Raw genomic sequence first — 144,179 nt, 5'->3', positions numbered from 1 at the left:
CGAATCATCTCACCAGGTTTCAGTAATACCAACTAGATCTAATTTATGCTCATAAATAAGCAGTTCCAATGCCTGCTGTTTGTTACCCAGGCTCCAAGCATTGGTGTCTAGGCAATTCAAGAATTTCTTCTCTTCGTGTCCTCTGGTTCCTTGATTAATTTTCTTCTGAACATCTTGGATTTTGTGCTAATTGAGCACTCATATCTTCCATCTTTTTACCTGCCCCTTTTGCTATTAATTTACCCCCCTCCTGCCTACTCTAGCCAGCCTGTCTCTGAGGAGATTGGACACCCTGCTACTGCGGTGGAAGCCATCAAACTATACAGCTCACTCCTCCCATAGAAGGTGGACCAATGTTCCACAAAACCAAAGCCCTACACTCTACACTACTTACTAGCCAGAGATTTACTTCCCAAAAGCCTTCTGTTTTTCTTTGCTTAAGGGACAGGAAGGATCTCAGAAAAGATGGCTTGGATGGTCTTCTTTTTCAGCACACTTCCGAGTTCCTCGGCTCCTCACCACCCAGGGAGTGATTAGCCACTGTCAAGGTTCCTTCCCCACTCTGAACTCTAGGGATTATTTCTACCAGCTTAGGTTTTGCCTGCTGTTTGTTACCCAGGCTCCAAGCATTGGTGTCTAGGCAATTCAAGAATTTCTTCTCTTCGTGTCCTCTGGTTCCTTGATTAATTTTCTTCTGAACATCTTGGATTTTGTGCTAATTGAGCACTCATATCTTCCATCTTTTTACCTGCCCCTTTTGCTATTAATTTACCCCCCTCCTGCCTACTCTAGCCAGCCTGTCTCTGAGGAGATTGGACACCCTTCTACTGAGGTGGAAGCCATCAAACTATACAGCTCACTCCTCCCATAGAAGGTGGACCAATGTTCCACAAAACCAAAGCCCTACACTCTACACTACTTACTAGCCAGAGATTTACTTCCCAAATGCCTTCTGTTTTTCTTTGCTTAAGGGACAGGAAGGATCTCAGAAAAGATGGCTTGGATGGTCTTCTTTTTCAGCACACTTCCGAGTTCCTCGGCTCCTCACCACCCAGGGAGTGATTAGCCACTGTCAAGGTTCCTTCCCCACTCTGAACTCTAGGGATTATTTCTACCAGCTTAGGTTAAAACTTCCCCAAGGCACAAAGTCTTTGCCCTTGGATTAGGTAAAACGCTGCCACCACCAAGTGCTTTAACAAAGAACCAGGGAAAAGGACCACTTGGAGTTCCTATTTCCCCAAAATATCCCCCCAAGCCCTTACACCCCCTTTTCTGGGGATGCTTGAGAATAAACAAGATGAGCACAAACCCCTTGGATTTTTAAGACCCAAAAAACTCAATCAGATTCTTAAAAATCAGAACTTTATTAGAAGAACAAAAAAAGATAAGAGAACAACTCTGTAAGATCAGAATGGAAGACAATCTTACAGGCAGTCAGATTCAAAACATAGAGAATCCCTCTAGGCAAAACCTTAAGTTACAAAAAGACACAAAAACAGGATACACATTTCCTCCAGCACAGCGAATTTATAAGCCAAAAAACAAAGAAAACCTCATGCATTTTCTAGCTAGATTACTTACTAACTTTATAGGAGTTGGAGAGCTTGCATCCTTGATCTGTTCCCAGCAAAGGTATCACACAGACAGACAAAAAACCTTTCCCACCCCTCCAGATTTGAAAGTATCTTGTCCCCTCATTGGTCATTTTGGGTCAGGGGCCAGCAAGGTTACCATTGCTTCTTAACCCTTTACAGGTGAAAGGATTTTGCCTCTGGCCAGGAGGGATTTTATAGCACTGTATACAGAAAGGTGGTTACCCTTCCCTTTATATTTATGACAGCCACTCAGAGTCTTCAAACAGCTGGGTTCATCAAAGCTCCGAGGATGAGACCCTCTCAGCCTTTAGCAAGGCACTGATCAGAGCTCCAAGGGCTTACTCAATGGCCCACAGCCCAGCTATGGAGCCTATACACAGAGAACAAACAAACAATCAAATAAACAATCCACAGATGGACCAAATGCACTGCTTACTAAGTCCTGCTATTTCCAGACATAGAGTCTGTAGCTGCAGCTACTCCCTCTGAAACACCCCTGATATGAAAACCTCAACCCATCCTTTTAACATTTGGTCAGCATTAGAGTTGTTTTGTTTCTGTAAAATGCTTCACTGCCAAGCTAGTTCAAAGAGGAATGGTGCATGCTCATTAGTGCTGTAAAGAAATCCGGCAATATCATAACTGCATCATATCATGTTCCGAAGGTTTGTTTCTTGCCATTAATTATTTAAAGAAATGAATTTCTCAAATGGAGCATTTTTGAGATGGTCAGTCATTAATCTTTGTCTACAAAGTTAAATGCTTGTAAAAGCAGCCCTTACTTGAAAAGACAGAACATCAATATTATAGGTGACATGAGGCTAATTCCATTCCCGGTCAAGGGTAGAACACAGGGTCAGTGCTCTTAATTAATACCCACCAGTGAAGGACCATTTTGGGACCAATTCTGATGTTACTCTGGTTCATAGCTGTCTAATTCCATTGAAGTCATTTATTTTGGATTTACACTGATGTAATAGAGGTGGGAATCTGCCCCAGTATCTTGAAAACCCAACTAGATCTCCCTTTGTGGTTGCAGCATGGAGCACTACGTTTTCTTAGCCCAGACCTAGACTGGAAAGGAAGAGATGCTGTAATATTCTACTAGGCTTAAAGAAGCAGAGCACTTATATGAAAGCCCTGGGTCTCAGACATATGGGTAGCATTGGCCCTATTCTCCTTCCATTGAAGTCTGGTGTGAGATGTCTGGCAGGTCTGGCTAACTGATCACATTGCAAAACAGAGACTCTCTCACCCAGTATCTTCTCCTAGCAACTGCATTAATGATAGATGCTTCATAAACTCCTGTGAAATTTAAGTGTGCATGGCTGACTTGGGTGTGCAGGTAAGTGCATTTGCAAGCCTGGCCTTCTATAAACCAAACAAACAATAGGGCTTACTGTGAAATCCACACTGGAGGGGCAAGAGGAAGCACCACATCCGTAAAAGGAGGAAAATGTATGTTGCAAACTTCAAAGACCATTTTACTATTGGGGAAAAAATCAGTAGGAAAAAAACATTAATTACAGATGCCTGGATATTTTTTTTTTTTAAAGAAAGCATTTCAGCTAGTCTTTGTGGAACTGTGCTGGCTTTATATCTTTGAATACCTTTTGAAATCAAAAAGTGTTTGATGTGACTGATACAAAAGTCAGCGTGTTGCCTTTGACAAAGCCCTGGCAAGGTTTATAGTGTGGGATGATTCACTATTACTGTGAGAAAGCTTTAGTGATGTTAGATGTTAAAATTTGCCAGGAGTGTCTTCATTTGGTGAATTTTTTGCATGGATGTCTAAATTTAATCCTTAAAAAGGTGACACGCCTCTGATCTATTACAGAGGAGAAACATTTTGTTTTATCCTTTTCAGCACATTTTAATAGCCAGCAAATACTGCACAGGGAAGAGTTGTATGTGAAACTCCATGAACAAATGCTATATAATCCTGGACATTTGTTATCTACCTTCACCCACTTGATTAGTTTGTTCAGATGCAATTCAGGTCCATAAGGGAAAGAGACCATATTAGTAGAACTGAGCTTCTTAGAGAGCCATAACTTACTCTTTTGAATGAAGTACCACTGTGCCGTTTGTAAATGATAACTTCTATGAAGAAAGGAGTTATAGAAGTCTAAGTGATACAAATGCTAGCATCCTGCTCCCTCTTGCAGAGCCAGCTTGGGCAAGATTTAGCCCCTTACCCATATAACACCACTGTAATCTAATCACTCCTAAAGTGAAGGGAGGAGACCAAATTAACACTTGGGGCATAGTCACTGAGTGGAGAGGAAATGTTGGCTAAAAACATCAGCATAAACTTTACTCTCACAATGTTTTTCCTAAAACATTTTGGTGCAGATTTTTATAACCTGCCCTCCATTCTTCTGCACTTGCAATATGTTGGTACTAATGATAATGATCCCTACCTAGATTCTGTTACCACCTAAAACATGCTAGGTTCTTTCTAAAGTCTGAAGAGCAAATAATTGCAGGAACTATTATTTGTGGGTGCCACTCATGTTATGCAGATATATTACAGGACTGCACCCACTCATCAGATAGTTGGATATCCAAGTGATATGAACTATGACTATAAATAATTGTGCCTGGAAAATTGTAGCCTCCTTGCAGATTGAGAGTTGCCCAGGTCACCTCTAGTTAGGACCTTAAAGTGGTCCAGCTGGATATTCAGTTTCTGTCCATCATTGACAATCTTATGGCACCCCCCAAAGCTTTTAGCGACTGCATGATCACTGACTGTGTAACAGCATTCCTCAGTGAACTCACTTTGTAAGGTGAAAATGACTAATGAAACCTTGGAAAAGGACCATTCTGGTATCCTATGTGTTAGTGACAAATGTAAAATTGGTGCTTGGAATGTCCAAATAGCTAACACTGTCATCCTTGTCAAGCAGTTGAAAAGCCTGTATATTGATATCTGTATCTTACAATTTGAGGTACGGTATTCATTTTTTTCTGTTTAATCAGAGAGCTTTCTTTTCTCCTTTTGTTCCCCTGGTACTTAATTTATTAACACCAAATGTTGTTTTAAGAATTGTAATTTTTTTTTTAAAGAAAGGCTTTTTTTTTTTGCATGATCCAAATTCTGCTTTATTGTACTAGTATAAATCCACAAAAGTCAGTGGCATCGTTCTGGGCTTACAACTGATGCAGCTAGCCCCATTAAGTATATGCTTAATTTTAAGCATGTGGGTAATCCCACTAAAGTTAAACACATACTTAAGCGCTTGTCTGGACCGGGGTTGCTGAGAACAATACTAATTATTATGTATTATTATTTTTTATGGTTTATTATTAATAATGTTTGGACCTGTTTCTTCTGTTTCCTTGAAGGTGGCAATCCTTGGGATAAAATTAAACAATATGGCTGATTCCCAGTCACTCGAAGGTCAATATATACTACTCTGGAGTGCAAAGGAGCCTTAAAGTGGTTGTATATGTAGGTATTAAAGGGCCTTAGTGTACATGAGAATTAGAGCCCACATCTGGATTTCAGGTGCTAGAAAATGTGCAAAATATTGTATGCAAAATGTGAAAATACAGAAGCTGATAAACTTCTCTCATTAATCTTGCTTCTTGCATGTAACGTCAACCCAGTTTAGTTGATACTGGCAATATTAAATCATTAATAAAGCCCACCATTAATCTAGGGAATATGGATTCATATTTGAACAGCAAATGAGCTTTGAGTTATTGAATTTTTTTATACTGAAAATTACCACAGATTCTTAAGTAAGACATTTGATCATCAGAACAAGAGGTGTACAGTTTAAATGAATCAAAGATATGCAAATACACCTTGAAATGAAAAGAAACTTGTAGATTCTCCTTTATTGCATGTTGAAAACATGGAGGCACTTACACATTCAAAAATTCAACAGAGCTTTACATAAGACGAGAATACACTAAAGTATCCGTACAGGAAACAAAATACAGCTAGTGCCCCTATCAGAAACCTGTGTGATTTAGTGTGACTTAACTATTTCCTGTGTTCCGCAATTTCCTGTGTCTCTCTAGGATTTACGAAACAAAAAATCCAAACTTTTTTTCTTGTGTGGTACACATGTTGACATCAGGGCCAGCTCTAGATCTTTTGCCACCCAAGCGAAAAAAAAAAGGGTGGCTGTAATGCCACCCCTGGAACTGTGATGCCCCAAACACGTGCTTGCTTTGCTGGTGCTTAGAGCCGGTCCTGGTTGACATAAACATCTGTCATATTGACATTCTTATTTCATGTTTCTATGATTGTTGTGGAAGGCAAGGAAGCTGAAAAGCATAAGATCTACTTTCCTGAAGACAATTTGACTTCCTGGGGCTGTTGCTACTAAATTTCAAATGCAGCAATTATTTAACTCGCATGTTTAGATTGACCAATTCACCAAAGCCCCATTTCAGCACAGCATTTAAGCACAAAATTCAAACTGATTTCAATGAGCCCTAAGCATGTGCTTAAGTGCTTTACTGAACTGGGTCCAAATGAGGTAAGTGCGGTGGGCGGTGGCACTTTTTCCGTAAGTATTTAAAGGAGACACATTGGGGAAACTTAAGCAATTTTGCATCATGATGCCACTTCACAGTGGTGGGGCATTAGCTGACTGGTGATTAGCTATTGGAGACTGGCTTCAAGTGATCTTTAAGTTTTCCTTTTACCAAGGACCTGAGACTGGCTTCTATGGGAAACCATAGCAAACATTCATCCATTATACTCATAATGTTATGTAATAAAGTCAGGGTGAGAAGTGAAGTTTAAGAGGGAGGTGGGAAAGCAGCCAACAAAATACAATTGAAAAATTAGGCCCAGATTCTATACTTTGGGGTACATTTACATTGTGCAGTACCTCACACCACAGGGAACCCCATTTATTTCAGTGGGATTTCCAGAGGAATTAAGGTAGTTCTCAAAGTGAGTAAGGATGGCATAATCCATCTCTTGGTAAGTAAATTTCTAATCCTGGTGCACCAAATATATTACAATTTGGCCCTTAGAAAGCAAACCCTGATTCAGGTATTTTGATAGATAATAGTTCTGTAATTGGAGGTGAAAAGTAGTCACTGCTTAAGCCTGTTCTCTCCTTTGTTTGTTTGTTCATGTTGACTAAAATGTGAGAGCAGCCAGAATTACTGGATGTGTGAAAATGAGACAGGGAAGAGAAAGCCCACTCAAAGGAGATTAAGGAAGCCAGAAATGTGTGAACTGGATACTTCCCAGAAAACTCATTCCTTCCTGCCTTAATCAACTTTCCTTGTTAATCTGGCTGAGAGGGGCTATGGCTTTAAGTATGATATGGCTGTAAAATTTGGGGCTTCCTGTAAATAAACAACTCTAGCTGAAATATGGCTTTCAAATGCAGCTGTATCCCTCTCTCTATAGGTCCACAGAAGCAGAAGTGATGGGGATTTCATCCCCAGTTTTGAGGGATTGGCCTGAGGAGAGAACTAGTCTAACAGTTTTATGTATGAAGGAGTGACTACGAAACTCTGGACCGCGACATTCCTCATGAATGGGGAAGTCTGTTTGCTTGCCTGTGAGGTCCCTAGCTTAATTTGGTAAATTCCAATTTGGTGTCCTGTAACTCTGACTGATGTTGCTTCATCTGTGCAACTTATCTGTATAAAACTGCTGGCATTTGTTTTCTGATAATAGCATGGTACTGAATTAATTTAAGTGTGGCAGTGTGTCCCTCTTAATGGAGCTCTGAATCAAACAAACAATCAGACAGCCTTGAAGTTTGAAGTACAATGCTGGGATTCCTTGATGGAAAACATGGAAAGAATTAATGTTAACCCTAAGCTAGTCTATCCCAAGGAGTCATCGAATGTCATCTTCTGTCATTTTGATTTGTTCTGCGGAAGTGTGCAACATAAGTTGAAATGCACCTATAAAAGGAGGTTTCGAGTGGAAAAGTTGGTCCAGTACATTATAAGGATTACAAAGCCACTTTACTAATTTCTTTCTTTTTAAGAAAAGATGTGATATTTACTAAAAGCTTGGGTTTGGATATTGCACCCCAAAATCATGCTGTGATTCAGAAGTCTAGTGACAGGGACCTTGGGCTCATAACTTTAGACTTTTCAAAAAACACATTTTCCAAAACCTGCTAAGACATTTTCATACATTTTGTTTTAGAAACTTAAATGAAAACCGTTTTGTTTAGATTCAAACCTGCTCATAGCGCTTGCAACCCAAACACCACAGCTGTGTGCTAAAGCATCAGAACGAAGAGTGACAGCCAGACTGGCCTGATTTGACTCTTCAAGCTGAGTAAAACACAAAAAGGGAACTGCATCAGTGGTGGAAAAAAAGATGGTTCCACCCAAAAGAAATCTTTAAATCTAGTTTAAAGATATTATCACTGACATGGATAAGAGCATTTTCACAGGATTTTAGTCTTCATCTTGTCTTTTTATCGCCGAAAAAAAGTGGAGTTTATTTTATCTTCCCAAACTACATTAAGGGGATAGAAACATTCCAGTTGAACTCCTTTCTCAGAACATTTTGAGTAAAATAATACAGGTTTCATTATGACATGAGACTCATTACGCAAATTATATCTGAAGGGAGAATGCTAGTTTAAGAATTCATTCATTTCATACGCAGTCAGTGGGCACGAGTGGGATCGAATGTCATTGTGTTTAGAGATGGCTTCATCCAGATCCAGCTGTATGTCGTTGACCTTTACCTCCATGCAGCCATTGTAAAAGGCCGTCAGTAGTGTAGCACCAACGGGAACATCTACACAGAAACCACATTAAATGAATTACGCCAAGACTTCCAACATCCTATATGCTTTTCATATGAGTAAAAGCATGGAAACTTCCCATTTCTCATCAGTCAATGATCCATGGCAGGAAATGACAACTTAATAGGAAACATTTCACTTCCCTCCATAAACTCTTCTTCCCCTTGTTTGAGTGTTTAAGATGATGTTCGCAAACTGAGGAAGGTTTGGAATATTTGCAATATGCATTAGAACAGTGGTCCCCAAACATTTCACGTCAGGCCCCCCTTACTCCTGTCCACATCACCCCACCCACCCCGGGATCTGGGGATGCAGCTCCTGGGAGCGGGGGCGGGGGGTAGGAGCGGGAGGGAGGAAGAGTGTGGACAGGGGTAAAGGGGTCGTGGCTGGGGCTGGAGTCATGGCCGGGCCGAGGGTGGGGCAGGGACGGGGCTGGAACCGCAGCCAGGGCTGGGGCCAGGAGTAGAACCATGGCGGTGGGGGCTGGCAGCTGGGGGCGAGGCTGGAGGGCTCTCCCTTCCCACCCCTCGTGGGGGCTGTCTCGGGCCCTGCCTTGCATCCCCACTCTGAACGCACCCAAAAGTTTGGGGACCACTGCATTAGAACCTTCCTCTAATCTAAAAACCTAACAAAATGGAAGATTTTCAAAATAATATATACTTTCTTGATTGGAGAGTGTTAATACCATATTTCCTGGCATCCCCAGTTTTCTTGTCCTGACCTAGTAACAGATGTTTATGTATTTAAAATTCACTGTTAGAGTAATCTTTCTATCTGGCCAAAAAGCTACTCTGGGTTCCAATCCATAGTTCAAAAACAGGGGACCCCATGAGAACTCTCCAGACTAGTTTTGTCATTTCTTCTTTCCAGTGAGTTCTCTGTAAAAGTCCCACTCTTTCCATTTCTAATCTATTCAGACCTATTAAACTAGGCCAATGTCAGCCAATGATGCATTGTCAGCAAACAATACATTTACTTCATTACAAATGCTCAAGCAGGCATTACTGTGAGGCATAGGGTACAACAAAGTTCTTGTGAGGTAGGTTGGAATTGATCCAAGGTCAAAGAGATTTAGGACTGTAACTCACGCACTTGATTTTAATGGGAGTTAGGCATCTAAATACCTTTGAGGATCTGGTCCTGAGCATGTTCAGCAACTAGAATCAACTGGGTTAGTAGCTGATCTCAAGAATGTCATCTAACACCCCTGCACAATGTGGCTATCTCTAAAGAACCTATAGTTGATGATCATCCAGCCTTGCCATGAAGTTTTCCAGTGATTGTGATTCTCCCATTTCCTTTGGAAGCGTGACACTGTAGTGGGGCAGATTGCCCCCTCCCCCCAGTCAAGAAGAGATTAGTTCCTGTGATTCCAATCAGCCCCAACCTGCTGCACTTGTGTGGCTTGTCAGGCCTGGGGGAGGGCCCTTAAAAAGGAAGAACTCAGCACAGCTGGAGTGATATTTTGAAACAAGCAGAGCTAGTGCCTCTAGACGTGGGTGCTGTGTTACCAACTAATGAACAGTTGGTGAATGAGGCCTGCCTGAGCTCTCTGAGGAAGGAGATGGGCTGGTCTGTTTTTTCTGTTATAACCCCCAGGGACTAAGCCTTGGCTTTAGCAATGCAGGTAAGTGGGAGCTGAAACTGCCTTTGGGGCCAGAAAGACTGTTTCCCACTCCCTTGCATGAGGATGAAGGCCCAAAGTTGGGGGTGGAAGTATTTTCCTTTTGTTTGGACTGCTTTATATGCCCTCCAGAAGAGAGTGGACCTGCTACAAAGTATAGTCAAAGGTATGAACCCCATGCTCCAGAACCAAACCCCAGGATTGCTGTTTTCCAGAGAACAATGTATTAGGTAAATAAGGCACCCATGCAAGGGGGTGACCTTGAGACATAGCCTTTGACAGATATATTGCCCGCTTGAGTTTACTCTGCTGTAAGCCAAGGTGCTTAGAGACTCTACTTGCAAAATCCCAGTAGGACTAGTCTTCTCTATTCAGATTGCTCAGCTGCATAACAGACTGGTACTACGGAACCCCACATGCCTCACTGAAAAATAATTTACTGAATTATTTAAAAAAAATTAATCTCTGTGTTACTGAAATTTTGGAGAAATGTAGCAGAGAGAGACATTCCAATTAGAAAAGGAGGACTTGTGGCACCTTAGAGACTAACACATTTATTTGAGCATAAGCTTTCGTGCGCTGCATTCCGATGAAGTGAGCTGTAGCTCACGAAAGCTTATGCTCAAATAAATGTGTTAGTCTCTAAGGTGCCACAAGTCCTCCTGTTCTTTTTGCAGCTACAGACTAACACGGCTGCTACTCTGAAACCATTCCAATTAGAAAAGCCATAAGATATGCATTTGCCTTAAATAGATTTGGAACTTCACAACATTGTTCTCTACTGCTCATTTTGTTTGTGGCAGCACAGGGATACTTTAAGTGCCCTATTTTACTCATCAGTAATCCCTTCACCTTTTCAGGGATCACCTCCAGGGGTTCCTATGATCAAGTTAACATTGTATGGTAACTGTTGGAAAATGTTATCTGAAAACATTTTTTGTCTATGTTTTTGGAAGAGGCAATTACTGTAGTAACTAAGAACATTGGGGGAAAGAAGGTGTCTTAGAGACAGATTTCTTTGTGGAAACTATTGACAACAGCTGACTTTAATGATAATCACAGTACACATTCTCCAAGTGTGAATGTTGGCTCATTAGCCAATAGAGATACTTGATTTAAACCAGCAGCTCATTTCCTACAGCTTTGTTTACACTACAGTTAGCACTGTGCTCAGGCGGGGAGCAAAGGGGCAATTGCCCAGGGGCCCGACAGATTTAAAAGGGCCTGGGGACCCCCGGCCACCGCCAGCAGGGGTAAGGCAGACTTCCTGCTGGCCCTTGTTCCACACCGTTCCCGGAAGCGACCAGCACGTCCCTGCGGCCCTTGGGAGGACAGGGGGTCTCCATGCACTGCCCCTGCCCCGAGCACTGACTCCGCAACTCCCATTGGCCAGGAACTGCAGCCAACAGGCGCTGCGGGGCCTGTGCCTGTGGGCAGTGGCATGTGGAGACCCCCTCAGGGGCCCTCTGCCTAGAAGCCGCTGCCAGAGGGATGTGCTGGTTGCTTTCAGGAGCCACCAGAGGTAAGTGCCGACCCCCTGTCCCCCTCCTGCATCCCTGCCCCAACCTAGAGCTCGCACCCTGCACCCTCTCCTGCACCCAAACTCCCTCCCAGAGTCTGCACCCTGCACCTCAACCCGCTGCCCCAGCCTGGTGAAGTGAGTGAGGGTGGGGGACAGCAAGCGATGGAGGGAGGAGGAATGAAGTGAGCAGGGGGTGGGGCCTCGGAGAGGGTGTGGGACAGGGCGTGGTCTCAGGGAAGGGGTGGGGCAGGGGCCGGGAAAGGGTCTTTGGGTTTGTGCAATTATATGGTTGGCAACCCTACCAGGTGGGCATGTATAAGCCCTGGTTGTGCCAGAAGAGCGCGGTCAGCAGCTCCCTGGGCACCAGCCAGCAGAGGCGCAGCACCGCCCAAACGTCAGGCGGACCATGTCCGTGCAGACGCGGCTTGTGCAGGGGCCCATTGACTGTTCTGCCCTGGGGCCCGGAATTGCTGTCAGTGGGCCTCACTGTGCTTGTAATAGCTGTGATTAAATACTGTGTAAAGAACTTCTTGGAATTTACAGTACTGGAATTTACAGTTAGTGTTCCTTTCTTCAGTTATCTTTTTTTTAAAAAAGGCTTTTAGCTAAAACCTTCCTTGTTCAGAACGTAGTGTGGTTCAAGTAGTCTATTTACTGATCTCTACGAATAAGCATTGGCTTGATCTCTTTGTTTAGATACAGTGGACACAATTAAAACAGTGATGGCTTACCACTCACAGTAACTAGAATATCCTAGAATCATAGAATATCAGGGTTGGAAGGGACCTCAGGAGGTCATCTAGTCCAACCCCCTGCTCAAAAGCAGGACCCATACCCAATTAAATCATCCCAGCCAGGGCTTTGTCAAGCCTGACCTTAAAAACCTCTAAGGAAGGAGATTCCACCACCTCCCTAGGCAACGCATTCCAGTGTTTCACCACCCTCCTAGTGAAAAAATTTTTCCTAATATCCAACCTGAACCTCCCCCACTGCAACTTGAGACCATTACTCCTTGTCCTGTCCTCTTCCACCACTGAGAATAGTCTAGAACCATCCTCTCTGGAACTACCTCTCAGGTAGTTGAAAGCAGCTATCAAATCCCCCCTCATTCTTCTTTTCTGCAGACTAAACAATCCCAGTTCCCTCAGCCTCTCCTCATAAGTCATGTGTTCCAGTCCCCTAATCATTTTTGTTGCCCTCCGCTGGATGCTTTCCAATTTCTCCACATCCTTCTTGTAGTGTGGGGCCCAAAACTGGACACAGTACTCCAGATGAGGCCTCACCAATGTCGAATAGAGGGGGACGATCACGTCCCTCGCTCTGCTCGCTATGCCCCTACTTATACATCCCAAAATGCCATTGGCCTTCTTGGCAACAAGGGCACACTGCTGGCTCATATCCAGCTTCTCGTCCACTGTCACCCCTAGGTCCTTTTCCGCAGAACTGCTGCCTAGCCATTCGGTCCCTAGTCTGTAGCTGTGCATTGGGTTCTTCCGTCCTAAGTGCAGGACCCTGCACTTATCCTTATTGAACCTCATCAGATTTCTTTTGGCCCAATCCTCCAATTTGTCTAGGTCCCTCTGTATCCTATCCCTGCCCTCCAGCGTATCTATCACTCTTCCCAGTTTAGTATCATCCGCAAATTTGCTGAGAGTGCAATCCACACCATCCTCCAGATCATTTATGAAGATATTGAACAAACAAACAAACAAAAAGATATTGAACTAATGTTAGTGCAGTATTTGGTGCATTCTCTACTCTAAGTATAGAGGATGGTGAAGATCAAATTTGAACAGCACCCATCTAGTTTGCTGCTGCTAACTTTATTTTGGTTTTCAATCCAGTGCATACATAGTCAAAAGTTAAGACACGACAAATATCCTTCCCAGGTCGACTTGTAACCCTCTTTTGTGCCTACATTCTATGATACATTCACACCCTCATTACCAGGATGTGCAATAAGACTTGTGGGGAACAGATCTCTTCCTCGCCTCCCACACACTAGGAGGTCGCAGAGGTGGCTGACAATGCAGCCCCAAGGTTGCAGAAGCATCTGCAGTTGTAATGTGCTTCCTCAACAGCAGTGGTTCTCAATCAAGGGTACCCAGAGCTCTTCCAGGGGGTACATCAACTCATTTAGATATTTGCCTAGTTTTACAACAGGCTACACAAAAAGCACTAGCGAAGCCCATACAAACTAAAATTTCATACAGACCATGACTTGTTTATACTGCTCTATAATCTATACACTGGAATGTACCTACCATATTTATATTGCAATTGATTTATTTTATAAGTATATGGTAAAAATGAGAACGTGAGCCATTTTTCAGGAATAGTCGCTGTGACACTTTTGTATTTTTATGTCTGATTTTGTAAGCAAGTAGTTTTTAAGTAACTTGAGGGTATGCAAGACAAATCAGACTCATGAAAGGAGTACAGTCATTCTGAAAGGTTGAGAGCCACTGTTCTACAGTGGTGGGAGGATGGAGAGGATGCAGCAGTTGATCTCTGGTCCCAGATGCCCATGTGCTGGCCTTACCTATCCACTGTGCACTGCCTTGAAGGAACCCTGTACAGCTAGTTTCACTGCCATGCAAGGGGTATGCACCTACCCCACCCCACTCCACCCCCACCAACTCCTGCACTAGGGTTGCCAACCCTCCAGGATTGTCCTGGAATCTCCAGGAATTAAAAATTAATCGTTAGTTAAAGATGGTCATGTGATGAAACTTCCAGGAAAACATCAAACCAAAATTGGCAACCTCCCTCCACACCTCTCATGCAGCAGACTCACCCTGCTCCCACTGAAATTACAGGGAAGGGGGCTGGACATAACATACACCACAGAAAATAGATGCCAATTCAAAATTGCCCATCAAACTTCTAGAGATCTCTTGGGAAGCTAATACTTTGTCTTTCCCTATAGTCCCTTTGGAAGTCAAAAACTTTTACCAAGGATAATTTAGCCTCAGAACCACCCTATGATTTAGGTGTCTCTCCACCCCAGGTTTCAAATTAGCATATGATTTTCCAAAGCCTCATGGCACTGATGCACATCCATAGCATGCCTGCTCAGATATGGCTGCACAAGATAGGAGTTGTAGGGCTGAAAATTCACTTACAAATTGTTTTAACAAAACATTGAATCTTTTTAACTCACTTAACTTTCAAGTTCCCTGCTATCATGTAGGCTGTCCACCACCACCTGAAAGTATTGTCGTAATCCCATTTTCCCTGTTTCCTCCTCCCACCTTTCTCTCCTTCCATTATTTTTAAATGGATGGTTTTTACAATATCTAAAGCTGCTGCAGTTTGTTGAAACTATCAGTAGGTGGCACTTCAGGAGTTCTCATCACTCAAGACAAAAAACAAACAAACCCAAAATACAAAACGAAAAACCTCACAGCACACCACCATTTTCCCCTAGGAATAGGTGCCATAGGGTCACTTCCAAAAATAGACCTTTGGAGAGAAGCTCTGCTGCAGGGCTGTTAAGATAGCTCCTTAATTTTACTATTGAAGTATCCGGCTGCATCAAAAGCTCTACAAATTGACTCCAATACAAGGATAAAAATACAGTAACTCCTCACCTAACGTTGCAATTACGTTCCTGAAAAATGCAAAACGATGTTAAGTGAATCCCGTTTCCCCCATAAGAATTAATGTAAATAAGGGGGGTGGTTGGTTCCAGGGAATTTTTTTTTCACCAGACAAAAGACTATATATTACACATCTACCCCAATATAACGTGGTCCTCGGGATCCAAAAAATCTTACCATCTTATAGGTGAGACCATGTTATATTGGGGTAGGGAGAGGAACCGCTCCGCACCCCAGCTCACCTCCGCCTCCTCCCCTGAGCGCGCAGCCACCACTCCGCTTCTTCCTCCTTCCCTTCCAGGCTTGCTGTACCAATCAGCTGTTTGGCATGGGAAGCCTGGAAGGAAGCGGGGGGGTGGGGTGGGGGGGGAGAAGTGGAGCAGTGGTGGCGCACTCAGGGGAGGAGGCGGAGTGGAGGTGAGCTGAGGTAGGGAGCGGTTCCTCTGCGCCCTCCCCACCGGTTACTTGCTGCGGCCCTCCCTGCGCCCCCTGCCCCAGTTCACCTCTGCTCCGCCGCCGCCTCCCCTGAGCATGCCGCCACCGCTCTGCTTCTTCTCCCCCTCCCCAAGGCTTGCCGCGAATCAGCTGTTTGGTGCGGCAAGCCTGGGAGGGAGGGGGAGAGAAGCAGAGCAGCGGCGTGCTCGTGGGAGGAGGCCCACAGCAAGTGTGTGTGTGTGTGTGGGGGGGGGACACAGAGGAACCGCTTGTGGTAATAGGAATTCAGATATAAAGAGGTAAAGCAGCCCTGGTCCCCAGAGCGCTGCTTTACTGCATTATATCCGAATTTGCGGTCTATCAGACCGCATTATATCGGGGTAGAGGGCTGTGTGTGTGTGTACACACCCACACACACAGAGTATAAGTTTTAAAACAACAACTTAATACTGATACACAGCAATGATGACTGTGAAGCTTGGTTGAGGTGGTGAAGTCAGAGGGTGGGATATTTCCCAGGGAATGCCTTACTCTAAAATGATGAACTAGCAATTGGCTGAGCCCTCAAGGGTTAACTCACTGTTGTTAATATAGCCTCACACTCTACAAGGCAGCACGAATGGAGGGAGGGGAGAAAGCATGGCAGACAGACACACCATGAGTGAGAGAGAGATGCGCATTGCTCCTTTACGTATGCTGACCCCACTCTTAAGTACACTGCCTTGTTAAGTAGATCAGCACACTGAGACCGCAGCTGTTGCCAGGAAGCTCCCTCCTGAGCCCTGTTGTGTGTGTGTGTGTCCCCTGCTCTCTGGAAGACGGGGTAAGCGGGGTGCAGAAGCAGGGGGACACCCTGACATTAGTGCACCCCCCCCACCCCGCAAAGCAAGCAGGAGGCTGGGGGAGCAGCTCAAAGGCAGAGGGCAGGAGCAGCACATGGTGGGGGGAGGGACAGGTGAACTGCCGACAACTGATAGCCTGCTGGGCAGCTGCCCAGCAGGCTAACTTAGGGGAGCTGAGAGGGGGGGTTGCTGGTCCATCCTGGTTCCAAGCCCTGCCCCCCACAGCTAGCTCCAACTGGCTGGTCTTCCTGCAAGCAGTGGACAAAGCAGGCGGCTGCCAAATGACTTATAAGGGAGCATTGCACAACTTTAAACGAGCATGTTCCCTAATTGATCAGCAACATAACATTAACCAGGACAACTTTAAGTAAGGAGTTACTGTAGGTAAGTGTTTTGTTTAAAAAACAAAAACAAACACCACACCACAACAACCCAGGATATTGAGTAAGACTAATTCATTCACATCAATGAAAAGAAATAAAATTCACCTGGAATGCCACCTAAGTAGGTAACAATAGGTCTCTTCATTACTTGATCCAGGATGGACAGTTGTTGCTCTTGCTCAGAATTGGTGCTGTATGTTTGTGAATCAGCAGTCAGTTCAAGCAGCTGTTTGTTTACTCGGAGTCCCAGCAGCATTCTTTTGGAGGTACACAACCTCTCTGACTCCAGCCGGGCAACAATAACGTTCTCAATAGTCACAATGATTTCCTAGGCAGCAGAATAAAAAACATTTCACGTACAACTCCAGCACTTATTTTATTTAGTTATGATGCATTTTACATTTGTAAGGAGAAACTGGAGGAAACATTATGGCCAACGTTTTTCAAAATAGGTGTCTGAAATTGGGAAATCCACTGAAGTCAACAGAAGCTGCTGGGTTGTTCAGCGCTTTTGAGAAACCAAGCCACCTGTTTAGTTGCCTAAATTTTATTTTTAGGAGTCTCTCTTTCGGTATTCTTGTTAGAAAATCTTGATCTAGATTTCTGGGGTTAAATCCTGGTCCTGTGGAAGTCGATAGGAGTTTTGACATTGACTATAATGAAGCCAACATTTCACTCAAAGTATCTACTTCAAGCAGGTTAAAAAAGACATATGTAGTCACCGTCATATACATATATGCACATACTGCCTTCTGTCATGCTACTTGCCACAACTGGGAATAGAGGGAAATTCAAGGATAGCAAGACCTATTTATATATTGGCTTTTTTATGCAGTTCATCACTGTTTTATCAGAGCACCTTGCAAACAATTAATTCAGCCTCACAACGCCCTTGTGAAGTACAGTAAGTAACTAGGATCAGTCCCATTTTACAGATGGAGAATGAAGACAGAGTTGAAGTCAAAAGAGCTATACTGATTTACACCAGATGAGGATCTGACCCAAAGTTACTGTGATAACAGTAAGATCACCTGTGAGTTAGGGGAGTTGGAGTCTATTATGGACAAAGCAAGAGGCACTGTTTTGCCAGAGACCAAGGCAAACATCACACCCGTGCCTCTGGATGGGCGAATAGTCAATGTTATGTTTATTAGCCATTCTTTGTCATTGGTAAGATTATCTGTTTAAACAAAAAAAGAAATTAATGAACCCGAAAAACACCTGCTTCAAGCATCCAAATACTGTTTGGTTATTTACAAGCATTTCCCCCCTACAATTTAATCTATATTCCCACTACGAAAAATAAGGCTAAATCTGCAGTGAAAAGGTGAGCTTTACATTTTTAGTTTTCCCCAAAATTTCTAATATTAAACATATAGAAAGAGACATTTTAAGCTTAAGAACATAAGAATGGCCATACAAAGCTTGGGGTTTTTCCTTGCCTTTTCAGCTTCCTGGTCTTTTTTTTAAATTTATTTTTTGTTACCTCTCTCACTGTCACATTCATAAGAGGGCTGTTTATAAGGTTAAGCCAGAAAAAAGCCTAACAGGTTGCTCATAAAATTTTGCTGCTGAGCAGAAGACTGATAGCTTAAACATGCATTTAACATCACACACAGGAATAGTCCCATTGCTCCAATGGGAATTCTCACATGCATAAAAGTTATACAGGTGCTAAAGTGTTTGCAAGCTCAGCAGCTAAAAGGCATGCCCATATTTATTAACTGCTTTTTTTTCATAATTTCACACTAATAATGCACCATGTTACTTAATATCACAATCAGCACCCGCAATGTATCTTGCTCTAATATAATTCCATATGACTCTTTCATTTGGGGCTCAAACCACTCTTAGTGACGTCAATAGCAAAACTTCCATTGATAAAATGGGAGCAGAATCAGACCCTTTAGAGATGGAAAGGACCAATTTGATCAAGTCCACCCTTGTAGAGGTCTTTGCAGAAATTAAACTGATAATGTGTGAGGCCAGAACCGACGCTTGTTACTCAAGCAAAACTCCCTCTGAAATTAGTGGGAACTTTGCCCGAGGGAAGCCCATACTCTTTTGCCATTCATTAGTTCAATCATCGGTCCAGCATAAAGACATGTTGGAGAAGGCCAAAAAATACTTACTATAGTTTATATGAAATTCTGCCATGCCAGTGCCAGGGTAGTAGGACCCTTTCCCCACAGTTACTAAACAATGTTTGCTTTGTTTTTCTTGAATAACTTCTTTTATGCCTGAACTTCCCTGATTCATCAGGTTCCAGGCACGAATGCACCCATCTAGTCGAGGGTTAATCTGCAAGAGAGTTACATTCAGGTTTTTGTGTTGCATACAGATTTGCTCTAGAAACATTGTTAATCAACAGAGAATGAGTTACTTTACATGACAATTTATTTCTGGTGGACAGTAAAGCATAATTATATCAATGCCATAGATTACAGCACTGATCTTCAGAGCTGTCTTGGAATCAAATTGCTGTTTGCAGTGTTGTAAACTGCATGTGGTCCCAGGATATTAGAGAGAACAAGGTGGGCGAGGTAATATCTTTTATTAGATTGACTTCTGTTGGCGTGAGAAACAAAGTTTTGAGCTTACAAAGAACTCTTCTTCAGGTCTGAGAAAAGTACTCAGGCCTGGTCTACGCTCCAGAGAGGTCAATGTAAGCTGCCTTGTTGTAATAAACCATCAATCCAGAGTCTTCATTAAAACCATGATTTATAGTGTCTAGCAAAGTTAGGAATTTACGTTCCCAGGCTTGTCATTTGGAAAGTGTTTTGCAGCTTTCCTTTGAGGACGAGGACTGAAAGTCAGCTTTGGAGTGATTGTTTTGTGATAAGTGTTTGCCCTTGGGTAATATGGTATTTTTGACTTTTAGCATTGGGGGCATCATTGGGGATGAGGTACACCACATTGTGATAGGCATGGATAGGACCAGGGCCTTCCCTAGTGGGGTTTGGGGTCTGGGGAGGAAGTGATAGATTCGTCTCTTCCGGGACCAATTGCACCAGCCTGTGGGGCCTCCCAAAGTGCGGGGCCCGGAGCGGTCGCCTCGATTTGCCCTACCCAAGGGACAGCTCGGGGTAGGACCCATGGATCTTGAAAGATATGTTGTGGTGGGGAGGGGAGTGATCATTGTAGCAGTGGAGATATGTCTGCAGGTTTTGCATCTATTGTTGTGGCAGGGTCTGGTGCTGCTTTAAGTTGAGGAGTTCTTGTCTGTTGGGGACTTGCTTCTGATATGAAGTTAGTGGGTTGTTCGAAGTTCAGGAAAGATTTCTTTCAAGATGTGGTCCCCATTGAGTATGGATTGTAATTGTTTAATGATGCCCTGTATGGCCTCCAATGTAGAGCGGTAGGTGACAACTAGGGGTGAGTGATTAGAGGGGCTTTTTTCCTGCAATGAAGCAGGTTCTCTCAGGGATGTTTGGGTGGCACGTTCCATTGTGTGATCTACTTCTCCAAATGCCCCAACAACTATGTGGATGAAACTAGACAATCACTATGCTCTCAAATGACCTTGCACAGAAAAAAAAATGATAAAAAGATAAAAACACTGTATTATCCAACAGCAAACACTTTTTTCACAAAACAATCACTCCATTTCTGACCTCTCAGTCCTCGTCCTCCTGCACAACACCTTGAAAAGAGGAGCCTGGGAGCTTAAATTCATCACTTTACTAGACTCTAAAAATCATGGTCTTAATTAAGACACTAGATTTATGGCTTATTACAAAAATCTGTAATCCACTAACTCCCCTCCACACTTTATTATCCCATCACTGGAAGTGTGTTAAGGGACCACTTCACCTTGAATAGTCTTTTAGAATATATGTTAACGACTTATGCTAAACAATCTGTACCACTTTGTATTTAGCAGTGACACTGAGTACCTACCTTTTCCAGACCTGTAGAAGAGCTGTGTATCACTCAAAAGCTTCTCCCTCTCACCAACAGAAGTTGGTCCAATAAAAGACATTACCTCACTGGTATTTTGTCACCCTCACGCACTTTGTGTCTCTTTGAACTCAAAGGCATGTACAGTAGCGCAGCTTTCAGTCAGCACTGCTGAGCCAGTAAGCTTTTCCCATTTGGTACCACTGGCAAGCAAAGAACAGACACCTTCAAAATTTAAGTTCAAACATACTGAAGCCAAACTTTTCTCTTCTGCTTGGCCATGTCTGCTGCGCTATAACTAGGGGGCCATAGCTATTAGTATTGTTTGTTGGCCGAGAGTTTGACTCATCAGCCCAAACAACATTTCTAGAATTATTTCACATTGGGTAAGAGAATATTTATTGAGAAGCAGTTAAACATTTTTACATTTTTGCCTCCCTGTCACACTGCAAACAAAAATGGATTCATTAAAAAATGAAATATTGCAAGCATTTTTTTGTTAGTGGACTGGTGACTTGTTTTCAAATGTAAATTATTTTCTAGTACACATGCAACGTGTTGGATAGACATTCTTTTACACATATGAAGAACAGATACTGTATGGGCAATGGCAATGGAGGCTTCCCTCTTCTAGGGTGGAAAACAAGTTCAGTCTTCCATTCACTTGTTGCCTCTCTGCTGACACTGCCAGTTACTTTGAGGATTACTGGGTCTGTGTGAGAGGTGGCTGCAGGGACCTACAGCTGCTGAAAAGGGTGAGTAAGGTGACTCAGGCCCCCTGTGCAGGGTGGGTAGGGCAGGGCAGGGTAGAAATGAACACTCTCTGCATTTCTTTTACCTTTCCTCAACACTTCCCACCCCTATCCCTCGCCCACACACACAAGACCAAGGCACAATGTGGCACTAAGAAAGGGAACATTTGTACAATAGGCTCCCAAGGTAACTATTGGTGGCCCTATTGCTTGGGAGTCTTAAAATGAGATTAGGAAATGTACTCTCAGGCACAATCTTGCATATGACCCTGGAAAATGGATTAGATTACCTGAGACATCTTTAATTGCTGTGATTCTATAATTGAAACCTGAAAATGGGCAGACCACAAAGCTTCATGTGTACTCATTTTCAAACAAAAATGTCAATGGCATTTTCATTTTCTACCTACATACCTCCCTGTATTTTGTCTCCCCGGTAACCACCACATAAGGAGAAGTGAACAAGAAAGCAGCCTTAATCAGGAGGTATTTTTAAGTTACCGGTTTAATGAGGGTGTCGTCGACTTTGCGAGGTAATCCTGCAATGTACACTTTAGTTTCCAGGAAGCCATTTGTTGGCTTGAACAGATTTCTAGGGCTGTTAATATTCATCACTGCTTCTTTTGCTATTTTTACACTTATACTGTGTTCTAATTCTTCCACTGAGACCTAGGATTAAAAATAATATACAAAATATATAGCACTACATATGTTGAATGTACTGATTACACAGGGAGGAGTAGCGAGTCTTGTGTTAAGGTTGCCTAACATGTCCCGGTATTTAAAAAACAAAAACCCACCACCCAGAACCTGCTTCTCTCTCTCTCTCTCTCTCTCTCTCTCTCTCTCTTTTTTAAATATTCTAATGGTTTGCAGCAGGATTATGAAACTGGGTAGAGGAATAATATTTGAAAGGCAAAGGTGTCTCTTGCTTTCCATAGGAAAGCCTATACTTGGTTGAATGACTGATATTTTTGGAAAAAACACAATTTTTCAGTTTGTGTCACACTTAGTAGTATAGGTGCCAACTTCCCCTTTGCCTGGTGGGTGCTCGACCCCACCCCCTCCACCCCGCCCCGGCCTCACCCCTTCTCCACCTCTTCCTGCCCCTGCACTGCTCTTGTCCCGCTCCCATTCCACCCTTTCTCCCAAGTCCCTGCCCCTGCCCCGCCTCCTCCCTGAGCACGCGGCATCCCCGTTCCTTGCCCTCCCTCCCGGAAAGTCCAAAGTTCCACCAAACAGCTGTTTGGCGGTGGCCAGGCAGGAAGTGCTGGGAGGTAGGCAGCGGAGCGGGGACATGGCGTGCTCAGGGGAGGATGAAGCAAGGAGGGGGTAGGGGGAGCTTTGCTGCTGGTGGTTGCTAAGCACCTGCTAATTTTTCCGCATGGGTGCTCCAGACCCAGAGCACCCACGGAGTTGGTGCCTATGCTTAGTAGACCTCGTTAGGCATTTGCTTCTAAAATTGTTCAGCATTCCATCCACACTGAGCATGCTCCTCTGGATCTCATTCAGCCTGCCACAAAGAACTGAATCTCCTGAGGGAACACAGACACCCCCCCTCCCCCCAAAAAATCATCTACTGTTGATGTTACCCACCAAAATACCTTTTGGTCTAAGGGAAGGTGCACTGGACTGGACACCAGGAAACAATATGGCAGAACTAAATCTCATCCATTTAGGGTACATCTACACAGCAGCTGACAGGGTGCTTCCCAGCGCCGGTAGACATATGTCCAGCTCTGTTCAAGCTAGCATACTAAAAACAGTAGTGTGGCTGTAGCAGCACAAGTTGCTAGCTGCCCAAGTACAATCCTGCCCAACTTGGTGCTTTAAAAGGGCCAATTTCACAAAGGTGAAAACAATCATGAGCCAAATAAGCTGAGAGGAAAAATGTGAATGGATAATTAGGGCTTCTTTAACAAGACTTTACTAGATGCCCAAAAAGCCATACTCAAGGGAGAAGGCCAAATTGGTTAAAAAAAACAACAATTGGCTTAGAAGAACATGAAGGCAACTATAAAAGACTTTAAAAATAGTATGTAATAAATGGAAGAAAGGGGAAGTTGATAGTACAGAATGTAAATCAAAAGTTAGGAATTGTAGAAAATTGATAGGGGAAGCAAAGTGACATGAGGAGAAATCTATGGCTAGCAGAGTTAAGGACAATAATAATATTTTCTTTAGTTAGGAGGCAGGAAGCCTTGATTTGATTGATCAAGCTGCATTGGCCCACATAAAATAACAAGTATGTTTGGAATAACAACCCCATGGACCACTTTAATCAGAATAAACATGTTTACACAGATGATCATGCACTAGGTATTACTTCATAGGGCCCAAGCACCGTGCAGACAGTGGCTGTTTGTATCACAAGGAAATTCGGAAGTTTGCTAATGCTACCACTGTATCTTTCTTAACCACCTTTACATCTGGGATCTTTATGGAATCATTTTGAAACCTTTTTTAAATTATTATTATAAAGTCGCGATTACAATTTTCCCCAACTTCACCTGAGTGCACCAATAATTCACAGGGTATTAGAAAATAACTTACTATATGCCACAGACCATCATTAATGGCTTTGCCACCACTGGTGACTTTTGTTCCAAGTTCATTCTTGAATTGAATCTCAATCTTCCCATCACGAAGTGCAAGCAAGAACCATGCTGTGCTGTCAGAGGATTCAGCATATAGTATAACACCCTCTGTATCATATGTCCGGAAATCAAATTCTGCTGAAAATCTGTCATGGGAGAGGAATCACAATCATGGGAAGAGGATACATGAGACAATGAAGAGTTCAGTGCAATACATTAATAATTTAGCTATAGAGGCAAATATTAATCTCCAAATGACAACTCTGTATCCAAGCAGGTCCAATGGCTGCCTGTGATTAATCATAGGCAGAATCCAGTTCCCTTTACGTTACAGGTGTGTTGTAAGAACAAGTAAATTGTTTGGGAGGTGTTCCAGTACTATGATGAGGAGTGCCATTAAAAAAAAAATCTATCAGAAGTATCTTCTTAAATGAGCTTCATCATCACTGACTTTGAAAGTTCCATTCTTTACCCTTATTTTGTTTAGGGAATAAGATCTGTATGTTGGTGGCATTTGGATGATCATGCATAAATTGTAGTTCCTTTTGTTCTGTGTTTGTATAGCATCTAGTACAATGGAGTCATGGTTCATAACTAGGGCTCCTAGACACTACAGTAATACAAATAATAAATGGTGGTGGTATTATTATTTATTATTATGGTAGAACCTATAGACCCTGTTGTGCTCTGGGGGCTGTACAAACATAAGAGAAGCTCTCTGCGCCAAAGAGCTTTCAGGCGAAATATACAAGACTGAAGAAGGGCTTGAGGGGAAAATGGAGGTACAGAGGTGAAGTGACTTGTGAAAGGCACACAGCAGGTGGGTGGCAGAACTAGGAACAGAACGCAGGTGCCCTGATTCCAAGTTCAGATCTCCAGTCACTAAACCACATTGACTTTCAAACATGGTTCTGTCAAAACTCCTTATTTTGAATTTATAAGTAACTATTTAAGATGTTAGCTGCTAAGGACACTTTCAAACTTTTCAAAAATCTTCCAAGAGAGCATTAATTCCAGGTCACCTTTGATTCATGACACAAGGGCATGTCTTAATATTGATGCTCTAAATCTGAGACACTAAAAATCACAAATGCAACAACTTCTGCTGTTGGCGCTTCTGAAATTGTTCAGACAGTGATTCAAAGGTAACTCTGCATTTTCAAGTGCCACAAGGAGCAAACTTAAATGCCACATAGAGCTTACTAACATTAGCAATAGCTGTAGGACGCTGACATCTGAAAGGGAAATCCTACAAATTGATATTGGCATAAAACAAGACACTGTGCTCCATCAGTGGCCTGGAATATTTTAGGAGAAAGCACAGGAGACCATTAGCTTCCTCCGTACTTGATGAACAGCATGCTACAGCTGGTAATGCCTGCATAAGAGCAGCAGAACCATCATCTGAGGCTCCCCATTTTGATTTACAACTACACACTGCGAGATGCATATTCATTTCTATAACATCATCTGATTTTAAGGACTGACACACTTTAGGGGGGAACCTATATGAAACTTGCCTACTGTGAAATACCACAGACACCGTTTGGATCAAAATGTGCCTGCAAACGTCCCACCAGTGGGGATTCTTCAGAGCAAGTTTTGAGTCAGTTGGCAAGACTGGCCCCGGGGGAACTGCAATACCTCTACATCTCTGCCATCATCTTCACGTCTTTTCTCTTCCCTTCAGAGGGGGCAGCAAGATTCTGTCACTGTGAGACACCATCTTTCTGCCTCTCCTAAGAAATCTCATGCACTCTAAAAACTGCTGAGGCCTCCATCCAGTTCGTATTCTCTCCTCTCCCCCTTGATCCATTTTCCACCTTTTCCCACTCAGTCTCGGGACTGTTTTGATTCTCTTCCTCCCAGGGTTTGTTTCCCTTTTGGTCCGTATATCTCTGTCTTCAACCACAGCAACACAGCTGTTACTGCAGGAGGAATCTGGCTCTTCACCCACTGATGAGCTCAGGCTCAGATGCTGGTGCACTGTATCTGCCACAGACCACACCAATGGGCTGCCTGCTCCACTAAGTAGCTGCATCGGGCAGCTGCCACTGTCCCCGTCTGATGGAAAGGGTTGCTTAAGATCCAGCTGAGCCGATGAGTTACAGGAAGGAACTATACTAAAGATGTGGCTCATGGATATAATACAATCACTAAGTGGTGCTGTAAAGTGGTTCTAAGCACCTCACTCCTGTCTGTCCACTTTCAAATAACTCCAGCCTCCACTGAGTGCTATTACATGTAGGAAGCTCAGTTCCTTTGTCCTCCCCGCAATGACACAAGGTGTCTTATCCAGTGAGATGATGCTGTGAACTCTTCATGCAATCCATAGTCCTTCTGCCACCCTCTGGGAATTAATGGAAACAAATCCCCAGCACTTTCATGCATAGTGTTATCAATGGCAAATGCTCACCTGGTTATTTCTGGCAATCTAAACCTTAAATACAGCACAGGGATCGCCATAAATTGTTCTGCCAGGTAAAGCAATTCATAATTTTTTTCAAGATTCAGAGGGACACAAACTGGAACAGCCTGGAAATAATGAAAGGAAAAATCACCATGTCATAACTTTTGTGCAGTGATATTTCACAGATTAACCTCAGTTCTTAGTGGCTTTTAGCTTGTTACATTTTTCTTACGCACTTGATACCTAGTATACTTGAGTAATCTGAATACCTCAGTACAAATAAAACAATTTTATTTTTCTACATTATCCATACATCAAAAATGTTGTAACATAGTTTCGTAGATTACAACTTTCATTTGAGTTGGTAATTACATTGTAAGTGTTTAATATTCAAATCAAGGCATACAGCCAAATTACACCATTTCCTTTCAACCTGCATCCCTACCACCTTATGTTAGGATTCTCAGGTCTCTTAATTTAAGCAGTTTGGTTGGGTTGATTGTTGAATGGGTGAAATCTAAAACATCTAGGGTGATACACAAAGTGGTCTTGATTTGAATAAGCACCACACTTTCCTCTGAAGCAGAACTGAACTAATATACAGCATAGTGGCAGGGGAAGTACAATGTCTCTTGATATGGTATCGTCTCAGAACACATGAAAAGTTTGGTCCTGGACACTAGTCACAACTAGTCCCAGGTAAGATTGTGAGGTTAATTATATTCTGCCTATTTAAACTTTTCAGCCTTCACTGGGAAAGGTATTCTTCATTTTCTGGTATACATTGTTGCACAGTGTTGCTGTGTATGAAGTTTGCATACTTTCTGTATTGCAGTGGTAGACAGAATGATGACTGTATATAGGGATAATATATCAGTTTAAATTACAGTGATCACATGTCCCAATATTATAGGGACAGTCCCACTGTACAGGGCGTTGTCTGAAATATTACCTCCCACCCCGTCCCAATTTTTCACACTTGCTATCTGGTCACTCTTGTTCAAATAGGTCAGACATTGTATGGCCATATTGCCATTTTAGCTACGACTCAATGTGCACTGCTGTTTTTATGTCTCTTGTCATGCCACAATGATGTCAGATGTAAAAAGACAGTTGGAACTTATTTTTGACTGAATCCCCTATATTTAATCTCCCAGCAGATATGTCCTACGCAGATGCAGCAGAACCGAAGCAATTGGGTGTGAAACACTACTGTGTGTGTGATACACATTGCACTTGGATAGTCCAACTCAGTGGCTCTCAACCTTTCAGGACGACTGTATCCCTTCAGGAGTTTGTGTCTTGCGTACCCCAAGTTTTACCTCATTTAAGAGCTACTTGCTTACAAAATCAGACATCAAAATAAAGTGTCAACACTGTTACTGAAAAATGGCTTAGTTTCTCATTTTTACCATATAATTACAACATAAATCAATTGGCATACAAATACTGTACTTACTTTCCAGTGTATAGTACATAGAGCAGTATAAACAAGTCATTGTCTGTATGAAATTTTAGTTTGTACTGATTTTGGTAGTGCTTTTTATGTAGTCAGTTGTAAAACTAGGCAAATATTTAGATGAGTTGATGTACCTCCTGGAAGACCTATACGTGCCACCAGGGGTATGCGTAAACCTGATTGAGAACTATTGGTCTAACTCACAGCTAATACTACATTTCCCAAAATTCTTTGGGCTTGGTTCTCATTTAACACAATTTTCATGGTGTAGCAATTCCGTTGACTGTAGTGCAACAACTCATGAATTACAATATTATATGTAAGAATTGGACTTGAATTTTTTTATACACCGGGTGGAGCACTTGGTCTGCAAAGAGGATACATCCTTTTGGGTTTTTCCATGATACTGCTGATAATACAGATTTTTATTCCAACTAAAAGATCTGCAACTGGTTTCTACATACTGGGTCAGCCTCTTTAGCCTTAGTCCCAAGGGTTACTAAACCTGTCTCTCATACAACAGCGTTAGGAGTAATGTTTAAGGGGGACAGAGCAGACTGTCCTCCCACTTTATTATCAGTAGGGAATGGAATTACTCCCTGTGTTGTCTAAGTATTAAAGCTTAGCAACTAAAAATACCAACTTCTAGTAAATATGTTCGAGCACAATAGTGGGCTTTGATCTTTGAAATATTTAAGCGCCCCTACATCATACTGTGGCAAAGATTTGTTTTTGGTGGAAGCTGTTTGAACACACTTACAGGTCCCAACCTGCCTGCTCCTGCCAAAGTAGTATAAAGAAAAGCCTTCATAAGAAAATGCTTTCATTGAAATCCTCTGTAGTCCCACTGTTTCTTCCACTAAAGTGTAAATTTGTAGTTCCTTTTGGATGGGAAATGTGTTTTTTTAGCACTTGGTGAAACTATTCACTCGCTGCTTGGCCCTCTTTTAAAAAAAGGAAAAAAAAAAAGTCATGATAACTGAAACTGTGCAAAACAATCAGCTCAAACTGAGCTTTTCCAGGAGTCATTCTGAGAGACTAGGTGGGAAAAGGTTCTCATGGCAAGAAAAATCTGGGAAATATGTGAACATGCTTTCAAAATGAGCTGAGGCTCCCATGTCAACATCTAAGCCAGGGAGGGCATGGGGCTTATTTTGGGGGATGGGTAGAAAAGGGCTAGTTAAAGCAGATTTCTCTTCATGCTTTCTCTTGGAACTGAACCTGGACCGAATGATATCCCTGTCAACTGAACTGCTGGATTTGATTTGTGAAGCATGCCCTGACTCAAAGCCTGCAGCATTTTCCCAGCAATTTTAAAACTGGCTTTGGTACTTTTTCTAATCTACCTCATCCTGTCATAGAGAAACCCCCAACTCTGTAATTTCCCTAGCAAGCTCATATCATGCAGTTTTACCTCACAGTTCCATTTCCCTAGCAAGCTCATATCATGCAGTTTTACCTCACAGTTCTTCCTGTCCTTAGAAAGCTTGAACCCTTTCTTGCCATCACAATAGCAGGAATAGCTTCCTGGAGAATTTACACACTCTTGCGCACAAGTGTTTTCAGCACATTCATCCACATCTGCAATGAAACAGAAGCACATTGCATGAGACTTAGACTGAACAATCATTTAATGTTCTAAAGACAAGTACATTAAGTTAATGCAACAATGGGCAAGACAGTTCTGTACTGGAATGTGAATCCTGTCGGTGGTGGTGGTGATGTATTAAAGGGCTCTCTCCAGCCTGAAATTTACATTTGCCTTCTGGATGAACAACCCCAGCAAGTCTTATATGGAAACCGTGCAGCGAGCCAGGGCAAGGCTGAACTGATATGTGAGAAGCTATAAAGCTGAGCTGCATGGCTGAGGATTACAGAGGAATGCAGAAAAGGAGTTGACATAAATGAATTCCTGCCATCTGTCTATCAGTACTACCTGTTCTGGGCCACTCTCCTCTTGTTCCACCTAGGGTCTCTCAAGCTGCAAGAGTTACTACAGTCCTAACAGTATACATGGCAATTGTGTGGAGCAGAGACAGTCTGTTCACATAAGGCCAAAATCAGTTCTGTACAGTCCCATCTGAGGGAGAGGTATCTCCTCTGACTGATGTAGTAATCTTCCCAAGCTGCAAAGTCCAGACAGCTTAAGTGGAGTCTATGGAGATCAATTTAGGCTGATTAAAAGCAAAAACCACTTGGCTATTAAGGAGCTAAACCTACTACCTTTTTCATGTTGTTGGCTGTGTGCAATAAATAATGTATAAAAGAGAGGTTGTGTGAAAGGCTAATTTAATTGTTACATTTCTAATATGAAAAACATACAAGCTCATGAGGTGAGAGGCTCTGTAGGCATGAGCTAAGGGCGATGTATAAAGAAATTTTGCAATGCCGATACTGAAGTACACTGCCCTTTTGATGTAAATAAATGATAGTCTGCTAGTAAATATATTTTTAAAACATGATTTGGTTTTGTAGCATGCTAAGTTTTTTTTAAAAAATTTAAAATCGCATTTTTAGTTGCTTAAAGGAAAATTCAAGATCTCCTCTTCAAGCTCCACTTTATAAAGTGGTGACCGTAACGTATTGGGTAGAACCAGAAACTAGTTCCCAGGTTTCCTGGCTTCGATTCTAGTATTTGACAAAAAGAAAAGGAGTACTTGTGGCACCTTAGAGACTAACCAATTTATTTGAGCATAAGCTTTCGTGAGCTACAGCTCACTTCATCGGATGCATACTGTGGAAACTGCAGAAGACATTATATACACAGAGACCATGAAACAATACCTCCTCCCACCCCACTCTCCTGCTGGTAATAGCTTATCTAAAGTGATCACTCTCCCTACAATGTGCATGATAATCAAGGTGGGCCATTTCCAGCACAAATCCAGGTTTTTTTGTGCTGATCACTTTAGATAAGCTATTACCAGCAGGAGAGTGGGGTGGGAGGAGGTATTGTTTCATGGTCTCTGTGTATATAATGTCTTCTGCAGTTTCCACAGTATGCATCCGATGAAGTGAGCTGTAGCTCACGAAAGCTTATGCTCAAATAAATTGGTTAGTCTCTAAGGTGCCACAAGTATTCCTTTTCTTTTTGCGAATACAGACTGATATGGCTGTTACTCTGAAACCTAGTATTTGACACTGACTCACTGAGTGACCTAACACGCCATTTAACCTCTCTGTGCCAGAGGTTCCCCATAATTACATGGCAGATACTTCCTTAGTGTGTTGAAAGGACTAAACAACTAATGCTTGTGAAGGGTTTTGAGATGCTTGGAGGAAAGGCACTATACCTATTAAAATGCCCAATCTTACTGTCTTTGCTGTTTGTTTAGTTGAACAAGGGCCTGTTTAGGAAAAAACACTCTGTTCAGGAGAGATAAAGATGTGTGGAGCTGAAGATACGACAAATCTCTAAGTTAAACTGTAGTGGGCTTAGGTCATTCTTTAAAACAACTTCTATTGTGTTTTAAACCCAGGTTTGATTCACCTTCAGGATTCTGGCAATGCAAGCTGCAGCCCCAGAGCTGGTATGTCTGCTTGGAGGGGAAGGGGGTGCAACAAATGCTAGCTTCCAGCAAGACCTGCTTTGCCAGGGTGTCTGTAGTCGCTGGTGCAGCCACACAAGTGGTTGAAAGGGGATAGGCAAAGTCAGTACCTATCATAGGCAGTTTCTACTGTAGGGATGTTTATGAACCCTGACTGGATTTTACTGGATTTTCATGAAGTGAGCTGTAGCTCACGAAAGCTTATGCTCAAATAAATTTTGTTAGTCTCTAAGGTGCCACAACAAGTCCTCCTTTTCTTTTTGCAAAGACAGACTAACATGGCTGCTACTCTGAAAACTTTCTCTGGAGGGACGCTTTCTTCCACACTCTCATTTCATAAAGAAATGTTCTTCTCTGCCCAGAAAATTTCTGAAGGGACAATGTTCTGACAAATTGTAGATTAGATTGCATGGAGGAGGTGTAATTGGGGCAAGGGCAGAGGAATGGACCATTTTTAAATGGCAGTCTCAGGTCCCAATATTTTGAGAGTGAATCCCTCCAGTATTATATTTGCACACTTTATGAAGAGCAGTCAGACTGACTCAATATCAATGAGCACCCAACATTTGAATGATAGTGACATGAAATGTGGTGATTGATATACCCATAGAAGAGGCTAGAAAGCTGTTTTATACATTGTAGTAATTGTAACAGCCCTGGTTGAGATACCCCTACTGGACCCTCACCAGGCTGCTGTGTTACACCCGCTTGCTAGGCCTGTGTGCCTTGAAGCTCCTCATGATCACAGGGTGGGCTCCAGCTACTATCTCTGGCTGCAGACTCTCTCACGCAGACTGTCTCATACCCCTGCATGGAGGATGGACCCCAAAACCCAGTTGCAGTAGGCCCTTCGCATGAGTGCTGACCCCCAAGACACTTCAGTAGGTTAAGCAAAACCCTTCCCTAGAGCTCAGTCTTGTGAGTAGTCAGCCACTGGTGTATAATTCACCTGTTACAGAAATATGTGATGATTGAAGCAAACAACACAGACTTTGCAGAGGGATTTCTAACCCACTCATTCTTTACTTTAGACAGCACAAGAGATATACAGATCTAGGCAAAACAATGAACACCTGTACACCACTCCTCAGTTTTCTCATCGCCTTTGAGCATTCTTTGGGATTTCAGCTGGTAACTTTCCAGGGTTCCGAGTCCCCTGTATTGACTCTCACTCCACCAGCTTAGGGCTTTTTCTCCCAATTACTGGATCTTTCCCTGACCCCTGCAGTCAGTATCCTTCACCTCCAGTTAATCTGGCAATCAAAAAGCTTCCCTTTTGAGTCCCTCCTCAGACTTTGGGTATGTCTACACAGCAAAAAAACCAACAACCTGCAGCAGAGAGTCTCAGAGCCTGGGTTAACTGACTCAGGCTTGCAGGGCTAAAGAGAGCAGTGTAGATGTTTTGGCTCGGGCTGACCCTATAGTCTACACTGCTATTTTTAGTCCTGCAGTGCAAGCCTGAGTCAGTTTGACCTGGGCTTTGAGACCTGTGTACCCTCTGTGTCTGTAAACCCCCACTCTGACACATCCTGTGTTTTTGTTTCCTTCCACTGCTCCAAACTCTGCAAGCACATAAGATAACTGGATTCTCTAAACTTTAGCCAGCCCATTGTTCTCAGGTGCTCCCATTTGAATGGGAACTGTTTTAAGTTAACAACTCTCTATTGTCCTTGATCTGGGAGAGATGGTAGTAGATGATGGAGGCATTTAATGATCAACTAGAATTTGTAAGTTACATGTAGACAGATTCCCCAAATTGTCACAGCAGCTATTTTTAAAAAAAAGAAAGGAAAAAAAAAAAACAACCTTTACCTTCACAGTTCTTTGAAGTTGAATTATATGTGTAGCCTTCTGCACATTCACATTTATATTTGCCAGGGATGTTCTTGCACTGTGCTGTTCCACAGATGTCTGGACGTATCACACATTCATTCCTGTCTAAATTCAGAAGTGTTACTGAGAATAAAGTTTTTCTCATGACATTTCACCCTGCCTCAAGATTGTAAGGGCAAAAAAAAAAGGCGGAGGGGGCTCACAATTCCGGCAGATCTTGCTAGGTTTCACATAGTCTCCTTTGTAAGGGAGACTTCCAGAGGATTCTGCAGGGAATTTTACCTTGCCCCCAGGTGAAGTCTCCTGCATACCTTGATACTCTGTAGGCTGTACTGTGGATCCAAGGAAAAGGGACAAGTGTGTCAGAGGAAAAAAGTAACACAAATGTGTTTACTGTAATGCTTTGCTCATCATTCCTGATTGAAAGCTAGATTGTGCAGCTGTTACTCATATTGGTGAGCCCTCATTAATGGCAGGTAACCTCTCTGGCTTCAGAGGGACTACTTGTGTGAATAAGGGCTCACCACCACGAGGCAGGGGTCCACAGTCTAGCTCTAAAGCAGGGGTGGGCAAACTTCTTGGCCCAAGGGCCACATTGGGGTTGAGAAACTGTATGGAGGGCAGGGTAGGGAAGGCTGTGCCTCCCCAAACAGCCTGGCCCCCTCCCACTTCCCACCCCCTGACTGCCCTCCTCACAACCCATGAACCATCCAACCCTCCTTGTCCCCTGATCGCCCCCTCCTGGGACCCCACCCCCATCCAACCTCCCCGTCCCCTTACCATGCCGCTCAGAGGAGCAGGAGCTCGCAGCCGCGCTGCCCGGCTGGAGCCAGCCACACCGCCGCGCTCCCCGGCAGAAGCGGCAGGCCAAAGTGTTGGCAGGGCGGTGAGGTGAGGCTGCGGGGTAGGGGCCGGGGACTAGCCTCCCCGGCCGGGAGCTCAGAGACTGGGCAGGATGGTCCCGTGGGCCAGATGTGGCCCACGGGCTGTAGTTTGCCCACCTCTGCTCTAAAAGATTAAAAGTATACGAACAGGCTCCATTCAACCAACTTGTGAGCTTGCATTTGTCAGACTGCAGTATTGCAATGGGCTTATATAGGAGTCATGGTGTCATTGATTATTTGTGTCCACAAAAGTACATGCACTAACCAGGAGTCCAGTGAAAACCAGCCTAAAAGTCTGTCCCTTTACATCCTCTCACGATGGTATCCATACCAGATAGTGCAGCTCAACAGAAAAATTTTGACTAGTAAAGAAATGCAATACTAGGATGAGGTAAGCTATTTTCTTGCCAAAATGCCATCAAATTTTTCTACTAACTATATTAACGCATGCCCTTTACCTGGAATTTTATTCCAAAATAAAGACTTAAATCTATAGTCAATAAAAAGGCCTTTGTGCTACACCCAGCAAGTAAGTATAGTGATGCAATGCCACACAAGCCTTTCCCCATATAAAGAGTAGGATGACTAGATAGCCAGTGTGAAAAATCGGGACGGGGGTGGGAGGTAATAGGTGCCTATAGAAGAGAAAGTCCCCATATTTGGGGCTGTCCCTGTAAAATCTGGACATCTGATCATCCTCATAAAGAGCATCTTCAGAATTCATTAATATTTTCCTTTCAAGTGAAGGAAACCAAAACTCAGAGAGTGAAATCCATCCAAAGCCACAGATTTTCACAGACTGGGTTTCCAGCTAAGAATGTTAACTGCCCCTTGCATTCTAGAAATTTGACTTGGGCTATGAAAATGGTTTAAGTCTGGGATTTGTGACCCAAACCCAGGTTTCATTAATTAACTAGCCTGGATTCATGTAAAAAGGTTAACACAACCCTAGATTTGGGCATATCAATTGGAATCAAACATGCATCAGATGGGAGACTTTGGCTCGAAATAGGAGGAGAAAATTTAAAGGGACAGTAGCTATAGTTCACCCTAACTTCTCTAATTGGTAGTATCCAAACATAATTTCCTTACATACAATGGTATTTTAAGTGTATTTTCTTACCCTTGCAGTCCTGTTTGTTTGGAAGCATGTAGTATCCATCATCACAAAAACAGCCGTAGCTTCCAGGAAAATTAGCACACCTGTGGCTACAACCGCCATTTTTATTTGCTGGGTCTTCACATTCATTTACATCTAGAAGATATAACAGAATATATCCATGTTCACACCCTATACACTATTGTAGTAATTTCTGTACAAGTCATGTCTTGTGAAGTATCATTTAAAAACTCATAATTTCCTGGTCACTAATATCATGGCAGTTGCGTTATATGTGAAGTTATAAACTGAAATCATGACTAAAAATGTATTTTCCAGATAAATTTGGAGAGTGGTCAGATCAGTCCCTTGGAGACAAAAGGCAAGCCGATGCCTCAGCCAGGTGCACACAAGACTGATGGACAATTACCAGCAAAGTGGCCAACTTTGGCAGGGAAGAGGGTAGGGGCAAAAATCTACACCTTAGCAAAGAAACAGCATGGAGTTTCCTTCGACACAGGTGAGAGAACTTTGCTTTGAATCTAATATAGTTTGTTAAGTTAGTCACCAGTAGCATTTTATCTTTATTTTTCTTGTAAACATGTCTGACTTATCTTTCATTACTTGTACTCACTTAAGATCTCGCTCTCTCTTTGTAGTTAATTAACTTGTTTTACTGTTTTATTTAATCCAGTGTGTTCATATTGAATTATCTGGGTAACTTCATTTGGGGTAAAAAGTTGTACATGTAATTCCCTTAAAGGAATAATGGACTCAATGTATCCGTACTGTCTGTTACACAGGGCTTTGGAACGGAGCCCAGAGCTGGAGCATGGAGCAGCTCCGGAGCAGTGGAGCTGCAGGTTTTTGCCTGGAGCTGGAGCGGAGCCGGAGCACAGCTCAAAAGCCCAGTCTGTCCAGGAGAGGGCTGAGCAGTACAGGACATATATTTCTGAGGGGAAATCTGAGACTGGGAGTGTGTTGGGATCACCCTGTGGTAAGCTTTAAGACTGATAAGAGCCAATGTGTAGCTGGCTGGCTGAAGCACATACAGACATAGCTGGAGGCAGTTTGTGAGCAGTCCAAGTTAGAGGCTACAGCAGCAAGGCATTGTGAATGACATGCCTGTCCCCGGATTACAGACCTGGAGTGACACAGCAACTCATTGGTCTGTATTGTGCCCTGGTATGTCACAGAAGGGAAATGGGGGGGGGGGAGCCCAAAAAATCTTAATCTAAGAGAGACTATTTGCTGCCTCATTTATCTATTTAAAGATATGGTACTGTTAATAATGCTCTAATTTCAGCCATAGTAACAGTTACTACCACCATAGTCACAAAATGGATTGTACCTTCTTCACATCTCTCTCCTTGCCAGCCTGGTTTACAGACACAAGTGTATCTGGCTTGCCCATCGATGCATTCCATATATCCACCTTCATTGCATGGCACAGGGCTACATTGGTTTGAAATTTCTGTGTGCGCATGGGGGGAAAAAAGTTCATTTTTACACTCCGCCTTTCCATAATCCTATTTCCTTCCTCCTTTCCTCCGATAGTCACCATTCACAAGAAGGAAAAAGCTTGCCACACAAGAAAAAGCATCCACATAGCACATGTCTTTTTATTTATTCTGCCCAGAGGTAAGTTACCTCAAAAGTTACAGTGCACTTTGTCCCCTTTGGCAGCTAGTCCAAAGACAACATTACCAGTTATGGATCAGTAACATTTTCCCCCCACCAAGAGAAGACCATTATGAAATGAATGGCTCACGGGAATTGGTATACAGTGCTTGTTATTACTGGAGTACTTGTGGCACCTTAGAGACGAAAGCTTATGCTCAGATAAATTGGTTAGTCTCTACGGTGCCACAAGTCCTCCTTTTCTTTTTGCGAATACAGACTAACACAGCTGTTACTCTGAAACCTGTCATTACTGAGTGCAGACTGGCCCAGGTTGGTAATAGCAGCAAGCCACTACCAAATGATGGCTCTTCAGTGGCACAGGTAAATTAACCCAGAGGTCTCAGTTCAGTTCTTAGTGAGTAGCTGTCTGCATCAATCATCACCCCAGTTGTCTCAGCAGAGGCCAAGGCCTGAAAGGTACAGAGACTAATTCCTTTGTCATGCTAGAGGTGGCACATTTGTGTGCAAGCTTACAACCCTGCTGCCTGCACTGTACATGCTCCATTGACAAACTGGAAACTTCACTTCCCAGTGCTATCCAACTGGCAGCTTTCACTAACTTTAAATTCACTTACAAAAATCAAAAACTGGAGCACGGAGAGGAACCGAGAACTCTCTGTGCATGCCTGCGGGGCAATGTAAAGCGAAGTGCAACATGCCTACCACAGGGAGAACACAGCCTATTGTTTTACCCTGTACTCCCCTAAGTTGGTAGGTATGTTTATATAAGTTCACACATCTGGGGACAAAGGTCTAAGGACTAAGTATAGTACAATAAAAAAGTAGGGCAAAACTCCCTGACTAAAGCAGGTGGATCTATGTTGACTTTAATGGAGTACATCTATTTTCACCGGGTGAATTTGGCCCTAAGTCTGTAAACTCACTTTTGATTAAATACCATAATTTAAAAGATTCATTCTTCTGGCCATCCCACACTTCAGGTCTATGGTTTCCTTTTCCTCACCCCTTCCTCACCCCCCAACTCTAACCAGTTACTTATATTTATGGAGCTGATACACTCCTATGATCTTATTTCACTGTAAAATACTAATTGTGGTAGGGATGGGAGTATTTTGTATTATCTGTTGTTGTATGGTATGAAGATTGTGTAAGGTTGTTTAAGACATCGCTGCAAATTGAGCAGGTGGATTTAGCCAACCATGCCAGATTGCACTGATGTTTATCTTTGCTAAGAAGGCTTGGACTTCAATAATAGCGAGTGGCTTACAGACCAGGTTGGAAGTGGATTGGCAGAACGCAATTATGCTACACACTTGCCCACATTATGCATAGCTGAAGCCCAGTTAGTTCATATGAAAGTCAGGGGGACTCAAATTAAAAATGAAAGGATAAAATGAGGACACATGGCAAAGTTAGATGTAGGGGAAAATTTTCAAAAGCTCCTGTGTTCCATTTTCCAAAGTTCCAGGTATTTAGGCACCTAAAGATGCGGATAGGAGCCAGTGGGATTTATCAAAGTGCTTAACCTATGTAGATGCTTTAGAAAATCCTATTAGGCACCTAAATATCTTTAAAAATCTGGTCACTAAGTACCTAGACCTCATTGAAAATCAATGGGTCTTACATTCCTGCATGCCTAAGTCACTTCTGAAAATAGGACAGAGGCTTCTAAGGGCCAGATTTATAAGGAAATGTAGGCATCTATAGATGCAGAGATTAGATATGTACTGAAATTTTCATAAGTGCCTAAGTGTCTAACTCATGGGAGTTGGGCACTTGTGAAATCCCAGTATGCGCTTATCTGTAACTTAGGTTCCTAAATACTTTTTAAAAATCTGGCCCCTGGGCTTTTGAAAATTGTACAGGTTATCTTTTTACTTTTTTTTTTTAAAACCACTTTGTTTTGGAGTTTGCTACTTTGCCATGTGGAACCATATGAGGATTAAAATTAATATCTAGTTGTCCTCATGGGAGAGTGTTCAGCAACATTAAATGTTCACACACCTCTGTAGCATCCTACCCTGCCCTGCCCCCCAAGCCTCCAATGAGAGAGAGAGGGGGGGGGGGGAAGGGGGGGAATGAATGAGAATACACTTTAATTTGTGACTGCAGGCATGTTAGCAGAGTAATCTAGAAAATGCTCATCTGTGGCAGCGAGTAGTGTAATTATTAAGGATTCTTTTTTGCCCTCATTTCCTCTCAAGGACAAACATAGGGATGGGTGTTTAAGGATAAATATATATTCAGACTGGAAACTCTTTCAAAATACCTAGGCAGGGTGCTGTGCACTTGTGCACAAGCAGAGCAGGCTGGACACAAGTAGAGGAATGCGCTAAATTTGGTAATGGGCTGATGCAAAATATTCCCTTGTGATTTTGGAGGAATTGTGTCCTTTCCACAGCTCTTCTGGGGTTGCACAGCGATGTGCTGTTTCTTACTGTACTTCTGAGGGAAATTTGTGCCACTGCACATGCACAGAATTCATGTGTCCTGCAGAATTTTTTTTTCTGCAGAAAATACTTTCTGCCCTAGAAGTGTTGCAGTTCTGCCTTTCTCCCACCAGAGGCCACTGTGGCATCAGAACAGCCAACAGCATGAACGCAGCAGGTGGGCAAAAGGCAGAACTGAGGCACTTCTGGGGCAGAATGTATTTTCTGTGGAGGGAAAAAGGTTGTGTGCGCGTGCAGTGGCACATAATTCCCCCAGGAGTAGAAGTTCATCACAGTACCTGGCCCATGGAGCCAGATTAGGACAGACAGAGTGGGGCACACGGGCTTGCTGGGGGGGGGCGGGTGTCACAGACTGCGGTTGAGAATGGCTAGTGGTTGGGGGACAGACTCAGGAGCTAGTGGGGTGACAGCATTGAGCCAGGGGCTGAATGGGAGTGGGGCTGCAGGGACACATGGAGATGGGGCAGGGGGCTTCAGGGACCCATCAGGATGGGGGTGTGGGATGTGGGGACAGGGATGGATGTGCCTGACAAATGGGAGAGGTTTGGGATCAGCCAGGGTCTGCATGGGGGAAGCTCCCCAATCCTGCCCCTCTCCCCCCCAAAAACCTGTTCCATACTTCTCCCATCCACACCCAACAACCCTCCAGATTCACTCCAGGCTCCTTCCCTCTCCCTCAGCACCTCTGTCACCCCTGACACCCTCAAGCCTTTGCACTGCATCTGATGGGTGCAGGAAACACAGTTCTGTATTGTAATTTAAATGAATTACTCCAAGTTCTAAATTAATATGCCTAGTAAGGAATCTATTTGTCAGGTTTTTTTACCAGAATCTTTTTTTTTTTTTTTGGTCTGTATTGTTAGACATACTTGCTGACAGATATTTTGAAATAAATTCCCAAAATAATTGAAACTGTCCTGATTATATTGTGTTATTTTGACAAATGAAATTTGCAGAATTTTAAAACATTGTGTGCAGAATTTTTAATTTTTTGGTGCATAATTCCCCCAGAGTATTACTCAAGAGTGAGAGTAAACTCTACTATTTTGAATGTAATTTTACTTTCTAGATAACTGTATTATGAGTTAAAATACTAGTTTCTTTTTTCTTACTAGGTGAACTGCTCTGTAGAGGGGGCAGGATGTATGCTTAAACCCAAATCAGTATTAGATACACCATAGCTCTGTTTCAGTACTGTTTGTGAAATTTATATCACAAATTCTTACCTTTAACACAGGTTCTCAGATCACTTGAGGAATCTGGAACAACATCAGTAATCCTGAAAATCCCTACTCGATGGGAGCCGAGGCAGCCTGTAAATACAGACCAACACAATCTGCTTATGGGCCAAACACCCATTTAAACTGAAATCATCACAACAGAAATTAAGCACTGCACCTTCAAAGAGCCTATTCTCACAGTTTGAGCTAGAAAACCAGTCAACACATTAAGGACACCTGATCACAGCCTCACATTCTGAATGGCTCAGTCAGGTTCTAACTGTACAGAACAGCTTGTGAGCTACTGGACATCAGAATTAAAAAGAAAAACACCCAGGTATTGCTGCTGGAGTAACTCAACTGATAGTATGCAATTGGGAAGAAATCCCTCAGTATCATACAAACTCTATGATAAAGTACAGCACACAAGGAGGTGTGGGTTTTGTGGGTTGAGGGGGATTGGTACTTACTTAAATATTTGGGATAAAAATATTCCTGTAAAAAGAATGAGAGAAGTTTAGTAAGTTTCAAGATAATTGGAATTATTATAAACTGTTAACTAGACTTTTACTGAACAGTATTTGTGCTGTAATTGAAAAAGGAAGTCCATCAATTATCATTTTTATTCATCTGTGGAGTCAGCTAGGAATAGTCTATAAAACTTGCTTTTAGATTCAAGCACAGGCCTCCAGATTACCAGAGGGAGGGAGGGGCAATAAAAAAAATAGGTGAGGAATCCTCTCCCTTTATGGTTCTGCTCTCCAAGTGGGAGATTAGGATTCAGCAGGGAACAAGCACTTCTCTCCCTGAGTCAGAGAGCGAGAAAGGACCAGTCTGTCCCTTGCTGAGTCAGCACTCACTATGGAGGCCCCAAAATCAAGAGGTGCAAAATTGTTTCTTGTATTGCTTATGCCTAAAAGTCCTGTACAGACTGGCAGTCCGAGTCAAACATTTCCGGCAGATAAGATCTAAAAGAGAAGTAATTTAGACTTTTCAAAGGAATCTTGACCTGTCTTTTTGTAGACACAAGTGCCTGATTTGCAGGTGCAGTCAGATATTTGGACACCTAGAAGGAGATTTTCAAAGGCATAAAGACAGGTTTCAGAGTAACAGCCGTGTTAGTCTGTATTTGCAAAAAGAAAAGGAGTACTTGTGGCACCTTAGAGACTATAAATTGGTTAGTCTCTAAGGTGCCACAAGTACTCCTTTTCTAAAGGCATAAAGGGCAATTAATGGGAGCTGGACACAACTGTCCTTTCTGCCTTTGAAACTCTCCCCCTTATATGGCAAGATTTTCACCCAAAATTAATTCTGGAAACAAAATTGCACCTAAAAATGACAGGTACTAAAAATCTAGCTTTGAACATGTATTTATATTTAAAATGAAATGGGAAAATATTTTGGCTTTTTATTTAACTAAGTGGTAAATTTTTGTGTGTTAATTTTTTTTAAAGTAAAAACTATACCCTAACACTGAAAAGTAGCCCAATAGCCTGTGCTATTTGATCAAAGGTGGATCATGCAAACAATACAGACTTTATTTACAACCAAAAATAAGATTATTCATTTTCTAATTTTATATCTACTGATTAACATCCATTCTGTAATACAAATTTAATGTCTCAAACATTTAACAATGTAGATCCAGTGTGCTGTCCATGAACTCAGGCATTGAACTCTTGTATTTAGAAGAAAGTCCTTCAGCAAGGGTGCCCAATATCTTTATGATAAAAATAGCTGGACCAGCAATTTGTTAGGAGAGAAAGGACCATACTTAAATGTTTTGTTCTGCAAGTGGTCTCTTTGTAGAATTCTCATTTGAAGCCAATGGGTTTTCCATGCATGGAGTGCTGGGAAATTTGTGCCTTAAATAGAAAAAAAAGAATGTACGCACAGCCATACTTTGTGCATCGGTTCTGTCTTCCTTAATAGGTAATGCACACTGGCTGGCACTCTGCACATGGAAGAATTTCACTCTTGGTCTGAATACTTTTTAGCCCTGCTATATAGAAACCTATACATTTCCAGGTTTTTTCTTCCTCCTTGGCACAAAACTGTTCTCCAGTTGTCAAATGCTCATCAAATTCTTACCGTTTCAGGATTATTTTCAAATATTTCTCTGGCTTCTTCTTTATTGCACAGCTCTTCAATGCATTCTCTTTCTAAATTTCCCTTCTTACTTTCTTCCATAAAAGAATTGGCTCGACGTTTCCTAACCAGGAACTCGGAGGCATACTGCTGAGACAAAACTTTGTAGAACCAAACAAACATTTTTCACATTGTACAGCTCAGCAATGTGGCAGGGTAAAAATTAAGTTAGAGTGAGGTGCTAGAACAAAAATCAGAATTGAGTTGGTAGTCATGCTGTAGCCATGTGCACCATTGCCAGGCAATGTGGGAGAGAGGAAGGATATTTCAGGATTGCTTTGTCTGTGTGTTAGTTGCCAAATATATTTATATATATACATTATATATATATAAAATCCTGATTGACATTTACAAGGGTTCTTAGATCTCTTTGTACAAAGCCATGCCCAGAGCATCATTTAAATGTCACTGTGTTAATGGAAAACATTGTTTTAATCCTGGGTATTCTAAAAAAAGGGAGAGATTTGACAGGCAGGATGAAAAATGATACAGAATCTTACAATATGTTAGAATAAACTGTTTTAATTAATTACATAGAAGTAAGGTATTCTGTGAACCACTTATTTTATATGAGGCCATAAGTGCTTTTTTTAAGTCAAGACATGCCTGCTAATACTTCTAAAGTAAATACTTTATGAATACTTCACAACCTAAGGTGAATAACCCAGTACACAATGCAAAATCTCAGAAGATGATGCCAGTGGCACAGCTTGAAAAATGTTTGCGCTGATGTTGTGAAAGGAAATTCATGTCCCTCTACAAATGTTAGTGGAGATACTTACAGACAACCTACGTATTTTACAGTTGTAATGCTGCATGTGTATCACTATTTACTTTTTGCACATCTGTCTTGCTATTACTACTGACTTTTAATTTTAAATGTGTTGTGAAAAAATTAGTTGGAGAAGATTTTGTTGTAACAATAATCACTATTCTACTGGGACCTGATTCAAAGTGGAAAGACTCCCACTGATTTCAGTGAGTTTTGAATCTGGCCCTTAATATATTCTGCACATGGTACTGCAGATAGAGCATCTAAATTAGACTAGGGTTTTTCTGTTGCTATATTTGTTGTTGACTAGGAACAGTCAAAAAGAAAGATATGGATGAACAGACCTGGAAAAAGTCCAAGGTATAGGGGTTAGAGGGTGAGGCTGACATGTTAGCTGATGGGCACCACAGTTCTATACCTGCATTGCACTAATTAGCATTTTCATAATTTACTCTATCAGATTAGAATGAATGTATGAAACCTGCAGTGCATAATCAGACAGGCTGTCCATAATATTCATCACTGTCCTGTGAGCATCAGTTCAGGCAGACGTAACTCATGGTCTGACAGAGGACTGTATTCACTATCTGAAATCCTGACGCACTAGCGTGTATTATGCCAGCAATGGGGAGCATCCTATTTTTTATGCACTGCTAAATGGACTAACAGAGGAGTGAAACTGATATGGTGTATTAGCAAGAGTGTTGCGTACCTTCCCACTGGAATATTTATCCTTTGCTATGGATTGCTCCTGGGTGGCATGCCTCAAACGCAATACTAACTCATCTGCATGCCTCAAACACAATACTATAGCTAGTCTATTAAATATAAGGAATGCAACTGAGGGGCTCACAATAGCTGCATCAGTGGATATCATATCAAATTGTAGGCATCTCTCACAAGAACTTCCTCACTGTATTTCTTCTGTTTGTTTGTTTGTTTTTTCAAGGGCTTGTGGTTTACACTGAAGATTTAAGGTTGTGTAACTGGCTTCTACCTCACCTTAATTTTAACAAGATATTAAGGGCAGGATTTCCAAAGGTGCACAGTGGACCGGCTGTCCTACACCTCTGAAGTATGAGCCAGACTTTTCTGTCAGCGATCAGCTAGCAATTCTGGCTGGCATGGAACTGGCCACAGTATTTTATTTCTTCCACCTGTATAGTGATCCATTTGTAAATGTTACAAGACCAGTGAAGAAAAATCCTGAAGGGTGAAAGGATTGCACATACATAACTGTTAAGATGATGGAAAAGTTTTCCCCATGAAGGAAAGTTCATGTTGTGAAAAAACATCCCGCAGTGTGAAACCTTTATGCTTAATCTGTGCCACCTTGTATTTAACTCAGCCACTCTGGTATCTTTCTCCAGACCTTAAGAGGAGCTCTGTGAAGCTCAAAAGCTTGTCTGTTGTACCAGAAGTTGGTCCAATAAAATATATTACCTTGCCTATCTTGTCTCTCTCTAATCAAAGATGACCATTTGAGCCATCCATAAAGATAGAGTGGTGCAGCAGCTTTGCACGTAGAGGGACAAAAAGTATTGGCTGAAAGAGATCAAGACTCAGTAATAACAAAGTTGTGTATGTTAAGAATAATCACAGAGGGCTTTAAAAAGTTTCATGTGGGCAGATTCCCCTTAGCAACAACCTTCCAATTCCAGTAACCGCTACTGTGTAAATAAATTGTTAGGTAATGCTAATCCACTGCAACATTGTAATCCAGGCACTACAGCATAGCTGTTGTTGGTAGCCCTTCTATACACAACGGTTCGGTTAATTTCTTTTTTAATATATTTATGAAAATGTTCCCTATTACTTTTAACAATGACAGATTGTTCACTTCCACCAAAAGGCCTGATCCTACTCCCTTTGAAGCAGAAAGGAGTTTTGTCACTTCTCTTTTTGTGATTTCCTGTGCTTCCTCCTCCCCGTCCCCCAATATTTTTATTGGAGTGCAAGGAAAGTGTGTTAGTTTATCTGCTGAACAGGCCTTTCTTTAAACGCATTCTGCTGTTTCATTAAAAAAAATCCTTATCTCTATTGCATGTTTGATTACTGGAACTCAAATTATCTTGTGACTCTTTCAAATAAAAAGTGAATATAATAGGCCTGATCAAACTATAACTGAAGTCCATTGAGAATCTTGCTATTGATGTCAATAGGAACTAGATGGGCCATACTTATCTAACAATTATTTATCAGGTGCCTATTTAGAAATAGTACTGTTGAAAGAAATAAAAACACAGGACCAGATTCACCGGTTCACTCCATTTAAGCTTCTGGGGCTGCAAAGCAGCCACAAATCTGGCTTAAATGGGCTGGTTAAGAAGGGTTTACAGTTGTTTTGTGTCACCAAAGGAGCACAAAGCAACCGTAGTGTACCTGTGATTTGGCCCACAAGCACTAATATATATATATTAAACATAGTGCTGCTGCAGAAAATGGAGCTAAATCAGTGATGTGGCTGCCATGTAGCAATTAACTCCTTACTTCCAAGAAAGAGATTTTTATTAAATGCATTAGTAATATGTGAACCAGTAATGGAAGCCCTACATACAGAGGATTTCCCATCTCCAGGCACATGAAAAAATAAACATCTTTTCATTTGTAATTCTTTCATTAGGCTATGCAAATTAGATACATGTTTTTATATGTAACTGAACATGTGTAAATGTATGTTTAGATCATGCCATTTCGATCCTGACTCTTGAAAACTGGTCCCAAAATGTCTTGAAGAAAAACATTGTTTTCTTTTGAACAAGTTGTACAGGTATTTGTTGTTACTCCGTTTAGCACTGACCGTTTACTTTTTGTCATCCAGTATCCCAAATTAAATATAGCCACTGCCCTGAAGAATTTACAGTCTACTGCCCAGTCCTGCCATAGGACCAGTGCAGACATACCCTCACACGACTTTGGTGAGGCTCTACGCAGGTGCAGTCTGCTCATGTCGATCTGACTACAGGGATGGAAGGCTTTAAAGGCAGAGGCACAGACTGCCTCATAGTTAGGGCTCTACCAAATTCATGGTCCATTTTGGTCAATTTCACGGTCATAAGATTTAAGAAATCATAAATTTCATGATTTCAGCTATTTAAATCTGAAATTTCACGGTGTTGTAATTGCAGGGGTCCTGACCCCAAAAGGAGTTGGGGGGGTGGGGTGTGTCGCAAGGTTATGGTCGGGCGGTGTGCGGTGCTGCTACCCATACTTCTGTGCTGCAGCTAGCAGTGGTGCTGCCTTCAGAACTGAGCGGCCGGAGAGCGGCGGCTGCTGGCCGGGAGCCCAGCTCTGAAGGCAGAGCCGCCACGAGCAGTAGCGCAGAAGTAAGGATGGCATGGTATGGTATCATAGGTGCCGACTTCCTCCGGGCCCGGGGGGTACTCAACCCCCGGCTCCACCCCAGGTCCCGCTCCCACCGCCCAAGCCGCAGCCTGCCTCTTCCTGCCCCTGCTCCTCCCCAGGCCCGGCCCCTTCTCCCAAGTCCCCTCGCCGCCTCTTCCCACCCACACCCTGCTTCTTCCCCGCCTCTTCCCACAAAGGTTCCACCCCCTCTCCTCTGAGCATGCCCCATCCCTGCTCTTCTCCCTCCCAGAGCCTCCTGCATGCCACGAAACAGCTGATCGTGGCAGGCAGTGAGTGCTGGGAAGGAGGGGGAAGAGTGGATCGGCAGGGCCGGTACCAGGCGAGAGGCGCTGGGAGGGAAGAGGGGAGCTGGCTGCTGGTGGGTGCTACGCCACCACTAATTTTTTTCCTTGGGTGCTGTAGCCCTGGAGCACCCACGGAGTTCATGCCTATGTATGGTATTACCACCCTTACTTCTGTGCTGCTGCTGGCAGAGCACTGCCTTCAGAGCTGGGCACCCAGCCAACACCTGCCACTCTCCAGCCGCCCGGATCTGAAGGCAGCGCAGAAGTAAGGGTGACAATACCATGACCCTCCTAAAATAATCTTGCAACCTTCCTGCGACTACCTTTTGGGTGAGGGCCCCCAATCTGAGAAATGCTGGTCTCCCCTGTGAAATCTGTATAGTATAGGGTAAAAGCACACAAAAGACCAGATTTCAATGGGAGACACCAGATTTCATGACCCGTTATGCATTTTTTATGGCCATGAAATTGGTAGGGCCCTACTTATAATGCATGTGAATGAGGATGCTAAATTAAGGTTGCATGAGTAATGATAAGTCTGGCATTACTTAAATTTTGACTGCTTGACTTTACACCCTTAATGTTTTTAATGTAATGTTTTTTTCCCCGAAGGTCATACAAAATAATTAAAGGTCCACAGAAGGACATTTGGGAGATCCAATTTACTTTTTTCTTATAATACAAGAACAAGAGGAGCAGGACTGGCTGAAATTTGCGATTTTTGGTTAGCAGGAAATTTAAATATTTCAACATTTGGTTTTGTTCCAATTCAGAATTAAATGTTTTTTCTTTTTTACGTTTCCAGTGAACCAGAAATTCTGAATTTCATTTGTTTTGGCAATGCTGACCGAGGGCATTTCTGAAATGAAATATGCTCCCAGGGACCCCAGTAGCAGTTGATTAACAAGAATCATGTTGACTTTAGTTTCACCACTGCTGTAAAGCAGCGTTGGAACTGACAATAATCATATCAAGTTCGATCAGCAGCTGCCAGGACTCCCAGGGTCTGTGGCCCTGGGGCAGAGCACATAGCACAGTTGTCCCAGAGCCACCAGCCCTGGAAGACCTGGGGTCCCAAGCAGCCCACCAGGAAACCAGGCAGGTTTCTGATGGAACCCTGGCTGTGATTCAATGAATGTTTGGCAAACCCGAGATGTTTTCACAAAACATTTTGAGTTCAACTAATTGGCACTTTCTGAGGATGCTTTGTTTCACCAGAAAATTCCCAACCAGCTCCAAAGAGGACTGTTGATTAAATTAAAATTCAGCACATTTAAATTCAATAAAAGGATTTTTTGATGCAGGTTGTAACTAATCCTCCAGTGCTCAATGCTGCAGGATATTATTGAGAAAAATATTTTAGTTAAAATTGATTAGCCACTTATATGAATTTGAACAGCATAAGTAGTTATAGTACATATAACAACATTTATAAGGGCTGGCCATCCTCATGCTTCAAGGTGTAAACCGATCAGCAGCCATACACAAAAGCAAACTTTCCATGATGGTTACAGTATTACACAATTCTCTGCCATTGCAGGATGAATTCCCTGATATTACAGGGGCCTGGGGCACGGGAATACTTGGTCCCTGCTACTCTCTGCCTGTGGCACATCATAGTTCAGTCACTTTAAAATGTCAGTTGTTGGGTTTAGGCAGGTGCTGGGTGGTTGTGGTGGCATGTGAGATAAAGGAAGTCAGACTAGATGGTCTGGTGGTCCCTTCTGGCCTTAAACTTAATGAGTCCATGACAACAAGATGAATTATTGGGGATGCTTTTGAAAGCACCTGGCATTGGTAGAGCCAGAACTGGAATACTAGCCTACATGAACCACTCGGGGTTTGCACTGATATGGCAATTTGAATGTTATGTTATTGGAAAGATAAGTGGGAGGGTAATATAATGGGGGAGTAAGGGAAGAGAGAAAACTAAGGAAGAAGGCATGAACAAAGAAGAAAAAGGCATGTGAAAAAAGGGGTTTCTTTTAGGCTTTGCACAGAAATAAGGTAGAAAATGAGCTTTCGTCATTCTCTAGCATTTAAACAAAAGGTTGAATGGTAAATATTAGTTTTTTTCTGACTGTTTAATCATTAAACCGGTCACAAACATGCTTACATTTTAAAGATTCTAATTCTGCTAGTGCCACTAATTACTTCCCTGTGAATGGTCTTACTCTGGCACCAGCAAAAAAGTTCTGTTTGACCTGAGTGCAAACTGACCCCTCCCCCATTGCCTCTAGAATATTTTTCCTCTCTCTACATTAACAAAAGGCTATTTGGACGTGCCTTTTCAGCTAATCCACATTACCAGTAGCATCCTGCCTAATTTCAAAGCATCAGCTTTGAAGTTATGCTGCCCAGGCAACCTTCAGACCACAGTTATTTGACTGAAGAAAACAAATGAATAATAAGTCAAATGTAAAAATTGTACCAAAGCACTTTCTCAACATTAGAGTTGTATTAACAATTCACTGGAAATAAGTAATATTCAAAATAATGACCATGAGCAAAGAAGGCCCCCAACTTGAATTCATTTAGAGGCTACTTTAGTTACAGGACTGCATTTGTTTTTAGTGCTAAAAATGTCAGCAACATCAACCTGTTTCTGCCACAAAAGTGACCTCCACATTTAGCTAAAGCAATGTGCGGGGAGTCTGGTTTGCTCACCCATATTAATGCATTTTGAAGAAAAAGAAAAACAAAAACAGCAACGCTGAAGCTCAAAGTTCAGGAATTGCACAAAGATGATAAGGGGGTCTGTTTCGTCTGTAAAAAAACGAGGGGAGAACTTAGACCTACCACTGCAAAAACTGGAACTCTTGTCACATTTTCAGAACAAACCCCCTCTCCTTCTGATGCCTGGGGCAAAACGAACTTGACACAAATGGGGGCTAAAGGCCTAAATCACTCTGAATTCTGCTATCTCAGTGACACTGGATCTGTCCCCAGGAGAAAACAGGCAAGCAGCAAATTATTTCCACAAACCTACAAAGCAGTAATGTTTTTTCTACGACTGCAATCTAGGAGCCTGACAGATTAATAAGACCGCTGCCACCATCGCCTTGTTATGCACAGTAAGTTTCCAGGTGCGGTGCATAACAAGGGCTAAGGGAAGGAGCAAAAACCAATCTGAACTATCCGCAGAAACAAGCAAGTGTGAACTTTGCCGAAGTTTTGAAGCTGCTGAATTTACTTACATGTCCTGGCCTCTGAGAGAGCAATCACCACAACAAAACAAGTGTGGAAACCGATGCAGCGCCTGTCTAGCAGCTTCATCCTTACAGAAAGCAGCTGGAAGGGGCTACCAGGCACGTGTGTCTGGTGCGGGGGAGATATGGACAGACGAGGCGCCTTGGTTAGTACAGCGCCTCTGTTTGCTTTGTGCCTGCTGCAGCTTCTGAGTGAAATAGCAGCACCGCAGCAGCAGGGGATCTCGTGCCGGACTCCGGCCGTCCTGGAGAGCTAGGGGAGGGAGTGACAGTGGGGGGGCTGGACACTTCCAGGAAACGTTCCGGAGTGTTTCTCATGGAGCATAAACAGGATGCTCGGGGCTCCAGGGCAGCCAGAGCCAGGAGGCTGCTGAGCGCCAAGCGCTAGTTTACAGCTGCCCGGAAAACTTGCGGGGTAGGAGAGAAAGAAATTGCAAAAAGTAAAACAATAGCCTCCAAAAATTCACTCCTGGGCTTCTTTAAAAGTTCAGTTTCGTCAACATTTTCTGATCTTAGCTCTCCCACCCAGATCTTAACTCTCCCACCCAGATCCAGAGAGGGACGGACACCCCGCCCCCGCGCCCCGGGGCACCACACACCAGGTTCAGCTCAGGCAGACGCCAGGCACAGATCCCCAGCCACAGACACCTCTTAGGGACACTAGGCACAGCTAGGGTTGCCAACTGTGGTTGGACAAATGCCTGGAGATTTCATCACATGACAATGTTTAATTAAAGATTAATCTTTAATTCCTGGAGACTCCAGGACAATCCTGGAGGATTGGCAACCCTAGGCACAGCTCCCCAGCCCGACACCTCCCTGGGGACACCAGGCACAGCCGCCCAGCCACAGACGCCCCCTCATGGACACCAGACACAGCTGCCCTGCCAGACACCTCCCCGGGGACACCAGGCACAGCTCCCCAGCCACAGACACCCCCTCAGTGACATCAGGCACAGCTCCCCAGCCAGACACCCTCCCACCTCCCCCCAGGATACCAGGGACAGCTCCTCAGCCAGACAACTCCCAGGGGACACCAGTGTGACAGCCTGTACTCTTGTTTTCACCCCTTCATAAGATTATGATACATTTTATATAAAAAGAAAAGGAGTACTTGTGGCACCTTAGAGACTAACCAATTTATTTGAGCATAAGCTTTCGTGAGCTACAGCTCACCTTATCGAATGCATACCGTGGAAAATACAGAAGATGTTTTTATACACACAGGCCATGAAAAAATGGGTGTTTATCACTACAAAAGGTTTTCTCTGCCCCCACCCCACTCTCCTGCTGGTAATAGCTTATCTAAAGTGATCACTCTCCTTACAATGTGTATAATAATCAAGGTGGGACATTTCCAGCACGTCCCCTAACGCCCCTACTCTACTTGCGCTATATTGATGACATCTTTATCATCTGGACCATGGAAAAGAAGCCCTTGAGGAATTCCACCGTGATTTCAACAATTTCCATCCCACCATCAACCTCAGTCTGGTCCAGTGCACACAAGAGATCCACTTCCTGGACACTACAGTGCTAATAAACGATGGTCACATAAACACCACCCTATACCAGAAACCTACTGACCGCTATGCCTACCTACATGCCTCCAGCTTTCACCCTGACCACACCACACGATCCATTGTCTACAACCAAGCTCTGCGATACAACCGCATTTGCTCCAACCCCTCAGACAGAGACAAACACCTACAAGATCTCTATCAAGCATTCTTACAACTACAGTACCCACCTGCGGAAGTGAAGAAGATTGATAGAGCCAGAAGAGTTCCCAGAAGTCACCTACTACAGGACAGGCCCAACAAAGAAAATAACAGAACGCCACTAGCCGTCACCTTCAGCCCCCAACTAAAACCCCTCCAACGCATTATCAAGGATCTACAACCTATCCTGAAGGACGACCCAACACTCTCACAAATCTTGGGAGACAGGCCAGTCCTTGCCTACAGACAGCCTCCCAACCTGAAGCGAATACTCACCAGCAACCACATACCACGCAACAGAACCACTAACCCAGGAACCTATCCTTGCAACAAAGCCCGTTGCCAACTGTACCCACATATCTATTCAGGGGACACCATCATAGGGCCTAATCACATCAGCCACACTATCAGAGGCTCGTTCACCTGCACATCCACCAATGTGATATATGCCATCATGTGCCAGCAATGCCCCTCTGCCATGTACATTGGTCAAACTGGACAGTCTCTACGTAAAAGAACAAATGGACACAAATCAGATGTCAAGAATTATAACGTTCATAAACCAGTCGGAGAACACTTCAATCTCTCTGGTCACGCGATTACAGACATGAAAGTTGTGATATTACAACAGAAAAACTTCAGAAACAGACTCCAAAGAGAGATTGCTGAATTGGAATTAATTTGCAAATTGGATACAATTAACTTAGGCTTGAATAGAGACTGGGAATGGTTGAGTCATTATACAAAGTAACCTATTTCCCCTTGTTTATTCCTCCCCCCACTGTTCCTCTGACGTTCTTGTTAAACCCTGAATTTGTGCTGGAAATGGACCACCTTAATTATCATACACATTGTAAGGAGAGTGATCACTTTAGATAAAAGAAAAGGAGTACTTGTGGCACCTTAGAGACTAACCAATTTATTTGAGCATAAGCTTTCGTGAGCTACAGCTCACTTCATCAAATGCATACTGTGGAAAATACAGAGGATGTTTTTATACACACAGACCATGAAAAAATGGGTGTTTATCACTACAAAAGGTTTTCTCTTCCCCCACCCCACTCTCCTGCTGATAATAGCTTACCTAAAGTGATCACTCGCCTTACAATAAAAAGAAAAGGAGTACTTTTGGCACCTTAGAGACTAACCAATTTATTTGAGCATAAGCATTCTTGAGCTGTAAATTGGTTAGTCTCTAAGGTGCCACAAGTACTCCTTTTCTTTTGCGAATACAGACTAACACGGCTGTTACTCTCCTTACAATGTGTATGATAATCAAGGTGGGCCATTTCCAGCACAAATCCAGGGTTTAACAAGAACGTCTGAGGAACAGTGTGTGTGGGGGGGAGGAATAAACAATTGGAAATACGTTACTTTTTATAATAAATCAACCATGCCCAGTCTCTATTCAAGCCTAAGTTAATTGTATCCAATTTGCAAATTAATTCCAATTCAGCAGTCTCTCGCTGGAGTCTGTTTTAGAAGTTTTTTTGTTGAAGGATACTCACTTTGAGATTAGAAATCGAGTGACCAGAGAGATTGAAGTGTTCTCCGACTGGTTTATGAACGTTATAATTCTTGACATCTGATTTGTGTCCATTTGTTCTTTTACGTAGAGACTGTCCAGTTTGACCAATGTATATGGCAGAGGGGCATTGCTGGCACATGATGGCATATATCACATTGGTAGATGTGCAGGTGAACGAGCCTCTGATGGTGTGGCTGATGTGATTAGGCCCTGTGATGGTGTCCCCTGAATAGATATGTGGGCACAGTTGGCAACGGGCTTCGTTGTAAGGATAGGTTCCTGGGTAAGTGGTTCTGTTGTGTGGTATGTGGTTGCTGGTGAGTATTTGCTTCAGGTTGGGGGGCTGTCTGTAGGCAAGGACTGGCCTGTCTCCCAAGATTTGTGAGAGTGTTGGGTCGTCCTTCAGATTGGTTGTAGATCCTTGATAATGCGTTGGAGGGGTTTTAGTTGGGGGCTGAAAGTGACGGCTCGTGGCGTTCTGTTATTTTCTTTGTTGGGCCTGTCCTGTAGTAGGTGACTTCTGGGAACTCTTCTGGCTCTATCAATCTTCTTCACTTCCGCAGGTGGGTACTGTAGTTGTAAGAATGCTTGATAGAGATCTTGTAGGTGTTTGTCTCTGTCTGAGGGGTTGGAGCAAATGCGGTTGTATCGCAGAGCTTGGTTGTAGACAATGGATCGTGTGGTGTGGTCAGGGTGAAAGCTGGAGGCATGTAGGTAGGCATAGCGGTCAGTAGGTTTCTGGTATAGGGTGGTGTTTATGTGACCATCGTTTATTAGCACTGTAGTGTCCAGGAAGTGGATCTCTTGTGTGCACTGGACCAGACTGAGGTTGATGGTGGGATGGAAATTGTTGAAATCACGGTGGAATTCCTCAAGGGCTTCTTTTCCATGGTCCAGATGATAAAGATGTCATCAATATAGCGCAAGTAGAGTAGGGGCGTTAGGGGACGAGAGCTGGGGAAGCGTTGTTCTAAGTCAGCCATAAAAATGTTGGCATACTGTTGGGCCATGCGGGTACCCATAGCAGTGCCGCTGATTTGAAGGTATACATTGTCCCAAATGTGAAATAGTTATGGGTAAGGACAAAGTCACAAAGTTCAGCCACCAGGTTAGCCGTGACATTATCGGGGATAGCGTTCTTGATGGCTTGTAATCCATCTTTGTGTGGAATGTTGGTGTAGAGGGCTTTTACATCCATAGTGGCCAGGATGGTGTTATCAGGAAGATCACCGATGGATTGTAGTTTCCTCAGGAAGTCAGTGGTGTCTCGAAGGTAGCTGGGAGTGCTGGTAGCGTAGGGCCTGAGGAGGGAGTCTACATAGCCAGACAATCCTGCTGTCAGGGTGCCAATGCCTGAGATGATGGGGCGCCCAGGATTTCCAGGTTTATGGATCTTGGGTAGTCGATAGAATATCCCAGGTCGGGGTTCCAGGGGTGTGTCTGTGCGGATTTGATCTTGTGCTTTTTCTTTTTCGGGAGTTTCTTCAGCAAATGCTGTAGTTTCTTTTGGTAACTCTCAGTGGGATCAGAGGGTAATGGCTTGTAGAAAGTGGTGTTGGAGAGCTGCTCTTGTTCATATTCCGACTATTCATGATGACAACAGCACCTCCTTTGTCAGCCTTTTTGATTATGATGTCAGAGTTGTTTCTAAGGCTGTGGATGGCATTGTGTTCTGCACGGCTGAGGTTGTGGGGCAAGTGATGCTGCTTTTCCACAATTTCAGCCCGTGCACGACGGCGGAAGCACTCTATGTAGAAGTCCAGTCTGCTGTCTTGACCTTCAGGAGGAGTCCACCCCAAATCCTTCTTTTTGTAGTGTTGGTAGGGAGGTCTCTGTGGATTAGGATGTTGTTCAGAGGTGTGTTGGAAATATTCTTTGAGTCGGAGAAGTCGAAAATAGGATTCTAGGTCACCACAGAACTGTATCATGTTCGTGGGGGGTGGAGGGGCAGAAGGAGAGGTCCCGAGATAGGACAGCTGCTTCTGCTGGGCTAAGAGTATAGTTGGATAGATTAACAATATTGCTGGGTGGGTTGAGGGAACCATTGCTGTGGCCCCTTGCGGCATATAGTAGTTTAGAAAGTTTAGTATCTTTTTTCTTTTTAGAGAAGCAAAGTATGTGTTGTATTTTGGGGGGTGGGGTGGGGAGAAAACCTGGATTTGTGCTGGAAATGGCCCACCTTGATTATCATACACATTGTAAGGAGAGTGATCACTTTAGATAAGCTATTACCAACAGGAGAGTGGGGTGGGGGGAGAGAAAACTTTTTGTAGTGATAAACACCCATTTTTTCATGGTCTGTGTGTATAAAAACATCTTCTGTATTTTCCACGGTATGCATCCGATGAAGTGAGCTGTAGCTCACGAAAGCTTATGCTCAAATAAATTGGTTAGTCTCTAAGGTGCCACAAGTACTCCTTTTCTTTTTGCGAATACAGACTAACACGGCTGTTACTCTGAAACCTGTCATTTTATATAAGGTATGCCTTGTGGTGTATCATTTGAAAACACATAATTTGTTGATTATCAGTGTCCTGGTAAAATATGTGTGGCAACCTTTTATGCAAAGTTATAAGATTCCTGCGTATGATATAACTAAGACATGTTCCTGAACTTCAAAGTCTGGGGAGCGGTCACAGACAAGTTGCCCAGAGACAGAAGTCAAGCTGACACCTTAGTCGGGTGTCAACAAAATCAAATGCACCATCACTGGGTTAAGTAGCCATTTTTTGGCAGGACAGAGGGTGTGGGTGAAAAATCTACATCTGGTCAAAGAAACAACAGCTTGGGGTTTCTGTCCACACACACTTTCTGTCTCCTAAACCTCCCCTGGAGCTGCTTCTTGAAGAAAAGACAGCACTAAAAGAAGGGAAAGCAGACATCCCAAATTAAGCCCTTTCTCTTTGCCTATGGCATCCGCAACACCTGAAGAACAAAGGAAGCAGCATTGAACTGGGGCATTGAAATAAATTCAGCCGGTAAGACTGTTCGAACAATGGGTGAGAGCTTGAACTAATTTAGTTTAATTTAGGCATTGTGTGTTTTATTTTCTTGTAACCAACAAACAGTTACAGTTATGTTTCATTACTTGTAATCACTTAAAACCTATCCTGTAGTTAATAAACTCGTTTTATTGTTTTATCTAAAGCAGTGTGTTTGGATTGAAGCATTTGGGATAACATGGGTTGTGCACATCATTTTCTATGCATGAAATGACAGACTTTCTATGAGCTTGTGCTGTCCAGGGGGGAGCTGGGCAGTACAAGACACACATTGCTGGGGGAAAGTCTGGGACTGGGAATTTGCTGGCGTTGTCACGCGGTGTAATTCAAGGGTGGGTGGCTATAGCACTCCTCCAGCGTAGCTGGGAGCCACGTAATTTACACGCCGAGGACACCGGGGTCCTTCTCCAGGGATGGAGCGAGCCCCGCACCCCCACCCCAGCACTCTGTATATGTGCGCGTGCGTGCCCCCGCGCCGGGGGCTGGAAGCTGGAGTCTCTCCACCGCCCCAAGAGTTCTATCCCCGCCCCCGTGACACAATTGGTTGCCCTTTCTCCTCGAGCAACAAAAATCCCCCCCCCCCGCTCCCGATTGGCTCTCCCGCAGTTCCGCCCCCTCGTTTGGCTACCATGGTGGCCCCGCCCCTTCCCGGTCACCAGGGGTGACCATCCTAGTTACGTGCCCCTTCTGCCTCGCTTGTACCGGTCTCCGTGTGGCCCCGACCCCAGCCAATGGGCGAGCGCAGGGAAGGGGGGGGTGGGGGGAGATCCGGTCACGTGCCACCCCAGCGGCCGCGTTGGGCCCGGAGGAGCCGGTTCTGAGCGGAGCTACCGACCCGAACGCGGACTCCCCGCTTCCGGGGCCCTCATGGCGGGGGCAGGGCAGGGCGCGGCGCCGGGGCAGCAGCAGCCGGCGGGCGGGGCTACAGGCGCCTGCGCGGCTTCGTCGCTTCGCCCCGCCGCTGAGCGCCAGGTAACGGGGCGGCCGCGCGCGCCCGGCTTGAGCCTCTCAATGCGCCCCCCCCCCTTCCCCGCCCGGCGCCTGCCCCGGCTCCCCTCGCGCCTGCGCGCCGCCGTTGCTGTCCCGGCCGGGGCTGCCTGGGCTGGTTCGTGGTGACCGCGGGCCCTGCTGCCCCCCCCCCCCGCCAGCCCCTCGGGGGCGCTTTCCCACCGGACAGGCGCCGGAGCCGCGTCCCGGCTTCACGCGCGGGGGGACGGGGGGAGCTTGGCCCTAGACCCTGGGGGCTGCTGCCGGGAGCGTCATGCCGGGGCTGGGCGTTGCGGCGCCTCATTCCCCCCGGGGTGGTGGGGGCAGCCGGCCTGTCTTCCTGGCCAAGGGCGGGTGGCTCCAGTCCTGGAAGAGAAGTTTGTGGGCAAAACGTTGGGCAGACTGTTAAGTCTGCAGTGAGACAAGGTGGGTGAGGTAACATCTTGTATTGGAGCTTACTTCTCTTGGGGGGAGAGAGAGAGAGACAAGCTTTGGAGCTAGGCATTGCTTTTCTCACAGGTGTGTGTGTTTGGGGGGGATGAGCTCAGTGTGGCTCCAAAGCTTGTCTCTCTCTCACCAACAGAAGTAGGTCCAATAAAAGAAAATATATCTTCCCTACCTTGTCTCTCTAGTAGTCTGAAACTGACCTGGCCGGGACAACAGTGCAAACAATATATGAACTCTCTCGACAGAGTAGAGTGGATCTTTGGTATCACCCGGAAGACCATCTCTTCCCAGGGTGGAAGAGACCAGTACACTAGACCTGTCTGCAGGGTAGTGGCTGGACACTGCAACAAGGATGCATGGATATGTTTGTGCAGTAACTTTGCGTTACAGAAGAACAACTTTTAGTGGTTCAACTATCCTTCATAGTAGCTCTGTCTGTTACTGTCTCATAGCATAGTAACAGGTTTCAGAGTAACAGCCGTGTTAGTCTGTATTCGCAAAAAGAAAAGGAGTACTTGTGGCACCTTAGAGACTAACCAATTTATTTGAGCATAAGCTTTCTTGAGCTACAGCTCACTTCATCGGATGCATAGTGAGCTGTAGCTCACGAAAGCTTATGCTCAAATAAATTGGTTAGTCTCAAAGGTGCCACAAGTACTCCTTTTCTTATAGCATAGTAGTGTTCCTTCTTATTCTGTACATCTGTTAAGTTAGTTTTCGCTGGTAGGAAGAGTATTAAATTTTTTGCCAAAAAGCTTTTACTGTTGAAACCGCCTTGAATTTTTGTTCAAAATAAAATACAGCTAAAATAATCCCATCCCCTCTTCTAAAATTCAAATGTAAAGACAAGTCAGGCAGGTATGTGATAAATATACAGCCAAATGTGATTAAATTAAAACACTTCTTGGGGAGAGGTAGTCTTTTTTTTTTAATTAGTTTATAAGTGAGTCATCAGACTGTTGTCTTGGATGAAAATTCCGCACCCTCAGCTTACATCACCACAGCAAAGTCAAAAATTGTCTGGTAATCTAAGATATGATGGTGGTTTACCTAGAAACAGTTTTGCCCTACACTGTGAAGATACAAAAACATGTGTTTTAGTTTTGTTCCACTGTGTGACTTTGTTCATAGATATAGTATTTTTTCCTGATAATGGTTTGCCTACATTTATATCTCATAGGCTTTGTCCCTGAAAGTGAAAGAAAGAACCGCATATTTGGGTTCCAGACCTTTGTGATTGCTCCTAGCTTTGCTGAGCAGCAACAGCAGAGTGAAATTAACAAGATTCTGCTCTGTTTTGTCCTTGACATTCAAACCCTGTAGGCAGCAGAGAAGCCATCAAGAACTACTGCAGTGGTTCTCAAATGTTTGTATTGGTGACCCCTTTCACACAGTAAGCCTCAAGTGTGATACCCCCCTCATAAATTAATTTTTTAAAATAATTAACACTATTATCAATTCTGGAGGCTAAATGGGGTTTGGGGTAGAGGCTGATAGCTCGTGTTCCCCCCAGATAATAACCTTTCGACCCCCTGAGGAGTCACGATCCCCCGTTTGAGAGCCCCTGAACTACTGGTTTCATGGTACTCTCTGGGAAAGCCATAAGCAGTAGCAAAAATAGGTGATGTAGTTATTGATGGGGGAGGAGGAGAGAGACTCTGAGATGACTATTTTACTGAAGACTTCCTTCCACCAGCAACCAAGAGGCTAGGAAAGGAGTGTGGTTGTAGAGGCACTCGTTCCACCCCTGGAAAGCTTTGGAATGTTCGTGGTGAGAAATCTGTCTCCAAGCTGCCAGATAAGCTGCTGATAAATTTTGAAGCCTCATTAGTCAGAGGCTGGCATTAGAACCAATATCTCTGAGTAGATTCTGAGGACAGTTTCCTGGTAGCAATCCCAGCATACTTGTGCTTCCCAGAAGCTGGCAATGGAGATATGGGCTTCTTTGCTGCTGCTGAGTCTAGTGGAGAGAGGAATGGTGGTGTTAGGAAGGGTGGTTCCCATACCCTTCCATATCAACCACTAGATAATAGGAAAGCTACTATGGTTAATTATTAGTTGTGGTATGCTTTTTCTGTCCCAGCAGCATAAACTTGAAGGGACACTTAATTTAAAAATCACACTTGTCTCCTACTGTTGTTTATAACACCTAAGGTCATTCTACCTTGAAATGAGACCATTTTTAATTTTTTGTTTACTTTGCATTTGACTGCTCATTGTGTATAATCAAGTTTCATAGTGGTAGCCCTGTTAGTCTGTATCAGCAAAAACAATGAGGAGTCCTTGTGGCACCTTGGAGACTAACAAATTTATTTGGGCATAAGCTTTAGGTATAATCAGTGGCCTTCGTTTGGGTGTTTTACATAGCAACAGAGGAGAGAGAAATATTTCCCCATCACTCCAGAAAACAAACAGGGAAATGGGATTGTAAATCCTACAAAAATTGGCACTGGCAAAGCATATGGGGAAGAGGAAGCATCTGAGACTACTCTTAAGTCTCCAAATCTGGGTAGATAAGCAATCAGAAGCCTGACCAATTTGAAAGTTTACATTTAAAAATAGCTCCATCTCCTTTTCCCAAGGCCTATGTGCTGATGCTCCTCCCATGAGGATTTTAGATCTTGACTACACTTGGAATTATCACTGATTTCAGCCACCAGCATTGCTGTGTGATGGGTCATCCAAGAAAGCTGCAATTTGTTCCGTGGGGTTTGTCTCTGCTTGAAAACTGGGTAAATCCTACTGCTGCAAGTTGCAGATTTCCTCATCTACAGTAATTTAGCACTGCACAGATGACTGAAATAATGCCTAGGGTAAACAGAGCCTTAGGATAGGGACGGTTATAAGGGGGATGGCCCTTTCCAATAAGGGAAAGAAAGTTGGCTTTGGTTACGCTTGGGGACTGACTGTGTTCTTTGTTTTGTTTTCCTCATTGCTACTAGTGACGAGACTGCACCTGAGCTGGTGCTCTCTGCTCCTCCACCACCTTGTCTCTCTCACTGGAGTTCTCTGACCTGTCTACACACGATTTCAGTAGCTTCCTTGGCGTTGGATGGCTGGCAAAGAGGGATGTTTAGTCTGATGGCCAATTGCTGTAACTGGTTAAAAGGGTGGCAGGAGCCTGTCAGGTAAGATTAAGCAAATGAGAGTATTCTGTTTCTACAGTGGCTTTCATCCCAAAGAATCTCAAAGATCTCTATGTATTGTAATATATGTCCAGGGTTACTCTGTACTACCATTTTGTCTGTCTTTCTTTTCTTCTTAGCTACCCTTTGATAAAACCTGATTTTTTATTTTATTTTATTTTTTTTACATCAAAGACCAGAACCTAAGTTGCATAATTGTTTTTTCTTTGAGAGAAAATCAGACATCTTTTTTGAGTTATAAAAAAGAAAACACAAACCAATGATCAGTTACTCAGGTAATTTGTTTCTGACTGAAAGAATTCGTGAAGTTCAACATATTTACCTTTCTCTTTTGTGTGGACTTATGTTGGGAATTGGGACAGAGAAGAGCAGTGACTTAAAATGTCTAATGTATGGCTGTCAAACTCATTCTGGATTTTGTTTTTAATTATTGTCTGTTGGTAGGGATATACATTTAAGGGTAGATATACTACCCTTTATCTACATCAGATGTTATATCATTGAGAGTTTTGAACAAGATCAAGGGTAGAATATGGCCTTTATGAAATTTTAGTTTTAATTATCATTATTTAGCTGTCCTATTGTTGCAGTCTGGTAGAGTAGTCTCACATTTGGAACCACTGTTGTTTCTCCTCTCGGTTTCTTTTCCTTCCACATCTTCCTTCCTGTTTTTTTTCTCCCCTTTCTCTGGACGGAATTGCTGACACCTCCCAGAGCCATTGTTTTGGATTGTCAGTTTCTAGACTCAGGAGAACAATACATTTGTTTATGTTTGGTGTACCTTGGAAGAATTTCTTGACAGCCTTGAGAGCTAGAAACTTAGTTTTAAAAATGTGGATTCTGCAGAATCCAAGCTTGTCAAATGGGCCACATGAGTATGTTTAGTGGTGTCACAAACCTCACCCACTTATCTGACAAACACTTGCAGACTTTTCTACTTATTTCACTTGATTCTTTTGGTTGCTGCTTATTGCCACCACTGGAATTCATTGTGATCCTGCTCTCCACCTCTTGCACTACCTCCTCTTGTTCTTCTGGAAGCCCTGAAGAAATTGGTGTGCAGCTCACAAACTTAGCCTGTCACAAAATGCTACCATATTCTGAAGGAGATTGGAAATAACCATGTTTTATTTAGTGTCCCCCTTAATTAGTGGAATTTGGGGACTTGCCACCCAAAGTATCAGTTTTACCTATTTTTAAAATGAGATTAGAGAAGGTGTTGGTTTCAAAAGCTTCTCTTTTTTGTCTTCTGTTTCACAAATCCCTTCAAGCTCACTTGAATTATTGAGAAAGTAATGAAAGTATATTTCCTTATTGCTGTATTTTAAATAATCCTAACCTTGGAGAGAGAGGGGTGTATGTGACTTTAAAAGGGCTACAGCACAAGTGACGTATTTGTTGTATTGCTCATCAGTAGGAACTAATACCTTCATTGTGGCCTCGGGGATTTGCCTTGGTTAGACATTGATATAGCTATACCAATATGAACACATAGCGTACACAGGCAATGCTGCTGTTCGCTCCTGTAGAGCGTAAGTTACTCTGCTTGCAACTGGGATAACTTTCCTTGTCTGCAGTGGAGTATTTCAATGGTGCAGCTACACTGATGGTTGCAGTATGATCAAATCCTCAGTGTGGATAGGGCTTTAGTTTTAGTTTGCGTTGAAGGAAACGGGGGAAATGGAAGTTATGGTGGTAGTTAAAGAGAATATAACCATGCCAAAAATATGGAATTCAAATAGATGGAACCTGGGATTCAATTTCCAAAAGACAAATACAAATTAAAGGCAAAATCATTAAGTCTTATATGTATCTCTTCAAGTTATATTATCATCCAGTATTAAGCTTATCTCTTTATTACTGCACTCTCTGATCAGCTGGTTGTATGTTAAACACCAAATAAACAAGCATAAGTCTCTCTGGTATTGGATATTTTGAAGCCTATTGGTTTTACAGCTTGTGGTAACTTTGTTATTTATGCATTCAAATACTTGTAAAAGTCCAACACAATGTTCAACTAGGAAAAAAAGCCTTGAAATACCTTTTTTTTTTTTTCCGCCCTTCTGAAGGAAGGTGACACTGGTGATGGTGGGACTTGATAATGCTGGTAAAACTGCTACAGTGAAAGGAATCCAAGGAGGTAAGCAGTAAATCTTATATGAAGTTCTGAACTAAGCATTTTAAGACTAAATATGCTGGTCAACTCAAAACCTCTTTTTAAAATGACCAACTTAAAAAAAAATCCTAAATGATATGACCTCAATTCTTACATCTCTTTAAAAGGATTTAGAAAGGGTTTTTATGCTCCTCTGTTTAAATGGATATTCCAAACAGGGTAAAACTGACTGTACAAAGAAAAGAGTGAAACAAATGACACAAAATTGCTGTCAAAAGCAGAGAGAGACACACTGTGGGGAAAAGATCTTCTTTCAGTTTTAGTATTCTTAGGTGTTGTGGCAGCTATGACAATGTCCTGGACAAACTTTATTGAATTAAGTTTAAATATTTTAGGAGTTGATTTTATTAAAAACGAAAATGTCAATGTCCTATTGAGGGATTGTGTGTATTTACATGGGGGAGGGGAGACCACAGCCCCCCAGGAACTAAAAACGGGGGAGGTAGGGAGGTGCTTTGGCACACTCACTCAGGGCACACCTCCTCCAGATAGGCAAGCCTCTTTCCAGTGGTGGAAGCTGTGCTTGTTCAAACTGAATTCTCCAGGAACCAACAGTCAGAGGAATTTTGGATAAATAGCCTGAGTTAAAACTGACTCAGGGCCTTCTTTCTGATTCAGCAAACAGAAAGGGCCTCTAATCCAGATGTGGCTCCCAGGCCTTAAGGAAAGGTAGCAAGTGTATCTTTGGCCCCTTGAGGTCCCATAAGACATCAGCTGGTTGTGAGCTGAAGCTGTGATGAACTTGTGACCACAGGAAAAACCCCTGTGTTGGGTTAGGAGGACTAATAACCAAACAGAACCCTTTTTGGAGTGAGGGAGTGATCCTTGGTAAGCTCATTAGCATGCGTGTCGGTTCTTTTATTGTTTTTAATGTTTTTCTCTGTAATGCGTTCACCTTAAGAATAAATATGCTTGCTTATAAAGGGCTGTGTGGTAACTTAGAACTGTGGCAATTTTATTGTGTATTTATCTTTGGAAAAAATGGCAAAACAGGCCTCTCTAGGCTGAATATCACAGCACAGTCAGGGAACTGTACAGCCTTGAAGTTCCCCCATCAAGAGGGAGGGAAATGTGAATCCACTCGAGAGGTTATAGCTGAGGAGCCTGGCCTGTTGGTGCTCCTGCTGGGCCATAGAGTGGAATGTGGGTGCAGTTGCCCTGAACTATAAGTGTCACTTGTAATTACATGATGTACAACACTTTGAGACAGAAGTGAATTCCCCCTTCATTCTACCCACCTGAGTTTGTGGTGTCCCTTATAAAAATGACTTTTATTTGGGCCTCTTGCTTTGATAATATAGGCCCCAATCCTGCAGATGAATCCATTGTAAAAACCCCAGTCTTAGTCCAGTGAGTCAAGGGATCTGAAAGGAATTAGGCCCCCAGTTCCCATTTAAATTCAGTGGAAATTTAGCACATAATTACCTTGGGCTTTTTTAAAATTCTAAGCCTAAATTTTCAAAGAGGTGAGAACCTAGGTGCGTGCACCCTGTTCATCTGTGTGCACCTGCATCTGGGGTTTGTGTAGCTATGTATGCACAATTCATGTGTGCATCTGCTCTGGGTGAGGGTGCATGCTCATGTTTGATGGCCATGCATGTCTCTTAGAATATGGGTAGTTTTTCAGTAGTTCATTTTCTGGCACATGCAATATATATTTTTCCTGATAGGGTAAGATGCTGTTTCTGTTAGAGAAGGAGCTGACTATAAATTGCTAGCTTTTTTACAGAAAGAGAGAGAAAAATTATCCAGAGTTCTTTTAGGACTGAAATTCTGTCTCATAATTTTGTTTGAATTATTGCAAGGATATAAAGTGTTTCTTCTGGTTAATGAGACATTTCACTTATTAGCATAGGTTAGAGAAATCAATAGATCTGATTTCTTTGTACAGAAATTGCTTTCTGATGAAATATACTGCAATGTGCATACATCAGTAAACTTTATGTAAAGTCAATGTTTTAAGTATAACCTGTTTTATGATATTGACTGTCGGTATAATTAGGAAAGGAATCTGAAGAAGGAAATGGTGTGTATATAACTTAAAAGATGGTTCTAATGATACATTTTTATATCCTCATTTATAACCAGGAAAGCACCAGCAACTTCCTAGACATTTTCTACAGCAAGAGCTCATTTGGCTTTGGAGAGAATTTTCTCTTTCCCCTCTCCACTGACTAATGCACATGCATGCAGGCCATAATTGGAATCGGATAAAACTGGTGCTTTTAAAGACAAATGTTTGGTGTAACTTTGTGTTTGAGGAGATGGAAGGTTTTTCCAGCTGTGTACATTTAATTTAGCATCTAGGATGTGCTATGCAATATACTGACAGGTATGAAGGCAAACTCTGCCCCAAATGCTAGTTGCAGGTCAGTAAATCAATGGATTTATCAGGTGTAAATGAAGTTATGAAGACTTCCCCCCCAACTCTGTCCTTCTGGATCATTTTTTTTTTTTTAAAGACCATGAATCCATAGTTGATATTTAATCTGCAATTATTTCAGCACTGATACTAACACCTCCATCAGCAAAACAAACTAATTTGACCGAAAAGTCCTCTTCCAGGATAAACTTCTTCTAGAAAGATGGAACCAAAAGTGGACTAGATATTTCCAATATGGGGTTCCATATTAAGAGACTCTGACTCTGTTGAAAGTTTCTTAATACTTTGTTGTGAAAACAGCTTGACCTAGAAATGTCACATTTGTTTTTCTCAACTGACCTCATGGAGGAGAGTGCATTCGATTAGTTTTCAGGGTTGATAGTAGCTAATTGTTTAGTTATGCTTGGGGGTCATTAATACTATTGGATGGTGAACATAGTTTTAATTGAGTGCATTGTTGTAATGCACACGTATTCCAAATATATGCACCTTAATGTATTTCGACTCTCAGAACTCACAAGACCTGGACCAGCCAGCACAGTGGGCAAAGACTTGCTATGAGGCATCTGCAGCCAGGAAAGTTTCACAGAAAAGACTGTCCATCGTAGTCTGGGCCCTCTGTACTTCACGGTACAATGGGACTAAATTCTGCAGTGGCAGCCTCTAAAATTCTGCAACAACATTAACATGTTCTGCAACCATGAAAAATACCCTTAGCTCTCACTGTGCCTCCCCCACAAACACACACAATTATGGCTCATAGTTGAAAATACTCAGCATAAAATGTCTGTTATTTTTGAAGATGGCATTTTTTTCACTATACTATACATTTTTCCATATATCCTGGCAGTGCAGCCTGGGTCTTGGCTCCTATGATTTTGTCTATGTGGTCTGGCTCAGAATTGCCATTCCCTGGTGTGTCAGTGAGGGAGAGTGCTTGTACCCGTTCCAGTGGTTCATCTTTCCAGTTTCACAAGCCTCAGCTGCTGCAAAGTTCTTCAGGCTCCTGCTTCTGACTCTTCCTGCTTTCTTTCTGCGAGCAGGACTCCAGCTGTCACTCCGTAATCCTCTGTTGCCTGGTTCTATGTAACAGTGCACAGAAATCTAATTCGCTCCCTCCAAGGGAGGAGCTGGAAAGTGAGAAGAAGGCTGTGATAAATGAAGTGGGGGGTAGCTCCCTTTTATGGACATCCAGCCAGCCAGTTAACTATAAAATCCCTCTTGGTAGCTGTTCTCTACTTGCTTTTCCTGTAAAGGGTTAAAAAGTCTGACTGCATACATAGGTAAAAGGAAATGAGTGGGCACCTGGCCAAAACAGCCAATGGGAAGGCTAGAAATTTTAAAAATTGAAACAAGACTCCTTTTTTGTGTATCTGTGGTTGTTCTCCCAGACAGCAGGGACAGGACTGGACTATGCTGTAAAAGCTTGCTCCAGGTATGAAAAATCATTACATCGTACCTAGAAACTACTCATTTGAAACCCCAGATATGTAAGTAGATCAGGAAATGTCTAGGAAGACGCAATTAGGTTTATCTCTTTTTTTTCTTTATGGCTTGTGGACGACTCTGTGTTAATTCCTAAAAGCTTTTGTTTTGCTTGTAACCATTAAGCTGGACCTCAAGAAGACCATTCTTGATGCTTAATTATTATATTTGCTCTTCTTAAATCTAACAATAGTTAATATGTTCCAGATGTATGTTTTCTTTTTGTTTTTAATAAAATTTACCTTTTTTAAGAACCAGTTAGGATTTTTGGGTCCTAAGAGGTTTGTGCATATGTTGTTTAATTAGCTGGTGGCAAAAGCTGATTTCCTTTGTTTTCTTTCTCAGCTCTTCCCCAGGGGGTGGTGGTGAAAGGGTTTGAGGGTACCCAACAGGTAGGAATTCCCAAGAGTGCCTTCCTGGGTCTAAAGGTTTTTTTTTTGTTTCTCTTCACTTGGGTGGTGGCAGCGTCTAGCCATCCAAGGTCAGAGAGAAGCTGTAACCTTGGGAGTTTAATACAAGCTTGGAGTGGCCAGTATTAATTTTTAGAATCCTTGCGGACCCCCACCTTCTGCACTTGAAGTGCCAGATTGGGGAATCAGCCTTGACACAGCTGCAGGCTGGTCCTAGCAGGGCAGGCAACACATTCTGAGCATGTGACTACAGCAAAATGGCAAAATCTATGACATCCTGGAAAAATACCAAATTCCACTGCTGCAAAAACTTCCACAAAGCCTTGTTTGAGACTAATGGGGTAATTCACATCTCATACTGCTATTGTTTCACACTCTTCTGTAGAGTTGGGCAGACATTTGGTACATCTCTTTAGGCTTGGTTCTTTTTTTTTTTCCCCAACGCTGTCTCAGCAACCCTAAGGGCTAAGTTTTTGTAATGAAATCTGAGGTTCATGAACACAATTCTGTGGCAAGGATTAAATTTGGTGGAACACATCAGGGCCTGCTCATAACCCATTAATTTGTTGTGCTCTGTTTTTTATTTTAAAGTTAGTTTAACACCACATAAATAGTGCACAGATGATTAGACTTGTACTTACATCTTATAGAAATCCATAATAAATGTGAGTCAGTCACAGGTATTCTTACACTGTTTTTCACCTGCTCCTTGTATAGGTGGTTTTTTGTTTGTTTTTGTTTTCTTTTTTTAAAGACAAGATAATTCTCATACAGAAGCACATGTTCTTCTGGAATTAACGTTTCAAACTTGTTTTCCTGGGGAGAGGGGGAAATGTAACCTAAAACATGTAATTAGAAGTGTATTGGCCATTTTAATTGTATGGGCTTAGACTCTGAATTTTGACATACAAATCATAAAATAAATGAAATTGTTATAGCTAAACGAATCTTTCAGCAAATGTTTTCTTTATGATTTGGCAGAGTCTCCTGAAGATGTAGCTCCAACAGTGGGATTTTCTAAAATTGACCTTAAACAGGGAAGGTTTGAAGTCACTATCTTTGACTTAGGAGGTGGAAAACGAATACGAGGCATCTGGAAGAATTACTATGCTGAGGCATATGGGATAATATTTGTTGTGGATTCCAGTGACACAGAGAGAATGGAAGAGACGAAAGAGATCGTGACTGAAGTTCTAAGGCATCCTAGGATATCTGGGAAGCCTATATTAGTGTAAGTAACACGAATAAATGTTTTACTACTAATCTATAATTTATTAAATGTTGTATGTATTCAGATTAGTACGATAATTCTTCCCCCTCGGCCTTACCTCTTTTAGTATCGTTACATAAGAACAAAATAATGGCTGCATTTGGTCAGACCAGTGTTCCTTCTAGCTCAGGATCCTGTCTTCTCACGGGCTAGATGCTTCAGAGGGAATGAACAGAACAGGGCAGTTTATTGAGTGATCCATCCCCTGTCATCTAGTCTCAGCTTCTGATAGTCAGAGGTTTAGGGACACCCAGAACATGGAGTTGCATCCCTGACCATCTTGGCTCATACTCATTGATGGAGCTATCCTCCATGAACTCACCTAATTCTTTTTTTATCCCAGTTATACTTTTGGCCTTCACAAGATCCCTGGGCAAGGAGTTCCATGGATGACTATGCATTGTGTGAAGTAGTACTTCCTTATGTTTGTTTTTACCCTGCTTCCTATTAATTTCATTGGAAAACCCTGGTTCTTGAGTTATGCGAAGGAGTAAATAACACTTCCTTATTCACTTTCTCCATACAATTCATGATTTTATAGACTTCCATCATAACCCCTTTAACCGTTTCTAAGATGAACAGTCAGTCTTTTTAATTTCTTCTTATATGGAAGCTATTTTCCACCCCAGTCAATTTTGTTTTAATGGTTCCTAATATTCTGTTCGGGGTTTTTTGATAACCGCTGCGCATTGAGCAGATGTTTCCCGAGCACTATTCAAAATGACCCCAAGATCTTTCTTGAGTGGTATCAGTTAATTTAGACTCCATCACTTTGTAGGTATAGCTGGGAATGTTTTCCCATATGCATTTATCAATATTGAATTTCATCTGCCATTTTGTTGCCCACTCACTCAATTTTGTGAGATCTCTTTGTAACTCTTCACAGTCTGCTTTGGACTATCTTGGTTGATTTTTTTTCTGTTGTCTCCAGATTTTGCTACCTGACTGTTTACCCCTTTTTCCAATTCATTTATGAGTATGTTGAACAGCACTGGTCGTGTTACAGAGCCCTGAGGGACCTTGCCATTTGCATCTCTCCACTGTGAAAACTAACAGTGTTTCCTGCCTTTTAACTAGTTACTGATGCATGAGAGGACCTTCCTCCTTAGCCCATGACTGCCTACATGGTATTACAGTTGCTGTACTGTATTGTGGTGTTACTGACGTATTTTTACACATCAGTCTAAGCATCGTGGTGTTAGGGGGCTAATTCTTTTTTTGAGCTTATTCAGAACATTGATCTTTCATCTTGAACTGAGTGTCATGAATACTCTAATTACATTTGTGGCATTTGATCCTCTTATATTTAGTCCGTTGTAAGTGCAGTTTATTCACGTTTGTTTCAGTAAAAGTAGAGAAGTTTAACAAATAACATAATATTTTTGTACTTAATACTTCGGTAGTGTTTCCATCGATACAGTAGTTTCAAGGCAGTTTGGTGTGGTATATTGTGTGAAAACATCAGTACAGGCTTATGCAGTGATAACATTATTTTTATAAATGGCTCTTTATATTTTATATTACCAGTAGTGCTGGGCATAGTTTTTCAGGTGAATTTTTCTCCAAAATCTGCACATTTTGGATTCACTTCAGTGAATTGTTTTGGCTGAAACAAAAAATGGTTCGTTTTGACACTATCCTAGTGAAACACTTTGATTTTTTGTGGTTAGATTCATAAGGGGATTTAGGCATCATTCACAAAACCACTGGAAGAGGAGGTAGTGATGGTGGTGCTGCCTATTGAGTTAATTTAGAAGGAATAAAGGGGACTAAAGAGTCAAAGGTGTTAATATAACCCAGCCACTGCCCAACATTAGATAGGGTCAAACATGATTCAGGGTTTGGTACACAGAAACCTTAGCCTATTTAATACCATTACAGCACAGAATTAAAAATCCCTTTTTAACCTTTTATTAAAGATATAGAAAATGAAGAAGAAACAGGGAAAGCATTTGAAATGTAAAGTATTAAGTAAGAATTGCATTTTAAAAACATCCTTTGTTTCCTTTCTCCTAAACTGCAGACGTTTCTAAAAAGAGGAAAAACCCTTTTCTGACAGTCTTTGATGGTATTAAAGATGGTGATAAATCCTTTTCTCCAAAAAAAGGATAGTTAGTTGAGCTGGGTTGGAGCTGTTGTTGCTGTTCTTGTTAAAGTTGGATTCCATTTCCTAGAGAAGAAAACAAGACAAGCACACACAAAAGGAGAGAGAAAAGAACAGCAAAGATGAAAAAATGCAGCTTCTGTCTCTGATGTTGACTTTCACTTGCAACCTCACTGCTGGAGAAACACAGGCACAGTACATAGTGTTATCAGCCATTTTGACCATTGGGAAACTTGTACCACCAGTGGAGGTGGCAGTGTTATCTGGTTCCCTCTCTCTGACCTTTTTTGGTTGGGACCTCATTCACGGTTAGGATGAAGCAGGTCCAGGGTCCTAGGAGACAGTAGGGATGGCAGCTCACTCCTTCCCCTTCTCTTATATTTGTCAGTCAGCATCACATTAGCCAGCTTTTTCTCTGCTAATTTTCTGCTTACAAAAAGACACTTTGAGAACCCCAAAAGGGAGTGATGGGCAGAACAGCCTATCTCTTCACTATGTTGTCCATCAACTAGACCTAATTTGTGATATTCCAGTGTTAGTTCTTGTTTATCAAGCATGATCTTAACACAGTCCTTGAGTTATACCATAGGCTTTTTTGTTTTTAACTAATCTTTTTGTTTCTTCTGCACCTTTTTACAGGTGCTTATTGAGATTTCTTACGAACGTCACACTTTCATTTTCTACAGTTGAGCTCACTGTTAGGATAAACTTCTAGGCCCAGTAATCACAACATACCTCCTCCACCCATATGCACAATTGTCCAGTTGCTAGGCACTCAACTGGGATGGGGGAGCCCTGGGTTCAAATCCCTTCTCTGGATCGGATCTGTTGCATCCCAGTGAGTATCCCAACCACCAGGCTATGGGGTATTCTGGAGTGGGACACTCTCATTCTGTTGAAGCTTTTCTCTTAGTATAAAATATTTGAATAGCCATTGGGCCGGGGTGAGGAGAAGATAGTGTGACTCTATATTCAGGGGTTAGGGAGCATACCTGGGTTCCAGTCCCTGTTCCAGAGGTGAGTGCCCTAACCACCGGGCTGTTGGTTATAAGGGGTACCGCTGCCTCTTCATTTGTGAATCTAGCCTTTCATTTTATTTGCTTTTAAAAAAAAATGCCAAATGCAAAACAGTGCATTCAGTCCAAACTGAATCTCTTCAATTTTTTTTTTACAACTGCCATTGAATAAAAAAAAAAAGTTATTTGCCCAGCTCTAATTACCAGTAAATGTAAGCATTCATAAGTTGTGCGTATCTAACACAAGGTGGTGCTACTGGTACATGATCAGAAAAATCTAATTAGAGAGAGCTTACTTTAATAGCAGTTGGGATTTGTTTTTGCTTTGGTGCCTATGCTTAATTTTAAAAAAAAGTTGAGGGTTTCAGAAGGTCTAGCAACGATAAGAACATTACATTTTGTTTGAATATGATTGACTTCTAAAATTCTACTTCTTCTAGAGTTTTTTGTTAAAAACAAATATTTGAATAACACCAGAAATAACAAACTTTACTAATTCTATTTTTAGAATAATTGTGCAAAAATAGTACTGTACAACAGCTCTGTCAAAAGAAACTTGGAAGTCACAAATGGTAAACTAGGACAAAACCCATGTGTGGCAGGCACAAGATGGGATTTTATAATACCATATATATACAGTGTATCAGTTTAGCCTTACATAACAAATGTTATCTACAAGGTTACCATGCATATAATTTGGAGGGGAAGCTCTTTGCTTTAAAGCTTAAGTGCTGGGAAGGTGCTAGTGTATGAGACTCCAAAAGTGAAACTGACTAGTCTGTCTTGATCAAGTTAAGTGAAGTACAGAAAGCAAACAGCATAAATGTTGAAAAGTAAATTGGGTTTTTTACTTGTCATCTTTATTATCTATGATGGTGTTAGTGGTACCAGGAAGACAATAAATCTATTTCTAAAAATATTTTAACCAACAGTGTTTTTAAAAATGAAATTGTGACAGTTGATGACTGTGTAATCTCTCTAAATGAATAAAGATTGTTCAGCTTTCCGTTATAAAATCTCTAGGTGCTGATCCTGTAGTTGGGAAAGGTGGGGTTTTTGTGCCCATACAGAGCCCCTGTGACTTCAGTGGACTTGACAAAGGCATATGGTCCTACCTGCATGGATCTAATTGCAGGGTCAGCACCATAATCATCATGCAGTGGGCTAACTCAATCTTCAAGTTTGTTGAAGTTGTTGCTTTTTAGCTGATTGACAGTACAGGATTTGTGGCACGCTGCCACAATTCATGTTGTCCATAAATCCTAGTCCTAAAAAGGGATTCACCCATGCACAGCCCCATGACCCCACACGAGTCGGTGGACCTTTTTCCAGGATTCGTGCAATATGTTCTCTTTCTCTGTTCTTTTCTTGTACTAAGATTTAGTAAATGATGCACTGACTTTTAAAGATAAAGTTCTAGAAAGTAGAACTTTATGGCTCTAGTACAGTATGTTTAACTGTTAAGAAAATGTGTTTAATTTTTTTTCTACTCTATTGAAATTAAGAGAAAAAGCTACACACACACGAAAAACAAAGTATCAGGTGAATGATGACATAACTAAATGGAAGGAACCAGTCTCTGGAGTCACAGCTCAATTCCACTTCATTTTCAGCATATGTGTGCTGAAGAGTGATGAGAGTGGTTGAGATCTGATCACTGAATAGAAAAAATAGATATTAATGTTTCTTTTTAAGCATGAAATACCTATTGGAGATTGAGCTAAGTGCCATCATTTTAACATGGCTAGCACTGTTTTGATCTGTCTTTCCTAAATTATCATGTACTACGTAAGATTATTCACTCATACAAAAGCAAATGCTTGTGTTGTTCATACGTTGAAGTATTAGAACGTACATAGGACCGTCTCTGATTTTCTGTACAGCAAGTAAGTCTTATTGCATGTCCGTAATCTGTTTAATAAGGAATCTGCTTATCAATTATTGTATGCAAGGCCATAGAAAACCATCCCTCTTCCAAGGAAGCTGTATCCCTTTTTTAATCAGGCAATCACTCATTTTGGCTGTCCTGGTTGCAAGTCTAGCTGCACCTCTGCATTCTGTGTTCCCTCTCATGTCTTAGGCCTTGTGCCTTATCCTCTCCTGGAGTGGAATTCCACAATTCTCCCACTCTTAGATTGGGCCCTGGGATATAGCACCCTGTTTAATCAACCATGCTTATCTAGACTGTCTGCCTGAGCTCTGACACTTGTAGTTCTTCCTTTCAGGAATCTGACAGTAGTGAATATAGTGACCGTATCCCCTTCTTAAAACAAAGTACTGTAGGAATAGGAAGAAAGCATTTAGAGAGAGGATTTTAAATGTCTACATGCATGTCAGTCATACCTAAGGCTTGTCATCCCTGATGCTAACCTAATTAGGCCTCACTTCTGCGTGTCTCCACTTGGTTCCCCTGAGCAACTACCCCCCTCTCTTCAGAGAGACTTTCTGACATGCTGTACTCATTTGTTCTTCTGCCTAGGTTGGCTTGTGGCCCTTCTAGACAAAATTGGATTTGCAGACTGGCTAAGGAGGAGGTAGACTCTTTAAAACTAACAGTCCTTAATAACCTTCAAGTGTTTGCTGAAAGGTGGCTTATTTTGAGCCTTGCTTTTGTTTCCTGCATTATTTTGTTTATAGCCCCCAGTTAAACAAAACCAATATAGTCATACAGTAAATATCCCAGTAACCATGTTAACGTAGAGCATTCATAAATTATTAGAGAGCAGCTCCAGTTCCATCAGTGTCGAATAAAAATTGCATGGGGAAGGAATGATGGTGGTAAAGGCACAGAAATGGAACTCAGCTCAGGTTCTGGTCTCAGCTCTGCCACAAACCTCTTGTCACCTTCAACAAGTCAGTGTAGTGCCTGATCTTCTTTTTCTTTTTAATAGAACCGGTGCAATTATATGTATTCAAATACCGCAATTGTATACACACAGTATTTGTAGTTACATGGTGAGTTATGCGCCTAACTGGTCATGGGTGCATGAAGATGCCTGGCTTATATATGCATAATCATATGGTGGTTTGAAAATCAGGCTCTTAAATGTTTCTTCCTCCAGTTTGCTCATCTGTGACATGATGATAGCACCTCACTTAGAAGGGTGATGCCGAGAGTAAATTAATGTTTGTTAAGCGCAATTAGACTCTCTGATAGAAGGTGTTGATTACAATCAATGCAGGAATAGTTTTTTTTTCACAAAGAATTCCATCTTTGCGGCTGCCCCAGAGCAGCCCTGTTCCCAAACATATGTTGATATTGGTAAGTGCAACTGGATGATAGATTACGACTAAAATTAAAATGTGTCCTTCCAAAGAGGGGGTCAGTTTCATGTCCATAAAATTGCCATGCTGTAGCAGTCCATAGGTCCATCTAGTCCGGAATCCTATCTCCAACAGCAGTTAGTTCCTGATACTGCAGAGAGAGGTGCAGTAAGAAGGCAGAAACGTGATAATTAGCCCCATACACAGGGTCTCAAAACTCTCTCTAAGAACTGGAGCTAGGATATGCCCTGAAACACGAGGGTTTATATCCCTTCCAGAATTTTTATCATTAATTATGATAATTCTGAATATTCTTGTTATGCATATACATGTCCACTCCCTTTTTGAATGTTGCTAAATTCTTGGCTTTAGTTAATTCAGGTGTAATTGAGTTTCTTATTCTAACTTTTATCAGTTTTGATTTGCCACCTTCTAATTTCATTGTCCCCTTTGTTTTGTGATATGAGACAGGGAGAGCACAAGTCCCCGACCACTCTTCTCTCTACCACTTATTATTTTATATGCTTATATCATATCCCCTTTTATTTTATTCATTTCCTAAAATAAGCAATCCCAATTTTTTAAACTCTGCATATGAGGATTTTCCCATGCCTGTAATCGTTCTTGTCACCATTCTCTGAGCCCCTCCTTGATTGCTGCAATATCTTTTTGAGACAGGATAACCAGTTCTGTATGAAGTATAGGGTATTCCAGATGAGAGGACACCACTGATGTCTATGTAATACAGCTGGATAGAGTTTCTAGATCTGCCATCTCCCTTTGCATTAACTGATATGTCTGAACTTCTATAAGAGCTTGTCCAAATACAATTCCAGTCCATGTCAGGTAAAATAAATGCCAATTGAAGTGTGTCCTCCATTTTATCACTATAGCTGTGGGCACTCAGTTTTTCTGAAAATCAAAACCTGGGTGTGTCAAGTTGAGTGTACAGAAATTCAAAGTTGCACAGTCGGTGAACACTTTTGGAAAGGCGGTAGGTCAGTAATTGTGTTGATGCACAAGAATAAGTAGAATCTGGTTCCTGTAAAATTGAGCAGGGCTAATAAGTAAAAAGCAGTAAAAATTGTGTATCTCTTTTCCTCTATTACCATTAACAAATATAACTGAATACACACAGGGAACAGACCTTCTGGATTAAATGGTTCCTTTGTTATTTTTAGATATAATTTTTTTTTTTACTTGAGCTGTACTTTAAGAAACCATGACTGCAGTGTATTTTTGATTTAGTGTAATTGGCTTTTGTTTTAGCATAAAAAAATCATGCTGTTCATATCTCTGGGATATAGTTTGTGAGACCTGATAGATTTCCGTTAAGTGTCTAAATAAAACTATATTCAAGGTTCTTTTAAGCTGTTATGTGCTGACATTTTGGCCCACTGCTTTGTGCAGTGGTTAACTTTGAAGTTGCTAGTGTTTATATATGAGCATCATTGTAGCAGTAAACAATTTACAAGCTCCCCCCACAACCTGCAGCTACAACGCAATTGATGTTCCATTGGGCGCTTTCAGTTAAAGGCCCTAAACTATAATCCCATTCTAGTGGAAATAGGGCTTAGTCTATTTTTCCCCACTTAAAAAGCACAATGCAAGATCTTTGGGCAGATATTTCCCAGGTAATGGAGCTATAGAATGGCTCAGTTACATTCTACCTGAAGATGACCATCAATGTGAAATCATTCAGATTAGTAGCTAAATTAGGGGAGAGAGAGAGAAATATGAATGAGACACATTGTAAATTCTGTGAGCCTCATTCATATGTTTCCTAGACATAGCTGTATGTATTAGAAGTGCATACTGAGAGCAGCATATGAAAGACTGATCCATGGGACATCATGTCTTTCATAAAATCTGCAGATATGTTGGCTGCTGACACCTCGTGCAGTACTGTAGGATCCTTCAGGTGGAAAGAGCATGAGTTGAAAAATGGTGGGGGGGTTTTCATTGTAATTTTTAAAGAAAATGTGTTTTTCAATTTGCTGAAAAAACCTTTCACTTTTTGACAGTACCAAAAAATGGTTAGTGTTTGGGGTTTTTTTTTAAAAAAAAATCTTTTTGGTTTTCACACACAAACTTTTAATCAGTTTTTTTTAAATTTTTGTTGAAAAAACAGAATCTCAACCAAACGGAGAGGTGTGAGTGAAAATTTCCATTTTGACTGAAAAGCCATTTTTTGTCAACGTTTAAATGAAAATATTTTGAGCAACTTTGCTGAAAGGCTCTATACAAAAGTGAAAATATTTTCTGGATCTGTTTCATGTCACCTTAGTTTTGTAAGGTGTGTGAGACATTATGCCCCATATTCTTCATAGAGATATTATGATGTGATTATGGCATAACTAAGATGTATTTTATGCAAGATGGGTCAAGTGAGGTATCATTGAAAAGGTTGTGATTTACTGAATATAATTATCCTATTTGTTTGCATGTATCACTTCTGTATCCGAAGTTAGGAATATTGACTGCATCAATTACCAGTGGGTTTACACCAGGGGAAAGCCCACAAGACAGAATGCAGTCTGTCTAGATGGCTCGCTGTGAGGAAGAGCCATTAGACAGAACAATAGGTCTTTGAAGAAGCTAAACTCCTCCCTTCCTGGAAAGGCTTCCTGAGGACCTTACAATTAGTCTTTGAGTTATGGCTGTAGGGTCATGTGATCAAGTTACCTGTTACTGAATCCATCTTGGAATATCAGTGTTTTTCCACTGACGGGCATGGGAACTAAGTTTGGAAACAAAGGCTTCCCGCCATATGCAAAAACTATTTGAGGCAGGGGAGTGACCTCAATGTGGGTCATTCTTCACTGTCTCCCCGCCCAAGATGACTGCTGGAAACATCTAAGAAAAGGGCTGGGGAGAGAAGAGCTGAGCCCAGGCTGGAAAGGTGTCCGGCCTATGAAAGAAATACCTAGAGTTTTAAGCTGCAAGCAAGAGCAGCTTGCCTTCAAGAACCTCTGCAATCTGCCTAAAACAACATTTAAGTGAGAATTTCCTAGTTATAACCAATTTCTTTAGGATATTGAGCTTAGCTTGCATGTTTGTTTCATTTACTAGGTAATCTGCTTTGATCTGTTTACTATCCCTTACAATAAATTTAAAATCTACCTTTTGTTGTTGATAAACTTGTTTTGTTTTGGTCATAACCCAGTGTGTGGAATTCATAACTGGGGGGCAAAAACCTGTTGCATATGTGTCCCCACATTGAGGGAAGGAGTGAATTTCATGAGCTTACGCTGTACAGTTCTCTGTGCAGCGTAAGACGGTGTAATTTTCAGTTTGCACTCCAGAGGGGGGTGTGCACTTGAGTATCTGGGTAGTTCCTTTGCTGAAGCCTTCCCATGCATGGGGTAGTCAGAAAGCCTTTTTGCATGTTACAACAGCTGGGTGTGTCCCTACGTGTATGTCTGCTGGTGAAAATGTGAGACCGAGAGCGGGTCTGCAGCTTGTCACAGCAGAGCACAGGCTGGCTCAGTGTTACACCAGTTCCAAGTGGCACTCCAGGGGGAACCCGTCAGAATGTGGTTATCAGTAATAATTATGTCTTGGAGTTTAATGTCCTTTTAAGACATCTCTCTCTAGATCCTGTTGGCATCTGCTTTTTATTTTATCCATAGCTAGAAGTAGTATCTAAAGACATTGACCTACTACATTTTCTTTGCCATACAACACTACTGCTTAATTTGCTAAGCTTGTTTTGCTAACGTAGGTCTTGTAAGAGTGTTGGAACACTTAAATGGCTAATCAATATTTTATATGCAGTGAATAGCAGTGGAAAATAAGTTAGAGTAATAGAAAGTAAGACTTGTGTTCATGTGATTCATATGGGTCAGTTCTCTCATCGATGTCGTAGCAGTTTAAACAGATCTCTAATGCTAATGGTTTTTCTTCTTTTGTGCATAAATTCCCCTGTGCTCTAATTGGGAGGGAGGGTCTAGATCTCATATTATGTAGACAAATATCCAGCCTGCTGGCATTATTAAAAATGATCTTCTCTCTCTAAGTGCTTGAAAGCATGGCAATGAGAGTAAATTTCATAAAAATGTCAGTGATAGCCCTTGAGACTTATAATAGATTGCTGGGTAGGGCAAGGGGAAATGTTGTATTTTCAAGGCAGAAAGTTATTTTTCTTTTCTGCGATCTATTTTGTTAATGAGGGACTGTAGCTGCTAATGTATCAAATAGTTGCATAACACAATCATGACTGTCTAACGCACTTTTCTAACCAAAATGTATTTTCCTTGTCTGTTAGCGTTTCTGTATAACTCTGCGGCTATAGAAAGCCCATTTATGTTCTAGTAAACTGCCCTAACAAGATCTTGTGTTTTTATTAGTTGTGCACATATACTTCAAGCACCTTGGCTAACCAACATAAACGATCCACATCAAAGTCTCACAATGTCTATATACGTTCTACTTTCATCAATTAATAGCAGCCTTTGCTTGACAAAATATGACCAGGGATCTTTACACATTTTGAGCCCTGTGCCTGTTTTTTTTCTTTCCTCTCAAAACCTTGGCAATATATTATATATTTGTCTTATTGTGTTCTAATACGGACAGCAGAAACAAAATTCTTTCACTATTTAGTTCCTCCTAGATGGAAAATTATTTTCATAGCTTGTTGAAAACCTGGGCTTTATTCCATATTAAAAAATAGAAGCGTTTTTTCCTTTGAAGTAAACAGTGTTTTATTAAACATCCCTACAGTGTTAGCAGGAAGAGCTGGACTGATAACACATTTCTTTCACAGATAAGAATGCAATATGTACATCTATAACACATGGGATCTTGTGGAAACAGGTGGTGGTTGTTAAAATGTGCACTTCATGAGAATAATATTTTAGGCAGGGTTTCTTGAACTTTTGTTTGGTTCAGTCCTTATATTTAAATAATTAAGATATAGACACATTAATTACACATCATAGACACATACATTCACTCTGGACAGAAATATAATTCATACATTTTATAAATGGAGAAATGTGCGTGGTTCCCCTCTCCAGTTGGTAACACTTTTGATTTTTACCATGATTCTAGCTGTATATGATGTTTTAATTTAAAGCCTCAGTTCCTGGAGAAAAGTGATTAAATAGATATCTCAGCTTGCAAATTAAAAAAAAAAAAAAAAAAAAAATTGCTTGCCCTCATAGTTGTTGAGAAAAGCCTAAAAACATGACTCAGATGCAAGCTGAAGGCTCAAAAACCAGAAGGCAAATAAAAATAACCTTAAACTTATTTTGTTTTTAAAAAACATAACTAAGCCACTCTCAGGGTTTTTGGGGCCCGACACATGACTTCTGAATGTTTGGTGTTAGCAATACTGTTAATACTTCCCAGCACCACTGGCGGAACCTCCTATGACCTTGCCTTTATATCACACTGGTCACTGTGATAACCCACCAGCTCCACTGGACAACCTCTTGTAAAGCAGGATTACTCTGGGTTGGTAGGATCAGAAAAGGTGATCTTTCCACTTCATCTGTGTTTCCAGTGTAACACTTCTACCACAGCCTAACAGAAGCAGAAAAACTGCTGAGAATCCCTAGGTACTACTTCTCTAGTTCTGCCAGGAAGAGCCACTTGCAGGGGCACAGAGAGGATATATTTTTTTTTTTTAGTGTGAGATGCACAGAGGTAAAAGGAAAGAGCCCTCGAGGTGGGGAGAGTAAGCAGAAACAAACTGAAGTGTAAATGGAACCCACAGAGCTGCTCCAAAAGTTCTACTGGCAAAATGGTAGCCTGCGAAATTTGAGAATCATCCCTTTTTGTTATCTGCAGCGTGGACAACACCAGCAACATATTGTTTTACAAAGGTTTCTCTTTCTATACCTGGCTGCGAGTCTAAACTTCTCTCTTGATGTTTGAACATAATCTTGAGTATTGTTTACACCCATTTCAATGTTGTTGATGATTTCTCCTTGTTCCTCCACCAGAAGCGAGATCTGAATAAAAAATTCCTTCAAGTCTTTGATATGGTTCTCCAGATTGACCAATTCTTTGTGTCTTTGTTCAATCTCTGATAGTTGAGCTTTAGTGATTTTGACTTCAGTAAGCAGATTTTCATTGAAAATCTCCCATTTTCCTTGTTGAAGCATATCGTTCACTTCTTCCTCGGAGACCTCTTTCCCAACCACGTCAAGCTGGCGGACAATGAATGTCTTGCATTTCTCCTGCTTGGCTGTTATAGCGTCATTGTATGAAAGCATGGTGTTTTGGAAACGCAGGAAAAGGAATGCATGCTGAGATGTAAGGATTCTTGCAACAGCGGAAGATGGCCCGTGTTCGCTTTCAGACTTCTTCACTGTTTTTGACAGTTCATCCAAGCATTTACTTACATGCTCTGCTTGAATTTTTATTTCTCTTGTAATGTTGGACTCCTTTTTAATAACACTAAACCTTCTCATTGAGGACATGAGGTTTTTCTGCTGCTGACCAAACTTTTGAACATCTTCTGCCAAGTTACTAATCTCGTCCTGAAGTCTCTGGATTTCATTTAGGTGCCTCTCAGTTATGGGCTCTTTCTCATAAATAATAGCTTGCTGTTCAAACTCTACTTGGTAGTCTTCCTTCACCCCAGGCACACAGCTGTTCTCTTCAGCTAGCTGCAGTTCTTTTGCTCGCAGTTTAAGTTCTTGAAGGCGATCTTTCATTTTTTTCCGTCATGCAAGGAACAGCAGGCTAACTTTGTCTTTCCTTACGAGTTGAAGTCACTGTAATCCTAAATGTAACAACAACAACAACAACATCCCTGTTTAGCAATTATCTGCACACAAACTGGCTATGCAGATGGCAGAGAGCTGTTCCTGTGCACAGAGATAAGATGTCAAAAAAGCAGCAAATGGGAGAATATGAGCATCTGACTAAATAAACCTTGTATCTGGTGATTACAGCTATTTGATAAATTGCAGTTAACATAAAACCACAAGCCTTTGACTTGAATCAAACAGGTGCCAGTTAAGAGCATATCCCAGTGTTTTCAGTGCAGAATTTACTCCCTAAATGTACACTGGCCTGAAGTCCAAGATGGGCTGTTCAGTCCTGGGACAGCAGTAGTTTTATTATTTGGTATCTAGAAATTAAAATTGATTAGAAAATGAAGGTAGGGCATGTTTGGGAAAAAAATTGTTTGAAAAAAATTATTAAATTTACGTTTTAATATGAATTCTTGGAGTGTGAGGTGAAATTCCTACTAGCATAGCTCTGAATTTGCAGGATTAGAACAGGAGTTTTATACCATTCTCAGCTTCCCAATGGGCATCACAGCCCTTAATTTCTAGTCCTGGGATGTTATAGGCTAGACCTTTAAAAGTGAAACATTTTTGTTTGGAAAAGCTATTTTAGGCCTTTTGTTTAACATGGTTTAGAAATCTCTGCCCCCCCCCAACCCCTCCTTCAAGGCCTGTATAGTTAAACTAAGGGTAGCTACTTTTAAAATTCCTTTATTGTTCTGTAAGTTGTATTTGGTGCATACAGCATTCATGGTAGTGTAGTTGGAAGATTTTCTCTGCCTTTATTAGAATTACAGTAGAACCTCAGAGTTACGAACACAGGATTTTGAAAGGGAATGAAACCAATGTCTGACGACGCAACTTTAACAAAACAGCACTCTTGGAGTGAAGCTTTCTTTGAATGTTTAGCTTACACTGTCTTTGGTGTGCAATAGTTTTAAAGTATTTAGTTAAATGTTATACTGTACGGGTCATTACATGGAGCAGAGCCCCAGATGGCTGCTTGTGTTGCTTGTGCTTATTGCTGGCTCACAGACTCATGGGGGCTTTCAAATAGTGGTAGTCTTAAACAGGGTGGTGAAAAACCTTGTATGGGCTGGTATCTCAAATGTGGAATTGACATGTTTTAATGTAGTGACATTTTTGTGGCTGTTTCAGAGCTACTGCTGTTAAGCCTTCTTCTCCTCTTCCTACCCCTCACCCCCCCATCAAAGGAGAAAATAATTGATGGGATTGTTTTTGCAGTAGAATCTCCGTTCCCAGCTACTGCTCTGGAATAGGACTTGGGGTAACTGTCTAGTTCAGGATTTTTGTGCAAGTACAGCATAATACGAGAAAGTTGTATAGTACCTGATGACCTTATATTTGGAGCTACTAGTGTAAAATTCATTTTAATGTCTCAAAGCTTTAGTCAGCCCAGACATTTTTCCAGAGGACATCTACAACATGACTCTGAAACTCTTCTGGAATTAAACATTGATTATACTAGGTCTGAGACAGGAGGAATATATTAAAATTATAAACCGAAGATAACTACACTTGGGAGTGTAAATTACACAAGCATCATTAAATGTGAAGTTAGTGACTTTTCAGTGCTTTCTTTAACAGATTCTTTATATGTTGAATGGGAAATATATTCTACATATAAAATGGAAAATAAATTGTTTATATCTAATCTAAACAAAGTTAGGATTTTCTTTAATGTCTAAATTTGTTCATGTTGATTCCAAACTGCTGCTTTGTCTATCAGGATAACGAGTTGTCAATGTAATACGTCTACATTAGATGTAACAGAGCAACAAATTACCAAGGGTAGATCACTTCTGGATTAAATTATGTTTATAATCTTTTCTGTGAATGATCAGGAACCATAGGTCTAGTCAGCAAAACAGGTATGTACATTTGGAATGTCAACTCAGATATCAGCCAACTAGTGCTGTAGTACTGTTTTTATTAAAGTTTGGCTAGTAGAAATTTCTCATCATGTGCACTGAAGAAAAACACAACACTCCCCCACTCTCCTTGAACTCAAAAATAACTAATGTTTTGCTCAAATTTTCCAAAAAACTTACCATTTGGCAAAAAGCAAGAATGGAAAATTTCAAAGTAAGAGGTAAAGACTGAAGGAAGAGAGGAGCATGTGATAATGGGGTTGTAAAATCAACTTCTGTGCGTCCTTAGCTATAGAGGTCATTACTGCCTGCTGTGACAAAGGATAAATGATGAAAACTTATTGTAAATTGTTCACTGGTCCTTACATAATTATACACATTACCATGACTACAGTCATGGTTTGTTGTTTGGCTCTGAAATCCTTTTCATTGCGTCTACAGAGATGATCCAAATGTTCTAACAGTTAGCATTTTGGTAGGTTTACTCTCTGTTACCTTTACCTTTAGGATAAACTTCTCACTAGTGGCAAAAATGGAGGATTTGTGCAGACTGGGACACTACATCTCCCTTCCTATGGACTTAATAGGGGGAGTTCAACTGCATCCTATCTTGAAAATTTCCCACCGCTTTTAATTGAAGTCTACATTTTGCACAAGGTTAATCTTCAGATGAACTTCACCAATTAGATCAGAACACATTAGAATATATGAAGCAAGTTACATTACAGAAGGGCTTTAAAAACGTTATCAGAGTTCACCATCATACTGCCAAGATTCAACTCTATAACCTTCAAATAATTCAAAATTGCTTAGAGTTACTGCATAAAGAGTTGCCTCCACAGTTAGTAAGTGTAAACTAGTGGAATGTAGTGCCATTTTGGCTGTTTTTTTGGTGGTGATAGGATAACTTTTTAATATACTGATGTTTTTAAAAAAAGTGAAGATCTTTAACAATCAAGTTCAGTGTGTTTATATATCATCGAAGCAGTGACACACGTAATGACAGTGAAGGAGTGATTCTTATAAATTGTCAGTATGCAACATACCTTTTGTACATATTTACACAGTAGTGTGAACACCTTAAATAATAGTACAGTTGTAGTTTCTCTGATCCCTAGTCTACACTTAAGGTCCCTAAATACATTTTTGCATAATGAAAAGTTATGAAACTAAACGCTTGGGAATATATTTCCAACAAACTTAAATATGCCTGTCCACAGGAAGATTTAACAGGAAATCAAACCCAACCATAAATGTAAACTGTGTTAAGACTTTTTGCTGCGGGCCATAAGTAATTGGAGAAGAGATAGATACTGTATCCTTGCATTGGTAATCTTCCCCTGCTCTCCTTGTTTTTTCTTGGTTTTTGCTGCTATCTTATAGTTTTTTGAGATACAATGTAATAATTTTCTAAGAGCCAACAAATCCACCAGTGTCAGTGTTTTGGTAATGTACAGAGACTTAAGTTCAGGCAAGCCTGTTAATCTACTGGAAAACATTATTTTGCTCAAAGCAAAGAAGCCCTTGCATGATGTATTCATGTTACAATAATTCCTTAGCATTGCTAAACTTACTGTACATCTGCCCATAGTAGAAGACGTGATTTGTTAGAGATAACATTCTTTTGAAATGTTTCAGAATTGCTTGGCACCATTTAGACTGCTTCAGGGAAAGTTCAGATTGGGGCATGTGAAAGTAATCAGGAGTGCTGAATAAAACTTCAGAGAAGTGACCTGAAAATCTGTTTTAGCATAACCTAACACGTCTGTTGACCCGTGTTAATTTAGTATGATTTAAGAAGCCTATAATTAAAAGGCAAGTTATAAGGGCACACCATTGGTGGTAATGGGGTGGCAAGATAGAGCTTTTGTGAAGCTGAATGATTTGCAGTTAATTGTTGGAAAACTTTAAAACAAGCAGTCACCATGTTACCTCTTCAAAACCAGTTATAACCATATTAAAAGTTGGCTGCCAACTCTGTTAGTGTAAACATGCAATAGCAGAAAAACACTGTTTTTGGATTTTGTATGTGTTTTATATATCTTTAAACAACTGTCTTAGTTTCCAAGTATTTGAGTGACATTATCTTCAAATTGGTGAACGCACACTTCTTTATAGGAAAATGTAGTGATAGTGTATGAATGTCCTGGGACTGTGTACTGGAATATTCAGAATACCAGTCTCCTATCTTTCCCCATGCACTCACAGACTGAGCAATTAGTGTTCAAATATTAAACTCACAGAGTTAAGAGGAAAACACTTTAAATAGCTGTTAATAATTGGACGACTTTGTGCTTTTACTTTACAGTCTTAGTGGGAATGGAATTGAAACTTAGTTCCATATCTTACATCCTAACAGCCTAGTCCCTGCCTGCAAACACTGCTTGCCAATTAAGCTTGTCAGTGTGTTGGCAACTAAGAAAAATGCAGAGTCAGAAGTTTCAGGTAAATACAGTTGACAAGTTGAAGTGGGGGATAGGCAGATTGTGTAATTGCTGGTAGTCTCATTTATGCTGTGGCTCAAAACAAGCGGTGTAAGTGCTCAGTATTTTCAGTCAAACAGTGCAGCTTTAAATGGCTGTAAACACAGTTGGTATCCATTTCTAACATGGTTCCAAGCTATATTACAACTGTGTTCAGAAACAACGCTATAGACTATATGAGAGAGAAGAACCCTGCATGACAGTCACTTTTGAGCACAGTGACTGGGAGCAAAGTTTTAAGAGTGTAGTGTGGTCTAGAGTCCAAGTCGTCATTCTTAGGTGTCTCATATTAGAAGTGCAAGAATAGGTTCAGTGAGATGTGCAACATTTGAAATGCCTATAGTTAAAATACTTTTTGCTCCACATGGGAAAAATTATATTAGATCTGAATTTTCAGTTTGTTCAGCAGCTTTGCTTGTGTATTTTCTCACAGAATTGGAGAAAAAATTGTTATGCTTTCAACATTTTTCTGTAAAATCTTCCAGTGACGTTATCCCAAATGCTGCATTAAAGTAGATACAGAAGAAAAATTAAGTGCAGGCATAGGTTTTCTTTTTTTAATTTAAAACACCTTGCTTACGGGATTTTCAAGCTAATTTTTTTGTTTATAAAATGGTAAGCAGGCTTGATGAATCTTTACTCTATTAAAAAAAAGTCACTGCTTTAAAATGTTAAACGAGCTGATGTTCATGGAAAAATAGCTATTCTTAAATTGTATTGGAACGGGTCACATTTTCTGTTTCTATGCCAAATTCAGTCCAGTTAGACCAGCTTCTATTTTTAAAACGCTGCATTTGTGCATATTGTAAAAAATGAATTATTCACGATAAACACTCTGGGTATCTCTCTGTGTGTGTGTTATATGTTGTGCAATAAAAGGAATGTAGCAAACAGAGGGACTCTGTGAAGGTTGTTCAGCCTGAAAAAACACACTCGCTATGACAGGCTTTATATACTGAAGGTTGCTATAGTGTGTTAAACTGCACTGCATATTTATAGTGCAACATCGTTGTCCATTGTGTTGAAAAAGTAACCAGTAGCAGGCAATAATGCTTACGTTAAAAATGCTGATGCTTGAGGCTTACGTTAAGAATGTGATGTCCAACTGGCACAAAGGAATTGGGATCATACTAGAGCGAGTGCTTTGGGGGCTATTTGTCCATACAGCTGTCCTAGCTTGCTGCAGGTAGGCTTTGCCACTGACTCCTTATAGGGTTGTTGATAGAGGGTGCCTGGAACAGGACTCTGCTGTAAGCAGAGAGGGGTGTATTTAGATACTTGGCAATTAGCATGAGTAGGTTTTGAGGAAAAGTGATGGTATTGGGTGCAGTGTGTCAAACTGGGAGTCGGAGTAGAGGACAGGTTTGAGGGGAAAACAAGGAACAAGCTTTAAGAGCTGGAAGGACTAGTGGTATTAATGAGGGGGTTGTTTGAGGGGGGTTTGGGTGGTTCTGGATGTGACATACAGGGAAAAAAGTGATTTCTTTGGACATAATGGTAAGGATTTTAGGATTTCTGAGGGACTGGTAAACTCCAGGAGAGGGAACTGCAGAATTTTGTGAAGCCATTGTGTTCTGGGAAGCATGAGAATTACTGTAGATTGCTAGCCTTGAGATGTTGGGTGGAGGAGGGGATTGTGAGCAGCTGAGATAGTACAGGGTTGAGAATGGGCTGAAGCTCTAACATTAGTGGAATGGGAAGAAATGGTGGCTGTTGTGAGTTATAGTCTGTGTAAGCTTTTATGCCTTCAAAGTGCTCTATAACAGCTGATTCTCCACATGTTCCTGTGACGTAAACATCTTATTGCCTCTATTTACAGTTGGGGAAACTGAGATAAGAAGTGAAGTATCTTGTACACATTGAGTCATTGGCAAAACCAGGATTTGGATTAGAACCTGCAAGTTCTGGATCCTTTATTTTAAACATTGCCATAATAATAATAACAATCACAATTCCCATGCATAAAGATAGCATTTGTGCTGTATCTCACTGTTTCTTTGGGTAATGGAAAGTGAGAAGTGCATGCAGTATGGACTTCCAGAACTCAACACTAACAGCCTGGAGATGGCCTCTTGCTGTTAAATGAACACTGCACCTGGAAGTCCAGACTGACAAACCACTCTTTTACTAACTGCCGAAACAGGCAAGCTGTGTAATGGGAGTGGATAAACTTAATTAGAAACCAGAATGGAGCTTTTTAAAGTTTCTAACGTGGCTTTTACCATAACTAATATCCTAACTTTAAAAATGTCTTAATGTTGTCAGTGCCTCTTTTAAAAAAAACTGACAGGGTTTTCAAAATGAGTAATGGAGATGCTGACCTTTTTTCAGTTCATTTGTGGCTACAAAATGGAGTAGTTGCACCTTTACTTGATTGTTGCAAATATAATACCACAACTGCAAATCACAAAACTCCCCCAATGAAAATTAGGCAAACCTCCGCTGCAGTGGTGACTATTTTGGAAGCTCAGCCACTGCTATACTTCGAGGGCAATAAAACCGGGTAGCATGGGAGATGGGTGAAATCAATGCATTTAATTTCTGTAGCATCTGGTAGCTACCTAGACCATTCAAGGCTTGCTCTTCTGACTTATACAACTGGAGACTAAAAATTTACTCTGTAGATTGCCAACTAGTGCTTGGTCCCATTTCACAGCTGCCAGACCAGAATGCTGACATTGTAACCATGAAACAGAGCTTTACTGTCATGTGAGAGAGCTTTCCAGACAACTTTCAGTATTTTTATCAAAAGAATGGCACGGTGCAAAGAGCACACATCAACTGAATGCTGACTCCACAATGAAGTTCTCTATGCAAGTGCAGTATAGCAGAGGCAGTAGTAGTGTAACTTTCTGTACTGCTCTGCCTTTGCGGGTGAGAGAGATCTTAAACCTTCATGATGAACCAACCCATGGCCCCTGAGATGCTACTGCTAACAAAGCTGACAAGTTTTTTGTTTTTATGGACACAGTTATATGAGGAAGTAGACTAAACCCACCAATTCTCTTTACATTGGCCACCCAACTAGCTCTTGGTATGATCTGGGTCAAATAGAATCCAATGAGCTACAGGTGAAAGGCTTTATATCCCATTACCCAATTTCTACAAGGCTAGAGCTGGATTATTAAGTCTTCAGTCTTTTGTCTGTGGAAGGTTTCCAGTTCCTTCTCCTTTATAATGTGTTTACATATAGTTTAAATCCTGTGCATAGACATAGGAAAATACCAGTTACAATCTATTGTCTGTCTGTCTGCCCACCCTTCAGCCTGAAGTTTGGAATCCTTGTGTTGAACTCAGAGTTCTCTCTGGATAGAGCCTGTTTGTTTCAAAGTCATGAGTCATGATTCAAATAGTACAGGGTGGAGAGCTTTGAGAAAACACTCCCAGTAAATAGGAATAGGATTCAGAAGTGAGGCAGGAATGATTCACAGGGTAAGTTGTTCTAAGTGAAACGAGTTAGAATTCGCAAAAAGAAAAGGAGTACTTGTGGCACCTTAGAGACTAACCAATTTATTTGAGCATAAGCTTTCGTGAGCTACAGCTCACTTCATCGGATGCATACTGTGGAAAGTGTAGAAGATCTTTCTATATACACACAAAGCATGAAAAAAATACCTCCTCCCACCCCACTCTCCTGCTGGTAATAGCTTCTCTAAAGTGATCACTCTCCTTACAATGTGTATGATAATCAAGGTGGGCCATTTCCAGCACAAATCCAGGGTTTAACAAGAACGTCGGGGGGGGGGGGGTGTAGGAAAAAACAAGGGGAAATAGGTTACCTTGCATAATGACTTAGCCACTCCCAGTCTCTATTCAAGCCTAAGTTAATTGTGTCCAATTTGCAAATGAATTCCAATTCAACAGTTTCTCGTTGGAGTCTGGATTTGAATTTTTTTTGTTGTAATATCACAACTTGTCTGTAATCGCGTGACCAGAGAGATTGACTTCCGCAGGTGGGTATTGTAGTTGTAAGAAAGCTTGACAGAGATCTTGTAGGTGTTTGTCTCTGTCTGAGGGGTTGGAGCAAATGCGGTTGTATCGCAGAGCTTGGCTATAGACGATGGATCGTGTGGTGTGGTCAGGGTGAAAGCAGGAGGCATGTAGGTAGGAATAGCGGTCAGTAGGTTTCCAGTATAGGGTGGTGTTTATGTGACCATCGTTTATTAGCACTGTAGTGTCCAGGAAGTGGATCTCTTGTGTGCACTGGACCAGGCTGAGGTTGATGGTGGGATGGAAATTGTTGAAATCATGGTGGAATTCCTGAAGGGCTTCTTTTCCATGGGTCCGGACGATGACACGTACCAGATCTCTATCAAGCATTCTTACAACTACAATACCCACCTGCGGAAGTGAAGAAACAGATTGATAGAGCCAGAAGAGTTCCCAGAAGTCTCCTACTACAGGACAGGCCTAACAAAGAAAATAACAGACCGCCACTAGCCGTCACCTTCAGCCCCCAACTAAAACCCCTCCAACGCATCATTAAGGATCTACAACCTATCCTAAAGGATGACCCAACACTCTCACAGATCTTGGGAGACAGGCCAGTCCTTGCCTACAGACAGCCCCCCAACCTGAAGCAAATACTCACCAGCAACCACATACCACACAACAGAACCACTAACCCAGGAACCTATCCTTGCAACAAAGCCCGTTACCAACTGTGCCCACATATCTATTCAGGGGACACCATCACAGGGCCTAATAACATCAGCCACACTATCAGAGGCTCGTTCACCTGCACATCCACCAATGTGATATATGCCATCATGTGCCAGCAATGCCCCTCTGCCATGTACATTGGTCAAACTGGACAGTCTCTACGTAAAAGAATAAATGGACACAAATCAGATGCCAAGAATTATAACATTCATAAACCAGTTGGAGAATACGTCAATCTCTCTGGTCACGCGATTACAGACAAGTTGTGATATTACAACAAAAAAAATTCAAATCCAGACTCCAAAGAAAAACTGTTGAATTGGAATTCATTTGCAAATTGGATACAATTAACTTAGGCTTGAATAGAGACTGGGAGTGGCTAAGTCATTATGCAAGGTAACCTATTTCCCCTTGTTTTTTCCTACACCCCCCCCCCCCCGACGCTCTTGTTAAACCCTAAATTTGTGCTGGAAATGGCCCACCTTGATTATCATACACATTGTAAGGAGAGTGATCACTTTAGAGAAGCTATTACCAGCAGGAGAGTGGAGTGGGAGGAGGTATTTTTTCATGCTTTGTGTGTATATAAAAAGATCTTCTACACTTTCCACAGTATGCATCAGATGAAGTGAGCTGTAGCTCACGAAAGCTTATGCTCAAATAAATTGGTTAGTCTCTAAGGTGCCACAAGTACTCCTTTTCTTTTTGCGAATACAGTCTAACACGGCTATTAACTCTGAAAAGAGTTAGAATTGTCATTAGCATGATTACTTCAAGTGGTAGCCTAAGAGAGGAGCTGCACTAGAAATGGCTACAAATAAAACTAAGACATAGAAAGATTATTATTATATTTCTAAGTATATCCTATACTTAGAGGTGGTGGAGTTGGCGGGGGGAATCTTGAATTGGATAAAGTTGATTCTCTTTAATCTCCTTCCAAATGCATGTATACAAACTCTTCATTCCATCCCCATAGCAGGTGGATGGTACTGCAGCACCTTACTTCAAGGCATATCATGCCACCAGTTTTTCATCAGGTATGCATCTGATGAAGTGAGCTGTAGCTGACGAAAGCTTATGCTCAAATAAATTGGTTAGTCTCTAAGGTGCCACAAGTACTCCTTTTCTTTTAGCAAATACAGACTAACACGTTTTTCAGGATAACTCACTATTTTAAAAGGGGAGTTCTGCTTTAAAAGTGAAGGTACAGAAGGCCCAGTTTGATAAGTAAAGTAGTATAATTCACTGTATTTGAGAAAGAAATACCAGTGCCAATTTATTGGTAAGTACAAAAAAAGCACTGGTGGATTATGTGACTGTCACACTTCTCAGCAAATCCAGAACATACTGTAAACTGAGTCTGTTGTTTTGGAAATAGAAGGTAGGAGACTACTTATAGCTAAAAATCAGTTTTAGATTAGCTAGTTTAATTTTGTAATATTTTACTTGGTTAATATCTGTTAAAGGTGTTCTGCAAAGAGAGGAGATGGGAATCAAAAGAGGCTTGCTTTCTCGTTCTGTCATAATATATAAGGAGGACTGAAAGTGTGAGTTTTTGTATGTTTGTTTTATATGTTAGAAATACCATCAGTATAGTCTTGTCTTCTATGACCTTGCCAGAGATTTCATTGGAAGACTAAAAAATTGCAGGGGAACTTACTAAGCCCTTAGTTGAAGGGGAAGGGATGTGGAATCTAAAGAAATCTTTTCTCTCAACTCTAGGCTGGGTGTTTGAGTTAAATAGGCATAAATGAAAAACACAGTGTAAACAGGAAATAAAAATCCTTTCCTGTCTTAATTGCTGAGGTTTCACTTTCTTGGTATTAGTCGGAGTAAGTCATTCTATTTGTTGTCCATATGGCCTTGCAGGAAGAACAAGGTAGAGAAGACCAGAATTTCTAACGTTATAAACAACAACAAAACCAAATTGAACACCTTTTTAAAAATAAATACATAAATGCATTTATTTTAATTATGAATTATTAATACAAGTAATAAATTCAGGCTGCCTCTATATACCATGAAGTGCAGAAAAGCATAACCGACTTGCTTTTCCTTTGCAGATCACTGTTATGATCAGATCTCCTCTGTGCATACACATGCACGTACCTCTCCTTTGTTTTTCCCATTACATATGGTAAGAATCTTGGTTAATACACTGCCTTGGCGGAGGGGAGAGAGAGACCAGTATCCGTGATCTGTAAATGAAACCACTGTTGCTCATGGAAAGCCATTCCTATTGATTTACTTCTGCTATTGCTAGCATTTCTGATACTGTACATTTTCTGAATTTGTGGTACCCTTCACTGTTTGTGGTTTTTGATGGGCAGTATTTTAGAATTTTGGGAAGTACAAAGGCTTTAGAATCAATTAGAGAGAATCACATTTGAAGGCAATACATGATTTATCTTGTGAGGTCAAATTGGGTCCAAAATTTTAGGTTCTGTAGTCACAGGCTTTTACAAAAATTATTCCACATAGAAATGTTTTTAAGATACTACTTAAAGAAAATCCATTGGCAAGATAGGAGTCAATAAACCCCTTCAGTATTTACATTTCAGCATTGTACTTATGCATGAAAATCACTGGATCTTGAGCCAAGCTGAGAGACGGGCAAAAAAAGAGAGAAAAGTAAAACTGGTTTTGTAAAATTCTTTCATGTATGATGGAACTTCAGATATAAATACAGAAATGTGCAACATGACATTAATGTGAAAGTGTCCTCTTTCCATATTTGGATTAATCCACTAAACCATCTGTTGGATTTCAGAAACATGTAGCATTCATGTTTCTGTGGCTCAGGTGTCTTAAATTTTAGAAATAGGCAAATCAAGGAGTAAGTTATTTTGTATTATTATGAGACATTCAGATTTTGCCTATAGGTGAACAGAACTTTTTACTGAATGCTCGTCTGTGTATCAGCAATACTTTTCTTAAATGCCAGATGCATGATGTCAGTACTACTAAATGTGCACAAACACGCCCTTTCCCATGACTCTTCAAATAAAGTTCAAAAGCTCTAGTCATCATAAAAATCCTAATTGATCTAAAAGTTTTAGTGCTTTGACTTTAACATATGCAGAAGTAAATGTTAATATGCAATCTTAAAAGAAACCCAAGTATCTTAATATAAAATTAAAATAAAATAAGCGTGCTCTTCTGTGTATGCAGTTTTTCACTTGGTAAACTTAATTTGACAAACTGAGTGAAGCACTCTGCTGGTTTATCACTTCAGGTATGTTTTCATGTATGCCTCTCGCAGTTTTAAAACATGAACCTTCCTAATTAACGATTCTACTGACTTGAAACATTACAAGCAAGTCCTTTCCTTTAAGGTAATTCTGGCAGACTTCCAGAAAAATACATTTATGCATTAAAACTTGTCTCACAAATTAGCATCCATATACATGAGCAGTAGAATTGTTGAGAGCATATTTACTAGTAGCACTGTCAAATTCTGAGCAGGGGAGACAGCCTCTATTTGTGTATCTTCACACTTAGTTATTTCATTTTAAACTGTACTGCAAACTGTTTCTGTAATATTTGCAACTGTTAATGCAAAATAAAACCAACTGTTTACCTTATAATGCTGTGCTGGTGGCAGTCGTCTTTTGTTTTGTTTTGTTCTTCGGTGCTGGAATCCTACTTCTAAGGGTGAAATTCAGTGTATCCTGAAAAGTATGACTTTGACCATTTGCTTAAGTAATGTGTCTTGAGTGCCTTTCTGTTAAACAGTTTCTGCATGCCTGCTCCTCCTGGTTCTTAAATAATGGTCTGGAGGGTGCATCTCAGAGAGCTGTGGTATGAAAAGCTGACTCCTTGCAAGTAGTACTACAGTAGAAGAGCAAACTGGTTACTTTACTCTTGAGGAATCTGGTTCTGCCAGTTGGAGACTCAGCCTTGCGTTAGAGGAGGTTCATTTTATTATAATTGACCAATAGCAGAAAGTTCCTGTGACTAGCTTCTTAGACACATTATTTGTAGGCTGGAAGTACAATATTCATTTAAAACAAAATAAAAACCAAAAACCTCCTTGAACAGGAATTGAAGTTCTACATTGAAGCGGGGGAGGAAGGCTCACTGACCTATTCGCAAAACTAGTTTGGAAGCGTAGGCCCCCCAACAGTGAGTATTTTAAGTCTTTAACTCAGTTCATAAATTGAGTCCAAAGATAACACAGGAACATGTTTAGGCTTGTCAGAATTCAATTTTCATTTATTTTTTATTTCAATGGATAATATCAGTGTTTGTTTATAAGATTTTTTTTTCTTTTTATCAATTTTAAATTTTCACAGCTGTGGGAAATTATGGGGGTCAGATAATTATTTAATGACTAATTAAAAAAGTTAAAGCTTATACCCATTTAAAACCCAAATTGTCAGCATCACATGTCAAAGTGTACAAAGTAAATATGCTTCAAACTAAATTCTCAAGCAGCATTTTTCTTACTTTGCGCATCTGTAAGTTTTGATTATCATTAATGGAAATATTTTTTCTTGGATTTGTGTATGATGAAATCAATGTTTGCCAACCTTTACCAGTAAAAATCTATTCCCTCCAAGCATTTGTAGGTTGTATCATCTTAATCAGTTCTCTTCACCAGTTGTCCTCTTCTCTGGATCTTTACCTTGTCCAACAGAGGTAAATACTTAGTTATTTCACTTCTTATGTAATTGTTACTTATGCCAGGTATAGAAGCCTCAATACTTTGTCCAAATATTCAGAGTTTAAGGCCAGAAGGGACCATCAGATCATCTAGTCTGACTTCTTCCATGTCACAGGTCACCAACACCACCCAGCAGCTGCACACTAAATCCAACAACCCATTTAGACCAAAGTATTACAGTGTGATACAACGTGTTCCAGAGGCAGAGAATAGGTGGAGGTGCTGAAGTGTATCAATGCTCAAGGCCCTTGCAATGGCAGGGAAAGTATTATGTGGGTATATCTCACTTGATCAAAACAAGTGACCTGCTCCCCATGCTGCAGAGGTGGGAAAAGAGGTGGAAAATAGTGAGGATTCCTAAGGTTAGGGTCCCTTGTCTATTATGCACTTGATTCAGTGGCCTGGTTTACAAAAGCTCTGAGCATCCAGCAGCTCCAAGTGAAGTGCACTGGGAAATGCTGGGTGGCCAACATTTTTGAAAATGAGACTGGATGTTCAGGGGCAAAATGACAGACTTAGAAGCCTAAACTTAGGTACCCATTTTTAAAAGAAATCTTGTCCTCAGCAATCTCCTTCCTTTTAGTTGTCATGGCTAGGCTTATGTCAGTGTGTGTGGGAAAATAAGTTTCGCTTCATATTTGATGTCCTTGGTTGACTGGGCTGACCTTAGGTATAAGAATAGTATTTCTGTGAAGCTACCTTTTAGATACTCCTCAAGGGGTTGTCAATGAGGACGGGACCTACTTTAACATTGAAGCTAGAATTTTATTTCTCTATTACTATAAAAGAATGTTTACATTTGTTCGTCCTCTGCTTTCTAAATATTCTAGATGGTGTCCTGCAACCAGATCATCTCCTGCCAGCTTTTGGGACATTGTAGTGTTGTGTAATAGCTGTTTACCATACCCAGGGTGGCACTCACAAGATTGTCATTCCCACATGCTATTCGCTCCCTCTCCCCCACCCCTCCATTTTCAATTTACATTCAATTGAAGAATATCTTTTGTGCAAAATGCCCCATACACTGTCTTGTTTAGAAGCCATGTGTGCAAATACACCTTGAGCTACAGTCTCTAGGCAAAAGTTTAGCTCCTAGCTTGTACGTATGGTAGTGCTTTGGGGTCATGGATCATGGGTCTCTTGTGCTTGGAGCTACACAAACACATAAGGAGATACACTGAATAGTTTATAGTCTAGTTTTAAGGTCATGTCTATATGTGTTCCCAAGAATCCAACTGGCAAAGGGTTCCATGTTTTGTAACAGTAACTGTTCTCAGCCCTAACACACTCACTGTACCAACACACTGCTTTCACAGTATTTATCTGTAAAGAATATCATGTGAGCTAGCAAGTGAAAGCCGAGGACATGCTGATCGTTAATATGGTGGAATGTACTGACAGTATGTAAAGAACTGTGTGTATTTATACTGACATAATGTTTTAAAAGTCTATAACAAGGGAGAGTTGACAAACAGGTCTTCTGCCAGACCAGATCATGTGTATTCAACTATCCCTGTCTCCAGTGTAAATTAAATATTGTAAGGTCAACACAGGTTTCAGGGTAACAGCCGTGTTAGTCTGTATTCGCAAAAAGAAAAGGAGTAGTTGTGGCACCTTAGAGACTAACCAATTTATTTGAGCATAAGGTCAACACAGAGTCCTATTTACATGTGAAAGTCAACAGGAAAAACAGGTCAGCGGAGAATGTGAAACAAACCAGAGTATGGAAGACACCTTGGAGCCAGCACCCCAGTAAGGAAATCACAAGGCGTCATCCTGACTCTGGGGACAAAAACAATGGACTTTGGGGTCATAAAAGGAAGGAACCAGGACCCTTCTTTTATTCTGCACGTGAGTGGGTAACTTGGCAGTTTATTACATTCATGAAAACAGGATCTCAACCAACCTGGGTTGAAACACTGCAGAAAAGGCTTAGGTGAGATAAGACTGCTTCAGACAAGGATTGCAGCCGCTGAGTTGTAGTCTCTAGAAATCATGTTCTACATTTGTTTTATTTGTAACCTGTTGTTCTTATTAGCCTTGCTCACTGTCTCTTAAATCTTAAACTTCGTTAATATACTTGTTTTCACTTTAAATTGATTGAAGTTCTGCGTTACGTGAGAGCTGATACTCCGTTGAATCAAACAAGCTTTTGTATGTATGCTATTCCCTTTGCAGTAGTGAACCTTGTAATTACTGTGAGTTCTAGTCAGAGGGGCTAGACCAGGGGTGGGCAAACTTTTTGGCCTGAGGGACACCTCTGGATATGGAAATTGTATGGTGAGCCATAGAATGCTCACGAAATTGGGGGTTGGAGTGTGGGAGGGCTCCTGCTAAGGGTGTGGGCTCTGGGGTGGGGCTGGAGATGAGGAGGTTGGGGCACAGAAGGGTGCTCTGTGCTGGGACAGAGGGTTCGGAGGGTGGGAGGGGGATCAGGGCTGGGACAGGGGGTTGGAGCTTGGGAGGAGGTCAGGGGTACAGGCTCCAGGTGGCGCTTACCTCAAGCAGTTCCCAGAAGTAGCAGCGTGTCTCCCCACTGGTGTAGGCATTGCCAGCCAGCTCTGCATGCTTCTCCATCCACAGATGCCACCCCTGCAGCTCCCATTGCCTGTGGTGGCAGTGCTTGGAGTGGGGGCAGTGTGCGAAGCCCCCTGGCTGCCCCTACGTAGGAGCCTCGGGGGGACATGCCACTGCTTCCGGGAGCCATGCGGTGCCATGGCATGCGCAGACTGGGGCCAGCCCCCGACCCCATTCTCCGGGTGGAGTGCTGGAGCAGGGCAAGCCCCAGACCTTGCTCCCCTGCGGGAGCTCGAGGGTCAGATTAAAACATCTGACAGGCCAGATGCGGCCCATAGTTTGCCCACCCCTGGGCTAGATACTACAGGGAAAAGTCTTCATAGAATATCAGGGTTGGAAGAGACCTCAGGAGGTCATCTAGTCCAACCCCCTGCTCAAAGCAGGACCAATCCCCAGTTTTTGCCCCATTTTCCCTAAATGGCCCCCTCAAGGATTGAACTCACAACCCTGGGTTTAGTAGGCCAATGCGCAAACCACTGAGCTATCCCTGGGGTTTCGGGTGTTGGATGCACCTATTGTTAAACTGCAAAGTAAAGTAGGACTGGCAGAGTCCTGAGGGGAGAGGTTGAGTGAAAGCAGTGCACTTGTTGCTGTGTCGGTCCCAGGGTACTAGAGAGACAAGATGGGTGAGGTAATTTTTTATTGTTGGTCCAATAAAAGATATTACTTCACCCACCTTGTCTTAGTGGGTGAAAGGCAATTGGAGTACAGGTGCTGACAACCAGCTACCACAAGAAAGACTCTTTCATGAGTGCAGGATAACAAGGTGACTCTCAGTCCTGGGTGTCCTGAGAAAGCATCACATTATACTAAACGCTGTGCTGATACAGTAATGTCGGGTGGGGGGGGGGGGGCAGGGGGTGATTTTTTTTTTTTGGTTTTTCTTTGGTTTTTTTTTGGCAGCCTTTTTTATACGGGCGAAAGCCCTAGTGTAGATGCAGTTATACTGGCATAACCGTGCATGTGCAAGTAGAGCTCATTTTGTTTGCCAAACCAGCAAAGGCGTGCTGGTGTTGATATAAGTTGCATCTATGCTAGGAGGGTTTGCTGTATAGCTCTATACGGAAAACCTTTTATGTAAACCCAGTGTAAACCTGGGCTAAGACAGAATTCAGTAAGTCAGTGGGTGACTTTCACATAATTTAAAAAGGTCTTAATTTAAAGGGTGCACTTTCAATTTAAAAATCATATGTTGTAAGTATTGTTGTACCTATGCACTCAACGTTCCGTGTCACCATTTATGCTCTTTGTTTACTTTTTTTTATGCTTCTCGCACTTGAACAATGAAAGTCAAGTCAGTTGTACTTTTAGGTTTTTAATACTGCTGTGTTTCAAGCATATCAGGGGAATGTTGATTTGTTTAAAAACTGTTTTCATTGGAAGCTTAGTGTTCCTTTAAATATTTTTCTTAATCTCTGTCTAAGATATTGACACTCATCTTTACAAGGAGATTTCTTTCTTGTTTATGAGCAAACGAATGTTCGGTCACAATGAAGGAAAAAATTAACAGGAAACCAAATTTAAAATTTACCGTTTTAAAGATTTGTTAATGTATAATGAAAGGTCTCTACACACCTATAACAGAAAGAGGAGTAGCCACTCAATTAGAAAATGACCAATAAGTATACCCCTCCCCCCGAATCCCAGCTAGAAATGGTCCTTATTGCATGACAAAATTTTGTGTATGAAGATAGACTTTGCATGCTCTGAACATCAACAGATTTGGGTTATTTTGAAGGAAAGGAAAGAGTGCCCTTCGCAGCTGAGGTCTGCTAATGGAGAATACATACCCAGCCAACAATTTCCTTTCTTTCAGTGGGATCCTGTCTGAATGCCTCCACCAACTGCAATTAGAATAGTGTGGTGAGAGGCGAGAATTGGTCTGTCATTTTGGGTGTCATGTTAAAACTCCACCTGGAAACCAGTGCAAATCATAAAGCACAGGTGTCATACAAAATGGTGCATGCTCACCAAGGGTTAGTCTACACTGGCACTTCATTGGCAAAACTTTTGTCATTCAGGGGTGTTTAAAAAAACCCACACACACGCCCCCGAACAACAAATGTGCCGGTCTGAACAGCACTTCGTTGGAAGGAGAGCGCTTCTGCCGACAAAGCTGCTGCCGCTTGTGCGGGGTGTAAGTTGTTTGTCGGCAGGAGAGCGTTCTCCTGCCGACGAACAGCAGCTACGCTGCATGCTTTTTAGTGTCAAGGCTGTAGGGGCATAGCCATATCGTAATGTAGCCATAGTCCAAGAGGGCTGTCACATTCTGTACCAGGTTCAGTGCACTTTGAATTAAGATGCAGTAATCAAGAGCACACTGCAGTAATCTAATCTCAGAGTGACAATTGGTGAATCATGGCAGCAAGATCTGTGTCTAAACATATCACAGTTTCTGGCCCAGGCATGGGTGGGAGATGCTGTGGATCCAACAGTACTTCCAGACTGAATTCTTGTAACAAACTGTAGAAGTACACCCTCAGTTAAGGAAGCAGTTGTAATTGTCACCTTATTTCCTGGTTACTTTCCCCAACCTTCCAGCATCATCGCAATTTTCTCTTGGATTTAACTTCAGCTTCTCATTCATTTCCCAGTCTTCACCATATCTTGAGTAAGGCATTTAATAGCACTGGCTAGATTGGATAAGAGAGGAATAGAGCTGGGGGTCATTTGAGCATGCTGAAAACATTGTTGGCTCTATGCACCAATTGAACAAGATGTGGGAGCAAAATGGAGCCCTGTAGAAACTCTCATATGAGAGCAGTGGGTAGTTCTAAGTTATTGCTTTTCTGTTGCCTCTGGCATTTCCCTGATGGGAATTAAATTGCCAAATTGCAGCTCCATCTGTCTTTTCTGTGGGTTTGCAGACAAGCCAGCTACACCCTATAATCAATGGTATTGAAGGCAGCTGAGTCTATCTGTAGCCGTATTGCTCTTAATCCCTCACCAGGTGATCTGCCAATTCTGTCTAGTGCAGCACCAGTAACATGAATAGTTCTGTAACTAAAGTACGTAGATTAACAAAAGCTGGCAACCTGCCCTTAAAGAGGTGCTGACAGTTTCTGCCAACAGTTGAACCAGTTCTTAAGCACTGGCTTTCTCCAGTCAGGAATGAAATGGGTCCAAAGCACAGGCTATGGTTTTGGCTATGGAGATATGGTATTTGGCTCCTCAAATGTAACAACAAACAAATGTAGTGTCTTGCCTTTGTGGAGGTGACAGTTGTTGGGTTTTTTTTTCAAAAATTCATATACAAGTTTCATCGCAATGGGAGGATTGTGAAAGACTTTTTGATGGTGCTCATTTCAAAATATAATTACTTTTAATGAAATATATTAAGGAGAGGGGGGTGTAATTTTCAGACTTCTTGCTGCTATGCAGTGTTCTTTGCTGTTGCTGGTTTTCTATTTAGTATAGAATCATAGCAGTTACAGAAAGTTCAAAATAACATTACTTTGATTTATGCTTGTATCCCAAAATGTTCTGCATCATCTACAAGCACAGTAGATAGTTACTGTCGCTTTCAGGAGGAGGAAAATAACGCCAGGGAAATATATTGCTAAATGGCAATCTCACAGTTGAAAGATTTGCCAAGGAGCAGTATTGCCATGGTGGAAGGTTTCAAGAATTATTAGTTTTTAATTAAAACAGGTAAAGGGAGGGAAAATGCCATATTGTGTTGCCACCGATCTTTTAATAGCAATGTGGTTGCTCAGAGAACTATTATTCGTTGTACTGATGTCATCAGACTATTTGTTCAATCCTTTTGGAACCAGAGGCATTCAAGAAAAGCTAAATAAGTGGTGGTTTTTTTTTTTTAAATTTGCCAATTTAACATGTTAAAGTCCCACTAAATAACCTAGGAAATCTTCCAACATTAAAATTTTAAAATGAATCAGTGAATTTGTGTGACTTGCGTTGTTTCTTGTTGTCTAGTTTTACAGAAGATAGTTTGGATTACATCTGTGTCTCTGCATTTGTTTTTTTAGTAAGCAATAATCTATTTGTGTGACTGTAGGTGCCTCAGAAAACTGTCAAACAGCTGATTGCATGTTTATCTTAGTTATGGATCTGGAAAAAGACGACTAAGAAAAAGGTCTCTCTTCAATAAATGCTTTTTCTGAAACATTTAAAGTTAGGATTATTTGCAAAGCTCAAAGTGTTCTCGCGTGCTTCTCTGCATACTGTTTCACTCAGATACAATTATGGTAAAATTGAGAAAAGTACATCACATTATATAGCAGGGATCAGCAACCTTTGGCACGCGGCTCGCCAGGGTAAGCCCCCTGGTGGGCCGGGCTGGTTTGTTTACCTGCCACGTCTGCAGGTCCGGCTGATCGCAGCGCCCACTGGGCGGGTTTCGCTGCTCCAAACCAATGGGGGCTGCAGGAAATGGCGCGGGCTGAGGGATGTGCTGGCCACTGCTTCCCACAGCTCCCATTGGCTTGGAGTGGCGAACCCCAGCCAGTGGGAGCTGCAATCTGCCGAACCTGCAGACATGGCAGGTAAACAAATGGGCCCGGCCCGCCAAGGCGCTTACCCTGGCGGGCCGCATGACAAAGGTTGCCTATCCCTGTTATATAGTATTACAATTTTCAAGAGGTTTTAGTATTTGTGTATTGGGAAGATGGACACACATTGACATGTAATGATGGCGCATTTAATGGAAGAAAATGGTGGGTAATGGGGTAAAACTAAACCAAGCTTTTGGAGAAAGATGATAGGTATAGGCTGGTAAAGCAGATACTTGTAGTCTGTGGTCACACAAGCTGATTTCAAGAGAAGTGAAATACTTCCAAAAGAGTGTTTGGCCTCTGAGAGTGTCCCAAATTTGGGACATGCAGAGTCTGTTAGTTAGTTGGTTTCTGTGGTCTTCCCCAGCAGATTTTGCAGTATTTTCCAAAAGGTTCTGCTTATGAAAATTATTACAAGTGCTTTTGGTTGTAAAAGGGGCCTTGACTAAAGCTGCATGAATAGTGATTCCTGAACAGGATTTGGTCTTTCAGTGCGGTGGCCATCATCTTCCTATGCAAATATATTTGTATCTTCCTCTCTGCTGCCCTGTATACCTAGGACATCCTCCTTGAGTTGATCCTTAAGGCCTTACATGAAGTATGTCTTTTCCCTGTCTTGTAACATAAGAACAAAGGGACCTTCGATTAAACTAAGAGGTGGCAAATTCAAATCTACTATAAGGAAATACTTTTTCCCACACCTCTGATTAGACTGCTGAACTCCATGCAACAACATCCTGTGACAATGACTGAGCAAGATTCAAAGTGGGAGTGGATGTTTATATATAGAACAAGATTATTCAGAATTATAACAGTGACTGGTAACAAAAAGAGAATTAGAATGGAGATAAAACATCATTTTCAGGTTGTAAGCGCCAATCTCTATTAGAGAAAAGACAGAGACCTACATGTGGGCTCATTATCTTGCCTCTGCTTAGTATGGGGTTTCTTGCATCTTCTCTGCAGCATCTGGTGTTGGCCATTCTTAAAAACAGGATATTGGATTATATGGATCATGTCTGATCCAGTATGATGATTCCTATATACCTTCTCCTTTACGTCTCTTTGCTGCAATGTGTATAAGAAATAGGCCAATTTGATGGCACCTTATTGAGAGTAGTAGGTGCTTTGTCAGTTGTATGCTTTTGATTGTATGCCTCCCCCCGCCCCCCACACTTTGGGTGTTGCATGTATTTTGGGCCCCAGATTCTACGGACACCTTCATGCAGACACAAGATTCTGTCCATGCGGAGCAGCTTGCAGGATTGAGACTTAGATTGTACGCTCTCTTTGGAGAAAGGACTGCCTTCCTTTGTACAGCTTCTAGCACAATAGGACCCCAGTCCAGATGAGAGTAGCTGGGTACTGCTGTAATACAACTATAATTCCTATTGATAGTTATGAATCTCTAGAGTCTTATTAGTTTTCTTCCACTGAGGAAGTAAGAGTTGGAGCTATCCCTGACTGACTGCAATCATCTAGATTTCAAGTCATGGGTCTTCAGTAGGTGGAACACTGGAGTATAGGAGGACCTGGAATGGTCTCAAGCATGATCCAGAGCAGTGTTTCTCAATGACCAGTCTGTGGACCAGCGCTGGTCCCTGAGATCTCTCTGACACAGTTTAGGAAGGCAGCAAGCCAGTCCTTGGTATCAAAAAGGTTGACAAACATTGATCTAGAGCAGAGTTACTCAAAGTGGTTGTCTGCGGACTGGTGCCAGTCCGTTAGCCATTGGCTGCCAGTCTGTGCTCACATTGGGGGGAAAAAATTGCCAGACCCCACATCAGAGAGCTTGAGAAGCACTGATCTAGAGGAATGAGGACGGGAGTAGAAGTCGGAGTCCTGAGTTCTAGTACAGAGACTGCCACAGATTTTACTATGTGGCCTTGAATAAATCACTTCGTCCATCAGAATAAATCACTTCATCCCTCAGCCTGTTTACCCGTTTGTAAAACGTACTTGCCTAATTCATGGGTGCATTATGTGGACTGATATTTGTGTAGTTCTTTGAAAGTTTAAAATGTATGGATTAATAGTTGCTTTTTTATTGAGTAGATAAGGACACCAGAACCATAATTTTTAAACGAGTAACAAGCTAGTTTTCGCTACTTTCCCTCTCTCCTGCTCCCATCCATCCCAAATTAGTCTGAAATATATATATGGAGTTTGTTTTCTGAACTGGCCTCTAACCTGCTTGACTCTGGTTGTGGATCAGAGTGGTAAGTGCCTTTACTTGCCTTCTCACTTTTGGTCATCTTTTCTTTAGGCTGGCAAATAAGCAGGACCGAGAAGGAGCGTTGGCAGAAGCAGATGTAATTGAGTGCTTATCGCTGGAAAAGCTTGTCAATGAGCATAAATGTCTGTGTCAGATTGTAAGTATATCTTACTGTACTTGATTTATTCGTATAAATGTAATGCTTAGGAGAGGTGATAATGTGGTCCTGTAATCCCAGCAAAGATACAGCATGTTGGTCTGCAGTACAAACAGTTCCAGGTCTCACCCTGCCTTTGTGCCCCTTGCCTGTCCAGAAGGAATCCTTTCTAGGGCCCCATCTGTACATGAGCTCAGGCTGAACCAGTTTGAAATCATATTAAAATTATTCTTCTTTGAGTGATTGCTCATGTGTATTCCACAATAGGTGTGCGTGCTCGCCACGTGAACTGGTGCCAGAAGTTTTTGCCCTGACAGTACCCGTAGGGGAGCGACCCCTGGAGTGGTGCCTCCATGGTACAGTATAAGGGGCGCTGTGCGCTCCCCCCACCCTCACTTCCTTCTTGCTGCCATTGAAAGTGCGACGGAACTGCTCTGCTCCAGCTTTGCTGTAGCTTGTCCCCAGAACTGCTTGTTCATTCAGTGTTGGTACCTGTAGTTGGTTAGTTTAGTTCAATTCAGCCAAAGCGCCTGGGCTGGGGCATGCCCTGCGCCCCGGGTTTTAAGTCATGCAACACTTGTAGGCGATCCATGCCAATGAGTGATCTGCACGCGGACTGTTTATGCTGTTTGGGGGAAACCCATCTCAGCGATTGCTGCGAGATTTGCAAGTCCTTTAAGCCTCAGACCGAGAGAGAAAGGGACATTAGGCTCCAGGCTATTCTGATGGAGTTGGTGCTGACCCCGGCTCTGGAGCGCCACTCCAAGTCGGCACCGGGCACTGCGGTGTCGGTGCACGGTGACCCTTCAGCGCCATCAACTAGATGGCACCGCTTCTCGTCTGTGGAACGCACCAAGAAGCCTAGGAAGAGGCCGCCTTTGCCGCAACACAGGAGTAAATCTGGGACAGAGGCTAGACCCATGTCAGGCATGGTCAATCTTAACTGGCCCGTAGGCCTCCGACTCAAGTCGAGCGGAGTAGCGCGGCCCATTCGGAGCAGGCTTCCCCAGATGTCCGGATGCCCTCCACACCGGAGGCCCTGTAAGTGGCCCGGGATGTTACATCCAAGCTGGTACCAGGAGCACTGCTGATGTCGGCCATGCTCTCCAGAGGCAAGCTGCCTCTGGGATCTCTGTAGTCACCCCCGGCTCGGTCCCGGTCGAGGGAACATTCCTGACGCCGTTTGCCACCCAGCAACTGTTGAGAGCAAAGTCCATGTGGACAGCCCTCGACGCCCCCCAGGCTGGCTGTCTGGGTTCCGTCCGATCGGGACTCTCTGCACCACTCCACCTCGAGGAGCGAATACCGGCGGGACCGAGGCGGACGACGCCAAAGTTCCGAGTCTGCTTATAAGAAGTCTCAGGACTATAAGAGGTGCCCGCAGAGGCCATCTTGGCCTGCCCCTCAGCCTGGGTCCTCCAAGGGCAAGCAGGCAGGGAAAAGGCAGTTTTGATGGGATGCCAGGGGGCGCCCTGACAGTTCTCATCTGGGATCCACCCTCAGTAAAGCTTCCCTTCTCCAATCGGTTGTGTGCTTTCCTCCCGGAGTGGTCGCGGCTAACCTCGGACCTATGGGTCCTCAACACCATCTCCCGGGACTACACTCTCCAGTTTACTTCTTCCCCACCCAACTCACCCCTCGCACGAGGCTCTGCTTGAATAGGAGGTGGGGCAGCTCCTGGGCCTAGGAAGCAGTGCCGGAGGAGTTCAAAGGCGTGGGATACTACTCCCACTATTTTCTTATCCCGAAGGCCAAAGGGGCAGCTCAGGCCCATCTTGGACCTGCGAGGCCTGAACCAGTACATGGTGAAGCTCAAGTTCCGCATGGTCTTCCTAACCTCCATCATCCCCTCCCTGGATCCCGGGGACTGGTACGCCGCCCTCGATCTGCTGGACGTGTACTTCCATATTCATATATTTGAGGGGCACAGATGCTTTCTCCGTTTCATTGTGGGGCGGGAACACTGCCAATTTACTGTCCTCCCATTTAGCCTGTCCAGCTTTGGTTGGCCTCAGAGTTCTCCCAGGCCAGGGACAGGATGGACAAAGTGCTCACCTCCCTAAGGAGGTGGTCCTCCCCGAGAAATACGTTCAGGGGCAGGGCCACGTCACTGGAACTGGTGTCTGACGCGTCGGACCTGCGATTGGGGGGGCCCCACATGGGGAGCGTTTAGACCCAAGGTCTGTGGTCGGCTCAGGATTTGACCCTACACATAAATGTCAAGGAGCTCAGGGCGGTATGGCTGGCATGCATGGCCTTCCGCTTGCACCTGGAGGGCTGGGTGGTCAGGGTCCTCACGGACAACACCGCCTCGATGTTCTACATCAACAGGCAGGTCGGGGCCAGATCCTCTGCCCTCTGCCGCGTAGCCCTCAGGCTGAGGCACTTTTGTATAGCCCACGACATCTGCCTACAGGCCTTCCATCTGCTGGGCGCTCGGAACGTGAGGGCGGATTGTTTGAGCATGGACGACTACTTCTCAGCACGAGTGGTCTCTCGACCCAGAGGTGGTGCACAGACTTTTCCAAGTGTGGGGAACTCCTCAGGTGGACCCGTTCGCATCTTGGCAGAACCATTGCTGTCCCCGGTTCTGCTCTGGAGGGGGCTGGGACGGGGAGCTGTCTCAGATGCCTTCCTCCTGTCCTGGTCAGGCAAGTTTCTGTATGCCTTCCCCCTGTTCCCACTGATTGGCAGTGTCCTGGAAAAGATAAAGATGGACAAGGCCTGGGTCCTCCTGATTGCCTTGGCATGGCCCAGGCAGCATTGGTACGGGACCCTCACGGGCCTGGCGGTTGCCCCGCCATGGCCGTTGCCGGCCCTCCCAGACCTGCTATCCCAGGACCAGGGCCGCCGCCTCCACCCCAACCTAGCGACATTCAAACCTCATGGTGTGGCTGCTCAATGGTTAGGTAAGGAGGAAAGGACGTGCTCGAAAGCAGGTGGCCCTCCACGCGATGAGCCTACTTGGCAAAGTGGTCTTGGTTTTCCAGATGGGCGGACAAGTGGGGAGTCTCCCAGTGGCCAGCTTATTCTGGACTACCTCCTTCACCTTAGAGCCCGGGGCCTGGTGCCCTCGTCAGTGAAGGTGCACCTGGCGGCCATATTGGCCTACCATCTGCCGGTGCAGGGCCACATGTTATTCTCCCATGCTATGACCGGCTGATCCCTTAAGGGATTGGATAGTCTCTTCCCATACATTCGGCCCCCAGTCCCACAGTGGGATCTGAACCTGCTGTTGGCCTGCTTCACAGGTTCCCCATTTGAGCTGCTAGCTACATGCTCCTGGTCGCACCTCTTGTGGAAAGTAGCCTTCCTGGTAGTGATCACGTCAGCTAGGCGGGTCTCGGAACTCAGGGCCCTGACCTCCGAGCCCCCGTAATTGGTGTTTCATAAAGATAAGGTCCAGCTCCGTCTACACTCCTCGTTCCTCCCGAAGGTGGTCTCCGTCAATCACATGGGTCAGGACATTTTTCCCGATCCTCTGCCCCAAGGCCCATATGTCCAGTAAGGAACGCCACCTCCACACGCTGGACGTGAGACAGGCTCTGGCTTTTTACCTGGAGCGGGCTAAGCTGTTTAGGAAGTCCTCGCAGCTCTTCATCGCCTCGGCCGAACGCATGAAAGGTCAGCCGATCTCCACTCAGCTGCTCTCTAACTGGATCACCTCGTGCAGCTGTACCTGTTATGACCTGGTGGGAATCCCTCCACCACCAGTTGTGAGGGCACACTCAACTAGGGCGTAGGCCTCATCAGCTGCCTTTTTGGCCCATGCCCCCATTCAGGACATTTGTAGGGCTGCCACGTGGTCTTTAGTTCACACGTTCACCTAGCACTACGCGATAGTCTCCCAAACCAGGGAAGACGCCGTGTTTGGCAGGGCCGTACTCCATCCCGAGAGTCTGTGAACTCCTACCCACCTCCAACAGAAATAGCTTGGAATCACCTATTGTGGAATACACGTGAGCAATCACTGGAAGAAGAAAAGACAGTTACCTTTTCCGTAACTAGTGTTCTTCGAGATGTGTTGCTCCTGTGTATTCCACATCCCGCCCTCCTTCCCTTCTGTCGAAGTTGTCTGGCAAGAAGGAACTGAGGGTGGGGGGAGCACGCAGCGCCCCTTATACCACTCCATGGAGGCGCCACTCCAGGGGTCGCTAGGGGCGCTCCCCTATGGGTATTGCTAAGGGGAAAAACTTCCGGTACCAGTGCACGTGGCAAGCATGCACACCGATTGTGGAGTAGACATGAGCAACACATCTCGAGCACCAGTTATGGAAAAGGTAACTATCTTCTCATGAAGAAAAGGAGTACTTGTGGCACCTTAGAGACTAACCAATTTATTAGAGCATAAGCTTTCGTGAGCTACAGCTCACTTCATCAGATGCAGTGGCAGTTTCCACGATATGCATCTGATGAAGTGAGCTGTAGCTCACAAAAGCTTATGCTCTAATAAATTGGTTAGTCTCTAAGGCGCCACAAGTACTCCTTTTCTTTTTGCGAATACAGACTAACACGGCTGTTACTCTGAAACCTATCTTCTCATACTAACTTGGTTTAAAGATTGTTTGGTCAGCCAGTATTGTTAGATCCAAACCTTGTTAAAAACAGAAGAGGAAACTGGGTTCTAACCTTGGATTCTTATTAGGTTTTAAACACAGTTTTTTCAAATAAGATTTTGGCCCCATATTTGTGCTCTCACCTAACCTTCTTTAAACGGAGTTACCACAAACTGGATCTTTTTGTGAAAAAAATTGGGGACGGGTTGGTCTTAGTCCAATTTGCCAGTAAAGAAGTGTTCACAAAGAAAATAATCACAGCCAAGGCTATGGCTATCTCAGACATAATTAGGGTCTCAAATTTACCATGTGTCCACATTGAGGCTCAAACTGTGTGTTTTCAAAACAGTGCTTCAAAAGCTGAACAGATAACCATTGAACATGGGCTAGCAAATCTTGGTCGCTACCTAGTGTAACTGACACAAAAACATCAAGGGCCACTGGTTTGAATTCCACTACCAATCCCCTGAGCCATGTAGGCCTACCTAGTTATATGTTTTCTTTCAGTGATCCATTTTGAATCAGAGTAGTATAACCTGTAGTTGAGTTGATTTCCTGCTCTTCCCCCTGCACCCACCCACCTACATTGCCAAATTGTATCATCAGTTTTAAAGTGGAAACAAAAGCATTATAAAGTAAAATTACCTTAGTTTTAAAGCTAATGGCAGTCAGATTATTAATGAGTTACATATTGTTACAAGAAGTTGCAGTGAATGACGGCATATTTTTTTTGGATTTAGCATCAAGATCACTTGATGTAACGAGGATTTGACTTTATAACACTAGCTTTGATAGTGTGAAGTCTTTTTCACATAAGGAAATATTTGTAGGGAAGATACTTTCAAGTGACTCATTGCACTGCTATAATCTCTCCAAGAATGAGATCTTCCATCCTATTCACTTTTCTCTCTAGATTGTTCATCCTTCAGTTTATCGTCTAGTTTATATATTTGGTACTGTCACGTAAAGCAGTTCTATCCATGCTGCAGCTTTGATCTACAGCAGGCCGCTTCACCATGTTCTTCAAGAATCTAACTGGTCTACACTACAGAGTTAGGTTGACATAAGGCAGCTTACATTGAGCTAACTCTGTAAGGCTCCACACTAAAATGTCGCTCCCGCCAATGTAAGTTGCTCACTATTCTGACTTAACTCCATCTCCACAAGAGGTATAATGTTAAGTTGATGTAGTTAGGTCGACGCAGTGTCCATATAGACAGTGTTGCTTACATTGTCTATTGCTGCCTGAGGCTGACAGCTGGAGTCCTGCTGCTGCCTCCTAGTGAGGGAGGAGAGCCAAAGCCTGGGCGGCAGGGCTCAGGCGGTCAGCCCTGGGCCGCAAATGCTCCACAATGCCCCAGGCTGTCAGTTAAATTGGTGCAAGTTCTCCTGGTGAGGACGCACACTGCCATCAGAAGGAGCATAATGTGGACATTAAATATCAAATTAATTGCTGCAGTGGTTGTACGTTGACTTAAGTCGACTTAATTTTGTAATGTAGACATGCTCTCCAGAGAAAATTCTGATAACAAAAATTAGTAAAGAGTGCAAAGACAACCCCCCCCCCCCCACTAATTTTGCCAAATACAGTTGCACTTGAATGGCTTATGTAGCAAGACACGCAAATGCAGAGAACTCACTGCGTATCCTGAAGAACCGGAAGTTGGGATTTTTCTCCCTTTGTCTCTAGGAAGTCTGAGACTTAGCCTAGATGTTTTATCTTGGCTCAGAAGGGCTTTCCCGTCGCTCAAAGGATAATTCCCAAACAACCAACCTGTCTCCAAAATTAATTCAGTAAAGGTTGGATAGAGTGTATGACTAGATTAAAAAAAGCTTTGTTTCCTAGCAACATAAGAATTGCCATACTGGATCAGACCTGCAGTCCATCCTAGTCCCTTACTCCTTTCAGTTAGAGGTGATGACTGTGAAATCTATGATTAAATGTGAAATGCCTGTTTTAATTTGACTGCTCTCCAGAGTCATGAAATGAGTGTAGACTCTCACCGTTCTGTCTGGTGCAGGCTTTTTCATTTGTAGAACTTTGACAGTATATCTTACTATATAGGTCAGGGGTGGGCAAACTTTTTGGTCCGAGGGCCACATCTGGGTGGGGGAATTGCATGAGGGGCCATGAATGTAGGGCTGGGGCAGGGGCAGGGGGTTGGGGTGTAGGAGGGAGTGCGGTGTGCAGGAAGGGGCTCAGGGCAAGGGGTTGGGGCGGAGGAGGGATGTAGGGTGTACGAGGGGGCTCAGGGCAGGGGGTTGGGGTGCAGGAGGGGTCCGGGATGCGGCAGGGGGTTGAGGTGCAGGAGGTGTGTAGCTGGGGGCTCAGGGCAGGGGCTCAGGGTTCAGGGTGCAGGAGGGGTTTGGGGTGTGGGCTCCGGCCGAGTGCGGCACTGCTTACCTTGAGCGGCTCCAGGGTGGCAGCGGCATGCAGTGGGGCTTAGGCAGGCTCCCTGGCCCTGCGCCCCTCTCAGAAGCAGACAGCACCATGTCCCTGCAGCCCCTTGGGGGAGGACGGGGGGGCAGAGGCCTCCATGTGCTCCCCTCGACTGCAGTTCCCTACCCCGAAGCTCCCATTGGCTGCAGTTCCCTGTTCCCGGCCAAAGGAAGTGGCGCGGGCCCTGCAGCACCATGGGAGTGGCAATCCCGCTGGCTGGATCCAAAGACCTGATGGGCCATAGTTTACCTACCCCTGATATAGGTGGTTTGCACTCTATATTTGGAGCATAAGAAAGCAAAGAAAAACAGGGTCTTTAGGAAACTTCTAAGACCGCACAAGCCTTGACTGTTCACAAGTCTGTACACGTTAGAGACAATTTCTGGAGGAATACCTATAACAAGGACACTTTCTCTAAAAGCGTTAACAGAATGTTTTGTAAAGATCTGAAAAACTACTGTAACTTCTTTCTCAAAACTCTGAAGTGGTCTAAGCCAGTGGCCCCCAACTTTTTCTGTTGTCCTTGCCCCTTACCAGTGTTCCCTCTAATTTTTTAGGTCCATGTGTGGAATGAATTTTGTTATGTGCACCAATATGGAGGTGATGTGTGGTGGGGGTGGGGCCCAGGGGTTGGGAGTGTGTGTGTGTGGGGGGGTCAGGGCTGAGGGAGAGGGTTCTAGTGCAGGGGGCGGGGTGAAGGCTCTGGCTGGGGGTGCAAGCTCTGGGGTGGGGCTGGGGATGAGGGGTTTGGGATGTAGGCCCCCTGGGGCTGCGGCAGGGAGAGAGGACTCCCCCGAAGCCCTTTCTTGCCACAGCAACTTTGAAGCCAGGTGATAGGCACCTCTCCGCAGCCACAGCAGCTCTGGTGGGGCTGTGCTTGGCAAGGCCAGGGGAGGGGCTCCGCTCCCGACCTGCGCGGCCCTTTATAGCCAGCTGTGCAGCTTAGAGGGAACTTAGCCCCTTGCCCGCAATGGAACTTGTCTGTGCCCTCCACCCAGAGCTGCGGTCGGGAGCCACTGAGAGCGGGGGCTGGGCGCATGATATCCTGAAACGATACAGTGCCTGTTTTTTCAGAAGTACTGAGGGCCCATAGCACTGACGTCAGCAAGAGCTGCAGGTGTTCAGTATTTCTGAAAATCAGGCCCTTAATGTCTCCATTTAAAACTCTTGCTAAAGTATTTAAGATTATGGATTCCTACAGGGAAATGTCTCCTCCTACATTCCATTATCTCTAACAGAACCAGGAAGCTAACTTGTTTCCTCTTGCTCAACTTTAGTAGTATGTCACAAGTTTCTGTGAAAGACATGCCCTAGTTTTCTAATATATGCCATGCCAAGATAGGAATTAAGAAGTGTTTTCTCAATAAACTTTTCCAAAGAGGTTTTTTTCTCAAAATGCACAGAGCTGTCAGCTCTGTCTTGTTAGATCAAAGAAATTTACGAACTGAGAACACTGACGTACTTGTAAGGACTGTATTGGCCCTTCGTGTGTCAAAGAATGTATTATGGAAGCTAAGTGTGGTAGGTCTTATTTGTCTTTTTTACAAAACACACTACATAGTCGTTTTCACTTCCTAGACAGAAAAGATTGACTTCAGTGCAACTTGATATGGTCAGTCAAGAGCATCTTCATCCCTTATAAAAGTCATGCTAGTCTTGGGGCGCAGTGTTTTCCCCTTAGCTCAGAGTGTTGACAGTTTCCAACATCATTCATTTTATTATGCAGAAAAAAAATGATTTAAAGAAAACTCACAATGAAACTTGCAGATATCCTACCAACAAGCAAGTGATTTGTAACCCCCAATTACATTTAATGTATTTACCATTATAGTATCTATTAATTTGAAAATACTGTCACTTCCTATATCCAGATATAGTCTCTGTGAGACTTTGGAGTTAGTTACTGCCATGCTGCAGAAAGCCCTGTAAACAGCTAATGAGGGAAACCAAGTCAGAGGATATGATGGTGCTACCTGTTGATCTTCTCAGTGATTTGGCTCTACCATCAGATTCTGCAGCTTTCACTGGTAAACAACATGCTGATTTAAACCTAGGAAGGTGAACACAGCTCTCTAGAGTGCAGGAGCATATAATGATAGAGCCAAACTGGGATTGTGGTGTAGTAGGTCCTTAGCAGGTAATATTGTTTTCTTCTGTAAGTTGTTTATAAACTCCATGCACAGTTTTGGTGCTTTATGTATAATTAAAAAAATAGTGATCAAAGGCATGAACATTTGGTTGGTGATATAATCGCGGGAGAATAAACTACTTTATTCTGAAAACAATTAATGGAAAACTTTTTTCTTTCATTTTTAAAGTAGCATGAACAGTTTAGCTGTTATGCAGAGGAAGGCTTAAGGGGTCAATCAGTCATTAGAGAATGGATCGACTTCTGAAGTTGCTATATTTGGATTTGCAAGGAAAAGATGGAATGCATAATTTAGACTACTCATAAAGCAGTGCTATTGTGAGAAGAATATGGTTGGATTCTCATGGTACTTGTGAGTGGGACAGAGGAATTGTGTGCCCATCTTTATTGACTCTAGAGAATTCTACTGTTACTGGAGTGGGACTGGAAATAAGGAATTTGGATGAAACTCATGATTTACATGTTGGCAAAAAACTCTTAAATTTACAAGATATTTTAAATGTGTAGTGCTTTAGCTGAAACAATATTTTGAATACATACTAACCATTTGCTAAGACTTCATTGTTTATAATTTAGGAATGTGATCAGAGATATAATTTATTCTTTTTCCCCTTTACTTTCTCTATTAAATTTACAGGAGCCTTGCTCAGCTGTCATGGGCTATGGGAAAAAAATTGACAAATCTATAAGAAAAGGTCTGTATTGGCTGCTACATACTATAGCAAAAGATTTTGATGCCTTAAATGAGCGCGTACAAAAAGACACAACAGAGCAAAAAGCATATGAGGAACAAGAGAAGCGAGAAAGAGCTGAACGAGTAAGGAAGATACGAGAAGAAAGGTATTCTACCTTCCTTGGCTTTCTTTCCTCCACATGAAGGGGTTCCATGAATAAAACCGTCATGTTAACGATTCGTTGTGGAGAATTCTCTGAAAACATCCACTCAGTGTTCAGCAGCAGTCAAAAAAGTTAACAGAACGTTGGGAATCATTAAGAAAGAGAGAGATAATAAGACAGAAAATATCATCTTGCCTCTATATAAATCCATGGTTCGATTACATCTTGAATACTGCATGCAGATGTGGTTGCCCCATCTCAAAAAAGATATATTGTAATTGGAAAGGGTTCAGAAAAGGGCAACAAAAATAAGGGGTATGGAACAGCTGCCATATGAGGAGAGAGTAATAAGACTGGGACTTTTTAGCTTGGAAAAGAGATGACTAAGGGGGGATGTGCTGGAGGTCTATAAAATCATGACTGGTGTGGAGAAAGTAAATAAGGAAGTGTTGTTTACTCCTCATAACACAAGAACTAGGGGCCACCATATGAAATTAATAGGCAGCAGGTTTAAAACAAAAGGAAGTAATTCTTCACACAACGCATAGTCAACCTGTCGAACTCCTTGCCAGAGGGTGTTGTGAAGGCCAAGACTGTAACAGGGTTCAAAAAAGAACTAGAGAAGTTCATGGAGGATAGGTCCATCAATGGCTATTAGCCAGGATGGGCAGGGATGGTGAGTCATCCTCCCAGCTGTAGACTTTGTTATTTCTGACAGCAATTGGGGGTTCAGATTTAACAGTTATCATGGAACTTTCATTTGGCTATTTGCATCAGGTAAATCTCTTGTCATGAGATATTTGTATGTATTAATAACTCAGGTGGAATTCTGTTTCAATCTATACTTTAATAACTTCCCAGATTGGTTACTGCAATTCCATTCAGACAGGTCTCCCCAAGAGTTCCCTCTAAGTGCAGTTACTTCAGAATGCATCAGCCAGAGAATTTATTCACATCAGTTTTAATCAGCACTACACCTGTTCCCAGGCATTGCCTTGGGTGTGCGCTGTTCAAGTGATTATAAATTTAAGTAAACAACCAAAGTTCTCATGCAAGGCTTTAATTAGCCAGTTAGAATTACCCATAAAGGACTTCTGTGAAATGTAGTGCTGTAGTACCAATGCTGAGCTATCAGCAGTCCCGCGTTTACCTTAGTATTAATCCAAGGAAAAGCCGTGCTAGATAAATTGCAAGGATTTAATGTAGTACAGGCCCTTTCTACCAAGCATCTGCTCTAAATACAGATAACACCCCAATGTACTGGCCAATACTTCATTCTTCCTGAACTCATGTCAAAGCCCAGGTGAAACAAGTGGGCCCTGTAGAAAGGATGCAGTGAAAATGGACAAATATGGGCTAAAGCACAGCAGGGATCAGAAGACATTCCAGAGCCATTATTCAGAACATCCTGCTAGCAGCCCTGTCTGTAGCTTGTAGAGGGGGAATCAGCCTGTAGCTCTGCTGATCATAACTGTGGCAGCATGTTGTGAGGAGGGAGGCAGTTTCAGGTAGCCTGGTCCCAGGCCATTTAGAGCTAAATAATTGATTTTATGGAGTTAGTTTTCAATCTTTCTTTTTTTAGGTTAGCTTAAAACTCCATCAGTTTGGAGTACAGTATTCAAAACACAAAGACAACTGTAAAAAAAACAATCTAGCATGAGTTGGGGGATGAATTAGTTGACCTAATAAGTGTTCTAATATTTCTGATTCTATTGCTTCAAGATTCTTCTGTTTTTTAACCAAAAAAATAGAGAACAAAGGGAGAGAAAAGAAACTGAATGTGAAGGAAGAAATGTACCTAAGGAGGTTGACTCTGAGCCAATTTCTAGCAACCCCTTCCGGCCAATATCTACTGTAATCACTGAGGTAGGAATATTTAGAAATGTCAATCATATTGGACCTACAGTTAACAGAGGTATCTGAGCAATTATACAAATCTGGGCTCTTGAGAGTTTTGTTCATCTATAAAGTTGCATACACATTGTGATAGCTTTCATCATGAGAATCTTGGTTTCTTTTGAGTGTTTGTTCTTGTCCATTCCATGTTACCTGTGTAACATGCCACATGCACTGTTGCTGGAGATTTTACCCTCAGTGGTATCTGTCAGGCCGGCTCTAGCACCCTCTGCAGCTGCGTGCTTATGTGTCGCTATAAGGGGCACTGCCAGCCACGTACCCTCTCATTTACTTTTTACCGCTCATGACGGTTGCTGGAACGACCCCACTTGCTCTGGCAAGGCTTTCTTGTCAGTGGTTTTTGGACTCTAACTTCATTCTTAGTTATCATAGTTCAGTGTATATAGTTTTTGTAATTAGTGTTAGTGTACATAGTGTAAATATGTAGTTCCTGGGACTCCTTCACCCCAAGGCCTGGGCATGCCCTGGTGCCCAGGCTTCAAGCCTTGTACCTTCTGTGGCAAACCTGTGCCTGTGAGTGACCCACGTTCCAGCTGCTTGAAGTGCTTGCAGGAGACTCACTTGAAAGACAAGTGCCAGATGTGTCAGAACTTCAGATCCTGCACTAAAAAAGACAGGGACATTAGTCTGACAGCTATCCAAATGGAAGCCGCCCTCATGGATTCAGCACCAAGCACACTGGCGTCAGCGTGAAGCACTCTGGCACTGAGCTCTTCCCAGTACCATTCACCATCTCCAGTGCCAAGGAAGAAGCAGAAAAGGCAATTCACCGACAGAAAGTGCTCACTGGTGCAGAAAAAAGGCAAGCGGAGGAAGGCAGCACAGTGAGACCCATGCCAGGCTACTCTTCCTCTCCTGGTCCTGTGATGGCACCGTCGACTCCACGTAAAGCATTGAGTCCAGTGTGGGACCCTCCTCTGACACCTGGAAGCCACTGTGGTACCAGTGGTCTGACCGATCCATAGACCCTGGGGGCTTTTCAATGGGACATCTGTCAGTTCCAGTGACCGGAAGTAGGAGGGAACAAGGAGCGTCAGGATTCTTCCCAGCGCTTGGCCCCCTGGCACTCTCTAAGGAAAAGCCATCCCTGATCCCGGTGTCAAGATGACCTTATGTGCAACCTAAAGCCCTTCACCAGTACCCAGCCTATCTGCCACTGGACTTCAGTTCCAGTCCCCCTGCCGGCACCTGACCAATGGGCCACTGGCCTATGCCATAGCCTTACTGGAATCCCTGAGGGTTTTCCCCAGTACCAGGTCCTACCTCCCATCGCTCCTACTTGGTGGTTTCCAAGAGATGGGCTACTGCTCCTTCCCACTTGGCACCAGACCCCGACTGCGATACCGACCCCGATACCAATGTTCAGGAGTTGGCTCAGGTGAACATACTTGAGGAAGAGGAAGGAGCCCCTCTGATGCAAGCTACCTCCTCATCCTCCCCAGGCGAGGCTGTCCTGGGACCCAGTAGCCTGCTTCCATAGGATGACTTCAGGGCCCATCAGACCTTCTGAATCAGGTGGCTGTGGACCTGGGTCTCGAAATTTGAGTAGCTCAGAGGCATCACACAGCCTTATTGATATCCTGGTGGCAGCAGCTCCCTCCAAAGTGGCCTTACCCATCAATGAGGCAGTAATGGGACCAGTCAAGTCCCTGTGGCAAGCTCCTTCTCTGTCCCCCACCTCAGAGAGGGCAGAGAAGAAGTATTATGCCCATGGTTCAAATACATGTACTCACACCCTTTCCTCCTCAGGGTCCCTGGTGGTGCCTGCAGCAAATAGGGACAGGCAGGGCCAGTCGAGTGCAACCCCCAAACAAAAGGACGCTAAGAGACTGGACCTTTTTGGAAGAAAGGTTTATTCAACGGGTACCCTTCAACTGCATCTCTCCAACCAGCAAGCTTTGATGGAGAAATACGATTATAATCTATCAGACTCCTTGGCTAATTTTAGGATTCCTTACCCCAAGATTCAAGGCAGGAGTTTGCTGCCCTCATGGAGCAGAGTAGGAATGTGGCCAGGACCTCTCTCCTGGAGGGTCTGGATGCTGCCGACTCAGCAGCTAGGATAATGGCCTTCACTGTCACCATGAGGCGTTATTCTTGGCTCCAGTCCTCTGGGCTTCCTCACAGGGTCCAACGGTCCATCCAGAGCCTCCCCTTTGAAGACTCCTCTCTTTTTTCGGAGCAGACAGACGCGAGACTTCATGGCCTAAAGGACTCGAGAGCCACCCCATGGTCTTTAGGCGTTTACACTCCATCAGCTTCTACAAGAGTAAAGGGAGAGGTTATAAATGGCACCAACCACTCCCGTCGGGCTCTCAGAGGTACTCTGGGGGGCCTAAGAAGGCTTTTTAAAGGTGTGTCAGAGGGCACTGTGCCAGTCACCATTTCGGATCTGACTCCCCTTTTTGTTTTGGACTGTCTGTCCCTATTCAGCCCAGCATGGTCATACATAACATCAACCCATTGGGTCCCAAGTACAGGGACAGTCAGGTATACCCATGAGTTTTTATCCACCTCTCCCTCCCATCGCTCTTCAGGCACCCATCTCATGAGCAACTCCTCATCCAGGAGGTTCAATCTGTCCTACAGATGGGGGTTGTGGAGGAGGTTCCACAAGACTTGAGAGGGAGGGGGTTTTATTCCTGGTATTTTCTAATCCCAAAGGAGGCCTCTGGCCCATCTTGGACCTGCATCACCTCAACAGAAACTGAGGTTCCGCATGGTCTCCCTGGCTTCCATCATTCCCTCCCTGGATCCAGGAGACTGGTACGCCACCCTCGACTTAAAGGACGCATACTTTAACATTTCTGTCGTCTTTGGCCACAGAAGATTTCTCAGCTTTATAGTTGGTCAATACCATTACCAATTCACTGCTGTTCCCTTTGGCCTATTGGCAGCCCCCCAAGTTTTCACAAAATGTATGGCGATAGTAGCAGCCTTCGTCAGACGGTGAGGTGTCCAGCTCTACTCGTACCTTGACTGGCTGATCACAGGTTGGTAGCAGGCTTAAGTACAGAACAGTATCAGCATGGTCCGAGCCACCTTCCGATCGCTGGGTCTGTTGATAAACGAGCAGAAGTCACTCTTTTCTCAGTTCAGAGAATAACATTTATTGGGGCGGTGCTCGACTCAACCTAAGCCAGAGCCTTTCTGCTGGAGGCCTGATTCAAGCCCATGTCAGACCTGATATCCAGTGTCAAGGTCCACCCAATCACGACAGCTCAGGTTTGCTTCAAGCTATTGAGGCACATGGCAGCATATACTTCAATCTCGGATGTGTCAGACTTAGAGTGGGGAGTCGAACTCAGAACTCAGGGCCTCTGGTCCCAAGAGGAACTCTCCCTGCACATAAATGTCAGGGAGCTCAGGGCAGTACGCTTAGCATGCCAAGTGTTCCTTCCCCAGATCTCAGGCGAGGTGGTGCAAGTTCTGAGAGACAATACTGTGGCCATGTTTTACATCAACAAGCAGGGTGGGGCTTGATCTCTGGCCCCGTGTCAGGAAGCCATCCATCTGTGGGACTTCTGTGCAAAGCACTCCGTTCATCTTGAGGTGTCCCATCTCCCGGGAGCGCAGAATGTATTGGCTGATAAGCTCAGCAGTTCCCTTTTCTCTCACCACGAGTGTTCCTTTCACCTTTGGTCATCAGGTTCATCTTCCAAAGGTGGGGGCCTCCCCAGGTGGACCTGGTTACTACCAGGCAAAACAGGAAGTGCCATCAGTTTTGTTTGCTGCGCAGGCACAGCCCAGTCTCCCCCTCCAATGCTTTCCTCCACCCATGGACAGATCTCCTATTCTATGCCTTTCCCCCGATCCCCTTGGTTCACAAGGTCCTCCTAAAAATCAAACGGGACAAGGTGAGAGTTATTCTGATAGCCCTGGCATGGCCATATCAACACTAGTTTGGCATGCTCTTGGAGAGCGGCAACCCCACTCTCTCTCACTCCCACTCGATCCAGACCTAATTTCACAAGACTGTAGCTGGTTGCTTCCCCAAACCTCGTCTCCTTGCACCCAACTGCGTGGATTTTGCATGGCTGAACCCAGAAGAACAGGCTTGCTCGGAACAGGTCCAGCAGATCTTTCTAGGTAGTAGACAGGCTTCCACCAAGGCTACCTACCTGGGCAAGTAGAAGCATTTCCTGATTTGAGCTTCTCAATCCACTCTCTCTCCATCTCAATCTTCCCTCCAGTCTATCTTGGTCTGTTTCCTTCACTTAAAGCAGCAGGGCCTGGCTCTCATATCTATCAAGGTACTCTTAGCAGCCATCTCAGCATTCCACCCTCCAGTGAACAGCAGGTTTGGTTTTTTTTCCAGGCGATGACCATACGGTTTCTCAAGGGGCTGGAGAGGCTGTGTTCTCAGGTCCGTGAGCCGACCTCCCCATGGAACTTAAACCTGGTTCTGTCAAGACTCACAGGTCTCCCCTTTAAGCAGTTAGCATCGTGCCCCCTGCTACTTCTCTCTTGGAAGGTTGCCTTCCTAGTGGTGATCACCTCAGCCAGAAGGGTCTCTGAAATCCAGGTCTTTATGTCAGAACTGCCTTACTATACTGTGTTCTTTAAGGTCCAACTGTGCCCCAATTTGGCTTTCCTACCAATGGTGGTATCACAATTCCATAACAAGCAAGCCATTTTCCTACCAGTCTCTTCCAGAAACATCACAAGAACTCTGAGGAATGGCAGCTTCACTCGGACGTTAGGCTTGCCCTTGCTTTTTATATTGAGAAGGACAAAACCCTTCTGCAAGTCCACACAACTCTTTGTAGCAATAGCGGAAAGGATGAGAGGGCTTCCTGTGTCCAACCAGAGGATCTTGTCCTGGATAACTGCCTGTATTTGGGCCTGCTATGAGCAGGCGAATGTCCTGCCTCCGTCCTTCTTAACCGCTCACTCCACACAAGCCCAGGCTTCATCGGCAGCATGTCTCACGCAGGTCCAAATTCAGGACATCTACAGAGTCGCAACCTGGTGGTTGGTGCATACCTTCGCATCCCACTACAGCATTGCCCAAGGCAGTTACAGAAGAGTGTCCATGAACTCTGAGCCCACCTCCTGGGGTACTGCTTGGGAGTCATCTAACCTGGAATGGGCAAGAGCAACACATTTCAGAACAAGTTGCAAAAGGTTAGTAAGTGTTTTTTGTGTGCTGTGAAGTTGTATCAGTAATCTAACAATAAAGAAATATCTTAGTACCGGTTTAAGAAAAATGTTTTGTTTGCCATGCAGTTTACTGCAGAATTTTCAGAATAAACTGTTGCAGTGTTCAGAAGAAGCCATTTTCGGTTTCCCATTTAATTGGAATCAGCTTCATTCACTCTTTTTTTTTTTTTTTTTTTTTAAATTTTTGTTGCAAAAGTGGGGTTTTATTTTGGCTTTATGGGAGCTGTTTCAACCATGTGCCCCAGTCATATAGGGTCCATCCCTTACTTAACCGTACAGACTTGCGGCATAATACAGTATTTTTGGTTGGTTTAGAGCTGTTGGAATGGTGTGTTAGTTATGAAACATGAAAACTGTATAAATAGTTTTCTTCAGACACATCCTTTTAATTCAAATAGTCATCAGATTCATATTTGGTGTACCATATTTTTCTTTTTTAATTTAAGATATTGTGCTTATAGAAAAAATAGTGAGCTCTGATAAATGTAAATAATCAAGGCTTGGTCCTACTCTCCAGTACAAGCATCCACACGATCATATCGTGTAAAGTCAGCTATGTGCACAATGACAGATTTCACAGGATCCTACAGTACTGCACATCTGTGGGGCGGGGGGAGAAGAAGAGTGCTACAAGTGCTGCAGAGCTGCTGATTATGTGAAACTTATAGAGCAGATACTCTATCAAGTCTGCATTACGTAATCAGTGTTCCACCAAGACAAAATGGTGATTTGCAAGGTATTTCAAAAGGTGTGTGTTTTTCAAAACAAAATAAACGAATAGAAATTGAAGTTAGTAAAAGTTTTTAATTCTCTGGCTTGGGGTATTGACGCTATTTGTACTTTTATCTTTTTCTCGCATGGCATTTAAAAAAAGTAAAAAGAATGAAAACACATTTTGGTCATGAAGCTGTATGCAGCCATTCCTCCCTAAACTGGTTACTGCTCAGAAATCTAAAATCACTTCTAGAGCTTTTAGTTGTTCATTTTTCTAGGTTAAATCTTGAGCAGCATCTTGTGAACCTTGGGGTTTTATTTCCTCTTTTGCACATTCTTGAAACTTGTTAATTATGCTACACATGAAATTTTTTTTTAAAAATGGTCTCTGTGTCTTACCCCCCTGTGTTTAGGATCCTATTCCTATCTTTTTAGAGCAGTCTCTGACACTAAATATTAAGATGATGTCTTGTATTACTTTTGCTAGAATGAAAAAAGAATTGAACAAGAGAAGAGGCAGAGGATGGAGATTGAAAAAGATGCCATTGCCTTGAAACCTAAAGCAGAGCAGGAACAAATGGACACACAGAGCCTGACCAGTAGCTGTAGCCAAAAAACAAATGATTATAGACTGATAGAAACATACAAATCTGCACTCGCACAGCAATTGGAGCATGAAGAAGAGGGTGACCAACAAACCTCAGAATGCCTTGATTCAGGTGATAACTCCAATTTGAATATAGCCACTTACTGTCTTAACTACCATTGTTATATTTAATTTGATTCTTATTTTTCACCCAACTCTTCCCTGTGTCTGTATGACTTTGTGCATGCCACAACACAAATAACTGAAAGATACAAATGCACAATTATGTTACTGTACAGAGGAATGTCATAATTCAACCAAGAATTAGTGTATTCATCAGTCTTATCCAGTTACAATCGACCCATTTTTACCAGTACCTTCAAATCCATACCACACCTTGCATTAATATCAATGAGTTGTACTCACCTATCTAAAGACAAACTTTGGATCTTACATGTACATACATGATTATTTACAGTAATAAGGTTTAAAAGTCAGTTGTGTGTGTTATATATCATGTCAGGACTGCTGTTCATTGCATACAGAATGAAAATACGTAGAGCAGTCCATCCCAATGCTTATAGTCATCAAAAGGACACATCTGTACAGTATAGTAGAGTTCATTCTTAACAGTAAATGTGTGGTCCATGAACTATTGTCTTTCCATTTGTTGTAGATACCAGTAAAAAGAAAACAAAGAAACTGAAGTTAAAAAGGAGTCACAGGGTGGAACCAGTCAATGCAGAGGAAGCTGTTCCCAAAAATCCGACCCCACCTCCACCTCTTCCACCAGGTGAGTTAAATACCTTGTGGTAATAAGTGTGCCAGTTCATGAAAGCTGGGCCCTTAAAAGACTTGGCTTTTTAAACATGCAGAGAAAAACCGTTTTCACCCAGGATTATGCCATCATAGTTTGATTAGTTTCTTTTGAGAATTGCCCATGTAGATCCCCACTTGTATGAGGCTGTTGAGCACTATCATTCTGTCAGTAGGCTTTGCCTAAGTCTCTCAACTCACAAGGGCAAGCTAACCTGCAGGGTATATTTGCTCAGTTCCTAGTTAGGGGTTGGGAAAATTGACCAGCATGGCTGTAGAAGAGTAATATATACTATGCTTCAATAATTCCCCATTTAGATGTAATTTATTTGGTATAACTACATATATCAATAATAACCCTTTATAAATTGTTAATATTACTTAAATGTAACGTGTGACCATTCTGATTTCTTGCTCGTCATATTGTGAGCTTCTTTAATAGGAACAGCTGGAGAAAATGCACAATCACTTGCTTTCCAGAAAGCCAAAAGAAGGCCCAGTGACATCCTTCCAAGAAAGCTCATAATGTGCTGAGTAAGAAAAATCTGATTATTAATATGTAAAGCTGCCAGTAGAAAACTTAATCTTTTGAACTCCTCACAGATCTTGGAAATCATGCACCTTGGTATAACTTGAACATTACTTCTATGACAGGAAAAAAAAAAATGATGGTACCTACAGCAATTAACAGGCAGGTACAAAAATATTTCAGAGATGATTTAGATATCTTGTCTTACAAATGGCTAGTGTCCTGATTTTCAGGATGATCTGCTTCTCCTATCTGATTGAAGTACACTGTTCTTCCAGCTTTTAATTTGGGTAACTTTTTCAGTAACTACATCTATTGATGGAATCTCTTACAGTGTATGCAGTTAGTATTAGATTGAAAGTGTAAAACTGGGGAAACAGGGAAAGTGTTTTGTCTGTTGCATTAACAAAAGTTCAAGAAAATTCAGTAAGTGCAACTCTCTAAAATATTAAGATATGTTTCACTGCTGCTTTACGTTGCATTTTAAATAATATTTTGTTTTCAGTGGATTCACTAATACACCATATATAAAGTATTCCTTCCCCCACCTCCTAATACTTTCTTGTCTCCTGAGGAGAAAGATTCCCCCTCCCTCCCAGCTTTTCTTCAGAGCCAAATATTTTGACAGTGGTACTTTTTCTAATGTGTTTGTTTTTCTTTAGTTGGCTGGGGAACCCCCAAAGTTAATAGACTTCGAAAACTTGAACCTCTTGGTGAAACCCGTCATACTGGTAATTTTTTTAAAAAAAGAGCACTATTCGTTGTTCTCTTATACATTCGTTCCATTCTTCACCTTTTTATTTCTTTAATACCTTCAACCAAAAACTAACCCTTTGCTTGTTGAAAGCATCTTTTAGATTTTAAGTTCTTTTTTTTTAATGTGTGTTCTCTTTATTTCCTTTTCCCCCAATAGGAGTTCAAAGCATGTTGTGTCATAAATCATTTGAGGATGTTTGTACAATAGCATACACCTACCTCTTATGATATACCATATAATACTGCAGTAACAGGGCCCATCCCTAAATATTTCAAAATCAAACACTTTTTTTTTACTTCATAGTAGTCTAAAACTTTTTTAAAACTTAGAAGTAAATCAAGTATACATTTCAGTTTTCCATATGTATTGGCAACATCCTGAATGTGAGGAACTATAATTTGACAGTTCCAAAATATTTTAAAACAAAACTGCATTTAATTTAAAAAAAAAAAAAAAAAAAAGGTAACTTGTTATGGGCATCATCCATGTGTACTGTGGCATAGATCTGGATACATTTTATTGCCAGAATGAAAATTAAAGGCATCTGTGCACCTTTGAATTAGATAGCTTACACTGTAATAGGAAAAGTCCCTGTAAACTGCAAATGCTGGGAGGATTAAGCTTAGTAACTTGTATTAAAATGTAGGAGATTCCTGGTTTTAACTTTTCCTCCTTGAGCTGAATTATTATTTCTCTTAATTCTAATAACAATTTAAATATTTATTTAGGGCAGAAATAATTTCAGTATTCTTTGTTTGCATAAAACATCTCCTTTTATGGCAGACCCTGCAAGAGATGTTTTCTATATTGTCTGGTATTACAGCTTGTTCCCAGTGCCATACAGAGGCTTTTATAACGTACGTTATTTTTCTTACATGTTAGTGTTTTTTCAAATTCTGATCAAATGGATATAAGTGAAATGAGATTTTAAAAGAAAAAATTTACTTTCTACAGGAGACACTGTTACGTGCAATAAAAGAAGTAATCTGTAGTTTATATTAATCAAATCTTATCATAAAACAATCTTACTCTTCTTTTAAGGAGTTTAAAGAGAAGAAAGAGAAAGAAAAGCCAGAAAAGAGGTAGGGAGGGGAGGGAAGGGAAGGGAAGGGGTCATATTCTTTGCTTACATCTGATTTGCTCATAAGTGAGACTTTCTGGTTTGTGGCTAGAGCACGGGACTGGAAATCGAGACCGAAGCTCTATTCCCAGCTCTGCCACTAGTTGTGTGTGACCTTTGACAAGTCACCTAACCTCTGTATTCCTCAGTTTTACCATCTGTAAAATTGTGATAATACTTTAAAAGCACTTTGAGATCCTTGAATGAAAGATGCTTTGAGAGGAACTCCTATTGACTGGAGGTATCCATTGAAGATTATGGGAGTTTGGATCTAAGCAAGGGCAAAAACATTGTTTACCCTTGTTCTCAGGGATTTATTTAACTAGTGCAAAATTTTCCCAGTAACTAACTCTGTGAAACAACTTCTTAAATCCTAGAGCAATGAAATCCATTTTGTTTTGTGATTTCAGGTCCTTTTGTCCCCAGCTATACATAATATTTGCTGAAGTTTAAAAATTGAAGTTCTTCTTCGGGTATGTTAGTGTGACTCCCACTTTAGGCATTCTGGTGCATGAGATCACATGGTTAACAGTGTCTGTTGGGGCTACCATGGTCCCTGTGCTGCCTCATGCTCCCATGCTAGGGCATAAAGGGCGGAACGGCTGTGACCGTCCTTCAGTTCCTTCTTTTTGCCTATGGCAGCAAGACGGAACCTGGTGAATGTTCAACCCACTTTTAAATCATTTCTTTTCAACCAACTTTGTGAAGAAATCTTTACTTTCATGCTCCCGTCATTGAACATTTTTTTAAAAAGCTACCATCTAGCCCTCTCCTCTGTACTTTGCACTAACAAAGTACTCTCATGGCAGACTCCAAACCTTCACAGTTTAATCCCTTCCCAACCTGTGACGGATTCATCCCTGTTTTGATAGGTATAGTTGATGTCTATTCTGTCTGAGGGAGAACCATATTCCTAATAGGTGTTCAGTATCCAAATGCTTCTCCCCAGGGACTCTCAAGTCTAGGGATGCATGACTGAAGCTACACCTACTTGAGCAATCCATGAGGCAGAGGAGATGACCACCTCCAAAGAGCAACTGAAAGAGTTATCATTAGGTAGTGCTCTGTTGAGCAGACACCATATCATACTCCTGGGGGAATTTTGCACCACTGCACATGCACAGAATTCATGTCCCCTGCAGATTTCTTTGCTTCCCTGCAGAAAAATGACTTTCTGATGGTGAAGCAAAGGGAAGCCACAAGAGTGGTCATGCAACCCTCTCCAGCAGTATGTTCTGGGTGCCCAGGGCAGCCAGCAGAATGGTAAATCACTGTGAGGCAGGAGGCTGGACTGGGAAAGACCTGGCTGGTGTCTCCTGCCCTGCGCTGGGCTCAGTTGGTAGTCCCAGCTGGGCTGGACAGAACTTCCTCTTCCCCTGAGCAGCATTCAGAGTTGGTCAGACCCACCCCTAGATTTCTCCCCAGGCTGCAGGAAGCTCTGCAACTGCCCCTGCTTCTTGCACCCGTCGCTCCTCAGCTGCAGGGGGAAGGATCACTGTCCAGAACCCCCCATGCTGAGCCCCACTCCCCCTGCACCTGGACCAACCTGCCAAGTCACCCGGACCCAGATCTCCACCCCACCGAGCCCCAGCTAGCTGCACCTGGATTCCCCACCTGTGAGCCCCACTCCCCACAGTATCTGAACCCCCACACTCAGACCCCCTGCCAAACTCTATCTCCCCCACCCCTAGACACTCACTGAGCTCCAACCACCTTCACCTGGACTCCCCTGCAGAGTCGCATTACCCTTGCACCCAGAACCCCCCAACAAACCCCAGTGCATCCAGATCCCGTCCTGCACCCGGATCCATCTCTGAGCTGCCTGCACCCAGATTGCCCCATACTGAACCCTCTTCACCCACACCTGAATGCCCCTACACTAAGTCCTTCCACACTTGGATCCTGTCGGGCCGAGCCTGCCTGCCCACACCTCGCGCACCTGGGACAGAGGGGCAGGGCCTTGGGGTGGTTCTGAGGCAGGCCCGGTCCTTGTGCTGTGTCAGGGTTGGGTGCAGCCTTACTGCTGAGTCCATGGCCTGGGGGGAGAGGGAAGGGCAGTGGAAGAGCTGCAGAGTGATCGCCCATCTCGGTGCAGCCAGTGGCTTGTGCTCCTCAGTGCCATGCTGGAGCCTCCACGTTTATTTGACACATAAAATGTGTAGAAGTTTGCAGAATTTTAAAATATTGTATGCAGAATTTTAATTTTTTTGGCGCAGAATGCCCTCAGGAGTAATATCACAAAGTCCAGTAATGAAAGAATGGCAGGAAAGATGGTGCCAAAATTGGCACTGGTTATATTGACATTGACCAAGTCCTTCAGTACCGGTCACCACTGCATTGATGCCAGTGTTGACAACCCCATCTTTGGCAGCGGCGCCTCTGGCTCAGACAGTGTCATCATTGGAGCCAGCACTGGTGCACCAACAGAGCGGTGAGACCAAAAGAAAGTGGAGCTCAAACACAGCTCTGAGCATCAGGAGACACCATCCCATAGGGAGGAGAAGCATCTTCACTCCTCCAAGGTCAAAGAGTCTGAGGAAGGAGCAAAATGCAGTAAACTAGTATCAATGAAGGCACCAGCACCAACCACCCTGCCAATTACAAGCCCTATGTATGCTTTCTCAACTGTTGAGATCCCCTCTGGGGACATCATTTGTATCAGGGTAGTACCCAGCACCAGAACTGGATCTGAGCCCTTACTCCATGGCACTGTCATTTGAAGGGTCTTACTCTTCACCATCTCTGGTTTACGCCTGCTCCATGGTGTTGAGCAGAGATGGTTCTCTACTTTCTGAGAGCCAACCCTACAGCTTGTACCAGAGATCCCTCTCTCAGGGCACTGCTGCAAAGGAGGTATGAGTGGCATTGGGCCAACAGCTGCAACTGGCCAGTACCTGTATAACACGTCGCCCTGGCCACGCTGGCCTGAATGGGGGCTGCCATCTCAGGTGTCTCACAGCAGCTTTCCCTCTTGTACCTCCAGGAAGAGGAGGACTACAGGCTCCCTTGTGACATCACTACCCAGACCACCAACATCAGAGGTAGAAAAGTCAAAACTCAACAAAGGCAAGCCCAAGAACAAACACCCCCAAAAACTGGACTTTTATGGGTGCAAAGTCTACTCATCTGCCTGACTGCAAGTCTGTGTGGCAAACTAAGACGAGTTGTTTGCCAGATGTAATTTCCTGACATGCAAAAACAGTTTCTAGAACAGCTCTGTGGGCAGCCATAGATGCCTCTGGTATGGCCACAGTTGTGACCATGGCTCTTGATATCTGAAATACCAAAGGAGATCCAAGACACCATATAGGACCACCTGCTCGAGGGAATGAGCTCTTCAGCAAAAGAACGGACAAAGCACTCCAGTAATTGAAAAATTTAAGGGCCACCCTGGGGTCACTAGGGATTTATACACTACCCCCTCTAGGAAGCCCTACAAATATCAGCCTGAACAGAGAGACAGGAGGCTCACCCCTGTTTTTAGGGTAGATATCGGGTCTACCCACCGCAGAAACCATTGCAATACTTGAGATCATTTGCCTCCTCCATCGCCCCCATCACCCTAGCAGCTAAACAGCAGATTTGACAGGAATGTCAGGAACCACATCAGAAATGATCAGGAGACAGCAGCCATCTTAAGAAGCCACATTGCCTGTTCCATCGGGCTTGGTCTGATATCGCTTCAGACAAGTGGGTGTTGAACATGATTGCCCATGGCTATCCCATTCATTTCCATATCTTCCCCCCTACCTATTTCCCTTTCTCATCCATCTTCAGTACTGAAGTTTCTCAAAGTGTTACTACATACTTACTCATAGGTCAGAAAACCTACCCCCTGCCTGGGAACTCAGTATAGTCCCCCCGAGGCTCATAGAGTTTCCATTTTATTCTCTCTCAGAATGCTCTTGCATCACTTTGCTCTGAATACTGTCTTCCTAGTGTTCTCACTTCACCTAGATGAGTGAGGGAGCTTCAAACACATATGGCTGATTCTATCCATACAACATTCCGTAGCGAAAAGGTGGTGCTGATACCCCTGCCCTCCCCCCATAAGTTGCTTCCTTAGTTGAAATTCTGAGACTGCCTTAAGCAATCAGCATTCCAGTTTTCTTCCCAAAGCCATACTGAACTGTGAGAAAAGAAATTACATACACTAGAGGTATTCAGGAGTTTACTTTATTATGTTTCGAGGACTGAGCTGTTCAGACGGTCACCCTGTCTATATCTAGTCACAGCCAGGGTTTTCTAAAGGCCATGTTGCAGGTAATGAAGGATATAGCAATGTAGCTGTGTTCCCAGTTGGATGTTGTACCTCTTCCAACAAACTGCAAAGCATGCTAAACCGGAGCATAAGCAGCAGTCCACCACTTGCTTCACAAGTATGCCAATATCGGAGATCTGTACGGCAGCAACAAGTAACCTCCTTTGTCAAACACGGTGCCTTGTAGTCAGCAGCTAGATCAGGTGGAAAGGTCGGGAGAGCAGTTCTACAGTCGCTGTTGGACTGATACAGTTGAAACTCTTCATCTCCACCATCCTAAGGGGATACAGCATGCCAGTCACCTGCAGTGTGATCTGCACTGACAAACTCAAAGAAGAAAGGTTACTTAACAGACAGTTACTGCAAGTTCCTTTAAGATGAGGTAGTCAGTGTGGATCTCACAACCTGCTCTCCATCCCTGTTTTTCACAGTCTTGAGCTAGCCCAGGCTTTGAATTGCAAGGGAACTGGGGAGAGTTGCAGGTGCTGCACCCTTTATGTCCTCTCATAAGAGTACAAGGAGGCAATGGACACTGCTTTTCAAATAATCCCATCTCATGCACATGAGGTACATGCACACCTACAGTGGGATCCACACAAACTGCAATATCTCAAAGAACCACAATTACTGTAGGATGAGAGAATTCTTTTTGCGGGTGCTCTACTCAGGCCTGGTCTGCACTGGGGTGGTGGTGGGGGGTTTGATCTAAGTTACGCAACTTCACCTACGTGAAGAACGTAGCTGAAGTCTGTGTACTTAGATCTACTTACCGCTGTGGTTGGTCGACAGCTGATGCTCCCCCGTTGACTCCGCCTGCGCCTCTCACTCTGGTGGAGTACCAGAGTCAATGGGAGAGCGCTCGGCGGTCGATTTATCACATTTAGACTAGACACGATAAATCGACCCCCCGCTGGATCGATCGCTGCCAGTCAATCCTCCTGGTAATGTAGACAAGCCCTTAGAGTAGTTCTGGGGCCTTTTAGCCAAGAAAAATCCACTGAAAATAACCAATTTGTTAAACTTCAAACAGCATCTCGTACTCATGCACAGTCATAACTTTATAACATGTTTTTTTACCCAAGTCACTTGTAAAGAATGTATTATAAAAATTTTTGATAGGTCAATAAAGCAAGCACATCATATGGGAATCTAAAGCCTCCATCCCCTTAAATGTGACTTCTGTGGCTTTAGTTTCTGTCTATGCTCATGAAATACCACAAGTGCTCCCTTAGTATTCCTATTCACTTTTGTGTGAATCTATGTTAGTAAGAGTAGGAGAGTAATTTGAAGTATTTGTATCTATCTTTTTAAAAATGTTGGACTATTTCTAGATATGTAGTAGACACATAGTACAGTGATGGCAATATAGAGAGATCTAAAAATCAGTACTGTGTACTATGCAGTAAAAGAAACCTGCAAGGCTCTGGTTATAATGCTGTTTGAGTGTTATCAGAGAATAAAATTTTTACTTACCGCTGTTGACTTACTATAGTAACATACAGTAAACATGATGATCAGGTTATTTAGGATCTGAATCTTATCATTCTTCCATCGTTCTTTGTGGAGAGTTGTATGAAGGATGTTTAGGCAGAGCCAACAGGCAGTATAGCCAGTTATATGAAACTTTAATTAAGCAATTATTTTAACTAAAGTTTGAAACTTTGCCAACTATGCAAGTTACTGTAGCACAACACTTGTAAATGAATGTCACATTATTCCTGATGAAGGATGTATTTGCATAAATCATCTCCTATTTTATCTGCAGGAGCTTAAATTGCCTTCCAAACCCAATCTTCTTAAAATTCCTTTTTAGTTACACTTAGTGAGAGGCTGACTATAACAGAAGCCTCTCAAAAGCTTTCATTTACCCTGTTAGGATTCAAAATGGTTCTGTCAATGTTGTGCTCCTGATTCTCTTCTCACCACTGCTGTAAAATGGTAGTAACTCAATGAATTTACATCAGTGTAAAACTAGTCTTCAGTAACCGATCTTATCCTAAGTACAATGGGGAAAAATAAAACCCTGATCTTGCTAACATGTATACATGTACTTAAGGAGTAAGACCTGAATTTACTTGCCTTTGTTAGTTCTAGATCCTAAAAACTGCTTCACCACAGGTCATTATATTTATAGATAAAAACTCTTGTAAAGGCATATCTTTTTAATGTGAATTGGAATATATATTCAATGTTGTGAGTTTAAAAAAAATTTGAAAATTTGCAATGGCAAGCTATAATTGGTTTAAGATTTACAGTTCCATTGTCAATACTACTGAAATTGAGATTCAAAGGGTTCAAAAAGTTGCTTGTACATTTTCCTGTTTTCCACCTGTTTCTTGTTACCAACCATTCTTGACACTTTATTTTATTTTTAATATTTTGCATATACTAATTTGCATGCAAGTTTGTAAAAATAACTGTTTATGTAAGGCAGGATCTCTTTCCTTGTTTTGTCATGCTTGTAACTTGGTGCTGGAAAGCAAATTTTCACACCTGAAAACCCATTGCTGGCAGCAAACGCATTGCATTGATGGCTAAAAATGATTACAATATCCGATTCAGAGGGCTAGCATGATTATTATAAGAACTAAAATATAAGTGGTTTCAGATTTTTGGACACATACTCACTTAGAGGAGAATAAAAGAAGAGTTTTCAGTCAAATTCTATCAAATTTTATGTATGTAATTCATTAAACGGCACAGTTGAAAACTACAAACATTGAGGAGCAATGCCATTTTGACCACACCAGCAATTCTAATTTTTATACCTTCTTCTTGCAAGGTCTGGGTAGCACTTGCCAATTTCTGTCACCTATGAATTATTATTAATTTTTATTATTATTTTAAGTGGTGTTATCTATTCAGTTCTGTCTTCTTCAGAATGTGCAGTGTTCAGCATGTTTCCAGGACTTTACATAGCTGAGACCAGAAGATCTGGTCTATGCATCTTCCTGAAGGAACTGAGCAGTTCCTCCAAGGAAAGAGAAACAAAATAAAGCCTAGCCATGTAATCTAACCACCATATATTGATTTTTTTTTTAGTTATTGTTTCCAAGTTACTCTTACAATCCATTAGTAGGCTTACTCCAAAGTACTGATTTCTTAATATGTATTGTTCAATGACTTGGAGATTTTGAGCAAAACAACCACCAAGATGAGTGATTTTTAACCTGGACACTGTAAACATGATTACCCTATAATAGAAGTTATATGAGCAAGGAAACATAATAATCAAGCATAAAATAACTGCCATTTTTAATTCATATGAAATATTTATATCTTACCAGAGCAACATGGCATACCTGTAATTTGCCATAATTTTAGGTCACCCAATCAAGTCATTCGATCATTCGAGCATGTCTATGTGAGTTGTGATCCTATGTCAATATGGTCAGAAAATGAAAAATGAACTTGGTAATAGCAGCACGTGTTTATGAAGTTATTTTTATTGGTGATGTTTAGACCAAGAAAGCAGAAATACACACGCACGCTGTAGTGTCAAAATTAAAGATTGGGGTCTACATTTTCCAAAGTAATTAGTGATTTCGGATACCTTAATGTCTGGCTGCCCAAATTGAGACACCACTAGAACACTGGATTTTCAGAGAGTGGCCATTCAGTACTTTCTGAAAATCCGGCCCCGTTAAGGTGTGTGAAGTCAAGTGCCCAGAATCACTGGTCATTTTTGAAAAATTAGGCCTAATTTTCTTTACTAGAAGAGGGGTCCCTGTCCCTGATTTTGCAGTTGCATAATTGCTAGACTTAGTCAGGCCTGTATATGCCTGCAGTATTCAACAGTGCTGTGTTTGGATGTTTTTCTAAATGGTTGGTCCTACAAACACTTTTTATCGGGTATAATGCTTAATAATGTGATTAACCCCATTTAAATCAATAGTACTACTAGCATTAGTAAATGCTACACAGGGTAGTAATTGTTTGCAGGATCTGGCCCTAAAATTGTGGTCTGCCTGGTTTTTAAAGCAGCAAGAATTCAACAGAATTAATCTGTCCTTTTGAAAAAGATGATGTAAATTCGATTCTAACATGTTTTTTTCTGGTATGTTGTTTATGTAGATTTCTATGGCAAGCCGCTACCTCCATTGACTATACGGCAGAGACCTAACAGCGACACCCATGATGTCATTTCTTAACCAGATCACATTCTACATTTTTAACTTAATCACAAAATTATAACAATTTTTCCTACTTGGATACTGTTTAAAGAGTTGCTGTGAGATGAGACAATAAGAACCCATTTTCTTTTCTGCCACGGGTTAGTTCTACTGGACTGGATTGATGAGATTTTCTACTTGGCTTATTAGTTACTGTTCACATTCTCACCAGCTCTTCTTCAGGGGTTAACAGGGACATGGAGAACAGAAATGTTTGAGAGCACTTGCACGCACGTGGAATTTGGGATCAGGTTAGTACTGTTGGGTTTCATATTGGGGTTTACTTGCCAGACTATATAGCTATAACCCTGAAGAAAAACACCTTCAAGACCAAATGCAAATGGATTGGGTGTGCACATCAAGACTGTCATTCATATGTTGTGTAGTAATCCATATCTCTACAGCTAATAATTTTAAGGCATTTTGTAAGATGTGTGCATGTTGGAGTGAATATAGAGAATTATATGCTACAAACGTTAACTATATTTTTATAATTTTTTCTAATATTTTATTTGGGAATTTGATTTAACATTAATGCCTGTTACTCGCCATCAAAATGGTGTCTAGAAAGTGTTAAAAATTTGTTGATAGCTTTACCCATATGAATATATTGACTTTTATGTTTACTTTATAATAGCAATACATTTTGGTTGGGATTTATGTCACCAGTTGCCCTAATTATTCATATATTGCCCTTCTCCCAGTCTCTGGGGTTTTTAAGATAAACGGATTTTACACATAATTATGGTATTTGAATGGACTGTCTAAAAGTTTTCTTCTTATGGATCATTTTTTTGTTAAATGGGAGTTGATATGCATAGTAAATATGTTTTCAAATATCTTAATTGAATATTATATTATGTGCTATAAGATAGAATCGCACACAATTGAAATTTTGAACTCATTTCAACTAAGAATTCTGGTGAAAAATCAAATCAGTTAGCATACATGTCTGTTTAATGTGTTCTATAAAACACTAAAAATGTCATATTGAAAATGTAAAAAGCAGAGATTTTTAAGCCAATGTAATGAGCCTAATTCTAACCTTCCAATTAATGTGCCCCTCTCATATTTATTTTTTTAAAAGGGAGTGGTGTGTTGGAGGAGAGAATTGGATTGACTGTACTTCAAATGTTTTGATATAAGTTTGTATTCTGTTACATTTGGGAGAATAATTTCTATACCATATGTGTACGTATAATTTTACTACTTAGTTGCTGGTGTCTGGAAAACCTTCCCTACAACGTTATAGTGAGGTTGAAAGCATTTGTGAAAAAAGCACAGGTCCTAAATCAAAGGTTTTTGGAATAGGCAGGCAATGGTGACTTTCTATTACGCTACCAGCTTCCCATCATCTCATACTAGCAAAAAACACTAGGCCGTGATAATGCAGTGAAATATATTCATCAGCTACCTTAACATTTGAAAGCATTGCATGAGGTTTTAGCCACATGACTCTTGTTAAAGTCAATGGGAGTGACAGCTAAAACCCCACACAATTCTTTTGAAATGTAACCCTTACTTAATGGTTTAAAATATTAGTTTGTTTTAACTAAAGCAAAACCGTCACTAACATTAAGGATGTGTATTGCATTGGGAAGAGAGAGAACTCAAATTCAGTGAGTAATGGGTATGTATAAAACCATTTGAATGTGACTGGAAATAGCAGGAGAATACTTCCCTGGTAGTGGTAACAGGGTCTGGTATGGAGACAGGGTTCTGTTTGAGTAAATAATGATACTATTGTGATGTACTTTGGCTTGCTTTCAATAAACATGTCTTAATATTTAGCATTCTTTCCTTAAAAGTTTACACGCATAATCCCATTAATCTTACCATGTCATACACATACATGTAATTAGTTACCTTGTCATACACATTCCTTTGGTTTGAGGGGTCTATGTACTGTAGTTTGACACTTTTTTCAGTTTCATCTTGACCTTTGAGTTTTTTCTTTATCTATATGCAAAACAAATTAAATTAATGAAAGTCTTTGTTTCTCTTTTTAAAGTGCAACTAAAAAGAAAGCTGGCATGGAAATTAAATGAGAAACTGAAACTTAAAACAATGATATTTCTCATATTCAAAATTTGTTTCTACTGTTAAATTTATATTGTTATGAGACCAAATTACTAGAAATATTTTTCATACAGTTTTATATATGAAAGTGTACTGTAATTGACAGCATTGTTTTTCTCATTATTTTATACTACATCAGCTTTTTATTTGTTGACGGTCACTGTGTATAGAATAAAACTAATGTACAGCATCTAAGTGTTTTCTTTATTATATATTAAATACTTTTGGGGGGCAAGTACAGAAGAACCTCATGAATTCTTATTAATGACTGTGGGAACCATTTTGCAATTTGCATTGCTAAATACCATGAATTAGTGAGAGAGTGAACAAATTAAAAAACAAACAAAAAAAAAAACCCAGCCACAATAAGTACTTCATGTATTTTGACAGTTATAGATTTATATTTATATTTGTCGTATATTATAAAAAAATACTATTTTAAATACTTCTTGAGGCCTCACTAGTGCACTTAACTATTAATCTTTGAGTCAGTAGGAGGTACTACCAGATTTGAGCAAACTATAAAATTGGGCTAGTGAAGTTCTGTATTTGTCTTAAATTGTGTGTTTGAGATTTTATCCTTGTGCATTTATCAATGTATTCAACTCTTAAGAGCACTTGCTCTTAAATATATGGATGATTTGCACATGCAACTGTTCTCTTAGATAAAGTCGCTATCTATGTAACATTTTAACTTCTTTATGGGACATGCGAAAAGATAGGTGAGAGAAGACCCCCACATAGCTTCATAACATATGGGAAATAGTGGCTGCAAATGCTAGATTAATGTTAAAATATAATTAATGATTCAAAAGGCAAATCAATCTTTTTCTTTAACTCCTTTCACCCTGTTCCAAATAAGGGAAGGGGAGGAGGACACAAAGTTTACTGAAATACACTAAAAAAAATTAAGCAAATAATATTTAGAACTTTGTGTTCTAAAAGTGCAGTGCAATCATTAAAGCTTCACGTTGTCTACAGCCACATTTTTCTGATTTATCATTTTTCATGTACATTTACAATAAGTGAGAGAACCCCACACTTAACATGGGAGCAGGAGAAAACTGGATCTGAAATAATGGATACTCATAACATTAGACACCTCACCCTGTTGCAGCCGTTTATGGTGGCTAAAGGGGACAAAGAAATCTACAGAGGTCCCAGAAGATTTCACACAGGGTGAGAACTGCAAAAGGCAATTGTAGATAGTTGTGAAATCAAGAGGATGTTGGGGGTGTCAGTTGCAAAGGCTGCAGCATTGCAGAGATTCTGAACAGCACTCTGCCCCATAAGACAGCATGAGGAGGCTTGGGGTAACTTAGACAGCCCTGTAGGATTTAAAGCCATCTTAGCCCCCACCCCCTTGGGCTGTGGTTCTGTGCTGGGCTTCTTAGAGGCACTGCACAGAATCTTACCATTGAAAGGTACACACAATGATAACTTTACCAGCTGGAGATTATTCTGTACTTGTTTTTCTTCTCTCTCTCCATCACAAACATATATATATATTTTTTGGCCTGAAAGCCGTGCTTCTTGGCCTAGTGATGCCACTTCAGACAGCGATGATGTTCAGTATGATAACTTCAGGGTGCTTCGTTGCTAACTTTGTGATAACTGTCTCCTTGGCTGCCACCTTTGGAGTTCATTCAGCTCAGGATACTGTTGTTTCCTCAAAAGGAAACACCATCCTAAATTATTTCAATAGAAATGCCATTAATGAGATTCATAGAAGTGACTAGAAAGCTAATAATAAAAGTTTCCATTAGGGCAGAGACATGTTCAAGTTTTTTTTTTTTTCCCTGCTGTTTGGATACACTTTGCTATCTTACCTAAGATCACATTGGCACTTACTAGAGGGTGATCTGTACTCCACAACAAACTCCTTTAGGAAAATAATGCACTGTGGCAAGCTGCAAAGCACTGCCTGCTCCCCAGTGAATATGGTGCTGACTTCACTCCCCTTGCACTGGTTGTGAGGAAAGATTATAGGATTGTGACTGTTTCACACAGTAACACCCCCCACCAACTGTCATAAAAATGGATTGATCTCTAACTGGGAAACTGTAGCGTGAGATTTTTGAAAGCACTCAGCATTGGCCTAACATTGACTTCAGCTTGAGTAGAGTTAGACAGATGCTGGGCACTTTTGAAAGTCACATACCTAGGATGTTTATATAAACTAAACTGTTTGTGCTTGGTTGACTGCAGTGTCCCGTATGGCCTCTATTTTGAATTTCCTCTCTTCTTGAGAAGTGGAAATCCAGACGCTCGGGTTAGAAGTCCTATTACTTTTAAAATTTGGCATAAGTGTTTATATGAAATGGATGTTTGTGCTCCAGATTTCTAAAATAAATATCCATGCTTCAGCTCAGCATTTATTCTGTATAGAGACAATCATAGGCACCGACTTCCCCTCTGCCCCATGGATGCTCTGCCCACCCGTGCACCACCCTCATCCTGCCTCAATTTCACCCCCTTCCCCCAAGTCCCTTCCCCTGCCCTGCCTCTTTACCACCTCCTCCTCCGAGCGCCCTGGATCCCCACTCCTCCCCCTCCCTCCCGGAAAGTCCTAAGCACTGCCAAACAGCCATTAGGCAGCGGGTGGGAAGCTCTGGGAGGCAGTGGAGCAGGGACACGGTGCGCTCAGGAGAGATGGAGGGGTGGGGGCAGGGGAGCTTGGCTGCCGGCGGTGCAGAGCCCCTGCTAATTTTTCCCCTTCGGTGCTCCAGCCCCACAACACCCACGGAGTCGGCACCTATGGAGACAATGTTGAGTCACTTATCTATCAGCCTGGCCCACTACTGGAGCATGAACGCTCACATTTTATTAAAGTTATCAGTTTAGAGCCAGATTTATTCATTCTTGTATGAATGGCCAAATAGTTTTCTGTGCCAAAAAATACTGTAATGCTTGAGAAAATGAGGTGCCTCTCACTCTTGACCGCTAACGTCTGCTTTACACATCTATTTCTGTATTTTCCTGTTCCTTGGAATGTGGCATATTTTGCAGGCTTCTTGGAAATTGTTTCCTAATCGGCCTTCCCCGGATACAGTGTACTATTGCACATAAGCAGTATCTCAAAATTTATCTAGCCCCAACACATTCATTATTCAGTGGGAGGAAGAAATATCTTGAAACTTTCAGCAACTTCCCCATCACGGGCTCTAGGAGGATAGCATTTATTTACATGATCTTGTAATTTTAAATTTTGGATAGCTTTCAACTAAAGCTTTAAATTTGCTACCCGCTGCAATCAAGATATGTTGGATATGATTCAGACTTTCAGTAACATCTGCTGGACTCTTGCTAAATCTAACCTCATCTGACCATCCAGGACCATGCCCACCTGCAGGTGTTATACCTAACATTGAAGGCCTGTGTCTTAGCTTGTAAAGGAGAAACACCAAGGTCCCAGCATTCTACTTTGCTTCAGGGGGAAGAAGAGAAACCCCACAACCCTTGCAGCTGGACTGTGCAGAGGTAAAGAAATCTGCACTGGCACAATGTCATGCCTTCTTTGGAGAGCATGGGAGTACTCTCTGAGGATTCAGGTGCACAGTTACGGAGGGGTGGCACTGCCTTTGGTATTTTTGAATGTTGACCTCTCTCTAGTCCAAGATATCTGGGCTTGTGCCCCTCTTTCTGAAAATGCTAGAGGCTTTTGAGAGCTAGTCCACCTCGCTTCTGCTTCCCTGAAATGGAGCCCGGAATCTTGAAAGAAGCTAGTTTGATTTCTAGTCATTGTAGGGGACATTGTTTAACTTTTCATCCAAAGTAACCCCCCCTAATCAGTTCTGCAGATAACTTACTGTACTGTTTATGGTGTAGAAACTGTTAGTATTAATAGCTGTGGCTTGGTTTTTCAAAAATTGCAGAGCTCAACTTCCACTGCAGTCCATGGGCCACCAAAGGTTCTGCTAAAAAGTTAATTAGTAAGATTCCAAAAAGTCTATTTTTATAAAGCAAAAGTAATGTATTTTAACCAAATTGCCTTTCTAACATCCTGAGAACTGTGCTGCAGACTTCCTGGTTTCTGCCACAGTGAGTGACATTAGCAGCACCACACACTAATGGACTGGTAAATGTTTAGAGTGGGATGGTTCTTTCAAAATGTTTATGGTATTTGTTTGATAAGTAAGGTAAACAGGAGATCAGTTCTGGCATCAATTATTGGCTTTAATGGAGTTACAATGCAAAGAACTTGGCCCTGTATGTTTCACCATGAGTATTTTTATCCACGTTCAGTATCTTACAGAAGTTGGCATTTAATTAAAAAAAAAAATCCCCAGACCTTTTGCAGTTGATATTTGAGAGTGTATATATAAAGCTTTATTTTGACTTCTGTCTCTTTCTCTGGGGCTTGGTTTGACTAATCTTAGACAAGCTTCTAAATTTGGTGACAATATTTTGTAGGAGGCATGCTCTTAGTTTTTTTATAAAGCTAGCCTCACTAATGAAAAAGATGAAAATAAAGGAATTCATTGTGAAAGTAATAAATTTGAAGGCCAAGTACTGTATCAGACGAATTCAGCTCTTTAAAAATAGATAGGATTGATTTTAAGAGGACTTGTTTAACCTATACTATTTAGTATTTCCATCTTGCTTGTTCTTGTTGGTTGATTTTTTTTTTTTTCCCCCTGAGGCTGGATTATCAACATACTGAAAACATCCTGGATTTTCTGGTAAATGGGTTGTATTTTTTTTTTTTTTGGCTTGGTATCTGTAACCAGCACTCATTTTAATGTACAGTAGAACCTCAGACTTCTACTCTCAGAGAACATTTCAGAGTTACGAACAATCTCCATTCCCAACATGTTTGTAATTCTGAATTTTGAGCTAGGGTTGGACTAGATGACCTCCTGAGGTCTCTCCTAACCCTAATCTTCTAGTATTCTATGAACAAGATGTTATAGTTCTTTCAAAAGTTTACAGCTGAACATTGACTTAATACAGCTTTGAAACTTTACTATGCAGAAGAAAAGTGCTGCTTTATCTTTTTTTTTAAGTAGTTTACGTTTAACACAGTACTGTACTGTACTTGCTTTTTTTATTTTTGCCTGCTGCCCCATGGTATACTTCCGGTTCCAAATGAGATGTGTGGTTGACTGGTCAGTTTGTAACTCTGAGGTTCTACTCTACACTATCTTATGAAACACCAGAAATGGAAGCTGAGCTGTGGCAATGTGAGGCCAGAAACTTCAAAGGGCTAGGAGCTTTCCTAGGTCTGATTGGCCATGAGATAAGGCCTCAACCTCACATTATTCTGTGTGCTCCCTTGCCATCGCTACTTGCACCATGTCAATGTAGGATGTTAGTAGCCACTTATTTTTGCAAGAGACAGGTCTTTTAAAGTTATAGGGCTGAGGTTGCCACCATGCTCCCCCAGTCGCTAGGATTGCTGCTGAAGGGCCCTCTGTTCCCAAGAGGATCTGGTGCCACTGAGGGAATCAACAGAAGCAGACACAAATGAAGCTATTCAGGGAGACACCACAGAGTGAGAGCCAGGTTCCAGAGGTATTTTTGGAGGAGGATAGTGGAGGAGGCAGGATTGCATATTGTGGGGAGATGTGTTGCCAACTTACCGACTTTGTCACTAGATTTAATGACTGTTTGGTTTCCTTAGTGAGAAAATAAGTGTTGAAGTGACCACTGACAAATCTAGTGACTTTTACTGCCAATTACAGTGACACTCAGAGAAAGAAGTCACCAATATGTATAGTCACAAAATCATTCACAAGCAGCTCAATAGTGTTAATAAAATCCATTCCATGCTCCTCTTACGACATTCTGTTGCACACTACATCATTGTCATTACAGCTCACTTGAGCATGTCCTTGGAAGGAAGCACATTCTAGGGCTCCTTGGGCTGATATCACTATAATCTGCAGGTGAGGAAAAGAAGTTTGTGGAGGCCAATTAAATACTTTGCTAAAGCCAGACGCACTTTGGAGACAGCAGCACATTAGCTAGGGCTTGTTTTTACCCAAATGTGTTCTTTCTTTGTAGTAGATAGTACACTCTGTGATGCAGGGAAAGATGCCTAATGAAGCAGGCTGGGAGGGGGAGGCAGGTTAGCCAGTGAGGAGAGCCCCATGGCTGGAAGATGGGGTGGGATGAGACTGGACACTGTGCCCCCAGGAATTAAGCCCTTACTACAGGATCAAAGGTGAAGCTAGCCTGATTTCAGTTCCCCTTTACTCCTTCCCTTGGCTTGGCCGGGGGTTAGCTGCCCAGCTGTTCTGAGAAATGAAATCCTGGAAGCAGGGGGGAAGGGGTCCAGCTAACGGATTTTTGTTTTTAAATCTACTTTCTTGGCTTTCTGCAGGGCCGAGCGAAGGTCCTCTTACCCCTTGTTCTGGGCCCTCCCTTTCACTAACCTGTCTGCTCAAATCCAGGCTGGCAAGAAAGGGAGGCTCATCTGAAATTAACCAACCCTGGCCTCCGCTGAAATTAACCAGCGCTGCAGTGTACAATGTGCCCTTTACCATGAGCAGAGGGCGCCCTCCTGGTGATGACAGCCTACTGTTTCAGAGTAACAGCCGTGTTAGTCTGTATCCGCGAAAAGAACAGGAGTACTTGTGGCACCTTAGAGACTAACCAATTTATTTGAGCATAAGCTTTCGTGAGCTACAGCTCACTTCATCGGATGCATACTGTTGTTGCTTCTGGTGTGCAACACAACGTAGTAAGAGGAGCATGGAATAGATTTTATTAACACTGTTGAGCTGCTTGTGAATGATTTTGTGACTATACTCACCTGTGTGTGTGTATATCATTCTCTGTTGAATTTTCTGGAAGTTTTTCTGTGACATTTTTGACTCTTTTTGAGTGCTTCAACAGCTACATCTAGCGACCTTTCAGGGTTTGTCTGGTGATTTCCTGCTCTGTGGAGTTGG

The 144,179-nt window shown here is 42.3% G+C and overlaps 3 protein-coding genes across 11 annotated transcripts; 1 reads left to right on the top strand and 2 right to left on the bottom strand.

Annotated features, from left to right (window-relative positions):
* Nucleotides 1-5,418: 5,418 nt before the first annotated feature.
* Nucleotides 5,419-50,661, bottom strand: PROS1 (protein S). Its single transcript, XM_073305611.1, is given in 15 exon segments — nucleotides 5,419-8,346; nucleotides 16,867-17,089; nucleotides 17,793-17,941; nucleotides 18,894-19,062; nucleotides 21,915-22,082; nucleotides 23,967-24,156; nucleotides 26,427-26,545; nucleotides 29,339-29,460; nucleotides 33,240-33,365; nucleotides 35,268-35,399; nucleotides 36,595-36,717; nucleotides 40,564-40,650; nucleotides 41,028-41,052; nucleotides 42,649-42,806; nucleotides 50,325-50,661. Coding segments are annotated over 15 exon segments (2,295 nt in total). The 3' UTR covers nucleotides 5,419-8,179.
* Nucleotides 50,662-57,243: 6,582 nt separating this feature from the next.
* On the top strand, nucleotides 57,244-137,473 carry ARL13B (ARF like GTPase 13B). 9 transcript variants are annotated; one of them, XM_073305509.1, is made up of 13 exons: nucleotides 57,247-57,559; nucleotides 60,964-61,149; nucleotides 63,237-63,307; nucleotides 68,603-68,852; nucleotides 105,082-105,187; nucleotides 114,970-115,172; nucleotides 116,921-117,035; nucleotides 123,451-123,682; nucleotides 124,226-124,342; nucleotides 124,969-125,060; nucleotides 125,557-125,625; nucleotides 126,693-126,733; nucleotides 135,107-137,473. In XM_073305509.1, the coding sequence occupies exons 2-13, from the start codon at nucleotides 61,091-61,093 to the stop codon at nucleotides 135,153-135,155; spliced, it is 1,404 nt and encodes a 467-aa protein (XP_073161610.1). In that variant the 5' UTR covers nucleotides 57,247-57,559; nucleotides 60,964-61,090; the 3' UTR covers nucleotides 135,156-137,473. The 9 variants fall into 9 exon arrangements, with proteins under 9 accessions (XP_073161685.1, XP_073161610.1, XP_073161618.1 ...); XM_073305517.1 differs by lacking the exon at nucleotides 126,693-126,733 and having other exon boundaries at nucleotides 57,248-57,559; XM_073305535.1 differs by lacking the exon at nucleotides 126,693-126,733 and having other exon boundaries at nucleotides 57,248-57,559; nucleotides 124,969-125,056; nucleotides 135,107-135,194.
* Nucleotides 78,868-94,908, bottom strand: STX19 (syntaxin 19). The gene is made up of 2 exons (XM_073305598.1): nucleotides 94,639-94,908; nucleotides 78,868-82,011 (listed from the first exon to the last, which is right to left on the bottom strand). Exon 2 carries the CDS (start codon nucleotides 81,941-81,943, stop codon nucleotides 81,062-81,064), a length of 882 nt encoding a protein of 293 aa, XP_073161699.1. The 5' UTR covers nucleotides 81,944-82,011; nucleotides 94,639-94,908; the 3' UTR covers nucleotides 78,868-81,061.
* Nucleotides 137,474-144,179: the final 6,706 nt, after the last annotated feature.

Source organism: Lepidochelys kempii, chromosome 1, assembly GCF_965140265.1.
Source record: "Lepidochelys kempii isolate rLepKem1 chromosome 1, rLepKem1.hap2, whole genome shotgun sequence".
Lineage (NCBI taxonomy): Eukaryota > Metazoa > Chordata > Testudines > Cheloniidae > Lepidochelys > Lepidochelys kempii.
The sequence above is the reverse complement of the archived record's forward strand: the minus strand, read 5'-3'. Positions and strand labels throughout refer to the sequence as shown.

Bases quoted from the DNA above. Each gene is read 5' to 3' on its own strand.
- ARL13B (XM_073305509.1), top strand. From the start codon at position 61,091: ATGTTTAGTCTGATGGCCAATTGCTGTAACTGGTTAAAAGGGTGGCAG. The intron at 105,188-114,969 runs GTAAGTATATCT...TTAAATTTACAG, and splicing joins ATAAATGTCTGTGTCAGATT to GAGCCTTGCTCAGCTGTCAT. The intron at 126,734-135,106 runs GTAGGGAGGGGA...TTGTTTATGTAG, and splicing joins AAAGAAAAGCCAGAAAAGAG to ATTTCTATGGCAAGCCGCTA.
- STX19 (XM_073305598.1), bottom strand. From the start codon at position 81,943: ATGAAAGATCGCCTTCAAGAACTTAAACTGCGAGCAAAAGAACTGCAG.